Source organism: Neomonachus schauinslandi, chromosome 10 (genome assembly GCF_002201575.2).
Source record: "Neomonachus schauinslandi chromosome 10, ASM220157v2, whole genome shotgun sequence".
Taxonomy (NCBI): Eukaryota; Metazoa; Chordata; class Mammalia; order Carnivora; family Phocidae; genus Neomonachus; species Neomonachus schauinslandi.
In genome coordinates, this window is record NC_058412.1 from 126432853 (window position 1) to 126548955 (window position 116103).

At 49.6% G+C, this 116103-nt stretch overlaps 1 protein-coding gene across 1 annotated transcript; it reads right to left on the reverse strand.

Annotated features, from left to right (window-relative positions):
• Nucleotides 1-17402: 17402 nt before the first annotated feature.
• KCNB1 (potassium voltage-gated channel subfamily B member 1) lies at nt 17403-108131 on the reverse strand. The gene is made up of 2 exons (XM_021685924.2): nt 107565-108131; nt 17403-20043 (listed from the first exon to the last, which is right to left on the reverse strand). The coding sequence occupies exons 1-2, from the start codon at nt 108129-108131 to the stop codon at nt 18034-18036; spliced, it is 2577 nt and encodes an 858-aa protein (XP_021541599.1). The 3' UTR covers nt 17403-18033.
• Nucleotides 108132-116103: the final 7972 nt, after the last annotated feature.

The following is a 116103-nucleotide window of genomic DNA, read 5'->3' on the forward strand; positions in this document are numbered from 1 at the left end:
ACAATGGACTGGGGCATCCTGGAGGTGTGCCGTGCAGTGGCCCTGTGCATATTTATAAGTAAATGTTATAAAAACATGTCTGTGAAAATGTCTATATGTGCATGAGTCTGGACGTTTGGATATAAGTAATATGTAAATGTGTGTATATGGATATATCTTTATCTAAAATGCTAATATCTTGTTTATCATGGATTTTTTTTAAGATTTTATTTATTTATTTGAGACAGAGAGAATGAGAGAGACAGAGAGCACATGAGAGGGGGGAGGGTCAGAGGGAGAAGCAGGCTCCCCGCCGAGCAGGGAGCCCGATGCGGGACTCGATCCAGGGACTCCAGGATCATGACCTGAGCCGAAGGCAGTCGCTCAACCAACTGAGCCACCCAGGCGCCCTCATGGATTTTTGTTTTAATATTGATTTTTAAAAGTATGATTTATCTTAATTGAGAGGGAGACAAATCATAAGAGACGCTGAACTCTAGGAAACAAACAGGAGGTGGGTGGGGGGGAAGAGATAATTGGGTGATGGGCATTGAGGAGGGCATTGAGGGGTGCCCGGGTGGCTCAGTTGGTTAAGGGTCTGCCTTCAGCTCAGGTCATGATATCAGGGTCCTGGGATCGAGCCCCACATTGGTTCCCTGCTCAGCGGGGAGTCTGCTTCTCGCTCTGCCTCTGCTCCTTCCCCTGCTCATTCTCTTTCTCTCTCAAATAAATAAATAAAATCTTAAAAAAAAAAAAAGGAGGGCACTTGATGTAATGAGCACTGGGTGTTATATGCAACTGATGAATCACTAAAGTCTACCTCTGAAACTAATAACAAATATGATTTATCTTGATTACTGAGTGTTTTGTTGCCTTCCCCCCTCCCATTTTATGCCACAGTGAGTGCCTCACTCTCCTCATTCCTGGTCCTGGCCTTTCTCTGCTCCAGGGATGGAAAATGAATGTGCAGGAGGCCTGGCTGAGGCAAGGGAAGCCTTTCCTTCCAGTTTCTTCTAGCGTCTGTGCTCATCAGTACATAACCAGAATCCAAACCCAGTTCAAGCACCTCTTGTTCCTTGGAGATAAGATCTGCTGAGTGCTGACTGCTTGCGAGGGACTTGCATACATTACTGTTTTATCCTTACAACCATCCTCTGGTGGAGATATTTGTTCATTTGATGGAATGTATCTTTATTTAGGGCCTACTATGCGCCAGGAGTACCATCTGGCATTCTTGCTGGTCTAGCGTCTATTCCTTGTCTTTCTGGTAATGGCATCCCCAGTTTTCCTTCAGGGTACCTGGCCTGTCCCCCTCACGGTCCGGGTGGTTCAACCTGGGCTTTCTGTACCTTTCTCACTAGCTCAGGGGTGGACATGTGACTCGGGTGGCCCAATCAGCATAGTCCATCCCTCTGACTATAGAGATTGATTATGGGATGTGCACATGACCCACATTGTTCAAGAGTGAATTCTGGCTCTTTTGCTGCCTTTTTGGGATAAAAGAGCTCTCTTTTCACCAAAATGTTTAGCTGTAAGAAAGATATGACCCTGGAGCTCCTGGTGAGGATCCACTACATGGAGAGAGAGAAAAAACTGAGTCCTTATGACATTTTTAGAGCCCCTAGATCCAGCCATACATGAAGCCATTATCCTAAGACTTTCTAGTTCTAAGAGTTTACTTTTTAAAAATTTTTAATTAAGCCAGTTTGAGAAGGCATCTGAAATCCTGTGCTTCGCATCTTTATATATTTTCTCCTTTAATTCAGAGATGAACCCTGAAGAAAAGGGGCTATGATTATAAAGAAACAGCCTCAGGGAGATAAGTTGCTTGTCCAGGGTCACACAGCAGTTCGGTAGGTGGAGCTTGGGCTTGAACCCAGGTCTTTCTGACTCCTGAGTCTTTCTTCCATTCCACACTGTCTGAGCTCTGGACAAGAGGGTCTGTGGGAGTAATAGACAAAAGGCCTGAGTCCCAAATTAGCTACCGTTTTGCTCTGTGACTTTGATCAAGTCATTTCTCCAATATGAGCCTGTCTCCCCATCTGTAAAATGGGGAAAATAGTAGTGTCCATCCCATTAGGTTGTCGTGAGGGTTAAATGTGATAACCAGTGTGAGTAAAGTGTTTAGAAAAGGGCTGGGCACGAAGCAGTGAACATGAGCTATTATTACTCTGGCTCGTTTTTTGAGGGAAGGAAGTGGGTCTGGGGGCTCCACCCCTTGCCCGCAGCCAACACGTGCCCTGCCTCCCGGCTGGTCACACACTCCTAGCAGCCCCAGGTGGTGTCTTCACCCATCTCCTGCCAGATGCGCAGACCTGGCTCACTTAGCCAGGAAGTAGGCACTTAAGGAGCCACTTCCCCAGTTTCTCTTTTAATTTTCGTTACATAAATTTCACATTTCCTGGAATAGAGATCTTGAACGGCTCGACTCATTTGGAAATCGAGTCTGCAAAGGACCTCATTTATATTAATGGGACCTCAAGTCTAGCTTGCAGGGAGGCTGAGACAAGGATAGATGGTAGGGACTCCCAGGCTGAGCAGCTCCAGGCTGAACCCAGATGCTGCCTTGGATAAGCAGATGCCTATAGATTTAGGCTGGGACCACTCTTATTATGTGGGAGGCTCCTGGATGCACGGACTGTGTTGCTGCCTGGCTTAACTACCCCCCAGTGGCTGCCCACTGCTCAAAGTAACCATGCTTGACAAGGTGCTGTGTAATGGGTGACCTCTTCCACCTCCTTCCTACCTCTCCCTCTTCTCGTATATCCCTCTCCAGCCAAACGTCCTGAGAGTATTCCTGCTTCAGGGCCTTTGCACTATCTGTGCTCTCTGCCTAAAACGCTGTTTTCCCAGCTCTTGTGTGGTTGGCTCTTTCCTGTCAATCAGATCTTGTCTTAAAATCACCACCTCTGGGAGGCCTTCCCTGACTGCCCATCCCTCTGGAGTAACTGTCTATGCCTTGGTGCCAGGTGAGACCCAGGCTCCCCAGACCCAAGAGGGGCTGAGCTGACCTTCTCTCCTGCTTAGCATGTCCTTGGAAATTAGGTTGGTTTAAGAAAATAAAGCAATGTGATATTTCAACGAGAAACTATTAGGAGTAGCTGTCTCTGGAAAGGGAAACTGGGTGGTGACCAGATGGGGTGAGAGAGAGATTTTCCTTGGATATCCTTTCATACCTTTCCAATTGACACCATGTGAGATTATTACCTAGTAAATAAGTAATCATTAAACAAACAAAAAGAAGGGCATGTATTATTTTCACATCTCTCTGTGGATTAAGCTTTATATAGTATATTCATTTTCTTTATTCACCTCAACAACCTGGGGAGTGGTTATTGCACCCCTGCTTGACACTTCAGAAAACCAAGCCCTCGAGGGGGGCAGGGCCTTGCCTGGGGTCACGTGGTGAATTAGGGCCAGAACTGAGACCCCAGCCCAGGCTTCCTGACCTTTGGCTCGAGCAGTCTCTGCCCCACCAGGGGTCTCTTCCTTCCCCAGTGGAAGCCACGTTGAGGTGTGGATTGGGGGGTGTCAATACTATAGAGTGGTTATACATCGATGCCTGTCATGGGATCTGGGTTCAAATCCAGGGTCTGCCACTTGCCTGTTGTGCGACCTTGGGTAAATCCATTAAACCTCTGGGGCCTCCGTTCTGCAGTGGCCAGCCTGCAAGATGGCCTCCAGTGATTCTCATGTCCTCGTATTCACTCCTTCGGGTCATCCCCTTGCATAGTGAATAGGGCTGACCTGTGTGGCCTAGAGGATATTGCAAAAGTGCAGTGTGCGTGACTTCCAAGTCTGGATAATAAAAACACATTGTGATGGTGGAGTATTATTCAGCCTTAAAAAGGAAGGGAATTCTGACATAGGCGAAAACATGGATGAACCTTGGGGACATGATGGTGAGTGAAATAAGTCAGCCACACAAAAAACCCAAATGCTGTATGATTCTACTTATGGGAGGTACCTAGAGGAGTCAAACTCATAGAGACAGAAAGTACAATGGTGGTTGTCAGGGGCTGGAGGAGGGAGAGTGGGGAGTTATTATCTAATGGGTTTAGCGTTTTAGTTTTGCAAGATGAAAAAGTTCCAGGGATGGATGGTGGTGATGGTTGCACAACAGTGTGAGTATAATTAATGCCACTGAACTGTGCACTTAAAAATGGCCCCTTGATTTCAGGGGCATGAGTTCGAGCCCCATGTTGGGTGTAGAGATCAATTAAAAATAAAATCTTTAAAAAAAATGGCTAGGGATGGTAAAATTCATGTGATGTGTATTTTGCCACAATAAAACAATGGGGGGGGGCACATTGTAGTTCTGTTTTTCTGTTGGATTGTTCACTCTGGGGAAGCCCTCAGTGGTATGTGAGGACATTCAAGGAACCCTATGGACAAATTCAGGTGGTGGAGAACTGAGGCTTCCTGCCAACAGCTATGCATCAACCTGCCGACTTATGTGAGGGCGCCATCTTGGAAGTCAGCCCTCGGCCCGGTCACGCCTTCAGATGAAGGTCGTCCGGCCGACATCTTCAGTGCAACCTCATCAGAGAGTCCATTCCAGAGCCATGCAGCTAAGCCACTCCCAAATTCCTGAGCCACAGAAACTGTGTGAGATAATAAATATTTATTGTTGTTTTGAGACACTAAGCATTGGGATAATTTGTTACTTAGCAATAGATAACTGACATATTTCCTCATCTGTAAAATAAAGATGATGATCATTTCACGGGGTTGTTGGTGATGATAATTTTATGATGATACCCATGATGATAATGTCATAGGTTGTATTTCATAGGGTTGTTGTTGAGAATTAATTAGCAAATCACATAAAGGGCTTGGAACAGGGCCTGCCATGCAGTAAATGCTCGGTAAATGTTAACTAGCATGATTTCATGTTCTCTGTGATTTCTGGCATTGGTAGGAGCTCAGCTAGACAACAGATCTCCATTAAGCAATGGATGTAGGCTGCAGGTTGCAATGGCAGTAAAAATTACAGTGACAGTGAGGGCTACCATTATTGAGTGCTCACTGTATGCCAAGCTTTGGGCTAAGCAATTTACGTCTTTTCCTCCAGGCCCTCCAGCAGCCCCTTGAAGTGGAGGCTATTATTTTCCTGTCTTACAGACTAGAAAACCAAGGTCCAGAGAGGGAAAAGGACTGGCCCTAGGTCACACAGCAAAGCAGTGCTGTAGCCAGAATTTGAACTCAGGTGCTTCAGACCCCAAGTGTTCTCTTCGGCACCACTAGACTGAGCTGCAGCTTGACGAACCCCCTCAAAGCCCATCTTTCCCCTCCAGCCAGTTCCTGCTTATTAACACAGGGGGGAAATTGCCAACACATCTGACAAGTGGGTCCTTTGTTCCTGTATCTCCCTTCTGCAAGTGTCAGACTCCCTTCCGCTCGGGAGACCAGAGAGTAGGTTCCCTTAGAAATTTTGCTTTTTCTGATTGCAGTGTCCTCTCCCAAACTTATTCCCAGATCCAGGATTGGGAGTAAGAACACACACATCCAGGAAAAGCACAGAATGACCTGCCCAGCCTTCATCCCCTGTAGTGTCTCCTCTCGGGCAGTTTATTTAGCCCTGAACCTTTGCAGCCTGGCACCCTCAGACACGCCTCCAGCTGGCTCCTCACAAAAGCTCTCCTAATATTTGCTTTGGGGACATGTGGCCATCAGGAGGGACATGTCCCCAGACGGGCAATGAGCTCAGGACACGGGCATCGCCACACCTGCTCCTCTCCCCGAGGAGGGGGGAAACAGTTGGGCAACTCCTGACAACACAGCCTTTTTGGAGCCTGTGTGTGTACTTGTGTGTGGGCAGGAGGGCAGATGGGGCCTGGAGGGAGGGACAAGGATGTTTGCACTTGCAGTGTGGCCGTGGCTGTGATGGGCCTGCTTTCTCCCATGTCCTTGCTTCTCGGCTATTTCTGAATTGCAGGAAGAAGTACATTTTGCATCATGACCTGTAACACACACAATTGAAATGGAAATTGCATGAATCTGTACTCACATTATGAGCAATGCATTCTATTCCATTCTATTCTTTTTTTTTTTAATTTTTTTTTTTTTTAGATTTTTTTTATTTGAGAGAGACAGAGATAGTGAGATAGAGAGCACAAGTGGGGAGGAGAGGGAGAAGCAGGCTCCCCACAGAGCAGGGAGCCTGATGCGGGACTCGATCCCAGGACCCTGGGATCATGACCTGAGCCGAAGGCAGACGCTTAACCGACTGAGCCACCCAGGCGCCCTCTATTCTATTCTATTCTATATTTCTATTCCAGCCAAATTGTTCTTTCATTTAAAAAGTACTAGTCATGACCCGTGAAATAAATTGAGAAGTTCCGTAATGCAGGTTTGTAATCTGGGTCTGTAAACTTGCATGAGACAGAACTCCCTCTCTTTATTTTCACTGACCTCCAGCTGACCTGTAACACTTTCTTCAGTTGTGCACACAGGCAACAAATCATTGTAGTATTCGCAGTACTTGTCATGAATACTAGTCATAGATTATTTTGTATTCTATTATAGTTGTTGCAGATACCTTAAAACAGCATTTAATGCTCTTCCGTCCCTCAACGTTTTGGTCATTACTAGACCCACTGTGAGCTCTTATTGTTTGTTAATAAAGAAGCACATGTATTCCATCACATAGTTAAAATATTTTGATAATTGCATTTCAATAGAATAGGTTTCTTTTGTAAACCTATGTATCTTATTTCATGCACTTAAAATTATTTTTCAGAGAAGGTGTCCATGGGGTGCATCGACTGCCTGGGGGCCCAGGGCACACCAATTTTAAGAACTCCTGCACAAGTGGGTCCCAGCTCACAGTTTATGAAATGCTGTAAACTTCAGGGGAGCAGTGCCCTAGGGTCTCTAACCCGTGTGTGCCCCATGATCCAGCACTGAAACCACACCAGTGGTCAACGTTTGTTTACCACTTACCTGTGCCCGCCTCTATACAAGGTGCTTTATATGGATCATTTGGTTTAATCTTTATGCCAGCCTTGTGAATTGGGTGCTATTTTTTGCCCCATCTCTCTCTCTCTTTACCCAATTTCATTTTTCTTCTTCGCACCAGTGTGTCAGACGTTTTAATCTGTTAATTGGCAGCCTTCCTCTGGAGGACGTGTTACTCTTTTCACATTTCTTGTAATACAGGTCAACTGGCAACAAATTCCTTCAATTTTTGTCTGAGGAAGTCATTATTTCTCTGGCACTTTTGTGTGGTAATTTTGCAGGGTATAGAATTCTAGGTTGGTGGGGTTTTTTCTGCCCCCCTCAATACTTGCAATCTTTCATTCCACTCTCTTCCTGCTTGCATGGTTTCTGAGAAGTCAGATGTAATTCTTATCTTTGGTCCTTTATAGGTGAGGTGTTTTTTCCTCTGGATTCTTTCAGGATTTTTTTCTTATCTTTGATTTTTCTCTAGTTTGAAAATGTCATGCCTGGTGGAGTTATTTTGGGGAAATTTATGTTTCTTGGTGCTTCTTGGATCTGTGATTTGGTCTGACATTATGTTTTGGAAATTCTCAGTCATTATCATTTCAAATATTTCTTCTGTTCCTTTCTTTCTTCTCTTTCCAGTAGTCCCCTTATGCAGATGTCACACCTTTTATAGTTGTCCCACAGTCCTTGGATCTTCTGTTTCTTTCAGTCTTTGTTCTCTTTGCTTTTAAGTTTTTGAATTTATGCTCTCCTGGAAGGAGGAATTTATGATCTATTGGAGGGAGGTAAACAATAAAATATAGTGTGTCAGAGATGGTGTGATGGAGAACAATAAGTGGGAGGGGACAGATTGTGAGAGGTATGTGTGTGTGGGCAGGGGAAGTTGCCATTATAACCAGGATTATCAGATAAAGGGGATGCTGAGAAGATGACACCTGAAGGTGGTGAGGGAATGAGCCATGTGGCTAGCCTGGAAAAGATGTTCCAGGCATAGGGGACAGCCAGTGCAAAGGCCCTGGGGTGGAAGTGTGCTTGGTGTATTGGGAAATAGAATGGTGGCCAGCTTGTCTGAAGGGGAGTGAGGGAAGGGGAGAGTAATAAGACAGGAGATCCAAGAAGATTGAGGGGTCAGGGAAGGGGGCTGGAAAGGGGCAGAATCATCAGGTGAGTCCACTTTGGGCATGTTTGAGGAACAGCGAGGAGGCCAGCGACATGGAGCCAAACACCCTCAGGGGAGAGCGGGTCGGGCGGGGGGTGGGGTGGGGTAGGGTGGGGAGTGAAATCAAAGAGACAGGTGGGGCCAGGGGGTGTATGGCCTTGCAGACAGCACCAAGGACTTTGGATTTTATTCAAAATGTGCTGAGAAGCCTCTGGAACGTTTTGACAGCGAAGTGACATGATCAGACTGACAGTTTGACCGGATCCCTCCGGCCACTGCGCTGAGACGAGCTTGAACGCGATCAAGGGTGGAAGCGGGGAGCGTGGTCTGGAGGCCGGTGCAATCATGAGGCGGTAACAACGACGCCGTGGCCCCGAGCTGCGGAGGCTCAGGGGCGAGCAGCACAGACTCCCGATCTATTTTGGAGGCAGAGCCACAGGCACCGCTGACAGGCCATTCATTTCAGCACTGTTTGTTATCACAAAAGTTTGGAAGCAACCTTAATGCTCAGCTGTAGGAGACTAGCAATTACTGTATACAATAGAACAGAACACAGGCTCCCGAGAGAACGAGAAAGCTCTTCATGCATTAATACAGAAATACAGAATGATTTTCAAGATCGATGAAATGACAAAAGCAATCTGCAGAGCCGTGTTTACGGTATGTTACTATTTGTATGGGTAAAATTAAAAAAAAAAAAAAACAAAGCAAAACAGACAGACACACACATGGTCCTTGGATATTCTGTTCCGGGTTTTTTTGGTTTTTGTTTTAGTCTTTATTCCCTTTGCTTTCCAGGTTTTGAATTTATGTTCTCTTGGAGGCAGGAATTTACGTTCTATTGAAGGGAGGTCAACAATAAACAAAATACATAAATAAAATAGAGTGTGTCAGAGGTGGTGGTGGTATGGAGAACAATAAAGCAGAGAAGGGGGACGGATCTCCAGAGTTGTGTGTGCGACTCTCATAGGCACCGTGAGACATTTTGATGAGAGAGAGGTAGTGAGGCCAAGAATGCCCAGGTACAGCTGACATGACAGCCAAATAACCAGAATTTGGGCGTTGGTCTGTGAACACAGCACGGGGGGGGCGTTACCACTGCTTGCATATCGGGGTGACAAGCCCATTACATTTTCAGACCCTCTCTCTTTCAGGTGGAGAAAAAGCTAGTGCTGCCCCTCCAGGTCCCCGATTCAGCCTCTCCCGCAGATCTTCACATCCCCATCTCCCTTGTGCCCTCCAGAAAATAATACAAACTCCACCAAGCTCGTTTTCTCCATACCTTTTTATTGAACTGTGCATACTTCATTAAAGGACCATTTGCTTAGAAATTCTTGAACGTTTGGACATATTTTACAAGACAGGACAGCAGCTGGAGGTCACAATTTCATCTCATCACATGCATAAAAAGACAGGTATTTTGTCGTTTGGTTTTTGTGTGTATGTGGTGTGTGTGTGTTTGTGTGTGTGCACGTGCATACACACACAAAATGCTCATTTTCACTTTTACAAGAAGGACTAGAGACATCAACTGACCAGAGATGAACAGGACCCACAAATGCGACCCCGAGAAAAGAGTGGCTAAGGACATTGGTCATTTATGGCTAATGTGATTGGCTTGGCCCCCAACATGGGTGGGGTGATCAGAATGGCTTTGCTGGCAGAAAAGCCTCAGCCTCACACCATGGTTCCTGGGAGAGACAGAGGGTCTTAGAGCTAATGGAATTGGGGCAACATGCTACCTTGGGGGACACTGGGGCTCAGAAAAAAGGAAGACCATTGGCTCTCAAAGTTGGAGGGAAGGTTGGCCCTCTTTTCCAGCTGGACTCCCATGGCTCAGGGAACGCAATCCAGTTTCCAGATGTCAGCTCCCAAATTCCTGCCCCCAGCAAATCCCTTCTCTGTGAGCTAAACTAGAACATGAGGCTGAAAATGCAGAATAGGAGAGTAGGAAGGAGCCTGGGGCTCCCTGTGGGGCCCCTGGAAGTGTTGCTCTGAGAAGACTGAGGCCCTTAGGGCAGACAATTGTCAAATTTGGACATCATCTTGGCCCCCAGCTGAGTCAAAGCCCAAATGGCATTGGTGGGGCTTACAGGCTTTAATGGGAGGGGTCCCCCATTTCTCCTTCCTTCCCAGTTAGCAATACCTCAAGCCAGGCAAGAACTGATGAACTCCTGTATTCACTCACTCACAAGTCAATCATTTACACATTCACTCACTCAAAAGAACACAGGTTGGGTGCCCAATATGTGCCATGGGCATACACTGGGGGATAACCCCAAGTTCCTGGCACATAAAATGATGTTGCCAGCCCTTGGCCTTGGACTGAAGCCTGGATAGGTCTGGAGAGCAAACAGCGCAGCTGCCCCCAGCCCAGCAGCTGCTGATCTTCCTCTTTCCCACCCATTAGGCACATGGAGCTTCAATGTCAAGCCTATCTAAGGGAGAGCCCAAAACCCTAGTGAAGACCAGGGGGCCACAAGCCAAAGCCATGGAGAAGCCTGAATCTCTTGGGCATCTTCTCCTGCGCTTCCCTCCTTGTTTTCCAAACCTGGATTAGCTCAGGGAGGCAAGAAGTGTGGGATGATCCATGCAGGACCCTTGAGAGCATCTCAATGAGACAGAACTGGGAGTTTCCTTCATTTTCCAGAATATGTCATGCCATGGTAGCCACTAACTTGAGATATTTCTGCAGGACAGAGCCTCAAAGGGGGGATCTTGGGAACTGGATTTTTGTTTCACTGTGTTTTTGGGGAAAGTAGCTGCTCAGTCTATATATGCAATCCTATCGTTCTGCCTCACTTCATAATAAAACCATCTACAACTGCCTGGACTTGGGGTCGCCCTGAGGATGAAGCCCCACCTCCTCCAAACCCACTATACACAATTAGGGGGAGGGGGATTTTAAATCCTCTTGTGTCAAATGCTCTCCTTGGAGGATGCAGTATCCAGACCCACTCGGGAAGGGGCTACGGATGTGGGAGACTGGGCAGCCGAAGCCTTGTTTGGCTGCAAAATTGGATTCCAGCTGCCTCTCTCTTTTGGTCCTTCTGGACTTACTTCATTGGGTGCGGCTTTTCCAATGTCTTGAATGGGATTTTTCTGTTTTATTTGCCAGAAGGAAAAAAAAAAGCCCTTTTGGAATGGTGCCATTTGCTATTGCCTGGGCAGTTCGATGGCTGGCTAGTGGATAAAAGAAAATTGCATCTCTTGTACAGAAAGCCTCAGGCCTAGGAGGGCACAGGGTCTGGGCAGAAGAACTGAAGCACCATGAGATGACCAGCCAGAGTTGGGACTGTTCCTTGGCTGGTCTGGGGAGGGTAGCATAAGCCTCATCCCACCCACTGTGGTGCCTGTCAGGGCACTGGGGATGGGTTAGATGAGAGATTGGCAGGGTCATTAAAATTGCCCAAGATAGGAAGCAGAGGGGAAGCAGGGTATCCTGCTGCCACTTCCCTCCCTGGCACCCCCGCGGAAAACTCCGAATCCTAGAATTTGAGTTCCTGCTCACTGTCCTCCCTGCTTTTGCCCCAATGCCTTGAGCCTGCGCCCAGATGTCCAAACCACATACACACCTCCCTGGGGGAGGGGGGGGATTTCCCTGGTTGTTCAGTCCAGTGGCCATGCAGTGTGAGGGTCCCTCTGCAACATCCATTTTGTGCATCATCTAGCTTCTTTTTAAGCAGCTCATTCCCCAACCAGGTACCGAATTCCATGGTGAGGCAGCCCCGCCCATGAGAATCACTTCTTTAATTTGAGCTGAAATTGACCACTTTGTTTCTCTCAGGCAAGAGAGGCTTTCGGAGACTCACTTGCAGCCATCCTGCAGGCATGTGGTTTCTTCTTCAGGAGAACGGCCCCTTTCCCCATCCTGGCCAGCCTTCCCTTTCCCCATCCTGGCCAGCCTTTAGAAGATCTTTTCAGGATCTTTGCAGAGAGGAATGGAGAGTTAGAACTGGAGGGGAAAAAAAGATGAGGGACCGCTGGATTCACCAGAGCCCCTTCCGAATCCATTTCTTTAAGTTGGCATTTGGGGATGTTCAGGAGAAATTCCAGGTTAAGACAAAAGCAGGGGCAGTGGATAGAAAACCAAACTTCCCAGTCTCTCTCTAGATGAAACCAGCCACAGGATAGAGTTATTTGCTTGTCTGGGCATCAAACCTGGCAAACTACTGGGAGACAATTTTGTTTTGTTCTTGTGCAAAGTTTTTTAAAAATCTCGTCTGTTTTATTTGGCTCTTGTTCAAACCAGATTACCAGGAATTTTGGGGGTGGGAAAACTGATGAGGGGCATAGTCCAGAATAATACATTCGTCCTTGGATTGGTTTCCTCTTGGGGTTTATCGAAGGGATGGTTCACTGCCATGGGGGTCCGGATTCAGCTCAAAACTCTGATCTGGGCAGAGGCCAGAGTCCTGAAGCTGGTAGTGAGGCAGGTGGGGTATGAACACCTAGAAATGAATGCCAATCTGAGATCATCTGGCCTTTCTTCATCTTCCTGCATGAGTTGAAGAGTGGAGAATCACTTTCTGCTGAAGATCCTGCTTCATGAGATGTCCTCTGCCCACCTGAGGCTGAAAGCTGCCTGGTGGAATTAAGCAGGACAGTCCAGAAATTCCCCAGGGCCTGGATAGGTGGTAGCTGGATGAACATTGCCCTCGCCACAAGTCTTCTGGTGCTATGGAGCCAGGCAGCTGGGAAGGGAGGGGGAGATGCAATGGCACATTCTAGGGGACACATCTTCTCAGGGTTTGGCTGCAAGCTTGTCTACTGTGGTTTTTTTTTGTGTGTGTGTGAGGATGCTGCAAGTGGATTAAAATGAGGAACAGGTAAGAAGTTGATGAGATCCGAGGCCCAGCATGTTCTCTGAGGTTCGCAAGAACCTGAAAATGCTCTGGCCTTCGGATCCAATTGATGTTACAGGGGAGTGGGTCGCTGGACATGGCAACAGGCCAGCCAAGAGGGTGCTTGGGTGCATTCTGGACCTCAACAGGAGGTTTGCTTGCGTGAGATTTGCCCTCCCAAGATCTCCGGGGATGAGAAAATTCAGTCTCTTCAAAATGCCAGTGGGGTGGGGGAGGAGGAGCTGAACCAGCCCACATGCCATTCTGATTCTGAGGGCCAGCCGTAGCCCTGCTTCTCCTGGTCTCACTCCTGCCCCCGTGCCCTGGAATCTTAAGAACAATAAATAGGAGAAACACACAGAACGAGGAAAGTAACAGTGTCCACAGACTCTAGGTCAAGTGTCAGGAAATGCCTGTATGAGGAAGTCAGAGCCCGAAGTCTTTCCCCACCCCCCCCGAAAGTCAGGTCCAAAAGGAAGAAAGAGAACCCGATGGGCAATGGGAGGAAATGAAAAAGACCAGAAAATATCAGCTATGATAATGACCAACCATAAAACTCCTAAGATGTTATTCTATATTACAAAAGAAGCAATGAGACTGAATGGCCCTATTACAAATTTGCTAACCACACACATACACCTATATCCTTTTTATCTGAACAGAAAAATAGACTACTCTGAGATATGTGGGTATCCTACGATGTAGCCCTGCATCGGATACTTCTAGAGCCAGAAATGTGGCAACAGAAAATGCAGAGGTAATTTTTATTTTGGGGGGCATAGCCAGGCTGGTTTGGGTCCCCCTGGCTGAGTGAAAGCATTTGCATGCTGTCATATAAGCGGTGAGAAACCGGAAGCCGGGGAAACTTGGGCTCAGGGCTGGAGGTTCTCCCCTGTCCCTCTGGGGGGCCACAGAGCTGACCCCTTCTTTCCTCCTGCCACTGGAAAAGGATCTCCCAAAGACTCCCTCTCCCAAAGGATCATGCCCTAGAGTCGTATCACTTCAATCTCATTGGATTCAAAAACCTAACTGGAGGCTGAAGCCTGGGGTCATGTTACTTGGGGCTAGTTGGCAGAGAAATAAGGAAAGGGAGGTGAGACAGAGAGAGAGAGAGAGAGAGAGAGAGACCTGGTTCTAGTGAACCCTTGTCCATGGTGAAGTTTCAATTTCCCCTTGTCCGTGGACTAGACACTCCAGCCGTGAGCAAGACAGAAATGTACAATAGTTACAAACATCAATACATCACAGTTTTAAAGAAGAGAATTCTGTTGTTGTTGTTGTTTTTCTCCTCAGAAGAGTGGGTCTTATTAGGAGAAAGGGCAGGGGTGAAGCTACAGTCACCAAGACGTGGTAGAGGAGAGCTGGTAATCAGTTTGGCAAAGTCTGTTTTCACCAGCACTACTCGGGGGCAAGCCGGGTGAGTTGAAAGGAAAGGCCTCCTCAGAATTTTGCTGTTCCCCAGTCTTCGTCCTTCTCGATCCCCAGTGCTTTTAGAGAAAGGGACTTCATGGAGACAAATGTTCTGTCTTCTTTTTTTCTTTCCCCATTGAGTGTGCTTAAGATAAAATTCCTAAAGAAGGCACTGAGAAATCTACTGCACCGAAGTCCTGTTGTTTTTCTTTACCCAAAGATTAAAAAAAAAAAAAAAAGTGAAAAAGCCGACTCCTCCAGAGCTCGCCCACCTCTCTCCACAGGTCGCAGACTACCCCGATCACACGGGGACCTGGTCCCTAGCCCTTACTGATAATGGTGGAAGTTGGAAGCCAAGGTCCTCTGGGTTCTTGACGAGTTTCACCAAATTCACCAAAGGGACCAGGCATTCACCCGCTCCAGCCCCTAGTTTGGTTTCTTTGGGTTGACTTGTTTTTGTTTTTTTTTTCCCATTTTCATTGGTTCAGGAATGGGTGGGACATGGATCACCGAGTTAAAGTGGTATTTGCCTCCAAACCATGCTTTCCTGTCCTCTATGAGGATCTGTCAAGGTCAGCTTCTCAGTGGAGACTCTTAGGTAGATTTCCCAGTGCATATACACAGGTATAGTAGGAGTATACACATATTAAACATCGGGGAATGTTCATTTTTGGCAGGTGGGGCCTGGGAAAACTTACAATACTCTATTTTGAGTTGGGCACAGGATAAAAGCTATATTCCCACAATACATACACAAGTAAAAGAAAAAAAAACAAAACAAAATGCAATACTTTCTAAGCATAGTATATGCTGAGTTTCAATTATTCTGTTTCTATAAGAACTCTATAGGACTCTGGCTAGTAAGCCTGAAAAGGTAGGTTCTTAATGATACTTCTGAATTCGTCCTTCAAAAGTGACTCAATAAAATGCTACTTTAAGGTCAGACAAACTACATGGGGAAGGGAGGGCCAGGTCCTGTGGGACCACACAAGGCAGAAAGGGCCTTTGGTTACAAGGAGAGTTGCACCAATTGGTTATTAGTTTAAAAGAAAGAAAGAAGTCATATCCAATCTGTACACTTCTCATCTGCTTCAACCAACAAATGAAATGCCTTGATTTGAAGAAGGGGTGGTAAGTTCCTTCTCGCTATATATGGCTATATTTAAATATGTTCACTTTCCTGATATGTAAAATAGACTCTATTATTATTATTAATTTTTACAGATAGCATCAGCTCTAAAAATATCTGAATCGGAAATCACAACTATTTACTTTTATCAAAAAGCATTTGTTTTCCCTGAATTTTCACGTTTGTGCTGACGGCCGACGGAAATGGTGATAAAAACAAGGAAGAGACACGTGAGCTGACATGGCCCAGGGACGACTGTCCGGCGGCTGCTCCTCAGGAGGCCCCCAGCCCGCACTGTGTGCCCCGAAAAGGGCTCAGGGCTGCTGCTGCCTCCTCTCTCTGGCGTGCCACCAGCACAGGACGACCTCACACTTTCCCGGACCCTTTGCCGTTGCTGCCAGGGTGCTCTGAAGATACCTCGGAGCGTCAGGATACTTCGGCATTGTTTTGTTGGGTAACATGGCAAAGAACAGGACTGCACCTTCTTGGAGGGATCCACAGTCCTCGGAGACGCTGAGAAGCAGTATGAACCAGGTATGGGTTCAGCAGAGAACAGGTGTTTGTAAGGGCGGTGGAATGACTCTGTGTCATCATACCTGTGACAGGTGGTTCAACCCCATGCCACTGTTCGGAGGGCAGGCGGAACGACTCCATGATATTTGTGAACTGACGCATGGATTCGTGCCATTATACTAACAGGCAGACCAGTAACACCTTGTATGAAGGACAGGCGAACCACGCCATGTTGGTTCCATCAGGAAGACGGATGCCTGTCACTGGATTGTGGATTGGCAGACCTACACTGCTGGATGTGGGGCATCATCCATCAGTGTCGTATTAAGAGAATGACATCGGTCCATTGTACTAAAGACAGGCAGATCAACGACATGTCATCTTTACTGACAGATGGGCCAACAGCATGGCATCATGCTAACCAGTGGCTCAACCCAATGTTTCTGAACCGAGGAACGGCCAACAACTCCATCCTGTTGGACCCAACTCATGCAGGCCAACGCCAGGTCGTCAAACTAGAACAGGAAGACCGACACCAAGAAATACACCAGAACCGTTCACAATGCACACAAATACTTATTGCTTTTGTCTGTACTGCCTGCATTGATGGTTGCAGGAAGGAGAGCTGAGTTTTGGTACAGACAGTGACACTGAAGACACACCAACAGCTGGTTGACAAGAAAGAGAACAGAGTAAACACCCAATGCCCACCGTCTACTGTATTCTTCCGAGATGTGCATGCTTCCGGTACACGTGACTCTGTGAGAGGCCCCGCTCAAGGGCTCAAGTACCCTTCCTTGCAAGGGACCTAATGGGAAGCGTCAGAGGGGCAGGGAAGGAGCCCACAGACAGCAATACCAGCACAATATCCCCCACCGTGGCCGGACACAGGCACGGACCAACAACCCAACTATAGTCCCGAAAAGTGGCCCACGGGAAATAGTGCTTGTTTTAAAGTGCAAGATGTTGACACTGTCCCTGGTAGAACCTATTTTTGAAAAACATAAAGTGCTTTTTATTTTAACTTTTTTTTTAAAACTTGAATACCACAGGAAACAAAAAAGAATTTCTATTATAGTAGATGCTTTCCCTGCTGCAGCAGGAAGTATTCGAAAGTCTGAATCGGGCATTTCAATTGGGGATTTCTTTTTTCCTTTCATTTTTGCAGGTAAAAAAAAAAAAAATCAGATTTTATTCTGTTCTTCAGTAACATACAGTCTCTTTGAATAAGCTATTTCTTTTGCATATTTGACACTTGCATATCTTTTGAGTCTACACTAGTGATGTACAGAAAGTGTTTTCCTTCTAACAACCCTAAAGCAACGCTCACAGTTCATACTGTTGGCTGAGTGCCTGCCGTCTGAACCCTTCCCAGATTGCCAGGGGGCAATTAGAATCAAGTACAAGTGGTGCAACTCACCCTGATGATATCTCAAAATAAAATCTCAGGTACTATGGAACACTGAAGTCAATGAAGACATTTGAGTAAGGGTTTTGCGCTGGGATCGCGGCTGATGGCGCGGAAATTTCCCCATGACACGAGTATCCTCTGTAGCTTTCTAACAGTGGGATCCATCCAGGAGGTGATGGACAGGAGTTCCTAGAGGTGGCCAGGTAACACCCAAAACCAAATTGGTCAACCCAGCCACTTGTTCCGGCATCCTTCTCCAGCTGAAGCCTGGAGGGATCAAGATGCTGCCCCCCCCCACCACTGAGGCTGTGATGGAGAGCCGTGACAGACGAGTGGGGAGGAGGTGGCCTTGGTTAGGTCCAGCATGTGGTAGTGGTGGCTGTGAGTTCTGCCCATGTCATCTCCCAAAGAGGGCAGTGGACTTGGTACAAGGAGACGCCACATCCTGTGGCTTGGCCGACTTCATTCGGTCATACCCATCATGGCTCTCAAGGCCCTAGGGAGCCTCCCCTGGAGTTTCGCTTCTGTCTGGGGGCTTTGCAGAGCCTTTCTGAGTTCGTGCGGAAAAGCTCTGCGGCAGGGAAGCTGAACGGCACACCTCTCAGGTCTTGCCACAAGTCTCTGTTGCAGGTGGGGTAGCTCAGATGCTCTGATCCCGTGTGCTTCCATGGGCTCCTCCTCCCGGCAACACGCGGACATCGGGGGAGATGTGGTTCTCGAGTTTGCACTTTTCCTGGCCACTGGGGCCTTTTCCAGTCAATGCTTCTGTTGAGTAAATACAGTTCTGCCTTAAGAACTTAGGGGAGGTGGGTAAGGGGGAGCTTTCAAAGTGGTTCTTCTCTGATCTTGTCCCAACGCTGAACTTGGGACTGGTGCTCACGTGGACGCTCTTGGGAGGGCTGGAATCTACACTGTAGAGCACCTGCCCCTCATCATCTGTGTCCGCATCAATGTACTGGTGGACACCTGCTTCGAAGTTGAATGCTATTGCTGTGTGTTTCTCAGGTGATCGGGGGGGCGTCCTAGCACTTGCTGTGGTGTAGATGGAGGACTCTGGACTCAGTACAGGCCTGTCCAAGAGAGTGGCACACTCCAGTCCAGCGACAGCAGCTGCAGCGCCCCCCCGGTTCCTAAGAGGGTCATGGTACAACCCCAGAACGGGGACTAGTGGACTGGGATCCCCCTCCATGAAGTTGACTTTAAGTGCTCGGAGCTTCAGGGGGTTGTTTGTCTTCAGAGAACTCTTGGGGCTCTCAATGAAGAAGGTAGAGCGATGGCTAGCATCAGGGGTGGGGTTGGCCTCCACAAATCTACCACCACTGGCACCCAGAGCTCCCCGCCAGCCCATCTCTGGGGCCATGCTGCCCCCAGTCTTGCTGGGAAGTGATGCCAAAGGGCTGTGGGAGAATCTGGTGGCTTCAGGGAAGTCTGTGGCACAGCTAATGAAGCTATCAATGCTTGACATGCTTCGCATGTCAATGACCCCTTCTGTACGCGTGGGCAGAGGGGCTACAGGGCTGGGGATACTCTCCATTTCAAGTTCTTCCTTTGGTTTGCTCTGTGTTGTTGACTCCTTGGTATTGAGGATGGGTTGAGATTGGGTCTTGGCCATCTTATTGTACATGTCTTCCAACTGCTGGACGTTCAGGTGCTGAGGACTAGAAGATGATCTGGCCTTCTCAGGGGATCCCTGCTCCTTGGTTTCAAAGGACTTACTTGAGCTAGTTTCAGACAGTGTCCTCTTTGTCCATTTCCATTTGTTGGGAGACAAGTGATTATCTTGCACTTTGTCCTTCTTACCCATATTGTCTCCATTTTTCTCAACCACGATGTCCATCATCTCGATGCTCCGGGCAAAAGCATCTTTCATGTTCATGGATACAATGCTGCCATTCCTCTTGGCTCTCTCCAGAGCCTCTCTCCGCTTGATTGCTTTCTCCTGCCTCTTCTGCTCCTTGTAGAACTCAGAGAAGTTATTGACAATGATGGGGATGGGAAGGGCAATCACCAGGACCCCTGCAATGCAGCAGAGCCCCCCAACAATCTTCCCCAGGAGAGTCTTGGGGTAGATGTCTCCATACCCAACGGTCGTCATGGTGATGGTGGCCCACCAGAAAGAGGCTGGGATGCTTTTGAACTTGGTGTCATCCTCATCCTTCTCAGCAAAGAAGACAAGGCTGGAGAAGATCATGATGCCCATGGCAAGGAAGAGGATGAGCAAGCCCAGCTCATTGTAGCTCCTCCGCAGGGTGAAGCCCAAGGACTGGAGGCCAGTGGAGTGGCGTGCAAGCTTAAGGATGCGGAGGATACGCATGATGCGGAAGATCTGGACCACACGACGGACGTTCTGGAATTGCAGCACACTCTTGTTGGATTCAGTGAGGAAGATGGTGACATAGTATGGCAAGATGGCCAACAAGTCAATGGCATTGAGCGGGCCCTTGAAGAACTTCCACTTCTTGGGTGAGGAGAGGAACCGCAGCAGGTACTCCATGGTGAACCATGCAATGCACACGGCCTCCACATGGGCCAGCTGGGGGTTGTCTGTGGTCTGGCCGAACTCGTCAAGGCTCTGCAGCTCGGGCAGCGTGTTGAGTGACAGGGCAATGGTGGAGAGGACGATGAACATGATGGAAATTATGGCAAGGATCTGCAAGGAGAAGAGAGTGGGATTTAGTTACCAACCACCAACAGGATGATCATTCTAACACCGTGCGTCCGCAGAATGCTCCTCAACATTCAAGAGCATTTTCACATCTCAACAGCCACTCAATGCCTGGATGTTTGAGCTTAAAAAATCATTTATTTGAATCCATTTATTGTACAGATGTACAAACCAAAGCCCAGAGACTGCAATGATTTAAAGCTAATTATTCCAGCCTCAGGGTGGCGGGGCGGCAATTTAGAGCTTGGGCTCTGGTGTCAGGCTGTTTTGGGTTCGAATCCCAGCTCTGCTGCTTCCTTACCTTGAGCCAGTTGTTTACTCTAAGCCTCATTTTCCTCTTCTGCAAAATGTGATGGTAAATAAATGTCTACCTCAGAGAGCTGCTGCAAGGGGTAAATGCATTAACACGTGCAAGGCATTTAGGAGAGCTTCCAGCTGTGCACACAGAGGGTCTGGTGAACGCTAGCTGTCCTCACAGGGGAAGTCTCTCAGCCCACACCACCCCGTCGGCCTAGCCCGCCCAGCCTCCGAGTGGGCCAGCTGGTCTTTGCTTCCTGCCCCGTCCCGGAACGGCCTGCTATATCCCGTCGGCCAGTGCCCTTGCTGCCCGGGTGAGTTTGAGAGGCTTCCGTTTTCTGTAATGGATCCCCACTCACCACACAGGGTTGTCAAGCCTACATTTTTACTCTGACCCCTCTCTTTGGGCCTTTCCTGCCACAGGTTCCCAAATGTCACACTTCTCTGGCCACACGTTTCCAACGAATCCTGTGTCTTTTAAACAAAAGCTTTTGAATTTTAATTCTTGGTGTGTACTCATTGAAAAAGTAAAATTCTGTAATCGCTTTATAAAAAGAAATATCCAATACATACAAAAGTAGATCAAATTTATGTATATTTACAAACCATAATCAAGCGAACACCTGTGAACCCACAACCCAGGTGAAGAAACAGTATGTGATAGTAATGCTGATATTTCCTGTGTGTCCTTCTCCACCCCGGGGGTAACCACAATTTCTTCTCATCCCTTTTCTTTTCTGGAGAGTTTTTAATACTGAGATATATGTCCCTAACAAATTGCTATTTTGTCTCGCTCAGGACTGACATCCTATTGTACGTGTTCTTTTGCTGCTTGTACTACTCTTCCCTCAGTAGTAAAACAACAACACACTGCTCACTTTCTCCATTTTAGCCTTGTCCTAAGAAACGACATTTGCAAAGACGCTGGTTTTGTGTGCTAGGGAAAGATGTGTTAAATCTTCATTAAAATAAATACGTGCTTATTCTGGCGGCATACTTTGGGAACTCCTGCACCGAGTTAGGAGTGTGGGCTCTAGAGGCAGAATCCAGCTCTGCCATTTACTGGCTGGATGGCCTTGGCATTGAAACTTCCCTTGCCTCAGTTTCCTTACTTGCGAAATGGGGATATTCCGGTCATTCATAACTGGGGATGATTTTGAACCCCCAGGGGTCAAAATTTGACAAATGCCACAGAAATTTTTGGTTGTCACGACTTGGGGGGAGGGATGCTCCTGGCACCCAGTGGGTGGAGGCCAGGGATGCTGTTGAATCCTACTGTGCACAGGACAGGCCTGTGATGAAGAATGATCTGTCTCAAAATGTCTATAGTACCAAGGTTGAGAAACCCTGAGGTATACCAGGAGTTAGCCCCTCATAAATCATAGCGTGGGGGACGAGGAGATTATGCAGGTAGGGTTACCAGCACAGGGCTAGACACAAGGTGGGTCTGATTTTCTGGGGCAGGCAGCCAGGGCCTTGGGCAGAGCCCTGCAGGTTGCTCCTCTAGGTAGGCACTGATCCCTGGCTAGGAGGAAGCCTGCAGGAGAAGGAGCAGATTCCTGGGGAGCCTGTTCCTTTAAGAGCTGGGAGGTCCCATTTCCCCCAGAGCCTGGCACGGGAAGCCTGCTCCAGTTTCTAACCCCTAGACAACTCCAGGGAAGGCCCACACAATTGATGTTCTGCTGACAGAGTCATGAATTATGCACCCTGCATATTATGTACGTATTATGTACAGTCCTTAGGGTTTGTTATTCTAAGGTAGGCACCACCTTTGTACCTGAGAATGAGAATGTGCCCTGCCCTCCCCACCTCCCAGCCCCAGTATGCCTAGAAAAGAAGAAAAGGGGGCAGAGTCCTCCCTGGCTCCTGAGGGAGGGCAGTCTGCTGCTCAGCATTGTCTTGGGAGGGTCAGAGCACCTCAGGCCTCCTTCCGTGCACGCAGGCACCCCTCTGCACTCCGTCCTGGCCCTGCCCACAAGATTGTTTTCTTTCCTAGACCCGCTGAAGCCTTTAGAGTCAGGGCCATTCTTCCTGGCTGGGGAACTTCCAAGTGGGAGTTAAACCCCCTGTGCTTCAGTTTCCTTATCTTTAAGATTTGGGGTGGGGCGGGTGGAGGTGTCCAATGCAAGGCTGCAATGAGAGTTCAATGAATTCATAAGGCCCTCAGATCAGCTTTTATTGCTGTTATTACTCTGCAGCCTTATACTTATTTATGAGCTGTTTGGGATCTGGGTTGGAGTCCTGACACTATTATCCCCGGCTGTGTGGCTTTGGACAAATCATTTCCCCTCTCATTTCCCCTTTCTCCATTTTTTATCTCTAGAATGGAGATGGAAGTAATTGAGCACTTGCCACATAACAGCTACTTAATATATGTTACGTTATTAAATTATGATCCAGGTAATTTATCATCATGCCCACTCCCAGCCCCTGGACTGGTTGCTGAGGTCTATGGGCCCCAGTGCCTGCTAAGGCAGCAGATATCCCACAAACAGCCTGAAACCCAAACGAACAGTTTTGACCTGGTCTCTGGGATGGACCCCAGGGGTGGACCAGCCAGCACCTGGAGTCCTCCCAGAACCTTGTTCAAACCCCTGTCTGGGCCTGTGCATTTCCAGCTTTGCTTTCCTGGGACCTGAGCCCAATCAGGTTTGGGCAGGACTCCAGGAACCCGGGGAGCAAAGGCAAAAGCCAGGACAAGGGACTAGGAGGCAGTCTTCAAATTCCCTCCCTGTAGGGAGATTCTGGATCCTGGAACCCACCTGTCTGCACCAAATGGGGGCAGAAGCTTTGGTCCTCTGGGTGAAGAGAGCAGCAGGTGGGAGTCCCCAGGGTGGGATCCAGGGGTGCTGGAGCCAGGCCCTCCTCCTAACTGTCGGCTCTGGTGGTTGATCACGGGGATGCCCACCTTTGGCTCCAGCAGCTATAAATACAAACTGTTTATCATTTCCTCCACACACTCCCCTGCTCTTCCAGGAATGTGAACGAGGCACAGAATATCTGTGCATAAAAGGGCACAGGCAGAGAAGGGAAGGGTCTCATTCATGGGTACATAGCCCATTGGGGTCATACCCGTATAGGGACGCCAGAAGCTCTAGCAAGCTGAGAGATGTTCAGGGCTTGGAAACTGCCCTTTTTTTTTTTTTTTTAAACAAGTCATAAATCATTTTAAAAATTTATTTTATTTATTTATTTTTTAAAAAGATTTTTTATTTATTTATTTGACAGAGAGAGAGAGAGACAGCTAGAGAGGGAACACAAGCAGGGGGAGTGGGAGAGGGAGAAGCAGGCTTCCCGCTGAGCAGGGAGCCCGACGTGGGGCTCGATCCCAGGACCCCGGAATCATGACCTGAGCCGAAGGCAGATGCTTAACGACTGAGCCACCCAGGCGCCCAATCATTTTTTAAATTTAAAGTTTAATTCCAGTAGAGTTAACCTACAGTATTATATTAGTTTCAGTGTACAGTATAGTAATTCAACAATTCTTTTTTTTTTTTAAAGATTTTTTTTTATTTATTCATTTGAGACAGAATGAGATAGAGAGAGAGCATGAGACGGGGGAGGGTCAGAGGGAGAAGCAGACTCCCTGCCAAGCAGGGAGCCCGATGCGGGACTCGATCCCGGGACTCCAGGATCATGACCTGAGCCGAAGGCAGTCGCTTAACCAACTGAGCCACCCAGGCGCCCCAGTAATTCAACAATTCTTTACATTACTCGGGGCTTGTTGTGATAAGTGTACTTTTATTTGGAAATTGCTCTTCATGCACAAGCATGTTCATAGCAGCTTTATCCACAAATAAAAAAGTGGAATCAACCCAAATGCCCATCAGCTGATGACCAGATAAATGGGTATATCCACAGAATGGAATATTACTTATCCATAAAAAGGGGTGGAGGACAGACACACGCTACAACGTGGATGAACCTTGAAAACATGATGCGAAGTGAAAGAAGCCAGACACAAAAGGCCACATACTGTAGGATTCCATTTACATAAAGTGTCCAGATAAGGCAAACCTTTAGAGATCAAAAGCAGATTAGTGGCTGCCAGGGTGGGAATATGGATTAACAGTTGTTAATGGCTATGAGGGATCTCTTTGGGGTGATAAAAGTGTTCTAAAACTGATTTAGGGTGATGGTGGCATAACCTGGCAAATTTACTAAAAACTCAGTGAGCTGCGCACCAGAAATGGGTGAATTAGATGGTAATAAGCCTTAATACAGTAATAAAATTTTTGCTTTCCATAAAGAGTATCCCATTGCTTTTAATCCTCACAACCGTACTGAAAGGTCATAGGAGAGAAGCAAAAATCCAAGCAAGCCACAGATAGCCCTTCTGTGAACCCTGCAATAGTTCCAGAAGCTCTCGGATAAAGGTCTAATTCTTTGCATTTTGTTGGCATGTTTTTATTTTATTTTATTTTTTTAAAGATTTTATTTATTTGAGAGAGAGAAACACAGTGAGAGAGGGAATACAAGCAGGGGGAGTGGGAGAGGGAGAAGCAGGCCTCCTGCGGAGCAGGGAGCCCAATGCGGGGCTCGATCCCAGGACCCTGGGATCATGACCTGAGCCGAAGGCAGACGCTTAACGACTGAGCCACCCAGGCGCCCCTTGGCACATTTTCTTACCAAACGCTGTGCTAGTTGCTGGGGATATGCAGCCTGGATAAGAAAGACCATTTCTGTGGCTGCAAGGAACTGGGAGACAGACGTGGACAAAATAACACAGAAACCCATAAAAGAGCAAGATGATGCCAGAGAGTGCTAAGTGCTACATGTTACTGAGAAAAACAAACCAGGGGGATCGGTAGGGTAGCAAGGGGTGAGGGGTGTCCACATGAGGTTGGGTAGTCAGGGCAGACCTATTTCAGGAGATGCTCTGGTTGTTGGGACTTGAGGATGAGGAGTATGTTGTTCAAAGATCTGAGCATTCCAGGCAGAAGGCATAGCATGTGCAAAGGCCCTGAGGTGGGAATGAGTCTGGCTTAATCAAGCAACAGAAAGCAGCTCAGTGTAAGTGGGCCTGAGTATAGGGATAATTGGAGGGGATGAGGTTGGAGCGGCAGGAAGAACTCATCAAGAATGATAGAGAGATTTGGATTTTTATATTAAGACTACCTTTCTTCTCTCTCTCAAGACTATTTCCTGAATTTCCCACTGCATATTCCATACTGAATCCTCGTAAAAACACTTATAGTTCCCAAGCCGCACTGCCATGGTTGCTCACACCCCAAGATCCTCACCATGCTGTTCCCTCTGCCTTCAGCACCCTTCCTCCTCCACTTCTCTTGGCTGATTCCTATCAGCTCCCAACTCAGGGGCCATTGCTCCAGTGAGCCTGCTCTGACCCCCAGCTCTGGGTCAGGTGTGTCCATCCTCTGGATTCCCACAGCCCCTAAGCTTCTCCCATGACAGCACTGATCTCGCTGAGCTGGAATTTTCTCCTCTGTATCCTGCAAAGGAATGTCAGCTCATGAGGACCCAGGCTGAGTCTGTCTTGGACTGCTGTGTCCGTAGGTCCTGAAACAGTGCCTGGCACAGAGTAGGTGCTCCCTAAACGGATGATAAATGAATGAACAAGCAAATGAATGGAAGGGAGGCTCAGAGAATGAAGTGAGTTATCCAGGTCCACACAACTTGGAAGAGGTAGATCTGGGACTTGATCTCGGGTCTGTGGGTGTCCAGAAGACATGTTCAAGGACGTAAGAGGAGGCAGCTTCCGGACCCGGCAACCCTCTTGCTCCATTTATGGTCCTTCCGCTTCCCTGGCTTTAAAGGGAGATTATAGCTGGAGAGTTTTAATTAGAAGGGTCACTGGCGTAGATCCGATTAAGGGGATTGGGAGCAGGCTGATGGTCTGCACCCCTCTCCCCACTGGAGGTGGGGGGCCACCAGTGGGGAATTGGTGAGAAATTGGAGTCAGGAACCTGCAGGTGGCGCTCCTGGGCACAAAGGGACAGGAATCCAGGGATAAATGTGCTTGGACAACAAAGGATGAAGGCAGAGGCCTTGGGGTGAGCCAGCAACAGTGGCCTTCACCAACAGAGGGCAACCGAGTCACAAAGGTGGAAAGGAGGTGCCGGGGCATTGCTGGGGGTATCCTAGGCATTATAAATCAGAAGACTTTAGGCTGAGAAATTTATTTTTACTTAATTGGCCCAAGTTTCAAAGTTGGAAGATTTCACATAAAAATCCAGATTTTCACATTCCCTTGGAAAATCAGATGATGTCTACACTCAACCTGCATTCCCGAGAGCAACCATTGCCTGGAGCTAAGGAGCAGCTGCCCCTTTAGACAGGTCCCTTCGCTCCTTCTGTTATCTGTCAGGTCGCTGTAGGCGTTGGGTTTGCAATGCGGGACCCACTGACGTAATACTGAAGACTGTAACCGCTTACTGACTTGCTACTGTATATGAAGAACTTTCCAGATGAGATCTGCATCTAATTGCACAAGCCAGAAACCTACGGGTCATCCTTGTCCCCATATCCAACCCATCACCAAGTCTTGCCAATTCTGGCTCACAAACATCTTTTGGTCTTTTCCATTCCTTCTCTACCTGCAAGCTACCACCCTTGCCCCAAGCCACCATAACCTCCCACTGGGCCACCACAAACAGGCTTTCCAGCTTCCCTTACAATGAGATGAGGCCATGTGGGCCATGTGACTAGGTCTGGCCAATGAAATGTGAGCAGAAATGATGCTTGCCCGTTGTTTCCTTTTTCTTGCTGGCTGGTAGGCAGATGTGATGGGCAGAGCTGCTTGGATCTGAGACGAAAGTTAATCGCAGCCCTAGCCTGGCCCTTTAGTGAAAAAGTTTGCCAACTCCTGGTCTACCTTATAACATCTGTCTTATTTAAGCCACTGGATTTGGAGTCTTGTTGTTACAATCACTTAGTCTATACTCTCCTGAACTCTCCAGCACCATCCTGTACCAGGCTCCCCTTTGCTCTTTCACTTCAGGTGAATTAGTCTTCCTTTGGTCCCTCACAGTTCTCATGATCCTTCTTGCCACAGGGCCTTTGCCCATGCTGTTCTTGCTGCCTGGAATGCTTTTTCCTTCACTCTGCCTGGTCAGTTTCTCCTCATCCTTCTTAGCTCAGCTGAGGCATCACCTCCTCAGGGAAGCCATCCCTGACCCTGATTTGATCAGGTCAAATCCATAATTGCAGGCTTTCAGAATGCATGTCTTTCTCTTCAGAATGCTAAGTCGCAATTTTACAATAATGTCCACCTCTGTAGAATGTAATCAACTTGAGGACAGAGGTTTGTGTCTAATTTTCTCAATCTTGAGTCCTCAGAGCATACAGTAGGTGCTCAACACGTATTTATGGAATGAAGAATCTCATTTCATCCTGAAAACCACCTGCAGGTTGTGTTGTATCCCTGGCCCTCATTTTATAATTGGGGAAACTGAGGCTTAGAAAGACAATAACCAAAGTGACAACAAGGGAAGTGGCCAAGGCATGGGTTTGATCCATGTTTACTAGGCACTGAAGCCCTTCTCTGTTTTAACACCTGAGCACCTTTTTTTATCCCAGAATCCTGGGGTCTGAATTATGTTGTTTTTTAAAAATTTTTATTTATTTATTTGACAGAGAGAGAGACAGCAAGAGAGGGAAGACAAGCAGGGGGAGTGGGAGAGGGAAAAGCAGGCTCCCTGCTGAGCAGGGAGCCCAGTGGGGGCTTGATCCCAGGACTCTGGGATCATGACCTGAGTCGGAGGCAGATACTTAATGGCTAAGCCACCCAGGTGCCCCAAATTTTGGATTTTTGAGGGGTGAAACAGAAAGGAACACATTAGATAATTGAATTATGGTTTTTAACATATGTCCTCACTTGAACCATCTCCCCCAGGTGACCTGACTCTTCCCTACACGATCTGGGCTGGGCATCCTTCTCCTAACAGGTGAATTAAGTTCCCATGAGCCTTGTCAAAGCAGGGATTCTGGGAGCTGGTGAGATTACAACCTCCTGCCCATCTGAGGACAATGCTTCTGGTGGTGGGGGTGGTGGGGGTGGTGGGGGTGGTGGGGGTGGTGGGGGTGGTGGGGGTGGTGGTAATGGAGACTTGACTCTGGTCCCTGCAGAGGGAGAAGGGGATAGTGAGAAACTTGATTGGAGCAGGGTTCTTCCTGCCTGAGTGATCGTCAATTCCCTACATTTGCTGAGGGCGTGCGGAGCTGAGGAAGGGACTGTTGGTCTCAACAGTGATGAATGGTGTCGGTCCATCCCTGCTGCAGGGAGCAGTGGATTGAATAAAAAACAAGGAGCACAGGAAATGTTAGGTAAGGACAGTGTCCACGGGTTCTGCTGAGCCACAAAACTGTCCCCTTGCCCCTGAATCTGCAGGGATGGGGAGTGTGGAGGGTAGTCTTTGAGAGCCTGGCCAGGGCAGCTGGGGGTGCTAAAGGAAGCTAAATATGTTGGTCTGGATGTTGGGATTGGACACCACCCTGGCTAACATCAGAATGATGGCTCTGTGATTCTCGGTAACAGCCAGATTTGCTGGTTAATGTCCAAGATACATTTAGAAGGAGACATTTGGGGGGCTTAACAACAGATCTTTTTCATAGAGCATTTTAGTCTCACTAGAGATTCACGTTGAGGTGAATGCATGGGTAGTCAGGAGACCTACTTTCCAATTCTGGCTGGGCATCTTTAGGCCAGTGTCTTCACATCTCTGGTCTTTCTCATGGAACGGCCACTGAGAATCTGCTGGGTCTCCAGCGTAGTTCCTTTCCAAGCCGTGACTCAGGGAACCGGTGGCTCTATCGTCTCAATATGTGACTTCCATTCTTGCCAAGGCAGGGGCAGGAATAGCGTGGAGAAGTCACGCTTGCCTGTGCCCAGAAGTGATATGCGTCATTGCTTCCCCTGACAGCGAGGTCTGAGATCTACAGCCTGCCTCCCCATGGGGATGCAGTTAGTGCTCTGAAACCTGTAAAATGCTCACGAAGCCTAAGGAGATGGTCTCCAACGCAGGTGTGTGCACCATATGATGTACTGGGGGAGGAGCAGAAAGAAGTGACTGGCATTTGATGGGTAAGTCCTAGAGACCTGCCATCCAACACTGTGCCCAGAGCCCCAATACCATATAGTACACTAAAAGTGTGAAGAGGGTAGGGGGCACCTAGGTGGCTCAGTCAGTTAAGCATCTGCCTTCAGCTCAAGTCATGATCTCAGGGTCCTGGGATCGAGCCCCGCATAGGGCTCCCTGCTCGGCGGGGAGCCTGCTTCTCCCTCTCCCTGCTGCTCATGCTCTCTCTCCCGCGTGCTCTCGCTCTCACTCTCTCAAATAAATAAATAAAATCTTTTTTAAAAATGTGAAGAAGGTAGATATGTTAAGTAGTCTCACCATAACAAAAATAAAAATAACTGTGATCGATGTAATAAAACATAATAGCACTGGGGGCAGATTTTTAAAAAGAGAAATTACCGGCATTTCTACTTTTAAATGAAAAGAAAAGAAGCAATCCCGTTTTACCGACGTTGAGCCCATGAATCAATACTGGCGTCCTGCTTGCTGGATATGTCAGACAGCCATGGGGGAAACAGAAGTGCCCTGAAGGAGGAGGGGGCGCCTCAACTCAGTGGGTTGGCAAAGAAACCCTCACATCTTTGACCGCAGCCCTGCAGTGTATGTATGCCTGGTGTGGAAGAGATTTCTAGCACTCACTCCTCTCTGGTTCTCGTCTTCTTCCTGGGCACACTGGAGGCCTCTATTTCCTCTGTGCAGAACTGTGTGACTCGCTGTGCACCGGGATGATGCAGATGGCTTCTGGGCTGAGGGTGAGTGGGTGTGAGCTCCCTCTCCTCAGCAACAATGGAGGTCTCGTGTTGAGAGGACAGTGGATCCTGAGTCACCATGACTTGGAAGAGGGCCGTGCTGCACTCTTACTGGGTCCTTAGGGGGAATCACACAGGTGAGAAACAAAACTTTGACGTGTAAAGTCACGAGATTGTGGTTTCCTCACTACTCCTCACTACTGTTTACTCATCTCTGTAATCTAGTGTATCCTGACTAATTCATCTAGTTGAGTTGGAGTGTAGATTCTATTCTCTGGTTTTAAGCAAACTAGTCCTCGCAGACAAAGACAAATGGTTTACAAAGATCCTCGTAAAGAAACAACAGCTTGGAGGTAGCTTTAGTAATGTCAGCCCAGGTAAGCATCAAGATAACAGCTAAACGGATACTTCCGGTGTGAGCCTATCAGTGGTGACGACGCGAGGTTAAAAGCAACGATGAGCTCATCAGATCTGATAAAAAGTTAACTAAAAGGGTCAAAGTCATCAGGAAGACTCTGTAATATGAATTTTCATCCTGTCTTTTACAGTGAACCCTGTCTTCATTCATCATCAAACACAGGAAGAAGCATGACAAATGAATAGAAAAATGAATTAATAAACTAGGTCCAGTGGAAGAGAGGCACTAGAATGTATTGGTTAGGAACCTAGGCCTGCATTTTATTATTTTTTTAAAAGATTTTATTTATTTATTTGTCAGAGACAGAGACAGCGAGAGAGGAAACAGAAGCAGGGGGAGTGGAAGAGGGAGAAGTAGGCTTCCTGCTGAGCAGGGAGCCCGATGCGGGGCTTGATCCCAGGACCCTGGGATCATGACCTGAGCCGAAGGCAGATGCTTAACGACTGAGCCACCCAGGTGCCCCAATTATTTTATTATTTTTAAAAATATTTTATTTATTATGGTGCCTGGGTGGCTCAGTTGGTTAAGCATCTGCCTTTGGCTCAGGTCATGATCTCAGGGTCCTGGGATCGAGCCCCACATTAGGGCAGGTGGCGGGGGGGAGAGAATGATTTCAGGACTCTGAGATCATGACCTGAGCCGAAATCAAGAGTTGGATGCTTAACCGACTGAGCCACCCAGGCGCCCCATAGACCTGCAACAGCTTCCTGATTTTCCAGCTGTGAGCCCTTGGAAAAGTTACTTAACCTCTCTGAGCCTCAATTTCTTCACCTGTGCAATGGGGATCACCACAGTTCCTACTTCATTAAGGATTCCATGCGATCATGCATGTGGTGCCCAGCATACAGTCGGGGCCCAGGGAATGTTTGCTGCTCATTTGTTTTCAACTGGAAGGAAGATGTGAGCATCATATAAGACCATTCTAATGTGGGGTCTGTTATCATGAGCTATTATTACTATTCATTGGCGGGGGACTGAAGAAAAGAGCAGAGTCAGTGAGACCTGGGTTCAAATCCTGCCCCTGGACAATCAATGTTCCCTGTGTGCCCCTTAGCACAGCTGTGTAAGTTCACACAAGGAACTTTGCTTCTCTGAACCTCAGTTTCTTCATCTGTAAAAAGGGAATAATAATACCTACATGGTCAGGTTTTTATAAGGATTAACCTCATTCATTCGTCCATCTGTCCATCTGTCCATCCATCCATCCATCCATCCATCCATCCATCCATCCACGTGTTCAATGATGCACCAGGCGCCATCTTAGACTCGGGGTACAGCAGTGAACTAACCAGGCAGAAATCCCAGTTTGTGTGGAGCTGACCATCTTGTAGAGGGAAGGGGTACGCAGTGAACAATAACAGGGCAATAGGATAATTTTGGGTGATGGTAATTGCTTCGAAAAAATTAAGTCGGTTGTAGGAAAGGGGAATGACTAGGAGATGTGTTCACCTGTGGTGGTCAGGCAGGGCCTCTCGGTGGAGGTGACCTTTGAGCTGAGACCTGAATAATAAGGAGGAGCTGGCCCTGTGGCCATCAGTGGGAAAAGCATTCCAGGCAGAGGGAACAGCAAGAGCAAAGGACCTGAGGTGGGAACATGTGGGGCCAGCATGGTTGAAGCAGGGCAACTGAAGGGAAGAGTAAGAGGGAATGAAGCGGGAGAGGGAACGGGGCAGAAGTTCAAGGCTCTTCAAGCCACACATGCGAAGTGCAGAACACGCTACGGTTCTTATGAATATTTTAGCAGCAGTCTTCCTCTGATTCCCTTCTTCATGCCCCGCTAAGGGCCTGCTTTGGAAAATGAGGGCGATCATTCTTGTGTCTCAGAAGAGTCCCTCGGATAGTCAGCCAGAATCCCCCAACCCACTGGTTTCCTCTCAGTGATTTTCCAACCCCATAAGCCACGCTGCTTCTCAGCAGCAAATTCCCACTTGCCCCAGCTGTCCTGGGAGTCAAGCCCAGACTCTCCTCCCACGGTCCCTGTGCCTGCTACAATGTCCTGAATGGAGTCCCCCGTATTACCATCTATGACAAGTGTCATTAGACACTTTTTCTTCAACACCTTTCTTGTCTGGGCCCTCAGGAGCCTCTCGTCTTCCTGTTATAAAAAGGGAGTCAGCAGAGCCCTCAGCACCTCTCACTGGCTGTTCCTCGGGCCTGGAGAATCCTTTTCCCACTCCCTCTTGCACACACAGTGGGCTTTCTCACTTCTCTCAGGACTTGGCAGAAATGGCACCTTAGAGAAGCCTTTTCAACTTCTCCCAGATGGAAGCACATGCCCTTCTCTAAGGGGAACTAGGTCTTGTACTCCCCTTCTTGAAGCCCTCCAGTGGCTTCCTATGGCACTCAAAACAAGGTCCAAACTCTTACAGGGCTTACAAGGCCTTGCCTGATCTGGTCCCCATGTTGGCCTCTTAGATCTCCTCTCCTCTGCTCTTTCCCACTCTCTTCCAGCCACACTGGCCATCTATATGCTCCTCAACATGCCAAGAGCATTCCTGCCTCAGGACATTTGCACTTGCTGTTTTCTCTACCTGTGATGCTCTCCCTCCAAATTTCTCTGTGACTGGCTTTTTCATACCCCTCATATTCCCTCCTTAAAGGGGCTGTCCCTGACAACCTGATTCAAATAAATACCTCCTGGGGTGCCTGGTTGGCTCAGTTGGTGGAGCATTTGACTCTTGATCTTGGGGTTATAAGTTCAAGCCCCATGTTGGGTGTAGAGATTACTTAAAAATAAGTAAATCTTATGAAAACCCCACAAAACTCCTCCCCAGTTACTCATTCTTCCCCCACTGTTTTACCTCCTTGGTGACTTGCCACAGTCTGCAGTCATCTTGTTTATTTATTTATTCACTCATTCATTTTCTGCTTCCCCACCTACCCAGATCAGCACTGTGAGGGCAGGGACTGTGTCTGTCTTGCAAAGCTGAGCCCCATTCCCCAGCACAGAGTTTGGTATGGTGTTGGCACTCCACAAATTCTGGTACATTAAATGAAAAGTGAATGGGTAGATCGTTGGATGATTTGCTGGTTGGTTGGATGGATGGGTTGAGAAGCCATGGACCCAATTGGACCACCCAAAATACAATGCTCATTGAGTCCTCGCCCTGTGTCGGGCACTACGGGGAAATACAAGCTTGAATTAGCAGCTGAACATCTATTAACGATGACATAATAATAACAGCCAAAATGTATTGATTACTTAAGGCCAGGCATTGTGTCAACTGCTCTGCCTGCCTAGTCTCATTTACTCCTTATATCAACCTGAAGAGGTAGATGCTCTCAAATCCTGGTTTACAGTCGGGAAAACCAAGGCTCACAAAAGTAAGGCTTCATGGAGGAGGAGTCATTTGGGCTGGGCCTTGAAGGATGGACTCCTGCAGGAGGAGGTGTTCAGGCAGAGGTAAGCACAGGTACAAGGGCTTGAAGTGGGGAATGACAGCCAGCCCCATGTGGCTGGGGCAGGTGGGCACAGATAGGTTTAGTAGTGTGGACATGACTCATACTGGCCAATCAAGTTTCATCTTGGGCTTCTTTTTTTCTGGAATTATTGGGGAAGAAGTGTTCTTTTTCATCAGGGGGCTCTGAGTTATTATGATGTCAACCTGGAGAGGTCAGAGAGTCATCTTTGGACCTTTGGGAAGAATCTTCCAAAGAATATAGCCATTGTTGAGGGAGTCTATGCTAAGAGACATAGGCAGGTTGCTGATGACACTCGTTAAGCACCTGGATACAGCCATTCCCGAAGCCAGTATCCCTGGACTTTCCATTAACGTGAACTGACCAATACCCTTTTTTAATTAGGCCAATTTGGGTTGGGTTCCTGCCCCTTGCAAATAAAAAATGACCTGGCCAACAAAATTCTCACCTTCATTTAGCAGGTGAGATAACAGATTCATAGAGGTAAAGTGACTTGCCCAGGATCACACAGCCAGGAAGCAGCTGAATCACACTGAGATATCACATAGAAGGTACCTGGCATCTAACAGGTCCTCAACAAATACTGTTTTTTTCCCCCTCCACTGACCAAGAAATGGTGGAGCAAAGGACTAAAAGAGATATACCACGTGGAACCCCCCGAGCTCTAAGCTGCTGGGCAGATTCTGGATTCCTTTTGGTATCTTCTAAACTGCACTGGGGTCTGGCAGAAGCAGGACCCAAGGCTCAGTAGTTGGCAAGTAAAGTGAACCAGCTGTCAGGATGTCTTCATTTGAACAAAACTCCTGAGGTTCCCGTTCCCCCCAAAAAATGCCCTCTGAGGGTCCTGGCTATCACCCAGTGTTTCCAGGGAAGGACCCGAAGTCTTAGCACTTACTTATTGATTTAAAATACAGGTGACCTTCCTTCCTTTTATTTCTTAATTGACCTAGCACTTCTTGGCGATTTACGCTTAGTAGGCGCTTGCACAGCTAAGAGATTTGGTACTGCCAAAGATTCTGTGGTCATTTGAACTTTTCAAAGCTCCTTCACACTGGAGCTGAACGGAGAGTAAGGGGTTAGCCTGCCAACTCTGATGTTGGACTTGCAATTGGGTTGCAATTCTGGCTCTTGCCAGCTTGGTGACCTCTGGTACATTTCATAACTTCCCTGAGCCTTGGTTTCCCCTTGTGGAAGATAGGGCAGATTTAGAAGAAGAAACAAGACAAACCAGGTAGATGCTCTTAGTACAGACGTTGGAACCTCTTTAGCTTTGGGGCCATGCAAAGGAGTTCTACGTAGAGGCTGGGCCCTGGCATGGGTCATTAAGTCAGTTCTCTGAGCCTCAGTTTTCTCATTTGTAAAATGGGCGCAGCAATGAAAATCATGGGTGGAAAATGCATACCACCCTCAGTGCCAGTGAAGGGCGAGTGGCCCAACAAGTGTAAATTGAGGCTGCTCTGCTAGCTGGAGAGCTCCAGCTACCTGTGGGCAGGTCGCTTTGGCCCACGCACTGAATTATTTGCCAACATTTATTTCCTCTACGAATCCAGATTTCCAGCTTCTCAAAAAAAAAAGAAAGAAAGAAAAAAGAAAAGAAAAGAAAAAATCTGAGGTTCTGGCTACTCTGGACATGTCCTCCTCTGTGGCAACCGGGCTGGATCTGAGTGCCACTAGTCCAGGCCTGTGTTTTTAAAATCTTCCACACGGCCCGCATGAGTTGTTTATGAGGCCTGCTTGGCCTCCGCCGGGATCTTGGTTTGCGAGCCGAGGAATAAATCATTGCAAGTGTGGCCGGTGATGAGGGTAAGGCTTCAGCACGGTCAGGGAAGCAGTCATGACTTCCTCAGAATACTGGGCCTGCAGCTGGGTCCACGGAGTGCTCTGACTCAGGGAGGTGTGGATGGGATCCCTGTCCGCTCTAGCCCCTCACCCATCGGTCCTGTGGCCTGATTGTCCTGGTCTGCAGGGAAGCCGCACTGTTGCTTCCTTCGAGTCCCTGGCTGCATTTTCTCCCCTGTCCCCCCTGCTTCCAGACTTCTTGAAGCTCCTTCGCATTCTCCACCACCTGCTCTCCCAATAAAACAAAATGATCGGAGAACAAACAGTAGGGTGCCTCAGGAGGGCCTCTCTGAGGAGGTGACATTCGTGTGGGGATCTGAAGGATGCACAGGAGCCAGGCATGGCAAGATCTGAGGACAGGGTGTTCCAGGAAGAGGTAGCAGCAAGTGCAAAGGCCCTGAGGCAGAGAAGAGATTGACATATAAGAAAAAGAGAAACGAGAACAGTGTACTAGAGCTTGGGAGGAAGGCAATGGGTGTCAGAGATGAGATCGAGGAAAGAAGTAAGGAAGGACTTAAAGACCCGATGAGACACTTTTATTCTGAGAACGACGGGAACCACAGAGGGCTTCTTAGCAGGCCAGTGACATGGCCTAATATGGGTTTAAAGAGCTTCTAGCTGTGTTTGGTAACAGCCTGTAGCTGGATTGGAATAGATGCAGGAATCTAAGTGAGGAGGACAGGCAGGTGTCCAGGTGAGGGTTGGTGGCTGCTGAGAATAGAGAAGACAGATTCGAGGTATATTTTGGAGGTGAAATAACCAATTTGCTGATGGCTCGAATGTGTGAGGTGAGGTAAAGAAAAGTCAAGGAAGAGTCGCAGGTGTTGTCCTGAGCAATCAGGAGGATGATAGTGGCATTTCCTCAGATAAGAGGATAGGGTGGAGCATCCTGGAGAGGCCGGAGGAGCACCTGGGGTCAGATCATGACAGGTTGTGAACGCAGGCTGAGGGATCTAGATAAGACCCTGTAGGTAATGGGGAGCTACGGAAGGCTTTTGAAAAATAGCAGACCATTCATTCAGTCATTTAACAAACATTTATGGAGATAGGTGGTCCACGTTCTGCTCTCTTCCAGACTGCAACACTCCCGCAACCAGCACAAGCCACCTTCCTGGAACCTGGGTGTGGATCAAGGGATCTCACCTGCTGATCTCTGGGTTCCTTTCCCCTCCTCTTCCATCCCCTGACTAAGGAGCTGAAGTGCATTTTAAAGATCTTTAATTACTGACTGCCTGTCTCCCATCTAAAAGCTCCACCAAAGTAGGGGCTGTCTTCATTACTTCTGTATCCCCAGTGCTCGACCTGTGCCCGGCACAAAGTTGGTGCTTGATTAACTATTTACTGAGGAACTGAATTAAGAAGAAAAAGCCCCAGTCCGCCATCTTTAAGGATCAACTGAGATACTATGAAGTGCCAGGCTCAGGGCCTGGTATACAGTAGGCATTCAATAAATGGTAATGAAAATGCGCAGAAAATACAGTCACACTGTCTGCAGTCCTGGCCCAGTTTCTGGTGGGTCTGGATGTTTCTCCAGGCCAGGAGGGGCCTGAGGGGTGGGAGGGAGAGGAGACCTGTGACCCGTACTCCTGGGCCCCTGTCTTGGGCCCGGACAGGATAGGCGTGGTATCTGTACTAATCCGGCTAAGCAGCCGGATGTGTAAAGATGTGTAATCCAAGGCCTCAGCATCCTGTCCTGCCGGCTTTAGCCTGACCTTGGCTGGGGATGACCCAAGTCAAGGTGGATACCCCGGCCTCCCAAGGCTCTCCAGAGTTGAGACCCTTTACACAGCCAGGGACAGAGACCAAAGGGAGCCCTTCTTGGGGGGCAGAAGGTGGCAGGCTCATCCAGGCCTCCCCCACCTTCCATCCCTGCCAATCCGGGAAGCTGTATCTCTGCGACCCTCTCCTATTCCTGCATCTCTGTTCTACAGTCCTCCCTGTTGGCGGAAATGCTGTACAAAGACACTGCTTCATGGAAGAAAAGAGGAATCCATTCATTCATTCAGCAAACATTTATGGAGGCCAAACCATGTGCCAGGCCCTGTTCTAGATTCTCAGGACACAGCAGTGACCGAAGTGGAGCTCGTCTTCAGGAAACCGACATCTGGGTGTGTTGGGGGGGGAGCAGATATTAAAGGAGGAAACATGAATTAGCAAGGTCACTTTAGGCACTACAAAGACAGGCTACTGTGATAGAGAGTGACTGGGTGTAGGAGGGCGTCATTAGCTATGGTGGTCAGGGAGGGCTTCTTTGAGGAGGTGACATCTGAGCTGAGACCTGAAGGAGAAGGATCCAGCTGTATGAAGATCCAGGAGAGGAACACCCAGGCAGAGGGAAGAGATTTTAATCCTCATAAATCCTATAATTTGGCACTATTACAATACTCCATTTATTGAGCACTTACTATGTGCCAGGCTCTGTTCTCAGAACACGCAACGCATTGTTTGACATTAAAAAAAATGCATGATTGTCACCCGATTTTACAGCCGAGGAAACTGACCCACAGGGAAGTTAAGTGCTTTGTCCATGGCCTCACAGATAGCAAGTAGCAGAGCTGGGATTTGAACCCAGCTCTGCTCCATCCTCCAGCTTATACAGGTTATTCCCTATCCTCAGAGCACAGGGGGGAGAAAACCTAATTATTGAGCACCTACCAAGCACCAGGCTGTTTGACTTCTATCACCTTTACCTGCCCCTACCTCTGAAGGCCACCCACTGGTCCCCTGCCACGTACATCTCCTTCCTCTCTGTCACCACCCAGTCTACCTCCGGCTCCCAGAGTGGCCACGTGACCCACGCTGATCCCACCCACGTGGTCCAACCCTCCTAGCCATGGTGATTGGCTGAGGGATGGGCATGTGACCACGACGGGCCAATGAGAGCGAATCCTGGGACTCTGGACGACCGGCTAGGGAGGCGCAGTTCTTTCTTTGAGGGGTACTGTCTGGCTTGGAGATTGGAAGCCCAGAAAACCAGAGAGCTTGCCTGAGAGTGAAGCTCGCCCAAGGGCAGGCAGAGACAAAAGATGGGGAGAGACTGAGCTGCAATGACAAGTCCTGACGATATGGCCCGAGGGCTTGGGTATCTGGGGCCAGAAACCAGAGCTGGACTTCTGGACTGTCCAGTTGCTTGAGCCAATCAGCTCTTTCTCTTTTCTAGCTGAAGCCAATTTGAATTGGATTTCTGTCGCTTGCAACTGAAATTAGAACATTTTCCCCCTCCTGGAATGTCCTCCCTTGTCTTCTCCCATGTCACCAGTAGTAGTAGTCTTCCTGCCACCAGGAAATAACCAGCACCGCTGTCACCAAAGCACTTCCATTAACGTCACACTCTCCACCCGCAAACCTCTCCCCAGCAGGAGCAAGAAAACTGAAGTTTGCAAAGAAGATGGACTCTGCCTCCAGGCGTAGGCAAAGCTGCTCGGGCTTTCCTTCATTCACTCCCTCACCCGCTCTTTCATTTATCACAGAAACGTCACTGATGGCCTTCCGCCGGGAGATGGGCTCACGGACCCGGTTCCTGCCCTCATTGAGCTGCCAGGCAGGTGGGCTCTAGGACATTCCAAGGAGCCTCCCTCCCAGGCCCCACAGGAAGCCTTGCCAGGATCATTCTCTCCTCCTTGGGGTTCTGAGGCTACGATGGAGGAGCCCAGTTTGTGGGCAGAAAGGAAGGACTGCTGTGATTTTTTACCTCTCACCTGAGCTACTGTGGGCAATGGCTAGCCTCTGAATCTTCCTTGCAGACATGTGTGGGGTTGGGTAGGGATTCTCTACCGACTTCACTTCTCTGTCTCTGCACAGTGCCTCGCATGGGGCTGGGCACACAGTAGGCACTCGGTAAATGCTTATTCATGGACTGTTTCTCAGGGGCAGAACCAGGCCTCCTTCCTTCCATCCATCCACGCATCCCTCCACCTGCCCATCCTTTCTTCCGCTTTCCCGCTCTCCTCTCCCTCCCTTCGTTCTGACCTCCTTCTACTATTTCTCCATCTTTGCTTCATCCACCTTCCATCTACTTAGCCAGCATCCAACACCCTGTAGTCTTCTACCATCCATTCACCCTTTTCCCTCTCCCTTCCTTTCCTATGTTTGTCTTTTAAGTAATCCATTACTTGAATCAATTCTTTATTCATCTCTCAAGCGCGTCAGGCCCTGCATCAGCTGCCCCAGGTAAAGTGACCATCCCTCGATCCCTTCCTCAGAGAGAGGATACTTGAACCAGACCATCCCTAAAGTCTGTCTCCTGAGCTCTGTGAGGGGCCCCAGCTCTCATCCTGGCACACGAAGCTCTTCAGCCATTTTTTTTTTTTTTTTAATCCTCTTGCCTGTGTTTGGAATCTTCCCTAGAGTTCCAGCCTGAAGACCAGGCAGAGGCTATAAACACAACCGCTTTCTTTGGCTGTTCTGAGAGCCGTTCTTAACCCCTGCCTTTGGAGAACACAGCCCCGGGCAGGGCCAAATTGCTGCACGACTCTGCATACAAACAGTACGGGACTGCTTAAGCGCCCATTGTGTACTGGCATCAAGGAGAGTGTACTGAAGAAGACAACCTTCGAAATTTCTGAGCCTAAGGGCCCCTTCCTGGCTCAACCTTTCCCTTTTCTTTCACCCCCTCTAGGGTTGGAGGCTCAGAGAGGGGGTGACTGAGCAGGCAGGTCTGTGGCAGAACCAGGACTGGAGTAGGGGGCTCCTGACTGTCCCTCACCTGACTGCCTCCCAGCCCCTGCCCATTCTCCTTGGGCACTGAGGGATGATTCCAGCCTCCAGGTTTTTGTTCCCGCTTTGCTTCTTCCCAGGCTCCTTTCCTAGAACAACATTTTTCTAGCTCGCAATTTGCGAGGAGCTTGTGAGACTGAATAAACAAACAAAAACCCTGATTCTCTCAGCCTCTTTCTGAGGCACTCTGAATTCCTACAGGACTTCTCTTCTATGACAACCCAGCCCCAATCCCATGCTTCCTTTTAAAAAACCTTCCTTCCGGTTTCCTGAGTGGTGCTCTTCCCTCTCGCCCTGGCAGGGCCCCGGGGGTTGAACACGCAGCCATCCAGAGGGGGCCGGGCAGGAAGTACAAACAGCGAAGTCGGCTGGATGTCAAATACCAGGAGGGGGTGAGGGGTGCTCGGGCCACCCCTCACCAGCTCCGGGAGGGGACGGAGATGGCACCAAGGTGGCCTGATTTTCCAACTTCTCAAGAGAAACAAAAAAAGCCGAGTTTTTCCTCATGAAATCTTCCAATTTGTTAATGCTGGCAGCTAATTGAAATACGTAAATGCAGTTCTGTTCAAACAGTACACATTAACTGGCTAAATCTGCTCCTTTCCCCTTGACAAGTCATCTGTGAGCTGCTTCCTCCTCCCCCCAAATTGCCACCAGAGCCACTGCTCCAAGAAGAGCTCATCGCTTGGAATACAAACGACCACCACAGTCGCAGCTACCACAAATTGGATATCCAAACACTTCAATCACCCCCATGAGATACTGTTCCTGTCTTCTTACAAATGAAGAAAACAAGAGGCTCAGAGGGGTTAAGGAACTTGCCCAAGGTCACACAGCTAAGTGATGACTTGGATTTGAGCCCCAGTCCCGTGTGACTCCAAGACGGTGACCCAGCCCAGGGGTGGTGGCACTGCCCCCCCCCCCCCCCCCCCGGGAGGTATTTTGGAAACATGAGGGTGGGCAGGCATTTCTGGCTGTCACAGTGAGGGGATGGGGGTGCTGCTTGTCAGTGGGTGGGAGCCAGGGATGGGAGACGCCCGTGGTGCCCAAACAGCCCTGCGTCATGAGGTCTCGTCCCCATCCTCTCCCCATGCCAACAGTGCCCCCAGCTTTCTCTCTTCCCTGACCATGGCTGCCATTATTGAGTGCCCGCTGTATGCCAGTAGCCCAATGAAGTAGGTATTATTAGTATCCCAGCTTAAAAGACAGAAAAACTGCCGTTTGGAGGTGGGGTGACTGGACAGAGGTTCCATGGAGCGGCAGCAGGGCCTAGAGGAAGATGAAGAAATTGAAGGGAGTTGCCAAGACTCAGTAATCAAGGTGAGTCACCTTCCCATGCACTATTTTAGAAAATCGAACCTGATGCAAAAAAGTTCATGATGAACAAAATATCTAAATCTTGCATAAAGGCAGGCTCTGCCATGTTGAGCTATCCTGGAGTCTGAGAGAAAAGCACAAATCAGTCAAGCTGACCCTGGGTTTCTGTGCCCAAAGTGAGTGCCTCGCCCTAGTCCAGATTTGCCAGTCAGTCTGAGCCACAGAGGCAGGGTGTGAACCCAAGGCCAAGGCCATAGGTACTAATGGTACCCCAGGGGGCCTCTCTGTCACCAGCCTCAGTAAGACTGGGAGTGGGGCAGCCAGTCTTCCACCCTCAACTAGCCAGGCCTTGATTGCAACTGGTTAAATTATAGGCCCCTGAAAGCCATGATTTGTAAAGCAGAAGACAGACAGGCCTTTAATTAGAGCCAGGCGGGTGGGTGGCTGGTTAATACTAAGTTCCGTAATAAGTGCTGTATTTTTGAATTTGTTGGCTTGATCACACACATTCTGGAGGCCTCTCTGGAAACCTGTTCATAGAAAATAGGGTAAACAGCTATTTCCACCCTGAGAGACGAAAAATGACTGTGCGGCGGGGTGACTGTCGTGAGGGTGGGCGCTGGGGGCAGCAGCTCGCAGGGGACAAACCCCAGCCCTGGGGTGACCTGCCTTGCCTCGGGGCCTTGGACAGGCCCTCTTGGAGCTTCTGCAGCCTCAGGAGGGGAAGACCATCCTTCAGGTGGGAAGAGGATTAGAAATAACGCCCAGTAGGGGCCCATGGCTCCGGGGCTTGGCCCCAAGGATAATCACTTAGGAGGAATACTCGCCATTTACTCTTGAAAATCCCTTTCCGTTGTGAGGACCCCAAACCTGGAAGTTCAAAAGGCCAGAAGTAATGAGCTTTATTTCAGATGTGGCCTCCTGAGGCAGGATGTGACTGATGTGGGGGGCAGTTGGGGAAAGGGGAAAGAGTACATGAAGAATTTCTCTCTTCCTTCTCAAATGAGACAAACCCAATTCTAGCTGAAAGTCTGGCATGTAGAAAAGCTCATGATGGTTCCAGTTCTAAGAAACAGTCGGCAGGGGTTCCGGACCCTGCGAGCTCCCTATTTCTGGCTAGAAGCACAGGTGGGAGCTGGAGAATGTGCACAGAGTTAGTCTGGCAGGGCCGAGAATTCTAGTGGATCCAGCGAGGGGCTGCGGACTTCCCTGGGAGGAGTAGCAAGGCTGGTGCGGACTGGTCAGGAGATCATGCGTGCTGGTTTTGCCTCCTTCACTTCCAAGGGTAATTACCAAGGATGTGCACAAATTGGATAAAAAGACAAGCCACTGGCAGTGTGCAAAAACTCGAATGCAGTGTAAATAAACAAACCATTAGGTTGAGAAAGGACAGAACCACAGATAACAAACAGGGCCCTCTCCTCAGAGACTGGCTGTTAGCAGGAGCTTGCATCCAGCTATTCGCAAGGATGTCCCAAGGATGGGAGAGGCCGCCTCGGGCACTGAGTGGGTGGAGGCCGGCCCTCCAGGTCCCAAGACACAGCAACGCTGCTTATAATTTCCTGAACCTAGACTCTGACTCCATTTTACATATAAACACTCCAACTATCTTCTGCCAAGGTTTTCATACACGCTGAATTTTCCAGAAATGCAACCAGTGGATAAAGCAGGGGAAGGACTGTACTGTCTTCGTTCAGAACTTCACCAAGAATTAGTCACCACACCAGAAAAATCACGTGGGGGATGGCAAGGCCAGTTGTGGTGTTTGGGCTGCCAACACCCCTGTGGCTCTCTATTTTTGTCATGGTCACACTCACAGGGCTTCTATGTACAGCGAAGGCGCCTGACACTTCCGTGGTGTTTTCTGGTATCTTTGTCATGATCAGGCATTTGTATATTGAAATGCATACTGGTTTAATATAAATTACTTCCCTCATAATTCTCCTTTCTATTAAAGGCAATGTGCCCCCTGGAGAAAGTTCCGGTTGTCATCCTGGGCGTGGAGTAGGGTGGGGGTGGGTGATGGTTGCTGGCATCTAGTGGGTAGAGGTCGGGGAGGCTGCTGAGCATCCTACAAAGCACAGGACAGCCCCACAGCAAAGAATTTTCCTGACCCAAACATCAACAGTACTGAGGTTGAGATGTCCTGCCTTAAAATCAAGTTCTTCTTCTGGGCGTTCCATAGGATCACTGGAAGGTTCCATAGGATCACTGTCTTTCCACTTGGTGCTTAATTGTCAGCCTTTTCTTTTTCTTTCTTTTTTTTAAGATTTTATTTATTTATTTGACAGAGAGAGAGACAGCGAGAGCAGGAACACAAGCAGGGGGAGTGGGAGAGGGAGAAGCAGGCTTCCCGCTGAGCAGGGAGCCCAATGCGGGGCTCGATCCCAGAACCCTGGGATCATGACCTGAGCCGAAGGCAGATGCTTAATGACTGAGCCACCCAGGCGCTCCAATTGTCAGCCTTTTCTAGTGTTGTCTGGAACTGTTCTCCACTGTTCTGTCACCATGCTTGCTCCCCACTAGGCCTGGGCTCCCTGCGAGCCCCCAGTTGGCCAGCTCACACTTTGACTTCTCTGGTTCAAACCTCAGAGCACCCTGGACATGGGTGCCTGGCTGGTAAGACCCCCCTAAACACGGGCAGACAGAAACACACAGAGTGTCACCAGCCTGACCAAAGTCACACAGAGAAGGAAGTGCTGGGGCTGGGATTTGAACTCAGGCACCCTAACCACCAGCCCATTCTCTGTTCTGAGAAGTGACCTCCTTTGGGGTTCAGGTTTTCTATGACCTCTCTGCTTACCACTTTCCATGCCTTTCTGGTTAGAAATGAGCCCTCAAGTTACAGTGGAAACAGAAAGAGAAGCTGTCTTTGAATCCTCTCCCTCGGTGATGGGCTGAGGCTCTGAGCTAGATCTTGGAAGGACTTCCTAATGCTGGCAGGTTACCTACGGTGGGATGGGGGAGTGGGATAGGGGCGTGAGATGGACGGTGGGGCCCAAGGTGGCAGCACAACATGGGGGCTGAGAAAACAGGCTCTGGGTCCAAACTGGGGTCTAGTTTCTGGCCTCCACCCCAGACCTTGGGCAAATTCCTTCACCTTCCCGAATCTCGGTCTCTCCATCTGGGACATGGGGCGATGATACTTCCTCAGTCATTCAGTTGTGAGGATTTGATGAGAATATTCATGTGGAAGGCTGGCTCAGGGCTTGTTCAATGATGGGAGCTAGGTGGCCATTAGCTCCAGGGTCTGTGGAGGCAGGGGGAGAATTCTAGAAGGCGATAGTGTGTCCTCGTCTCCAGAGGGTAGAGGAAGGAAAAGGAGAACAATTGCTTTGTTTTCTCCTTTAAGAATTCTCTCCAACACACCACTCTGCCCACTTTCATGCCACAGTTACCACTCCAGACCCTTAACCAGTATCCCCTGGGGCACTGAGTGCTTAACCAAGAGGAGAGTCCAGAAGCTTGGCTCAGCCCTTCTCCGGCTTGGGCATGTTTCCCATTTTACGTCCATTCGGTCACCATATACTGAATACTTTCCATGTGCCAGGCACTGTGCTAGGCTCTGGGGGCAGAGCATGGAATGAGGCAGGAAGTCATTGTCCTAAGGAAGAGGAAGATCGAACACACACACACACACACACAGCAGAGAGGGAGTTAATGGGTGATGGGGAAAAAGTGTCTGTGGGAGGGAGGCAGCTGGTCGAGAAAGGGCCCCCTGAGGGGTCCTGCTAAGCTGTGGTCTGAGGATGAGCATAGCAAGATGGAGGAACAGCAAGTGCAAAGGCCCTGACCCAGGAACAAGGTGTGTTTGAGGGCCAGAAAGAAGGCCAGTGTGGAAGAAACAAGGGAAAGAGGACTCAGAGATGATGAGAGAGAGGCAGGCAGGAGCCAGATAATGCAGGGCTTTGGAGGCCAGAGTGGGGAACTTCCAATTTATTCTAAGAACCCAGAGAAAGAGGAGGCTCTGGGCCCTGAGTGGAAGAGCTGCCTTATCTCTTGGGAGCACCAGGGCTCCTGGGGAAACCTGTCACCCCCCGCCCTGGAAATCTGGCTGGTTTGTGTGTAGTCTGCCCCAGGGTACGACCCCTCACTGCACATACTGGCCTCATTCCTGCCTCCCCACCTTTGTTCTGGCAGGTGCCCCTGCCTGGAATGCCCTTTCCTTCCCCCTCACTGGTGCAATTCCTCAGCGCAGCCTTCCTGAGGAGGCCCTCCCTGACAGCTGTAGTCCATAGGGACCTCTTCTTCCCCTGACCACCCCTCTGACATTGAAATCCCTTGGAGGATTTTGCTAGCAATGTAGATTCCTGGTCCTCCCCTGGGAGACTGATTCAGGAGGTTGTGCTGGGTCCCAGGAATCTGCATTTTAAACAGACTCTTCAGCGTGATCCCATTACGAGGCCTCGGAGAGACCCAGCTGCTGGCATTTTCCCAGAGCCACCTCAGGCAGCAGGGTGGGAAGTGTGTGTATGGAGTTAGTGGAACCCAAAGACTGTGGGTTCAGATCTCAGCTCTGCCTCTTACCCAGCTGGGTGACCTTGGACCAATGCCATCAGCTCTTGGAGCCTCAGTGTCCTCATCTGTAAAATGGGGATAGTCATATCTAACTTGAAGTGCTGTGAAGGAGATGACAAATAAGATGCCTCTCACCCAGGGGGTGGCCCACTGGCTTAATGAGCACAGTGTGGTCCCCACTCCGCAGCTGCTTCCCAAGGACCTGAATAAGAGCTACCACACGCTGAGGCTTGTTGTGTTCCCAGCAACGTTCTCTAGCCCAGGGGTCAGCGCGCTCTTCCCGTAAAGGGCCAGACGATGACTATTTCAGACTGTGGGCCATGTGTCTGTCACAACCACGTGCACCAGAGCACAGAGCAGAGACAAACAGGAGCAAACTCGGCTGTGTTCTGGGAAACCTTTACGGACACTGAAATTGTAATTTCATGTCATTTTCGCTTGTTATGAAGCGGTATTCTTTTTTTTTTTTTTTTAAAGATTTTATTTATTTATTTTGACAGAGAGAGACACAGCGAGAGAGGGAACACAAGCAGGGGGAGTGGGAGAGCGAGAAGCAGGCTTCCCGCAGAGCAGGGAGCCCGATGCGGGGCTCGATCCCAGGACCCCGGGATCATGACCTGAGCTGAAGGCAGAGGCTTAACGACTGAGCCACCCAGGCGCCCCGAAGCGGTATTCTTCTTTAGATAGTTTTCAGTGCCTTGGGAATGTAAAAGCCGTTTTTCACTTGCAGGCCAGACACACACAGGCCGTGAGCTAGATGTGGCCTGTGAGACCTGGTTTGCTGAGCCCTGCTCTAGACGCTTTGCAGGTATTCACTCCTGGGACCCTCATGAGACAACCTTCGTTTCGGATGGGGGAACAGAGGCTCAGAAAGACTGAGATCTGTGTGCGGGGTCCCCTGGGTCTGTGTTGCGAGAGACGGCCGGAAGGTCTGAAGTCGGGCAGGGCTGGATGCAGAGCCCATGATGTTCTCCACTGTGTTCCCCTGCCTTGCTGAGGTCACACGAGCCTCAGATGCAGACACCCCATTTCAAGAACTAGTGATCTCTCCTTATTGAGAATGAACTTTGATATCATTTCAGCCGCTGCTATTTGAGTGTCTATCACAATAGCCAAATCTGTATCCTCCGTGATTCTGAGAATGCCTGGGGGGCATTCTAAGTGGGGTGGCCAATAACGGCCTTTCTGAGAGGAGACATTTGAGCTGAGACCTGACTGTGAGAAGGAGCTGATTATGAGAAGAGCCTGAGGCAGAGAGCCCCAGGCAGAGACCAGTAAGTGCAAAGGCCCTGGGGTGGGAGGACCCCCTCCCCCAGGGCTACCATAGGTTCCAATGCACATCCCACCAATAGGCTGTGTTATGATCATCCATGAGGTTCTTACTCCTGTGGAAGGTGGCTTGATTTCTCTGAGCCGTAGTGTTCTCATCTAAGAAATGGGATAAACAGTACTCTCTTCATAGGACTTTTGTGAGGACTGATTGAGTTAATGCATATAAAGTTCTTAGGATGGTGTCTGGTGCATAATGGGTGCTCAATAAACAGTGGATCCCTTCCCTGTCTTCTCTGAAAAGAGATGGAGTCCTAACAGCATGCTTCCCAAGGTCAGAGAGAAGCCTCACTGGTGACTTAATGTAGAATAACAGCTTTCTCAGATGGAAATTATCTCTCATACCACTTTTATCGCTTTTTCTACTCCATCCATCCATCCACCCATCCATCCATCCATCCATCCAGGAAGCATTTATGGAGAGCCTGTGCCGGATTCTGGAGATGCAGAGACTAAACTCAATCTATGCCCTTGAGGAGCCCAAAGGCCCTTAGGCAGGGTAAGTACCTAAGTTGCCTTACAGAACATGACAGAAAGTGCAGAGTTTGAACCCCACTCTGCCACTTCTCTCAAATGGCTTCGAGATAGTGATTTCATCTCCCTCAACCTTAACTCTTATCAGTAAAACAGAGGTGATAATCTCTACCTCCAAAGATTAGGTGAGGTCAGCAAGTTAAATTACTTTTTACAGGGTGCCTGGGTGGCTCAGTTGGTTAAGCGACTGCCTTCGGCTCAGGTCATGATCCTGGAGTCCCGGGATCGAGTCCCGCATCGGGCTCCCTGCTCGGCAGGGAGCCTGCTTCTCCCTCTGACCCTCCCCCCTCTCATGTGCTTTCTCTCTCTCTCATTCTCTCTGTCTCAAATAAATAAATAAAATCTTTAAAAAAAATTACTTTTTACAGAGCTTGGCACATAGTGGGCATTCAAAATATGGTTCCCATTATTCTATTGGAAACCAGGGAAGGTTTTTTTTTTTTTTTTTTAAGATTTTTATTTATGTATTTGACAGAGAGAGAGAGAGACAGCGAGAGAGGGAACACGAACAGGGGGAGTGGGAGAGGGAGAAGCAGGCTTCCCGCAGAGCAGGGAGCCCGATGTGGGGCTCGATCCCAGGAACCTGGGACCATGACCTGAGCCGAAGGCAGAAGCTTAACGACTGAGCCACCAAGGCGCCCCCAGGGAAGGTTTCTTGGAGGCTTCTAGGCATAAAAGGATGGAAAGAATTTGGATACTTGAGAGTGACAGAGGGGAATCCCAGGCAGAGGGCACAGCAAAAGAGCAAACGTAAAGAGGCAGAGAAATTCAGGGTTCATAGAGGGGCCAGTGGAAGAAGAATGTTCTGGTTTCCCTCCTTCAGTGTCCTTGGGGGCAGCAGGGTCCCCAGAACTGAGAAGGACAAGGCCTGAGGTAGGATAGGCTCTGAGGGGTGAGGACCTGTAGTCTAGGTGACCCAGATAGCCACGGCAGACAAAACTGGGTCATGGGAATTCATCTCTGCCACAAGGCAGGCTCCCCTCCACCCACCGTCTGGGTTGGTGGGGCCTGGCTGGGTGGGAAGAGATTTGTTTGGACACTTGGATGTCCCATGGGCTTGTCAAACTTAACAAGGTCAAGTGGAAGGGCACCCGGCTGGCACAGTGGGAGAAGTATGTGACTCTTGATCTCAGGGTCATGAGTTCGAGCCCCACGTTGGGTGTGGAGCCTACTTAGAAAAAACAAAACAGAACCAGAAAACAAGGTCAAGTGGAGTTCTTGATCTCCTACCACCCGCTCCTTACTGGGTTTTTCCTGTTTGGGCAAATGGCAGCTCCCTCCTCCCAGATCCTCAGTCCACAAACCCGAGTGCCCTCCCCGACTGCTCCCTGTCCATCAGCAAGTCCTGTGGGCTCCACCTTCAAAACCGATCTGGAGTCTGATCACTTCTCCTCACCTCACCACCACCAGCTCCAGGCCACAGACATACCCCGAAAGGACTGTTGCGCTGGCCTCCTCACTGGTGTCCCTGCACCCTCCCCTACCATCTGTTCTCAGAATGATCTTTGTAAAATGTACATCGATCCCGTCACCATCCTGCTCAAAGCTCCTGATGGCATCCCACTGCACCTGGAATAAAAGTCCAGGGGCCTCACCATGACCTCAAGGCCCTACCTGAGCTGGGCCTGACCACCTCTCCCACCTCATCTTGACCCCATCACTCACACTGTTTCAGCCACACTGGCCCACTTGTGCTCCTCTGACACCCCAAACTCGCTCCAGCCTCAGGCCCTTTGCACTTGCAGTCCTCATTGGCTGGACTGCTCCTCCCCTGGATCTCTGCAGGGCTCATTCCTTCTCATCCTTCACATATCAGCTTGGATGTCACCTCCACAGAGAGGCCTTCCTGACCACCTTGGTGAAGTAGCCCCCTCACATGCTATCCCAAGACCGTCTTTCCCAGCTTTCAAAGCACTTAGTCATTTCCTTCTTGACTTGTTAATTGTCTTGTACACTAGAATGTAGTTTCCATGACGGGGCAGGGACTGTGTCTCTCTTGATCCCCTATGTATCCCCAGCTCTCTGGTATAGAGTAGGTGCCCAATAAATGTCTGTTGGATGAATGAATACATAAGACCTTCCCCGGTGGGGAAGTTGAGGAGACTTCTCAGAATGAGAATCATAGATTCATGGGAACATTTGTGAGACATCGGAGTGGTGAGCCTCCTAGTCACAGCCAGCATGCCCATTGTACAGATGTGGAATCTGAAGCCCAGTGAGGGGAGAGGACTAGCCCCCAGGCACACAGCCCTGTTGGTGACAGAACACACCAGGCCTCCTGCCTCTCAGCTCTCAGCTAAGGGCTTGGTCTCGGTCATGGCCTCGTAGAATCCTCTGGATAGTCCCTGCCGTCTGCGGACCCTGCACCAGCTGCCCCATCTTCCCCTGCCCCATATAGGGAACTCTTCCAGACTTGTTGGCTTCTGGAAGGCCCAGCAGGAAGCCGAAAAACCACAGCCTTTTTCCCTCTGGGGTTTCCCTCAGTAACTGTAGAGGCAAGATCACTGGGCGAGGGGTCTGTGCTACCTCTGGGGTTCAGCCAAGGGTGGCCCAGCCCCAGAGGCATCTCCCCACCAGCCTCTGTCCTGAGTCCTGCTTCCAGGAGGGCGGGTGGTCCTCAGGCCAGGTCAGGCCAAGGTTCGCAGCTCAGCGTGGTGGAGTGGCCTTGGGACAGCCTCTTCTTTCTCTGAGCCTCAGTCTCCCCACGTATAAAAGGGACAAAACCACCAACAGTGCAGTGAAATAAACAGAAAATCTTTCCTTGCTTCTGCAAGAAAATATCAGCAACCACAGTTTGAGCACCTACTGTATGAACATCTCTACATACTTTAATTGCAGCTTTCAAGTCTTCCAGAAGAGGAGCCAGGTTAAGAGAGACGTTCACAAAAGAACCCAGAGAGCACCCCTCCCTGACATAAACACTCCGTGCAACGTAGATCCTTACTATGATAACGCACTTGGGTATTTTTTGTTCTTGTTTTTTCAATGGTGGTTGTGACTCACTAAATTGCTTTTTTGACCCTTGGTTTGAAAAGCACTGTGTTAACCCACTTAAACCTCACAAAACCCTATTAGAGAAGGACTATTAATACCCCCATTTTCTGGATTAGGAAAGGGCTTCAGAGAGTGGCAGCTGGCCCGAGTAAGTGACAGGTCTTATTTGTAAGCCAGACCCCAAACCAGGGATAGGGCCCTGCAAACCTTCCTGCCAACCTGGGCAACTTCCCTTCCTAGGCCCCAGCCAACTCCTCTCTTGGTTTCTGTAAGCAAGATGTCAGGTTAGTAGAACAGATCCCAGGGATGAATTAAAATAATGAGCGGTGCCAGAGGAAGGGTGCCAGGGCCAGTGAGAGGGGGGAGAGGTGGGGAGGGAGGGGGAGAAGGAGAGAGAGAAGAGAAAAAGAAGGGAGGGGGAGAGAGAGAAAGAAGGAGAGGGGGAGGGAAAAAGGGAGGAAGAAGGGGAGGGAGAGAGAGTCTATCTGACCTGAGAAAGGCAATGATATTTTGATTGGCTCAGTTCCCACCCGGGCCTCCTCTAACCCCGCCTGCCAGAGAATCCCAAGTGTCTTTCTGCAGATCTGATCCTGTCACTCCTCTGCTTTAGAGCTCTCTATGGCTCCCCAGTGCCTTCAGGATAAATCCAGACTCCTGACTGTGGCTCTCCAGCCCTGCAGAATCTGGCTCCTCTCTTCTCCCCCACCTTCCTGGCCCCCCAACCTGTGTTCTGTCTCCCTCTCTCGAACTAGGCTGTTCCAAGGGGCTATGCATGGGCCATGCTCTCTCCCTATCCCTCTTGCCCACGATAACTCCAGCTCCTTCTTCAAGGTCTCTTTAAAAATTACTTGGGGGCACAGGGCTGAACTGAACCCAGCTGGCAACACCCCCTTCCCGAGCTAACAGGTGGGAGGGGGAGACTGACAACCCTCAGTGAATAAAAGGACAGAGGATTTTTTTTTTTTTTAAGATTTTATTTTTTTATGGGCACCTGGGTGGCTCAGTCGGTTAAGTGTCCACCTTTGGCTCAGATCATGATCCCAGGGTCCTGGGATCGAGTCCTGCATTGGGCTCTAAACAGTAAGGACATGGGTGGGGTGGGTAGGTGCTCGAGGGCTAAGACGGGAAGGTAACTTCATATTCAGTGGCCTGAGAAGGTGATCTTTGAGCTGAGACTGACAGGGGCTTGACCACCAAAAGATGGAGCAAAGAGCGTTCTAGGGTGGCTAGAGCAGTGGGATATGCTCAGCTCCATTCCAGCCCCCCATAAGTTCTCATCCTTCCTAAAGTGTGCGTGGCCCAGGCCAGCGTGGGCAGTGGGTTGGACCAGAGCCAAGTCTACTAAGGCTTCCTCTGTGCTGCCACAGAGGCTGTGGCTCTTTCCTTTCTGTGGGTGACCTTGGGGAAAGGTCTAAGGGGCCCCCAGTCTCTCCAGTAACCAGAGGTCAGGAGAGGGCCATGCCTATCTCCTGGAACGTGATGTCTTTTCCGTTGTCATAGATGTGGCTGCATTTACTGACTACCCCCTCACCATGGCCCACTAGTGTGCCCCCCGCCCCATGGCCTCTTTAACTTCATCTCCTAGGGAGATGCTACTCCCTCATCTCGTGCTACTCATCCCCTCACATGCTCCACTCCAGCCACAATGGCTTTCCTGCTGTTCGCCTACTGTATTGAGCTCATTTCTGCCCCAGGGCCTTTGCACGGCAGTCCCCTCTGCCTGGGATGTTCTTCCCCCATTTTGTGATGCTATCCTTAATCAAACCTCAGCTTCCTGGAAGGGATTGGGAGTGTGGAAAAGAGGGGCCATTCCTCTCAGACCTCACAATCCCTAAGGGTCTTAAACAAGAGTTTTCATGATATGGACATAAGGTTGCTCACTGCACCACCGTTTACTAGATTAGAAAGTTTGGAAACAACCTCAGTGTCCACCAACAGGGGGAACAGTTAAATCAACAGTGGGCCATCCACACAAAGACATATGAAGCAGCTGTGAAAGAGAACAAGGTGGCTCAATATGCAAAAATAGGGCATAATTCCCGAGATATGTGGTTAGCAAACAAAGCAAGATGAGAACATTATGTATAGCCAGCTCCCTTTTCAATAAAACAAGGAAAAAAGACTATACACATAGAGGGATTTGGATTTGCTTATATATGGATAAATTATTTCTGGAAGGGGTCAGAAGAAATCGGGAACAGTGGCTGCCTCTGGATGGGAGGACTGGGAACAGGGGCAGGAGAAGGACTTTTCACTGTGTGCTCTTTTGAACTCTGTGCCTTTTATACTCGGAAAATATATCACCTATTCAAAAAACTGACATCCCAATATTTTTAGGATTTTGACCTTATCTCTAAATGGGTTACCCAAACAAACAGGGACACGGTGACGGGGATGAAGTTCATCAAACCACACCACCCTGGCATCCTCCTACTGGCTCGCTTTGAGAGAACACCATGAATCTCAAATATAAATATATGTATAAGGGGCACCCGGATGGCTCAGTCGGTGAAGCATCTGCGTTCGGCTCAGGTCATGATCCCGGAATCTCGGAATCAAGCCCCATGTCAGGCTCCCTGCTCGGCGGGGAGTCTACTTCTCCCTCTTCCTCTGCCCCTCCCCCCGCTCCTTCTCTCTGTCTCTTGCTCACTCTCTCTTTCTCAAATAAATAAATAAAATCTTAAATATATATAGATAGATAGATAGATAAATAATACAAATCCCGTGGTAATCTTGTGCGCCTCACACTTATATTCCATTGTAATGGTGGGTCAAAAGCATGAATTTGTTCAATTTAATATTTTAAGTGTACCATAATTTTAGGGATGTCTTCTTTTTTGGTTTTGTTTGTTTGTTTTTAAGATTTTATTGATTTATTTGACAGATATAGAGAGAGCACAAGTAGGCAGAGAGGCAGGCAGAGGGAGAGAGAGAAGCAGGCTCTCCACCGAGCAGGGAGCCCGATGTGGGGCTCGATCCCAGGACCCTGGGATCATGACCTGAGCCGAAGGCAGACGCTTAATGACTGAGCCACCCAGGCACCCCAAGAGGGAGAAAGTCTTAAGCTGACTCCACACTGAGCAGGGAGCCCGACGTGGGGCTCGATCCCAGGACCCTGAGATCACGACCTGAGCTGAAGGCAGACGCTTAACCGACTGAGCCACCCAGGTGCCCCTGGTTTTGTTTGTTTTTAAACAAATTAATATTCCAGGAGCCTCAAAAAATAGCAGCGTCCCAGGCTTCTCTTAGCCTGAGGGGATCCTGTCCCAGTTCTCTTCAGGGAGAGAGCAGAGAGCCTCAGAGGAGAGGAAGAGCAAATCCACAGTTCCACATTTAGCTGCTCCTAGGGGACCGTGATGACTTCACCAGGGTGCAGAGGCAGGGCCAGGCCTGCCACTGGGAATGTGGGTCCTGCTGAATGTGGGCAAAGGGAATTCCCAGCTTCTAAGGCTGATCTTGCTACAGGCTGGGGGGACTGCGTGTTGGTTTTTTAGCTGCCTCTTCTGGAAACAGCCCCTCACAGTATGGAGCCAGAAGCTCTACCAGTTCTGTCCAAATCCGAGTCCCAGACTTTTGAGCCACTACATCAAAGTGAGAGATGCTGATTAGCCGTGGCCGTGGCCTGACCTGAACCAAGGTCAAAGTTTCCCAGTGGAAATGATCAAATGGCCCTACTAATCATGTAGAAGACCTTGACCCGATATGAACGTCACCCTCTGCTGCCTTCAAAGCTCATGTCCAACCTTCATCTCACTTGATTCTCACTACTATTCTAGGAGGCTACAGGGTTGGCTTCATATTTCCCATTTTCCAGACAGGAAAGCTGAGATCCACAGTGGGAAAGGGACTTGGCTAAGGTCACATGGCGGGGGAATGTCACACACGGTAGGGTTTTCCAGTCCAGGGCTCTCTCGGAGACACTACCTGGAGGAAACCAGGGCAGGCCTCACTTGGGGTCTTGGTCCCAGGGCACCGAGAGGCCCCTTCTTGCCAGGTGGGCAGAGACCAGATGTCTAGCCAGCTGTCCTGCTTAGCCTGGTGACAGGGGAAGCATGAGAGCCACCAGCAACAGGGAATCACAGAGTATCTCTAGGCTTGGCGAGACCCGTCAGATCTGCCTCCAAGCATTATCTGACACATACATGCCCACCTCTCCGCTCAGATAGCCTGCGGGCCAGGCCGCCACCCTTTCGTTCCGGAGGAACACAATCACCTCCGCACAATAAAACACACTCCACTTTCCACATTCCTCCAGAGGGGTCTTCTAGAACCCAAGCCACATCATTTAACTCTTTTTTGTTCAAAACACCCCCATGTTTCCCAGTGTACTCAGAACCAAAGCCGTAGCCCTAACAATGGCCATGAGGCCGTGTATGGCCTGGCCCCTCACCTCTTTGGCCTACCTCTCTCCACTCCTCCTTTGCCTCACTCCGTTCCAGCCACACTGGCCTTCTTGCTGCTCTTGAAACATACTAGGCGCTCTCCTGCCTCAGGTCCTTTGCACTTGCTATTCTCCTATGCCTCTCTCTTTTCTTCACCTTTCAGGTCTCTGCTCAAGTGTCACATTCCCAAAACAGCTTTCCTTGACCCCTCTATTTCAAATGGCACCTGCCCCGATTAATACCTATACCCCTACTTCTAACATATTACGTCTTTGGGTAGATATTATATATTTAATCTTATCTTATTGTTTATTGTTCTTCCCTCACTTCTAGAACGCAAGCTTCATGAACTGTGGGGTCTTGATCCTTTTCTCGACAGTTATATCCTCAGTGCCTAGCAAGGGGCTGGTGTACAGTAGATACTAAATAAAGATTTGTTGGAAGAACAAACGTGTGGATTCCAGGTCTCCAGATGAACTCCACAGGGCTCTGACTGGGGCAACAGGTTCTGAAATGCCTAATGGATCTTTCTCTCCAAGAAATGCAAACCCAGCTCCCCACTGGGGTCGGGTGGTTTACCTGCTGGCCACATGTCCGAATCCGTGCAGCAGTTCCGGTCACTGTGTTTTTGTGACCGGAGGCAAAACACACTCTGCTTCCTCAAGACAGTCCAACAAACACAATGAGAACTTTCTGGAGCTCAAGGTAAAATTTGTAGAGCGAAATCCATCTCCAAATGCGTGGTTTGTAAGGAAGCAAAGGGGAACTAGGGATTATGTCTTTGTAAATAGCAGATGAAATCTTATGTAAAGTTGGCTTCCCTTGGGGTGGCTCCCATTTCCAAAAAACTCATTATTATGCAGAAAATAATCATTCATGATGGTAGTTACCATTAACTGAGCAGCTATTATGGGACGAGGCACTGTGGACTGCATTAGGTACATTGTCTACTCAAACCTCAAGACATCCTTGAATTCGATCCCTGCCGGCAAGAAAAGGAAACCAAGGCTCAGGGAAGTGAAATGCCTTGCCTGATGTCCCACAGCCACTAAAAGGAGAAGTCGGCACTCAAACCCTGGTCTTCTCTCCCCAAATCCAAGACAAGATCCTCAAAGGACCCTGGTGCAGGCAATCCGCTGCTAAGACAGCCCATGCAGATAAGCACAGGCCTGCTGACCAGGGCCTGAAAAAATAAGAACTCTAGGTCATCCAAACAGCAAAGCCAGCCAGTCCTGCAGCACTCTGAATTCGGGCTGGGGTTACGACTCACTGTTGGTGTGTTCCTGGAAGATATCCAGACTGCTCTGGCCATTTTCTCCTACAAGCTTTGGTGAAAGGCAAGGGAAATTGTGTTTGGAAAGCCTTCTCTGGATTCCATTAAAGCAGGGGCTTAGGGGCCTACAGCAACCACCTGTGCACTGTCCCAACCCCCGTGTGGGTCTTCCCTGTTCTGAGAAGACACTGTGACCCAAGGCTGGGCAAGAAATCCTGGATTTCCAAGTACATGGCCCCTTGGGGATGGGGAGCATGGACACTGGCCTGGGGGCATAGAACCGGCAGGGTAGGGTCTTGCTTCAGGCTTGGCCTGTGAGGCAAGATAAAATTTGGCCCAAACCAACTTTGGTCAATATGAAATGACCAATATGAAATGAAATGGTAAGGAATGTCTTGTTCTGGGATGGGCCCTTATGGTTTAATAGTCCTGGGCAGCATTTTCCTCCAAAACCTCTCGACCTACTGATAAGACTTTTCCAGCCACGTGGGTCTTAAAACACATTGCTCACCACTCCTCCATCAAGAGGCAAGCTTTATGCCCCTTCCTCTTGAATTTGGGCTCTGTAATTGCTTGTTCAGTAGACTATGGCAGAAACAACGTGGTGCCAGTTTCAGGGCCCAAACTTTGAGAATCTGGCATCTCTTACTTCCTATATCTTGGGATGACCACGCTTGGAACCCAGTCGCCATGCTGTGAGGAAGCTCAAGCTACCCCACGGAGAGGAACAGACCACCAGGAACGACACTATGTCATGCAGGCAAGCCCCAGTTGAGCCACCCCAGCGGACATCCTGTGTGGAGCAGAAATGAACTACCCCCTCCCTCCGCCTTGCACGTGCTGCGTAAATAAAATGATTTTGTTTCAAGCCATTACATTTTGGAGGTGGCTTATTACACAGTAATAGGTAACTAGATCACCTTCCCAAACTGGAAGGAATTCCTGGGTCTTACAGGAACCCCAAATCCAGATGTAGGATTTTAATAACAGAGGGGCCTGTCATTTGAAGAAAGGCTAATAAATCAGGCTGCAAAACTTCATCTGCTGACCGCCTGCCCCCCCCCCACCCAATCTCTCCCCAATCTCATAACCGGAATAGTTAAGAATAGTCTTGGGCTCTTCCCTATTTGAGATAGAATCCTCCATCAACCAAACACACCTCTAGATCCTCTGTGATCAGGAGTAAAGGGGACAAAGGTGGAGACTAGATGATTTCCCTTAATTCAGGATTTTAGATATTTTTCGTGGAATTATCTGGTAGCTATCATCCTATTTGGAATATCCAAGGAAACAAGGCCACTGTATAGGAAAGCACCAGAAACCTTTCCTTCTGCTCTTTTAATGATTGTGTGGGGCTGCCATGGAGATGAAACTGGGAAGAGGTGGAGGAAGGCAGCCTATAAAATCTCTGTGAATGCCTCTTTTTCTAGGGCTTGGCCTGGCTCCATGGAAGTGGGTTTGTCATGTGATTCAAAAAGTCTCTAAAACTCTGTCTGCCAAACTGTCCCTTTCTCTGATTTTCAGTTAGCTAGAACTCCCAAGAGGCCCATGACAACAGGACAATGCCCAAGAAACACAAATAGAGGGATCTGAGCGACTGACAGTCATTGCCCTCTCCCTAACTGACAGTGCCCCGAAAGCCTTCATCAACATTATCTTGGAGAATTCTTTCAGGAACCTAGTGAAGGTGACTGAATGCAAACCGTGGTCTGTCTGGACAATACTACTCCGCAATAAGAAGCAGTAAACTACGATACACTCTACAGCACGGCCGAACCTGCAGAACATGATGCTGAGTGAAAGAAGCCGGACACAAAGGGCCACATACCGTAGGACCCCATTTCTATGAGAAGTCCAGAAGAGGCAAATCCACAGAGACAGAACATAGATTGGAGGTGCTGGGGAGCGGGAATGGGGAGTGAATGGATATAGGCATAAGGTTTCTTTTGGAGATGTTCTGAAATTGGATTATAGTGATGGCTGCACGACTCTGTAAATTTACTAAAAAATATTGAATTACACGCTTAAAATGAATGGATTTTATGGTATAAAAATTATTCCCCAATAAAGCTGTTTTATTTATTTTTTTAAAGATTTAATTTATTTATTTGACAGAGAGAGACACAGCGAGAGAGAGCACAAGCAGGGGGAGTGGGAGAGGGAGAAGCAGGCTCCCGCTGAGCAGGGAGCCCGATGCGGGGCTCGATCCCAGGACCCTGGGATCATGACCTGAGCCGAAGGCAGACGCTTAACGACTGAGCCACCCAGGCGCCCCATTGAAGTCTGCATGTCTTCTGAGCAAGAGACACGGAGAGCTTTGTTCTGGATGATCTTCTCAAGACTGTCGTAGAGCAAACAGCCTTAGAAGAGAACAACTGTATCTCCCTTTGCAGCAGAGGGCAGAGTTGTTTCCTAACCAGTGTAATAAAGAATGTCTCTCTCCAGGGCAAAGGCTGGGCAGGTTTGCCAGGAGCCCCTTTATAAGACTGGGGGTTTCCTAAGCTTGAGGATCCCTAGTTGTGGCAAATCCAGGTGGTGCAGCATCTATATGAGCTGTTTTGTAGTGTCCCCATGGAACTTAGGGGCAGAGAGAACCCATGTGAACATGAACTCATGCCACCTGCTATGCTGTGAGTAATAAAGCCCTTTGTCTCTGACCCAAGAGTCTCGTGTTTTCTGCCAGCTCCCATGAAACAGGCAGGCTCACCCATTAGCTTGTAAGCAAAATAAAATCTCAGACCCTCTGCATTTCTTGACAGTGGGCACTCACATCACCCCCATTTTACAGATGAGGACTTTGAGTCCCAGGGAACAGAATGTTCTTGTTCAAGGTCACATGGCTAGCAAGTGACAGAGCTGGGATCGAAACCCAGACAGATTGGGAAAGGCAGGAGACCCGAGGAGGGGGATTGGTGAAGGCATCAGCTGAGAGTGATGAGAGCGGAAAGCTCCAAAGATACACAGAAGGTCGTACCTCTCAGCCTCCCAACCCCACACACCCCCAGATGCTGCCTGTCCCCACATCCGGCTGCTGGGGCTGAGCAGCCAATTTGGGACGGCCGTGATATATTTAACGGTGAGTCACGCTCTCCCCCAGCAATCAGAGTGGCAGGCTTGGAGGATGCAGGGAGCATCTCTGGGAATCCATGCCCGAGGGTCGCCATGGCAACCCCACCCGACTCGCTTGCCGGCAGCTGGGATGCCAGCGCCTGAATCGAGGCAGAAAATAGTCTCATGGCCAAGTGTGGCCAAGGACAGTGGCAGGCCTGCCACACGCCATCACCAGCGGGTTCACTGGGGGTTGCTGCGGGGGTCGTGAGGACTTGGTGATAAGGAAGTCTCGTGGGCATGTTGGTGAGCTCAGAGTCCGCCCATGGAGGCCTGATATCCCTGGCTTGCTGGGATGAGGGTACTTGACTTGAGGGTTATTTTGGTGAGTGCCAGCTTTTCTTGCCTTGGTTCCTCTTGGTTTGTCTGTCTCTCTCATACATACCCACTTTCACAAAGACCCCTCTCCATCTGAGGCTTCTAACCAAGCACCATTACAACAGCTGAAGACTGAAGGCAGCTTGGGATGTTAACTACAGATCTATCTTCCAGGATAATTCTGAAGACTTCAGAACATGACCAATCAGCCACTCCCACACCCCCACAGCAAATATGAATATGCCAGTGAAAGCAGTTTGTAATTCATTCATTCATTCATTCACTCACTCACTCATTCGTTCATCAATTTGTCCTCTCAGTTGTTCATTCTGAATTAAATTCAGGGTCCTCTGGGCCCTATGGAAGAGCTGAACTTGGTTATCTCTTTAGCCTCATCTCCTTCCACTCTCCCCTCTCTTACTCCACTCTAGCTCACTAGCCTTCTGCTGTACCTTGAACATATCAGGCACTTCCTGCCCCAGGGCTTTTGCACTTGTTCTATCTGCCGGGACAATTCTGCCCCCAGGTAGCCACAGCCTGACTGCCTCACTCCCTTTAGGTCTCTACACACGTCTCAGAGAGTTATCATCAAGACCAGCCTAGGAGAAAGCACCTAATCCAGCCCCAGGGATATGGCCAAATATATACACCTATATATACACAGATCGTGACTTAGTTTCTTCCGTTGGTAACAAGGAGAGGGAAATTGAAAACTAGGGACTTATAAATTGAATATGGCCCACAGATATGTTTTGTTTTGTCTAAATAGTGTTTTTGAAAAAACTGAATTAGTTGCTAACATTTATAAAATTTGGGAGATTGCACTTTAAAATGCCACTTTTCCACTTCTCTTGAAAAACTGGAAGATCAAGCTCCACATTCGTGCCTATGTTAACAGCAACCGGGTGGGGCTGAGTAGTGGTCACCTGTTTCGACCAGGCCTGAGCGTTCCGGCCTTTCACAGGCCCTATGTGGCCCTCTGCATTCATTTATGTGGCCACATACAGCCTCCAGGAGTCTGTGCTTATAATCCGGGCCTCGAATCTGAGGTCTTTCAGGTCTTTGGTTTGGGATGGAAGGAGTAGAGCGTAGCGACAGGTTTGCTTCAATCAGAACTGAGTTTCTGGACTCATCCAGGCATTCTAGGTGAAGGCACTGGAGAAACAAGAGCCCAGAGGTGTGAAAATGTTGGCGAGGTGAAGGACTGCCAGTATGTAGTCTGGCGTGGGAAGAAGCCAGCAAAGTCCTTTGGGACCAGAACCTGAAGGGCCCTTAATATCTTGATAAATCACTTCAACTTCTGAGGGTAACGGGGAGCCACAGAAGATTTTGGAGCAAGGGAAGAGACACAATCACAGTTAGCAGTGAGGTGGGGATGGGGGAGTGAGAATCACCCTTGATATCAAGTCTGGCTCAAGGTTCTCTCAGGACCTAACCCCAGGGTGGAGTGCGTAAGGGGTGAGAGCGCTGCTGTCTCCCACCAGCACCCTCGGCTCCCAGCTCCCTCCTGCCTGTCTTATAATAACAGTGTTTTCAATACGGACGTTCTGGGTCCCCTGTGGCGGATCTCTCAGTCATCCTTCCAGAGAGAAAACAAAAAGCACTGTTTTTCCACGTCTATTTTAGGCTGCTGCCTACATCTTTGTTCTTCGTGAGGAACACACACTCCTGGGGGGCCCCTTTCTCAGCTGTGGCCCGGCAGCCAGGTCTGGACCACCAGGCTGGGTTCTGTTATAGGAAAGGACCAGCAGATGTGATGGAATCATGCCAATGAGGCCGGTTGCTACACGGGGATGATTGTGTCATTGAGGCCGGGAGACGTGGAGGTGAGGGGGAAGGTAGCTCATTCCCGTCCACGTGCTCATCCTGGACAGATTATCTTTGACTATTCTGAGCATCTAGGGAGAGCCCACCCTCATTGTCCCCCAAAGATGCTGCCTGGAGTTTGGAAATCTACATTGTAATGGTACGTTCATGCCCATGTTACTGAGCGGAGAAGCAGAGCCTCGACCGTACCTGGATGGATCAGGCTGACTCATTTTACCGAGGGTAAACTGAGGCCTGAAAAAGCAGCATGGTTTGCTTAAGACTCTAGAGCCATTGGCCACAAGCTGCGACTGAAAAGACCAGAAGGTAAAATCTCGCAGGGCATGTACTTTGTCTGCCTTGGTCACACCTCCATGCCCGTCACATAACATAATGTTTGGCAAATAGTAGGCCCTCGATACATAACATGTTGGATGAATAAACAACATCTCTGCAGCTCTTTTCAGCTTTTACAAATAATCCTCACACACATTCCCTGATTTTGACTGTCATGATTATCTTTCAAGCCAGGAATGGCATTTGTCCTCATTTTGTAGGTGAGGTTCAGAGAGGTTTAGTTGCCTACCTGAGATCACACAGCCTGGAAGTGGCAAGGGTGGGATCTGCATCCACAACATCTTACTGTGGGCTGGGCATCACTTAGAATCTTCAGGTAGAGGAAGAGACCTTGGAAACCGCAGCTAGGTGGTAAAAGCCTGAGCCCCAAGGACAGCTCTGGCCTGAATTCTACTATACAATCTCGGGGGGGGGGGGGGGGGAAGACTAAGAGAGCAGTTTCTCAAAATGTTAAACAGAGTTGCCCTCTGACCCAGCAATTCCACTCCTGGGCATGTACCCAAGATAGCCACACAAAATCGTATGTCCACAGAAAAACTTGTAAATGACTGTTCCTAAGAGCATTATTCATTATCGCTGAAAAGTGGGGCAATCCAAATGTCCATCCAGGGATGAAGAATAGATGAATTGTGGTCGTCCATATTATGGAATAGGATCCTGCCATGAAAAGGGATAAAGCACTGACACACACTACAACATGGAGGAACCTCGATAACACGATGCTGAGGCAAAGCAGCCAGACACAAAAGGCCACACAATGCGTGATTCCATTGATATGAAATGTCCAGAAAAAGCCAATCTATAGAGACAGAAAGTAAATCAGTGGTTGCCAGGGGCTGAGGCAAAGTGGGAATGGGGAATGACAGCTAATGGGTACGGGGTTTCTTTTTGGGGTGATAAAAATCCTCTAAAATTAGATTGTGGTGATGGCTGGGCAACCCTGTGACTCCATTAAAAACTATTGAATTATACATTTTAAACAGGGAAATTTTATGCCATGTGAATTATATCCCAACCAAACCAGTTTTTAAAGAGACCAAGAGATGCATTTCCATGACAACGGAGTTTTAGAAGGGGGAACACACAAATGAGCAAATGTCCCCAGCATGGGCAGTCCCGTGCGGTCGTCCTGCATTTCTCGGGAAGGATTCCAACACCAAGCCCCAAGGATTCACCTGAGTGCTTGCTCCTAGAGGAATGAGAATCTGCAGGGCACCTCTTCCAGGCAACCCTCCCAGATATTCCAACGAGGGACGAGAAAAGGAACCCAGCATGATGACTGGGCATTACTCCATGTCTGGGTGCTCTGTTTGTGATATTTCATGGAAGCCATGCAACAGCCTTGCTGTGTGCAAGGGACATCATCACCCCCATTAACCAGGCAAAGAAACGGAGGCTCAGAAAGAGGAAGTGACTTGCCCAAGGTCCCCCTTGCTGTGACCTTCACTGTCCTGGTGGAGGCTTCAGCCAGGGCATCCCTATCTGCTGCTGATAGAGTGATTCTCCACATTTCATCAGATTTCATTTGAACAAAGCCAAACGTCTTTCTTAGGGACCCACCTGCCAGGGATTCTAGGCTAGACTGGGGCTGTTTTTCTGGACTCCATCCTGCTAATGCCTGGTGTATTGCTATGCACCATGGACTCTGTAACCACTTCTCAAATAACCCTGATGTTGGGGTTCAAGGAAGACAAGGTTTCGGCCTTGTGAAGCATTTGCATAATGTAATTTCACAGACTTTCTCTCCTCGGCACTAAATGAAATGAAAGGCTCTCCCTTCTTCTGAAGCTTTAGGTTCAGCCCTGGAGTTTATCGGTGGGAAAGAATTTCCCACCAACGTGCACAGGCAGACCTGCAAAGACACACCCTTTTGTGTCTCCATCTGTCTGTCCATCTGTCCATCCGTCCATCCATCCATCCATCCTCTCCCCATTTATTTCATAACCTCATTAATGCAACAACTATTTATTGAAGGCCTACTATGTGCCAGGCACTGGGTTAGTAGCTGGGTACAGTGGAAGAACAGGTAAAACAAACTCCTTGTCCTCATGGAGCTCACAGTCTAGTAGAGGAAGACAAGCCTTAGGAGACACATAAAATGTTGACATATACTGGGATGAATGTCACCAAAGAAAAGTTCAGAATAATAAGGGGGACCTAATTTCTTTTGAGGAACAGGCGAGGACTCTATGAGGAAGTTGATAATGTGGGATAAGTATGACTTATGATGTATCAGTGAGGGATGCTCTTGGTTTAAGAAGTAGAAAATGCTTACTAAAAGAGGTTCAAACAAGCAGGGGATTTATTATCCCACATAACAAAAGGTCCTGAAATAGGGTTACCCCATCATCAAGTAGCTCAACAATACCATCAAGGGTCCAAGTTCTCTACCATCTTCTCTACCATCCTCAGAGAATTGGTTCCATTCCTAGGCTGGCTCACCTCATGGACTCAAGGTGGCTGCCATTGCTCTAGCCATCACATGAAGACATGACCACACCCAAGAGCAGGAAAAAAAAATCCTCTCATTCTATCATTTCCTGAGATAGAGGAAAACTTTCCCAGAAACTTCCTGGCAGACTTGGTGGGTAGTATCAGATATCCATGCATAAGCCATCACTGATAAAAGGGATGGGGCCACCATGATTGTCTCAAACAAGCATTCTTACCCAGGGGTGATTTTTCCCTCCAGGGGACACCAGGGAACATTTTTAGTTGTAATAATTGTGAATCGTGTGTGTACGTGTGTGTGTGTGCATGGGGTGGGGATGGTGCTATTGGCATCTACTAGATAGAGGCCATGGATGCTGCTAAATATCTTACAATGCACAAGACAGCTCCCACAACACAGAATGACCCAGACATTAACAGTGCCAAGGTTGAGAAACCCTGCCTTAGACCAATCAGAATCAAATCCTGAGTCATGGGGGCACCAGGTGGAAACTGGTGCAGGAATTGGTTGGGAAAGGCTTCCTTAGAGGGTATAATAGCTCAGCTGAGTCTAGAAAGATGGATATTGGCTAAAGCAATCCAGGGAATGAGTCAAGCCTACCATCTGGCCATGTGGATGAGCAGAAATGCAGACGACCTCCTCCACCTTGCCTGCCTCTTCCAGTGGGATGTAAGCCCACATGGCAGGGACCTCGCCTGTCCCTCCCACTTCTTTATCCCCATCCCAGTTCAGTATCTGCCACAGTAGTTGTTCAACACTCTGATGTTAAAGAATAAGTGAATGGGATGGAGGACACTCACTCTTGACAGTGAAACCCCAACTCGGGAAATTCCCAGGTATCACACAGGTGGACACATTTAGGAATAAGCATGGGGGGTGGGCAGTCAGTCAGCACCAGCAAGACTCCATCATTATACAGGTGGGGAGACCAAGGCACAGAGAAGGGGAGATCATAGTCCAAGGTCACTCAGCAAGTTGGGGGCAGATGCAGGCCAGAATCCCTGTGCTCCTTTCCTAAACCTGGATCAACACCAACTGGTAGATCTGGGAATGATCATTTGGAGACACATGATTTGGCTGATCAGTTATAGTTGCTAAATTTGAGTCTATTTTGGGTCCCACCTCCTTACAAAGCTGTCTTTCTGGATTGCCTTCCCTCATGACCCCAAAAGGATGCTGAGTGGGCCGCCATTTTGTCAGTGACATGCCCTGCTCAGATTGCAAAATGGCAGCCAAAAGGGCCGCCCATGAACATGTTTTATTTGGCCCACTCAGTTCTTAAAAAAAAATGTATTATTTGCCTTCTTTGCCAACAATAAAAATAATTGGGACAATGTGCTTATTATCCAAATTTCCCAAGTCTCTTAGGTAATCAGAAGGCTTGGTGACACTGTACCCATTTTTCTGCATGGCAGCCATTCACCGGAGCTGGCTGGCGACTGTCCCTTCGGTAGGGATACCAGTGCTCCATTCCACCCCAGGGCCCTCACGTACAGGCCTGCCTAGCCCCAAAGGCATTCTGAGACTGCAACCCAGCCCCAGTCGATGGGGCATGAGGTGAGTGGGCAGGGCCACGCAGGGACCCCAGGCAGGGCACCCTCCCCGTCTCTCAGAAGGAAGCCCTTGGTGGCCATGGCAACACATTGCCATTTGTAAACAGATCTTCCACCTCAAATGCAGAGATGACAAGTACATCTCCTTTCTCAGCTCAGGCAACATCAGCTCCCGGCACCCCCAAAACCTAAGGCAAGAAGGGGGAGGAGTGTGATCTGCCTTCTCCAATCTGGCCCCCAAAGGCAGATGCCCCAAACACCCCCATGTGTTCAACCAAACCAGAGATGGGGCGTTGGGGGTGGGGGGTTGGTTTAGATCCCATCTTATGTAAAAAGACCAGAAAATGTTTGATTAGAGACAGAGGAAGGCGTGGGTGTCTGAGCGGGGCTCTGATTCTGGGCAAATGTACACATTCCCCAGCGCCCGCCCTCCCCTTCACTTCCTCTGGGCAAAAGCAGACAATCCCTGCAGCTTACGCAGCCAGCTTCCCCTCAGCCATGACCCAGCCCTTTGTCGGAGTCCCCAGCACATCCGCGTGTTTCTAGGCTGCTTACACAATCCGGAGGAAATAAAGCAATGAAATGAGAATCAGCCAGAAATAAGGAAATGCCCCACGCAATATTTCCCTTTGAAACTGAGAGGCTAAAACCCAGAACAGAGCAGAAATTGGAAGCCTCATTGAGAAAAGACGCACAGAGAGGAGTGCCAATTAGCACCCAGGTCCCCTTCTGGGAGTGTCAACCATAAATATTAATGGCCATAATCATCTGGTGTTAGTCATAATGCCTTGTAAATTAAGGTCGCTTTACTGGGGGTAAATAGCTGCATTAACGGCAGCAAAAGGTAACAGTGCCCATCATTTTTCATTACAGGCCTGATGGCTTTGATATGTGATACAGTCCCTTGCCTTCCTCCTCTGCCTTCTTCCTCCCTCCCTGCCTCTCCCCGTCAGGCACAGGAGACACTGAGCCTAGAACTCACAGATACCCGGGGTCCCCTCCCCAGTGTTTTCATATCTTTTATAATTAGAAGCGGGGGGAATGAACTTTTATTTTATTTATTTTTTTAAAGATTTTATTTATTTATTTGACAGAGAGAGAGATAGCGAGAGCAGGAACACAAGCAGGGGGAGTGGGAGAGGGAGAAGCAGGCCTCCTGCCGAGCAGGGAGCCCGATGTGGGGCTCGATCCCAGGACCCTGGGATCATGACCTGAGCCGAAGGCAGATGCTTAACGACTGAGCCACCCAGGGGCCCGGGAATGAACTTTTAGACTGCAGAAAATGTTTTAATAGGTAGTATGATTATATTTGTCTTTATGCCAATGCAGCTATAAAATATAAGCTTAAATATTTTTTATGGAGAAAAACAAAAGTGCCCCAGGGCCCAGGAAACTCATCCCATCGTCCTGCTTTCTGCTGCCCCCTCCTCTCCCGTGCCTCCATCCCTTCTCTCTTTCTCTACCTCCTCCCCTTCCGCCCCTAACCGTGGCATCTTAAGCAATCAGCCCTGCTTTATGGAGTCTCAGTTTCATCCTGCTCAAAAAAGGCAAACAATAATAATTAATAATAGTGACATTTAAGTGAAATAACATCAGTGGAAGCTTTTGACACAAAGTGGTAAACAGGGGTGTTACTTCCCTTCCTTTCCAGGAGTTTCTGGCCTCCTGGGAGTCAGAAGCATGATTTATTTGAAAATCTCAGGGGAGACAGAGTAACACGACCTCCTCAGCTCCCCCTGCCAAATGCACCATCCGGGCCGCCCCCCCTCCCTACTTGCTGGGCTTTCCCATTCCTCTAAAGGATAAACGCTTTTCTTGACCTGAGAAAACTCACGAGGCACTTGACGAGGCTAGCTAGATCAAATAATGTCCCTAAATTCCACAAGAAAGGATCCATTACGGCTGGCTCCGGCCAGGGAGGGGGGCTGCCCAGCTTCTGTCAGCCAGGACTGGATACATTGTTGGCAGAACCCTGTACAAAATGAAAATGCGGGGCCCCGTGTTCAGCAATTATCTAGTTTCAAGACAGTGACAGCAGAGTATTAAACAAAGCGTGGGGCCCTTCTGAGCAGGGAGCCCAGTGCTACTGCAGGAGTCCGACGTCCTTGGCCAAGGCTGACAGTGGGTGTGGTAGTTGGGGGGGGGGGGAACTGCCCTGATGCGCGACCCTCTGGTCTACCGCAGTCCCTGGCATGTAGCAGGTGCCCATCAGGCCCACCCACTCATGGTTCGCTCGCTCATTGCTCTAGTGTCTGGTCTGCAATGTCAGAGGACCCCTGGCCCTCCCAGTGGACATCTGGGCCAGGCTGGCCACCCGGTGGGTGGGCTGGCTCCCTCCCCAGGGGCTGTGCCCTGGACCCTTTCCCTCTTCCCTCCTCCAACTTCCCGCGGACACAGTGACCCCTGCCTCCAAGTTATGCTGACCATCAGCTCCCCCACCCCTGCCAACTGCAAACATCACAGGCCAAAAGTAAAAATAAAACGGAATCATAACAGTCAAAATAATAAAATCCCCAAATTTCTCAAGTACCTGCTAGGTGCTGGTCTAAGCACTTGATATATCCTGGCTTATTTTAATGCTCACGCCAACCTTCTGAGGTGGGTCCCATGATTATCTCCTCGGGCAGAGGAGGAGACTGAAGCACAGAGAGGTAAAGTCACTTGCTTAAGGCCACACAGCCAGGAAGTGGCAGAAGAGGCAGAGTGGGGCTTCAGTGAAGGCTGATGTTGGACCAGAGCAGGGAAGGGAAAGGTGGGTCCTATTGCCTCTTCCCAGCCTCTAGGCAGGAGGCCCACAGACCCCTAGGATGTCTTCTCCTGGGAATGGAGTAGAGAGCGTGGGTGACAGAATAGAAGAGTATGGCCCCGGTAGAGTGCTGGGCTGAGTCCTGAGGCTTGTGTTAGAACCTGAGTTCTGCCACTATTCGACCTGGAAGGTCACGTACCCTGATCTGTGCCTCCTCCAACTTTGCTGACTTCACCTCCTACACCCTCCCTTCACTCACTCCAGGCCAGCACACTGGACTCCCTAGTGTTCCTAGAATCCACCAAAGGCATTCCCACCTCAGGGCCTTTGCACTTGCTGCTTCTATTTCCAGAGCACCCTCATGTAGCTATTTACATGGCTACTTATTTTTCTGGTTTAAATTCAAGGACCACAAAGCATGTGTGTGTTGAGGGAGCATGATGTGTCTTCCCTGTAACAGGCCTTCCCTGACTGCCTCACCTGGTAAGATCTGGAAAGTGCTTCGAACCGCGCCCGACCCTCAGTAAACACCGCAAAAGTGACCAGCACTCTTACTACCATCTAAACTGGCAGCCCCTCCACGTGTCACTCGGATCCCCTTCCCTTTGTTTTTCTTCACTGCACTCACCCCTTCCTGGAATTAACTTGCATGTTTGTCTACTTGGTGCTGCCCGTCTCTCCCACTAGAGGGTGAGCTCCATTGGGCTGGCCCTTTGTCTCAGTCACTTTGGACCCCAGAGTTAGCACAGGGCTCAGCTGGTGTGCAGGGGGCCCGGAGATCACCTCTCTGAGCCTTGCTTTCCTCACCTGGACAAAGGAGGTACGGCAGCCCCCGCAAAAGCTGGGGAGCAGAAGGAAGGAGGGGAGACCCTCCCAGAGTTCTGTGATGCTGGTGAGGGAACCGCAGTGATGTCACAGTTCCTAGAGCTGAGCCCTGAAACGCGGGCCACAGCTGCCGGTCAGTGGCCCAGACCTGCCCAGGGTGTCAGGCTTGGCGCCCACTAGGGCTCTTCCCACCCAGCTGGCCACCAGCCAACTGAGTCAGCATGGAGGGCTGGCCTGGCCTGACCTAGGAGGCTGCCCAGCCCTGGACAACAGCCTGAGGGTCACCCAGAGGGTAGCTGACCCCTGTATGGAGCCCTCACCTCACAGCACGTCATTGGATTCACAGGGAAATGCAAATCCAAAGCACCAGGAACTTCACACCCAGTAGGATGGCTAGCGTAAAAAACCAGACAACAGCAAGTGTTGGCCAGGATGCAGAACTCCAAGATGGTGCAGCCACTTTGGAAGAGTCTGTCAGTCCCTCAAAAGGTCAGACACAGAGTTACCATATGACCCAGCAATTCCACTCCTAGGTTGATACCCAAGAGAAATAAAAGCCTATGTCTACACGAAAACTGGATACAAGTATTCACGGCAACATTATAATAACCCAAAGTGGAAACAACCCAAATATCCATCAAGTGATGAAGGAGAATCAAGAAGTGTGCTATCCCGGGTGCCTGGGTGGCTCAGTCGGTTAAGGGACTGCCTTTGGCTCAGGTCATGATCCTGGAGTCCCGGGATCGAGTCCCATGTCCGGCTCCTTGCTCAGCGGGAAGCCTGCCTCTTCCTCTGACCTTCCCCCCTTCTCATGCTCTCTCTCTCTCTCTCAAATAAATAAATAAATAAATAAATAAAATCTTAAAAAAAAAAAAAGAAGTGTGCTATCCCTACAGTGGAATATTATTCAGCCATAAAAAAGAAGCAAAGTACTGCTACATGATGAACCCTGAAAACGTTATGCTAAGTGGAAGAAGCCAGATGCAAAAGGCTGCATATTATATGATTCATTTGTATGAAATGTCCAGAAGAGGTAAGTCCAAGAGACAGAAAAAATGTTAGTGGTTGCCTAGAACAGGGATATCTGCTGGTGGGGAAATGTGGAGTGATTACTAATGGAGATGGGGTTCCTTTTTGCGGGTGATAAAAATGTTCCAAATTGATTATGGTGATGGCTACACACTCTGTATGTACTAAAAAGCATGGAATTGTACACTTTATTTTATTTTTTTTTTTAAGATTTTATTTATTTGACAGAGAGAGACACAGTGAGAGAGGAAACACAAGCATGGGGAGTGGGAGAGGGAGAAGCAGGCTTCCCGCGGAGCAGGGAGCCCGACGTGGGGCTCGATCCCAGGACCCTGGGATCATGACTTGAGCCGAAGGCAGACGCTTAACGACTGAGCCACCCAGATGCCCCTATTTTATTTTTTAAAAAGATTTTATTTATTCATTTGAGACACAGAGATACAGAGAGAGAGAGAGAAAGATAGAGAGTAGGAGCAGTGGGGAGAGGCAGAGGGAGAGGGAGAAGCAGACTTCCCGCTGAGCAGAGAGCCCGATGCGGGGCTCGATCCCAGGACCCTGGGATCATGACCCGAGCCGAAGGCAGACGCTCAACGACTGAGCCACCCAGGCGCCCGAACTGTACATTTTAAATGGGTGATTATACATCCCCCCCGTAATATCTCAACAAAGCTGTTGTATGTATAGGTAGAGAGAATACGTTTGTAAAGTGTCTTTTATGAGCCAAGTGAGCCAAACAAAAAAAAAGTCTCTACCTTGTCAGGAAGTTAACAAGGAGGAGACAAGAGAACATATAAAAGTGTAATTTGACTCATGATGATAAGAAAAATAAAGCAGGAAGGGAATAGTGTAGTGGATGGGGATGGAGCTGCTTTAGATGGCAGAGGAGAGGTACTATGGCCCAGGAAGGCCACTCTGAGGAGGTGACACTTGAACAGAGATCTGAATAAAGAGATAGAGGGAGCCACAGATGCTTAGTGGAATAGCACCAGGAGAAGCAGCAAGTGCAAAGGCCCTGAGGTAAGAGCAATAGGCCAGTGGGGCTGGAGCATAAGGAGCCAGAGGGAGGGTGGTAAGAGATGAGGTCAGGGAATTGGCAGGGGCTGGATCATGGAAGGCCTGGTAGGCTGTGGTAGGAACTGTTACTCTATTCTGAGCGAGGTGGGAGCCACCGGAGGGTTTTAAGCAGAAGAGGGACATGTTCTCGCTACAGTCTTCACGGGATCCCTCTGGCTGCAAATGGAGAATGGACTTCAGGGAGAACGTGGGCAGGATGGAAGATGGGAGACCAGGAAGGAGGATACCACAACAGACCAGGTGAGAGATGATGGGGCCTCGGCCCAGGGGGTGGAAGTGGAGATGGAGGTGTGGAGAAGTGTTCAGCAGACAATCCCATCTGCGGTCTCGCCCCATCCACCCCACAGCCCTGACATTTGCAGGGATACTGATTGCCATGTAACACAAACTAGCTGTCAGCTGGGAGCAGGCCTTCCTCAAACAGTCTGAACAACTCACATTCTCCAAGGTCAATCCTGCATCCACCTGCCCAGAACTCTGAAAAATCCCATAGCCTTGTAGACTCCGGATCCTTGCTGCTTCGATCCCCTGAGTCCAAGTGTCCTGACCCCATCTGGGCCCTGGTTCAGCCCCCGCTATCAGTTTCCATGAGAAACCCCACCCCACCCAACTTGTCATCATTCTGGCAGACTTAACGACTCAGTTTCTACATCTAGAAGATGGGGATAATAATAGTAGTTGCTTCCAATGACTGTTGCCAGGGTTAAATGAATTAATGTATGTAAAAGCACTTAGAACAGCGCCTGGCGCTCCATACGCATTACCTGTTACTATTATTGTGTGGCTGTATTCTAGTCAGTGGTGAGGGGTATTTGGTGGGTCCCTGGGGAGGGGTGTCATGTTGGAAAGGACACCCACCCAGAGCTAACTCTCTTCCCTCACCCTACTCCCACCAACAAATTCCCCTCGTTGTCTCCTGTAGCACAATCCCACCCCCTTTCTGGGAAGCCCAGGGCCCAGCCCTCTACCCCCTACAGGGGCTCACGCATTTCAAGAGGTCTTGAGAAGCCATCTCCCCAACTGCACTGGGCTCCTGGGAGGAATTCTCCTGCCAGCCGCTAAAAGAATATATTATCTGTATCTTGTTCAAGGAGGTGGAAGCACAGAAAGAGGGAGAAATACGCCCAAAGTCACAAAACTTAGCTGCGACAGAGCTGGGAATGTAATCTACATCTGATGCGAAGTGATTAAAGATGGAAAGCTGGTTTTATTACGTGCTTATTACTACGTGCCAGGCATTTTGTATGCATTGCCTTTTTAAAAATTGTATTTTTAACCCCAACTGGTGTTTTGAAAAGGTAATACATGCATACAGTTTGAAAATCAGAAAGGTACAAAGGGATATACAGTTACAAGGGGGATCATTCTTCTGTCCCCATCCGTTGTCATTCAGCTTCCCTCCCCCTCCCTCAGGTGATTACCATTCCCACTTTCTGATGGCTTCTCCCAGTGATGGACTGTGAGTGGCAGTCCCTGCTTGCCTACCCAATATCCATTCCCCACCTAGGAGAACCCTAATTTTATTCAGGTGCCAATGTGTCCAGATAAAAATACTCATGTTCCTAGACTCCCTTGCAACTAGGAGCAGCCACGGGACCCAGTTCTGTACAGTAAAATGTAGGTGGAAGTCCCTAAGCAAGGCATCCTTTTCCACGCCCTCCCACCCCCACAAGACAAGGCAACTGGAAGAGAAGATTTTTGTCTTTTTATTTTCCTTTTGCCCTTCCTTTTTCCTCCTGCCTGGAATGTGGACTTGATGCCTGGAGACAGAGCAGCCATCTTGAGAGCAGGAGGATCAAAGCCACATGCTCAGAATGGGGGAGTGGGAAGGAGGTGGATGCCCGAGTCCTTGAGCAGCTGTGCCAGCACCGGTCCTCCCAGCTCTGGACTTGTGTTTGTTCAGGCCATCACTTGTTGACTTTTCTGTCCCTTGCAGCTACATGCCTTCCTAAGTGATGTGCTGTGCATACAGAAGCATTTATATTTATCTGTATTCTTTCTTCCCCACAATCATGGTAGCATACACTATGCCCACCCTTCGGGATCTTACTTCTTCACTTAATGATGTATGTTGGAGGTTGTTACAAATCAGTACACACAGAGCTGCCCAAGCTTTTGAATTCATGTGTCAAAACTTTGTACACATGCCCCAGAGAGCCTTCAACCAGTCCCCTCTTGGGCTACATTTGGATTGTTCTCAAATTTGCAAAGATTATCCAACCTATTTCATTCCCCACATGTGAGGATATATCTAAGGGAGTAGAACTGCTGAATGACAGAGGTTTGACCGACTTGCTTTCTACCAGCAATGTGCTAGTCTACCTAACACACTGTCTCTAATCCCTTCAACAACAAAATATGATAATGCTCAGGGAATTGTACGTGGCCTTCCCAAGGGCATTGAGGGTAATGGTCAAACTGGGATTCAAACCAGGGTCTGTCTGATATCGAAGCTGCGCTTAGAAATACTTCTATGACATTGCTTTCTATGTAGGGTGGATTCCAGGGCCTCTCAGCAAAGGGGGAAGAGTGAATATGACCGGGTACTGGTCTGTGCCTGAGAGGGGCCTTTAGAGTGGAGCTGTGGAGAAACCCACGTGTGTCCAAGGCTGGCTTCCAGCTCACATCTGCCACTGCCTTGCTGTGTGAGCAAGTCCTGCCTGCTTGCTGGGCTTCAGTTTCCCCATCTGTAAAATGGACGGCTTGGAGCTGTTGATCTCTAGGACCCTTTAGCGCTCAGCTCCTGGAAAATTGCCATGTCTGAGGGTCTCCTGGGAGCTGCTTTTCAGCCCCTAAAATGGAAACAGTCTTCTGAGCCATTTTTCCTCCATTCCTGACCAATCAGAGGTCAACCACATCCAGGGGGTTCTATTTCTATCTGTGGACTATGGTCACAATCCCTGGGGGAGGCCACACTGAGGGAACAGCCCGGTTGCCCTGCTTTCTCTGTGGATCACATCTTCCTCCAGCTCTCTGACACCCAGATTCTCAGGGCAATGATCCCAATTATGGTTTCATATATTGAGAGCTTACATTGGTCAGGCCCTTGACAAAGTGCTTTACAAATACAATATAGACAAATCTGGAAGAGAGGAACTATTCTTATCCCCAATATACAGAGAAGGCAAGAGAGGTTAAACAATTTGGCTAAGCTCACTCAGGCACTAAGTGGCAGGCCAGGGACTGGACCCTGGAAAGTCTGGTGCCCTTCACACAGGATTTCTCTACCACGGCACTGTAGACATTTGGGGCTGGATCATTCTTCGTTGTGGGGGGTTGTCTTGTGCACCGTAGGATGTTTAGCAACGTTCCTGCCGTCCACCCACTAGATGCCAGTAATACCCATTCCCCTGATGTGACAACCAAAAATGTCCCAGACATTGCCAAGTCTCCCAAATTGCCCTTGGCTGAGAACGGCTGCCTAACCACAGCTCTGGAGGAATGGATTCTGGGTGCATCTGGGGACTGCTAGCCTCCTGAGCCCAGCTTTGGCTCCTGGGAGGCACTGCCAAAGGCTGAGAGAACTTTGCAGGGGGAACCATGCCTGTCACGTGATGGAAGTGTCACCGGGCAGCCTTCTCTGAGGTGAATGATGAGCAAACTCAGCGAGGGGCACTGGTGGGCAGCAGAGAAAAGGTGCAGGTCGTAGGGTGGGTTTGGAGGTCAGCTGTGTGCCCTGGACAAGTGTCTTACCCTCTCTGAGATGCAGTCTTCTCAGCCAAAATCAGAGATAACTGCTTGCAGAATGGAGGCGTGAGGGGCGCCTGGGTGGCTCAGTCGGTTAAGCGGCTGCCTTCGGCTCAGGTCATGATCCCAGGGTCCTGGGATCGAGCCCAGCGTCGGGCTCCCTGCTCGGCGGGGAGTCTGCTTCTCCCTCTCCCTCTGCCTGCCTCTCTGCCTACTTGTTCTCTCTCTCTGTGTGTCAAATAAATAAATAAATTAATTAGTTAATTAATTAAAAAGAATGGAGGCCTGAAGCTGAAGGAAAGTGTCATCATCACGGGTGAGGAAAAATGAAAACCAGAAACTGCTTCAAAGCAGGGTCTAGTTAAATAAATTATGGCACAGCCACAGCATGGAAGATTATGTCGCTATTGAAACAGATGAGCTTGATGTGTTTTTGCTGATGTGGAAAGATCTCTAAGATTTATTAACTTATTTATAGTTACAAAGCAAGGTGCAGAGCAGTAATATGACATAATCCCACTGGTATTAGAAACGAAAATTGAACTTTCAACATACCCTTATCGAAAGCCTACTACTTGCCAGACACTGTTCTAAGCAGTGGGAGCACAGCATGGACAAAACAGACTCAAATCCCTATTTCCGGGGACCTGGTGGAATGTGCATACGAACATACAAACACGTGAAGACTTTATAAGGCTGCACAAGCAAGGCTCCGCGTTTGAACCTGGAGAGGTGGGGGCGAGAGTTCTAGCTTTCCATGGCAGACCCTTCGGTAGTGTTTAATTAAATCAGTCTTCACTATCTGGATGCATCCCTTTCAATTCTCAGTTTTTTAAAGACTGAACCAAAAAATTCGAGGGAAGGCCAAGTGCGGTGCCTGGTCCATTGTAAATGGTTGCTGTTAGTATGATCACATATTCAGGAACTGTTTCCTGAGCACCTACTATGTGCAGGTACTGTGCTGGGTGCTGAGGACACAGCGGTAAAGCAAGAAAGATAAGAAACCGCCCTCGGAGAGCGGACACCCTCGTTGGCGGGGGTGAGGTGGGGGGGTAAGACAGCTGTTAGAGAAGTAACTACAAGCGCATTACTGTTACAATGGAGGGGACTCTGGAGGCATCCGAACCTATCAGAGGGGTGGCCTACAGATCTGGGGAGCTGGAGCCTGGGCTCTCGCCCTCTCTCACTGACGTGACTTCTACCCTGGACTATTCACAGAGCGTGGCCCCTGCGGGGTTCTGGAGCTAATAAGAACAGCTAAAACTGATTGAGACCTTACAACCAACCAGGCGCTCTGTAGGGACTTTACATGTGTTAGCTTATTTAATCCTTATGACAACCCTATGAAGTAAATACTACTTTTGTCCCCATTCTACAGAGAAGAACTCGAAGGCACAGAAGGGATGAGTAACTTGCTCAGGGTCACACAGCTAGTAAGTGGCAGACCAGAACTGAGATCCAGGTAGTCTGTTTCAGACCCCACACTGTAACTACTTCCTTTCATGACTTTCTTCTCCTTTTCCTCCTCTTCCCTGCTCATCAGGAGCAGTCCTCGGCCCCCACACCTTCCCCCAGACATGAGGGATGGCCTTCTGCTCCCACCTCCAGTAGAACATGCAAGGACTTGAGAACAACCCTCTGCACCCACACCTGTCCTTGGGGCTCGCGAGGCATCTCAGCTATGCCCTCAGAGCCTGGGGGGAAGAGGGACAAGGATGGGCAGGAACCACCAGGAGCATACCGGCCCCTCTGCCCTCCTGTCCTTTAGGGTTAAGGACCTCAGTTGACTCTTACAGCCAAGGATCCAGACTGAATATAATCCCAGCCCCTGAATGAGCCCTGACCTGTGTCTTTATTCTGACTGAACCCTGACTCTGGTCACAGATTCCCTCATGACCCTGGTCACAACAGAGCCCTGACTTTGGTCACAGTCTGAGCTCTGGACCAGATCACAGACCTGATCCTAGGCTGAGCCATGATCCAGGTCACACACTAAATACTGACCCTTCTCATTGGTTGAGCCCTGATCCTGGTCACACACTGAGTTTTACTTTGATCTCAGATACACAGCCATCTCCAAATGCTAATGTCCACTGTCCAGGGGTCTGGAGAACTCCCAGAATGCCCTCTTTCCTCCAGAGCTTGGACCAGTCATCCCTTCCATCTGTACAAGGAATGTCAGGCCTGCTGTCTCCAAGGGCCAATCTGGGGGATGCAGGGAGCCCTAAGAAAGACAAGGACACGAATTTAGGCAGAGCTAAATTCTTGGGAGGTCCCTTCCTGTCCAGAGGCTCTCAAACACCTCCTATTTCTCCCTGCCCATCTTCTTCTCCCATGTTCATGCAAATATTTATCCCAAAATAAAATTCATCAGCAGAGTTCTGTCTTTAAGGAAGGGAGGTCAGACAGCAGCCTGCCCAGCAGCTGGGCAGAATTCTGTCACCAGGAGGAAGTGCCCCCAGCAGGGAAGGACTGTGCCTTCTCCCTCCCAGCAAAGCATTACTCACTCTGCCCTGGCTCAGCTTCATTCTGAGAGGCTGTGGAGTTCCTGACGCTGGAGCCATGCTGACCCAGGGAGCCTGTCCTCCCAGTGTGGCTGTCTGCCCCCGATCCTGGGAATCAGTCCCGATGTCTAAACAACAAGAGTGTCAAGATTTGTAATGGGCCTCCCCGCCCCAAGGTGCTTCCAAGGTTGGCAGGGTTTGACACATCAGGAGAATGTCCTTGTGGCCTCCTCGAGGAATGAAATTGCCTCCTTAAGACCCCGGGGGTGGGGGAGGGTTCCCTGAAAATGGGGCTGGGGAATGGGGTGAGAAACACACATTCATCATGCCTTCCTTACTCATAGAATGCAAACATTTGAAATCGAGGACACTGAGCAGATGCTAAGTTTTCTGGCTAGTTCCCCTCCCATCTCTGGAAAAGACTTTAGTTCCTCTGGTTTGAGAGTGGAGGGTTGGGGAGCCATAGAGGGAAGGAGAGAAGCATGGGGGTGTCCTAGATGTGCATCATCCAAACCCTACCACTACCTACAGCCCATGAATTGCATCCTCCTTGGACAGTCAGGAGTCAAATACCCAGTGAGCCAGTCAGGGGGACAAAGAGGTGGAAAAACAGCTGGTCAGCCTGTCAGCCATCTTGTCAGTCGGCTACAGAGAGAGGCGATGGGCAGTCAGTCATCCACTTGATCAGACACATGGTCAGTCAGACAGACGAGGAGATGGGCAGACTTCCTGTCATCATCCTTAGATACAACAGACCCCTAGCAGACAGACAGTCAGACAATCAGGCTTTCAGTCATCCTGTCAGTCAGACATGGAGACAGCTAGCAGGCAGTCAGTCAGACCAGGACGTGGAGAAACAGACTGAGTCATTCATCTAAGTACAGACAGACTGTCAGCCAGTCGGACAGACAGAGACAGGCAGATCATCTGTCAGTCATTCAGTCACTGGGTCTGACACCCAAGCAGACAGACAGATGGTCAATCAGACATTCAGAAAGGCATTTGAACAAGGAAATGGACAGAGAGGCAATTTGTTGTGCATCTCATTAGTTAGATACAACAGCCAGTCAGACAGACAGACAGACGGTCCGTCAGGCACCCACGTGGTCAGAGCACCGGCGACGCAGGCAGACGGGGCGCTAGTCAGTTTTGCATCCATTCGGTCAGACGTGAAGACAGACAGACGAACAGCCAATCACCCATTCAGTCAGATGCATGGCAGTCAGCCAGACACCTATGTGGACAGAAAGACACAGCCAGACAGCCGTTCGTCCAGTCAACCAAACACCCAGGCAGGACAGACAGATGGTGATCTAGACATGTGATCAGTGTGTTAGTCGGACAGATCATCAGGCAGGCAGGCAGCTGCCTAGCCAGTCATCTGGACACTCTGTCAGTCAGTGGTGTGGGGACAAATCCGTCAGGCAGACCCACCCTGCCCCCCAGCCAGTAACCCAGCCGGTCATTACAGTGACATCCAGGCTGAGCAGAGCGGTCACTGGACCCCGTGAGGGATGCTGCGAAACAGGACAGGTGGTCCTGAGCTCCCCAGTAACTGGAGTCAGAACATGCCTCTCAAGACCCTGACACAGCCCTGTAGGCAGTCAGGGAAAGCTTCCTAGAAGAGGAGGGAAGAGGACCAGGCTCAGCGGCCAAGAACAAAGCATTCTGGGTGGGCTAGCTGCCCATCCCCCAGGCGGGACTTGAGGCAGTTTTCCCGTTTGTGTCCTCCTTTCCTTAACCCAAGTGTTCTTTGAGCTATGGAGATGGGGTCCACACACATTCCCCCACCTCTTCATCCGCACTACGCTGTGCCCCTCCCCGGAGCCACCCCTTCGCCCTCTGAAGCACACTGAACACACTGCCCCAGAGGCTTACTGTTTTTCTAGGCCGCAGGGCTAGAGAAGGGGCGGCAGTATGCATGTCGGTGTCTGCTGGGGGGCATGTGTGGAGTCACTGGTCGGGCCCCCTCCTTTCTCCTTGTTCCGCCAAGTTCTCCCTTCCTCCCTCCTCCCCTGGAGCTGGGGGTTGGGAGGCCCTCCCAGGCCACTTCCCATTTTGGGAATTGGGCTGAGAACTATGCAAGGAGACTGAAATAATTCCTTTTTCGAGCCTGGCTGGGGCCCTAGCAGCCCAAACACTGGCACAAAACCAATGCGGGCGGGGGGGGGGGGGGCCACGGGGGGGGGGGGGGGGGGGGGGGCGGGGGGGGGGCTGCGAGGCCGGGGGGAGGGGGGGGGGTATGTGGGGGGATGGGGAGCAGGAGACAGAGCAGAAAAGGAGTCACACAGTCCCCATTGGCAAAGACAATTTGAAAAACAGACCATTTCTAGCAGCCAAGACGGGATCTCTGGTATCTTCTGAGAATATGCCACCCTCCTAGGGGCAGACGGGGCATCTGCAAGATGGGGCCAACCCACTGACCCTCTTTCTCAAGTAAGAGATGGTTGCGGGGAAGCACTTAGCACACAGCAGATGCACACTAAACGCAAGTGGCCCCGGCAGAATTCCAACACAGCTAGCTTCACACCCCTGCAGCACTGTCTCCTAGCCTGTAACCCGAGCCATCTCCACCCGCTTGGTCTCCACGTCTCCTGTCTAAAACGGAAGCAATGCCAGAAGCCTCTCCAAGGTGGCTACGGGATTAAATGACATGAAGGTGTAGAAAATCTAGCACATGATAGGTGTGCAAGGTATTTTAGTCTTTCCTCCTTCCTTTCCCTTCTCAAAGTGGTATTATTATTTCAGTGGGGATTTACAGCAACTTGGCCAAAGGCAGACCTCAGTCTACATTTTCTGGGTGACACCCATGTGGAGCCAGCCTCTTCTGAGCCTCAGTTTCCCCCTTGCGTTAAATGACAGTGAAGGACAAGAAGAGACGTCCCTGAGAGCTCTTTCATCACTGTCATCACCAGACACGTCACGTCTGGTAAGCTTAATTTCCAGCATGCATTTTCCCCTCCCAGGGTCTCCCGGGTCGGCTGGGGATCCAGCTGGTCTTGAGGAAGCCAACTCCCCTCTGCCAGGGATAAGCCCATCAGCGCATTCCCTTCCAGAATAAGCCAATCAGGGCATTGCATCCCCAGGATATGCACATTGAGCCCTCCAGCCATAGCGATCGGTCCGAGTGGAGCATGCGACTTAAACTCGTCCAATCGGATTGGCTTCTGAGACTTCACAGGAATGCTGGGAGTTCTCTTTTCTTCTGGATGACACGGTGTGCAAATGTGATTCCTGGACGTGCCTTTGGGGCTCCCAGGAAGGCAACCGGCCCAAGAACAAAACGGACAGAGAAGGGCATAGCAGAGTGGATCGTAGACATTGGGAAGACATCCTGACCCCCTCCGCCACCTGGATCAAACCTCACTGGGCCTTTTCAGTTACTCCATCCAATAAATGCCTTTTATTGTCTATGTCGGTTTGATTGGACTTACTGTTTCTTGCACCCAAAGTCACCCCTGCAGACATATTTCCTTTATCAAAGTGGTTTGTTTTGTTGTTGTTGTTGTTTTTGTTTTTTGTTTTTATTTTGGCCAATTTTAACCTTCATCACTGCCTTTCTAAATAGATGTCCATTGTTCTCCCCATCTGAGAGATGAGGAAGCTAAGGCTCAGAGAAGTGAAGTGACTTGCCCCAAATATGAACCTGGAAATGTCTTATGCTCCTTTCATGACCTCCCATTTCTCATCCAACCCTGAGCAAGTGAGAGGGAGAAAGACAGTAACAACCACCACCAAACTCCAATAATGATTGTTCCAAGGAAGACAAATCTCCGAATGTCAAGCCTGGAAGATGCTTAGGGATCACCCAGTTGAACTGTCCTCAACCCTCCCATTTCAGAGATGGGGAGACTGAGGGAGGCAGACTGAGAGCCAGGGCCTGCGAGGGCAGAGGGGTCATCTGCTGCTTCAGGCCTGTCTGGTGGCTTCCTTCTGGTAAAAATTCCTCACAGGTTTTTGGGAAATCGTGCCTCCACTCTGGAGCCACCTGGCTTACGGGAGGCTGACCCACCAGGCCTGGCCAATCAGAACTGTGCATTCCCCTGGCAATGACGATTGGCTCAGTTTGGGCACTGACTCAATTAAGCCAATCAGAGTGAGTGCTGGGGGTGGGACCACAGGCAAAGAGATGCTCCCAGTCCTAACCAAACTCGGTTTTCAGCACAGAGAACAGGCCCCAGGTTCAGAGCCTGTGGCAGGCTGCAACAGCCACTTACAGTTTAATGATCTAGTTCATTTTCATGTTATTCATTTTTAAACTTGTCTTCCATTTAGGTTGACCAACTCAACCTGGTTTGCTAGGACCATCCTGATTTTAAAACGGAAAAGTTCCATGCCCAGGGAACAGCCTCAGTCCCAGGCAAATGGGGATAGGGACAGTTGGTCCCTACTTCACTTTATGGGTATCAGATACTAGCTTTCCATTAATGGCAGGTTCCTTTTATAATAAACTTATGTAAATTAAAAAATTGAGCCAGTTAAGGGAAAAATACTAACAAAATCGTGTACCTTTAGTGAAAAGGAAATGGCAGAAAATCATGAAAGCTGCCTGTGAGTGTGAGTCCTCGTTGGGAGATACACAATGCCTGCAAAGTTGGAAACCCATGCTCAATCCCTGGGTTACTGGCCTATTGGCTGTTTAATCCGGATAACTCGCTCACCCTCTCTGAGCCTTCAGGTCCTCTTTAGAAGCAGGAATGGTGTGGGCAGGCAGGCTCTGTTAACTTGCTTAGCATGTGGGCTCCTCCCTGAGCAAAACCTGCCGCCAAGAGCAGCTCACAAATCCTTGGGGAGGCCCGTCATCTCCCTACTGTGCTTGGCTGATGGGGCCATATCTGCAAATTAGCCACCATTCAGCCGAGACGCCCTTTAGAGATGCTAATTGCCCGGGGCCCAGGAGTCCCCACTCCTTCCTGGCACAGGCGGCTGGCTGTCAATCCCCTGCCATTATTGTCTGCTAACAGTGCTTGATTTGTCGACACAGACCAGGGTGCGGGCTTGCCATTCGCATCCAGCTACAGCACAGCGCACAGAGCGTGGCTACCGATGTGTGTGCGTGAAGCACACACGTGCCAGCAAGCATCTATTCCTGTGGACAGATCTGTGGACACACGTGCACCCTCACGCGTGCCTGCCTAGCCCCCCCCAGTGTGGAAGTGAATCAGTGTCTCTGTGTGCTCTGGGAGCCACTCATAAGCCTGCACAGAAAGAGCTCCAGACAGGTAGACGCAGGACCACGCACATGTGTGTGCAGACAGGCACGCTACAGGGGGTTGCTGCCAGGATTAAATGACAGACGCCTGGTGGTGCCGAGAACAGTGCCTGGCATGTGGTTAGTTAGCACTCCATAAATGAAATCTCTTACTGATCATTTTTTCCCTGATACTCTCTTTGTTGAGGTATGATTTACACACAATAAAATACACAAGTTTTCTGCATTCAGTGCAATGCCTTTTGATAAATGGATATACCCCAATTAAAGTATAGAGCATTTCCACCACCCAGAAAGCTCCCTCAGGCCCCCTTCCGGTCAATATCCCCAAAGGCAGCCACGGTTCTGATTTCTTGCACCATAGTTTAGTTTTGCCTACTCTTGGAGCCCACATAAATGGAATCGTACTGTATGTTCTTCTTGATGATAACTGTTCTGTCGGCTCAGGTGTGGGCCAACAAGCACGCACAGACACGTACACCCGCACGTGTATGCATGGGAGCTCACGGATGCACCCATGCACACACGCAGTATGTCAAAGCTGTAAATCTCTTGGCCTCAGTTGGCAGCTCAGCTTGGCCTCGCTAGGTCCAAGTGGCTAAGGGAGGTGAAGGAGCTCCGGGCACTGGGTCCAGATCCTGGGGAGGCTCCTTCAGCATCTCCATCAGCTCCTTCTTGCTGGATGACCTCAGGCAAGTACTTAAAAATCTCAGTTTTCTCCTTCGTAAAATGAGATGATTGACACGCACCTCGTAATAACTCCCCTGGATTGACTGCTTACTATGTGCCAGGCAGTGTTTTAAGGACTGTACCAGTCCTAACCCAAGTCCATCCTTCCAGCAACCTGAGAATCTAGATACAATTATGACCTCTCTCTTATCAGACAGCAGCTTGTCTGAGGTCACACAGAGGAGGAAATGGCAGAGTTAGATTTGAACCTGGTCTGGCTCCAGAGCCTCCGCTCACCACCATTACAGTACCGCTCCTCATGGAGAGACTGTAAGGGCATTGTCTTTGTCCATATACCTGCCACAGGGTAGGTGCTTAATAAATGTTTGATGTGGTTACTACCAAGAACATTTGCATCCCCCATCTCAGTAATGCCTCAGAACAACCCCATTTTGCAGATGAGAAAACAGAGGCTCAAAAAAGTCTGTTGCAAAAATCCCAGTTCTTCTAACTCTGAATCCCACATTCTTTCTATTCTCCCCACTTGGGATGTTCTATCCCATGAGGGAGGGACTTTGCCTGTTTTGCTTATTGCTATTTTCCCAGCACCGAGAAGAGTGCCTGGCATCTACTCAGTACTCCATAAATGTTCTTCCGATGAATGGGTACAGCAGGGAGCCCAATGCCCTCCGTTACAGTGTGAGGACCCCAGACCTGGAGACGGGTGTCACTTGTCCAAGGTCACACCGTGCCTTAGCACCACTGACTCTATCATATTCTCCCTGCCTGGCTCACCCTCTCTACTTCCTGACTTGAGCAGCCCAAAAGATTTGGGAGCCCCTGAGGCACTCTCAAAGGCCACGTTAATGGGGAGCTGGTTGGGAGCCTCTCCCAACTTCATTACACTGGCCAAGGTCAGCACGGAAGGCTGCCAGGCTAAACCTCAGAAAATGCCAGCCAAAGGGATACAAAGCCCCGGCTTCCCAGAGCTTCTACACTGGAGAAGGGGAGCATTCCTGGCAGAGGGGGTGGGGAGGGAGGGCCAGGCCAGCCTGTAAAAGCCCTCTGCAAGGGGCGCCTGGGTGGCTCAGTCGTTAAGTGTCTGCCTTCGGCTCAGGTCATGATCCCAGGGTCCTGGGATCGAGCCCCACGTCGGGCTCCCTGCTCCGCGGGAAGCCTGCTTCTCTCTCTCCCACTCCCCCTGCTTGTGTTCCCTCTCTCACTGTGTCTCTCTCTGTCAAATAAATAAATAAAATCTTTAAAAAAAAAAAAAAAAAAAAAGCCCTCTGCAAACAAATGCTTGGTCTGCAGCCCACTCTGACCATCATCCCCACCAAGTCAGCAGAAGAAGCAAAACTCTTGAGCCCAGCAGGATGCTGTGGTGTGGCCTAGGGCTATGCCTGTGGGTACCGTGGTCCATGAGAGCCCATGCTGAAGATGCAGGGGAGATGGGGAAAAGGTGGGACTGCTGGGGAGGGGACAGGCTGACCTAGACGGAGGGTCACTCTCAGTTGTCAATCTCTAGCATTTGTCTGTGGATAGACGTTTTAAACACGCGGATCGCTTCCTCTCAGGGCTTAGGTGGGTGTCTCCTGAAGCAGAGTCTGAGGGGAGGATTGTTAGGTAGAGGTGCTTCAGCGGAGTGCCTTGAGGAGACAGCAAGAGTGAGGGAAGGGGGCCTGGCAGGGCAGGAGCTGTGCTGGACGGTGGTCTCAGCAGGCAGCTAGCCTCAGCCTGATCCCACGGGGAGCTCAGGAGTGTGAATGGCACCCGGAGTTGGTCTGGCCTTCGAGTAAGAAGGCCAAGCTTCTGCCCCCCTGACTCGGTGAGTCGTGGGCTACAGGCTGTGTGCAGGGAGGGGGAAGGTTGTAGTTTGCAATCCCCCAGGCAGTCAGGGGGGCTGTGGGGTATGCTAGCCAGAAAAGGGGATGTGGGTAAGGCCCCTTTATTGCATGAACTCATCAGGACCTACACCTCCCCCACGTGCCAGCAAGTGGGGGCAACCCCACTTGGCCCACTGAGGGCCAACCCTCAGAAGAAAGAAGAAAAGGCACAGAGGGGAGACTGTTTCCACCGCCCTCCAGGGCAGGCCACTGCATCCAGTGTTTGAAAAACAAAAAAATCAGCCCACCCCACCCCCCAAAAATGGCACTTCGCACATCAGGGCTGACAGGGCCTTCTCTCACGTCTGCAGGACGCTGGGGTCTGCGAGGCGCCGTAGGTAGCGCAGGGGAACAGCAGTCTCTGGGTCCTCCGAGCGGATATGCCCACTGGCCTGACCCAGGACAAGACGGGCCGGCTCCAGCAGCAGACAGCGCAGATGAAGTTACAAGGTGAAGAAAGACAAAGCAGCCTGGCTGGGCCTCAGGGGAGGCCCCGGGACAGGCCCTGGGAGGGTGGTGGTGAGATCTGACCCTGTGGGGAGGTGATATGGCGGAGTAGGAGCAGGGGGCGGAGGGTCCTTGGGAAGGTGAGGGCCTGGCCCCCACCCCCACAGCAAAAGGCACCAGACCCTTCGGTCCTGAGCAGGGCCCCTCCTCACCTTCACCTCTGCCAAACTAAACCCTCCTCCTCTGGGCATAGCACTCTATAGCGAGCAAAACACCTGTTATGAGCTCAGCATGTTGAGGTGGGCAAGCCAAGGGCTCCATTCTACACATGGGGAAACTGAGGCTTGGAGAGGTCCACAGTGACTCCTTCATTAAGCATCTACTGTGTACCAGGCACGAAGTCAGGTGCTCGTAGTACACAGACCAGAACCCCTGCTCCCGTGGAGCATATACTCAAGTGGGCCAGGAGTGCGGAAAGCAAGAAGGTAACAATTACTACGGAGAGACAATAATAATAAAAGCAGGCAAGGGAGAAAGATGGCCACTGGTGGAAGTTGCCATGTAAAAATGGACAGTGAGAAACAGGAGAACACCAGCTTTGGAGTTTGGCAGGTTCGGCGTTCGAATCCCAGCCCTGGCTGAGTCTTAGGCACATGACTTGGCCTCCCTGAGCCTGTTCCTCACCTGCAAAAAGGAGGCCGCTGTGCAGAGGCTGAGGCTCGTATGGGTGCATCTCTGGCTAAGGGGCTTGGACCCTAAGGCACAGGCAAGATGCTTTTAAAGTGTGCTTTGAGGGCTGCCTGCATCAGCATCGACTGAGATCCTTGTTAGAATGTAGATCCTGAGCTGCCACGAGAGACCTTGATTCTGTGGTCTGGGGGACAGACCTGGGAATCTGAATTCTGCTAGGGCTTGGGAACCCCCAACCAAAGGCTTGGATGTGGGGTTAGCCTGTGGCTGCCTCCCTGGTGAAAACTCACAGGTGCCCAAAGGGGAAATGCCCTTAAGGATCACAGGGCTCAGCAGTGTGCTCCCATTATGCAGATGAGGAACCTGAAGACCAGAGAAGCTGAATGACTTGCTCAAGGCCACACAGCTGATGAGCAGCAGAGCTGGGTCTGGGATGGTTGACAGATGGATGGAGAGAGGTAGCAGCCGGTTCAGGTAACAAGGAGTGGGTGCCAGATAGCGGGGGTGGCATCAGGAGGAGAGCCAAATTTTGTCCCAAGAATCTAATCCTTCTGGACTGGGAGAAGGACACGTGCTTCCTTCCCATTCGAGAGTGTTAAATGACCCTCCCTGGACTCCTGCTCAGTTCATTCCTTGCAGAAACAGGATCCTACTCTCTGGCACACCCTGACCAACCCAGGGCACCCCAGTCTCCCAGGGAGCCCCTTCCTGCAGCCCAGTGGACCCCGGGCACACCAGTGTGGGACACACACCACCAGTACTAGACACATTGAAATCCGGATTTCTCAACCTCCCTGCACAGTAGAATCACCTTGGGAGCTTTGAAAAGTACCAGTCCCTGGGAGCCACGCCTCGAGATTCTGATTTAATTGGTCTGGGGGTGACCTGGCATTGGGGCTTCCAAAGATCCTCAGATGATTCCCACGTATAGCTGTACAGGGATAAGACGTCAAATCACATTGATTCAGCGTGACGAGTGCCTTTCCAGTTCTCCTTCCGACCTTCGGACTCCCTAAAGGGGAAAGTGTAGTTCGAAGCTAACAGGATTTTAAGGCTTCTCTAACACGTGTACATCTTCCCTTTTGACCCAAAGACAGCAGGTGTCAGGCTCCAGCATCTGGCTAGAATTTCGCAACACGATTTATGGTGAATGGTACCGTTTGTTCAGAATATCCAATTTCCAACTTAAAACAACTTATTTTATTTAAATCAGTGAATTAATTTAAAGAAGAATATTAAGCAAATCCTATTTTAGGTATTTCTCCTGGACCCAGTGGTGGTCTATCACCCAAGCAGGTCCCCTCACTTACGTTCTCCTCTGGCTACAGGAATCATTTCTGAAATGAGCACATCGCTAAAGTGTGTCCAGTCAGAGCCAATTCTGGAGCTTTTGCTGGAACAGCCAGGAAAAAGATCTCTCTTTCTGCTGGCCTTGGTGCTCATAGGATGGACTTTGGAGAAGATGTCAGTTCAGAGAAGGGAGTGACCTTCCAAGGCCTCGAGCACTAGCGGTACAACTGAGATCCGAACCATGTTCACTTGCCCCCAAATGTAGTACAGCTTCCAAATAAACCCCATTTCTGGCAAATTCACCAGGATCCCTCAGAACTTCCGTTTCCTGGGTTTAGAGTCTCTATATGCAGCATGTGCTTAAGGAAAATTCAATAGCACCCTTTAGAACCTAAGTAGGTACCTTTTAAAAGCTCTTAAAAGACACTGTAATGATCATTTAACACATTTGGAGCACCAGAGAAGATCTGGCTATTTGTGAAGATATTTGGTGCCCTTGTTCCTTTCAGTTTGGGACAATAAGAAACTTCTGGTTGGAGTCTCAGCTAGACATTTCAGACTATCTCACCCACTCCCCACTGAAAGGAGTGTGATGTCTGCTTTCTGCCTACTGTGATAACCTCTGAATTCACCCATCTATCCATCCATCCATCCATTCACCTGCCCCCCCACCCACATATCCAACACAATTTTACAGAATGCTTACAAGGAGGGAAGCACAATGCCAGGAGCAGGAGAGACAGACGAACACAGCAGACAAATCCTGCCATCAGAGAGCTCACAGTCCACTCCGAGTGGGGGAGGGCAGGTAGAAATCAGATAACTGCTTACATGGATGTGAAATTACAATGGGAACAGGGGACATCCAAGAGAGTCTGCACATAGAACTCTGAAAACCATAACTGGGGGTTTGACCTATTCAGAAATCAGAGAAGTCTTCCTGGAGATTCCGGAGCTTCAGGATGAGCAGGCAATAAGTGGGTGAAGAAGAGAGGAAAAGCATTCTAGGCAGAGGGAGAAGCATGTGCAAAGGCCCTGAGGCAGGAAGGAATTTAGTAAGTATGCAATCAGTATGGCTGCGCACAGGAAGCTAGGAGATGAAGTCAGAGAGGTAGAGGGTCTTGCCCGCATGGAGCCTTTCAGGCCCCTGGGAGGACATGTGCCTCCTCTCCTCACCCCATTCTCCAGCAAATCAAATGGAAAACTCCCACCTTTCCCCTCCTCTCTCCTTTACATCATAAAGATGGGAAAAAAACAAAACACTGCCCTTATGATTTCTGGAACTTGAGGAATACAACAAAGCATCCACACAACAAGGAGAGTTTGGGTTACTTAGGCGAAAAGGGAGAAGAGCAAAAAGAAAGACAAGAAGCCTGGGAGTTAAACGAGGAAGTGAGGGAAGGAGGGGGTGTGCACTGGTGCAGGGACTGGGCTCAAACCTGCCTGCCGCCTTTTAGCTGCCTCCTTGCATGTGTCACTCAACCTCCCGGGCTCAGTTTCCTCATCTGTAAAATGGGAATAATAACAGTACCTTCCTCAGAGGGTGCAGTGAGGGCTGAATGAGTTAATAATGTCTGTCTGTAAAGAGTGATGTATGAGTGGTATATGGGTGTTACATGGGTGTTGTCAGAGAGAGAGAGAGACTGGGTTGCACCTCTAAACTCCTCTGAGTCCCCAGGGAGGCCCTGCTCTCAGCCTGGACAGCTGGAGGGTGGGAAGTAACTGAAGGGACCAAGAACCCATGGTGATGGGCTATATAGGACAGGCTTTGGAAGGCAGCTAAGAAATCTCCTTGGGAGACAAACTCCTCCCTTGAGTGAGAACATCTCACATCTGGGAGGAGGGCCAGGTTCTACAGTTTTCTGAGTAAAAAGGAATGGGCCCTGGCCACCTCCCTCATAAGAAACCTCCAGTTCTGATTATCCCCCAGTGTTGAATTCTGGAATCCAAAAGCACTGACAAAAGCAAGGGGGTCTAATGACAAATTCTTTTTTTTTTTTTTAAGATTTTATTTATTTATTTGACAGAGAGGGACACAGCGAGAGAGGGAACACAAGCAAGGGGAGTGGGAGAGGGAGAAGGAGGCTTCCTGCTGAGCAGGGAGCCCGATGTGGGGCTCGGTCCCAGGACCCTGGGACCATGACCTGAGCCAAAGGCAGACACCTAACGACTGAGCCACCCAGGCACCCCTCTAACGACAAATTCTTAGAAGAAATGCCAGGGCCCATCATGAGGGAAATGACATCAAGTTTGGGAAGTCAAGAGAAAGATGCTTACATAGAGTCATCGAAGATGAGTTAAGGAGGCCAAGGGGGCCAGGGTGGGGGGTGCAAGATTGTTCTAGTTAGCACAGCATGTGCAAAGATCCTGAGGTAAGACCCTGAATGGAGCCTGGGGATCTGAGAAAGGAGATAGGGAGTCATATGATGTGTGTAATATGAAGGTGGGTAGTAGTTCTTATAGGCCTTTAGTGACCAGATAAGGGATTTGGAAATTATCCTAAGAGCAATAAGAAGTTATGGAGGAGTTAATGCCCCTCCCTACTGCCACTGTCCCTCACCCCCATCCAAAAACTCTGTATAGATAAAGTGGATAAGACCGGAGGCAGGCTCTGAGTGAAATGATATGAGGCCCAAAAAACTCTCTAAGACCATACCTGAAGGGGCAAATTCATTCGTTTATTCATTCACTCAATAAATTTTATTTCATAACTACTATTCTAGGCACAGATTTTTTTTTAAGATTTTATTTATTTATTTGACAGAGAGAGAGAGAGCACAAGCACGGGGAGCGACAGGCAGAGGGAGAGGGAGAAGCAGGCTCCCTGCAGAGCAGGGAGCCCCATGTGGACTCGAACCCAGGACCCCAGGATCATGACTGAACCGGAGGCAGCCGCTTAACCGACTGAGCCACCCAGGCGCCCTAGGCTCAGATTTAACCACTGAGAAAACGAGCAAAACCTGACCAAGTCCCTCTCTGATGGAGCTTATGGTGTGGTGAGATGAACCAGATAAATATATAATATACCAGGTGGTGAAAAGGGCTATGAACAAAATAAGGAAGGTAAAGGAATGGAGTGTGAAGGTGGGGGAGGGGGAGCGTGAAGGTGGGGGGAGGGGAGCTATAGTCATTTCCTCGGGGATGAGACCTAGCGGCTGGTCTCTGCCAGCCACCTTAGCACTGAGTGCCCACCACGTGCACACGCACATGGTAAGTAGAGCTGAAAGGTGATCTTGCAGAGCCCCCGCCTCCCACCATCGATGAAGCTGCCCCCCGCCAGCTGATGCTAACAGTGCATTCGTGGTGCCCGGAGTGACCAGCACACTATTCCGCTTCCCCACACTACTCCGCTGCCAGCCACACATCTCCCGGGGCTGGGAAGCCACAAGCCCTTGGCATCTTTTTGGACCCTGGCCTGACCCCGTCTGCCTTTCTTTGGAGCACAAGGAGGTGAGATCTGGGGCAGGGCTGCTTCCTGGGGCCTGCTCCAGGTCAACCAGCAAGAAAAGGTAAATTAAATGGGGTTGACAACAGGTCAAGGGTCCTTGGCAGGGGAGTCATTGTTCAGCTGCCTTCCTGAGGATGTCACTCCTGAGAGCACCTCCTGAGTGGATGGGCGTCAGAAACAGTAAGAGAAAGAGGCATAAATAACAGAATCCCACTGGCTAAATGGAGGTTTGGGGACCTTCTGTGGTTTGCCTTTCTTCAGGAACTGCTGCCAGGGGGTAGACGATGAAGCATTAATGACACACATAAGGGATGAGACCCAAAAAATAAGGAGTCAGGGACAAGAGTTCCGACACCGAACACCAAGGTTCTGAATGTGCCCGCCAGAATTCCAGTCATGAACACCACTGAAGTGTCCTGACCTTGACCCTCAAAACTCAGACTCTGAACATGACTTCCAGCCTGGAACATCAGCGTTCCGACCTTGCCCGCTAGAGTTTTGATCATGAGTAGCAGTACTCTAGCCCTGTACTCCTTGGGTCCAGTTACAGATCTGAGGATTCTGACAATGGATGGCAGCCTTCTAACCTTGAACTCCAGAACTGTGACCCTGAATGCCAGTGTCCCAACAACGAACATCACTGCTGTGATCTTGAGCAGCATAATTCCAACCTTGAACCAACCTCAGAATTCCCATCCTGGGCCCCCAATCTCTGCCAAAAATTCCTGAACCCTCATGCTTCCCAGCCTGAATTTATAGAGCTGATACTACTTTGCGAGGATCTAAAGTTTAATTCTACACAACAGACTCTGGCATAGGCCCACAGCCCCTAGAAATAAGCCAGATGCTCCGATGGGGAGGAGAGGAAGATGAAAATAAAAATAACACCAGCTTATATTTTTTGTGTATCAGACACTTCGCTGAGCACTTTACATGCTTCTTCTCATCCAGTCCTCTGGACAACCCTTGGGAACTTGCTATTCCCATTTTACCGATGAGAAACCTGAGACTCAGAACCAGTCCAGTTTGCTGACTCAAGATGCACTGCTTTTTACAGCGTTACAGCAGCTTTTTCTTCCTGCTCTAGTTGGAGGTTGGGTAGGGGGACGTTGGTTCCTGTTAACTAATTAGTTAAGGATTTCCCTGACTTGTGTTGGCACCCGCTGGGGGTGCCTTGGGTTTTGAAGCCAAGTCCCAGCTGGGGAGGACAGTCATTCATTCAACAAACACCTGCCACCCTGTCTTGTGCTTGCTGTCAGAGTGGTGAGAAGGGAGGGGAGGACCAGCTGCTTCTGTCACCCAAGCCCTACCCTCATCTCCCTCTCCTAGATGGGAGAGCCTCACAGACCAGAAATGACCCTTCTTCCCATTTCTAGCCATCAGAAGGCTCTGTGCCTCAAGAGTCAAAAAGTGGAGCCCTGAGGGCTGAAAGTGGTCCACATGACTGTTCTGTTTGGCCCACTCAAATGTGTTCAATTTTTTAAAAAATTATTTGCCAATATTAATAACTTGGGATATCTCACATGAAAAAATTAAAATCTCTGGGGGCACCTGGGGGGCTCAGGCAGTTCACAGTCTGACTCTTGATCTCGGCTCAGGTCACGATCTCAGGGTCCTGAGATTGAACCGTGCGTCAGGCTCCGTGGTCAGCGGGGAGTCTGCTTCTCTCCCTCTCTCTCTCCCTCGGCCCTTCCCCTCACTTGCACATGTGCGCACCCTCTCAAATAAATAAATAATTCTTCTTCTTCTTCAAAAAAAAATCTCTGGCTGGGCCCAGAACCCAGCCTAGAGCTGAATAGCAGCTGCATCTTTTGATGGACGTGTGTGCTCCAGTCCCCACCGCTCCCTGCTGCCTCCTTGACACCAAGGCTGAGTGTTCATGGTCTTGCTCATTGACGTATCCCAATTCTTCCAGCCAACGGCTTTGCTTGTTAACACCACCTCCCTGGCCCCTGTGGCCATCTGAGTTCAAGGTCCCCGAAGAAACCCTTTTTCCTTGAGAGATTCTCTGGGACTGAGGGACCTTCTACTCCTCACTCCCAGGACTTCTGAGTCTTCCTTCCTAGTAGGCAGGGCTGGCTTCGTGGGGGTGCAGCCTACATGGTCCCACAGCGTCCTGTGATTCGAAGGACCCCAAGCTTGGTTGCCGGCTCTACTTTCATGGTCTTGAAATTCTTATGAATTTTTGAACGAGGGGAACTGCATTTTTGTTTGGCACTACATCCCGTCAAAGTCTATAGCCAGCCCCGCCATGGCATCGCTCAGTAATTAGGGGCATTAAGCACGCACACACCCACCAACGGATCTCTCCAGTCTGTCTGGAAAATGACCTCTTTAGATTGGTCTCTTCTCCCAGTCTTGAGGCCAGCAAGGGTCTGAAATGTTTAGGTAGGGGTGGGGGGCTTGGGGGCAGCAACCTGGAAGGACAGGGAGCGGGACTAGGGGACTTGCCTTGGGTCGCATTTGCATAGCGCTTTATGTAAGAGAAAGCTGCCTACCTTCCAGCCTCTCCTTGGCACAGTCATTGTATGAAGAATTCGAGCAGGCAAGATGTCGTAGTTGGAGGCCAGATCATGGCAAGGTTTGGGGTAGACTATCTTTCCTTTCTCCCTCTTGAGAAAAGGAGGGGAAAAGGAAAACCAACAACTCGAACAAAGCACTTGCACTTGGCCGGGCAACATGCTGGCCACTCCGGCGCACCAGTCTTTCCTGCTTGCCAGAGCTACCACACCCATTTTTCAGCCGGGGAAGCTGAGGCCAGAGAGCTGAAGGGTCTGTCTGCCCAGGTTCTCATAGCTCATATATGTGGCTGTGTTGGGATTATTAACCCAAGTCTCCAGAGTTCCAAACCAGAGTTCTTTCCACTTATCCTACCAGCCGTGACATAGGAGACAAGCGAAAGCTTTGGTAAGAGGAGGGGAAGGGCGCCTGCCCCAGGTGGGCCTAACCTCAAAATAAACCAGAGAGACATTCCATCACGGAAAGAGTGTAAATGCTGCCACATCCAAATTGGTCATTCAAGGTCAGGGAGGGCCTTTCTGAACAGGTGACATATGAGCCAAGATCTGAAGGATGAGAAGAGGCAGCTGGCTTTGCAAGATCTGAAGCCAGAGGCCCAGAGAGGTTAAGTAATCTGCTCAAGGTCACACAGCTAGCTTGTGCCTTCATTCCCTCCCTCTGGCCCTCCAACAAACCCTTCTAACGAAGCCCCTCCTCTGCATCCGGCCCTGGAGCGACGTTAGGATATAACTACTTCCGGAAATGCTATTGTAGCTCAGAGCAGCCTTGAAGAATAGGTAAATAAATGAACATGGCAGGCGTTCCAATAGAACTTCATGAACGAATCGAGCAGCCCACCCACCCTGCCTTAGATCACAGAAACAAAGAAGATACAGTCCTAGACTTTGAGAACTTCCTGCTTTACTTGGGGAGATAAAACAAGTTCAGCAGAATATAGAATCCAATAGGGAGCATGTTAAAGGGCACAAGAGAGAAAGACAGAATTCATGGAAGAAAGGTCATTTCTGCAATTTGGGAAGGAGAGAAGTCAAGTTCAGGTTCTCAGAAAGGGCCACCTGGACCGAGAGGACCTCTCTGACCACACCCTGTTGTTTTCTACCAAAACATCTTGCTTCTCTCCTTCACAGCATACAGATTACACTGTGTGATTATTGCCATTTACATTTTTATTTGGTTAATGCCCATCTCCCTCCAGGAGCCTAGAAGCTCCATGATGGCTGTGGATTATTTTTATAGCTTACATTTATTCCCCCCCGCTCTTGGTAGCAGCACCTCAGTCTCTCCCTGGGGTGCCACCTGTTTTACTTCCATCTCTTGGGCTCTTCCCAGCTCTAGTCACTAAGATGTGATCCAGACCGGTTGAAGTGATTGGCTTAGGGATGGGCCAATGAAAATTAGTCCCAGGGTTTTGCTGGCTCTATTTGAAAAGAAACTTGCTTTCCCCACAGGATAGAAGCCTGGAGTTGCTGGAGATTATCTTTCCAGCCATGTTGGTAGAGCCTGCTGAAAGGCCAGAACTTAGAGATATTAGACACCAAGTACTGATGACATATCAGTCCCTGGATCCAGCCCTGCCTGAAGCCATCCCTAACCCAGGACTTTTCAGTTACATTTTCTGCTTCGGTCTGTTTGAGCTGTATATTTGTTACCTGCAACCAAAAGAATCCTAACTAATAGATACACAAGTGCTTCTCAAGCACCCAGCACAGTGCATAGAATACAGTAATAAGCAATGGATATTTGTCGCACAAACAACAGGTGGCATTGAAGCAGGAGCTCAAAACATGCACATACACCCACATGAAGTTATAAGATCCAGAGGAGCACAGAATGGAAGCCAACTTTGAAACCAAAAGGATTGTCCCAGGAAGAGGAGAGGATGATGAATGAAATTGTGGTCACTATTTCAAGGAATAATAAATGATGTGTAAACATATCCATGGCATAGGAGATAAAGGAAAATCGATCCCTTCAAAGAGAGTGGGGATTCCAGGCACGATGAACAAATGGAAGGCAGGTTCAATATCATCATCTTAGCTCTACCTTCATTTTGCTTCCCACACACCCCTGGCAGGGCAATTGTGGGCTGCCTCATTGGCACACTTGGGTCCACAGGGACTCTAAGAGGCAGAGCTGACCAAGGTCAAGGGCCTCAAAGATCACACAGGCCTTGAAAGACTCAAGGATGGGCCCTGGGCAGCAATTAGTGAAATATGATGGTCTATTTTTAGAAGCCGTTTGATTCCAGGTCCATTACCTGGTGGATGTGAGTGATGGTGTGGAATTGTCGAATGTAACATTATTCTCTCAGACAGCATCCACTTGGCAGGCCACATTGGGCAATTATGGTGGAGACCGGTCTTGCTGCAGAGCAAAAATGGAACAGTCAGGGCATGAGGAAAACACCTCAAGTGTCTAATTTCATTGTGTCTCCTTGTTGTGAATGGAAGGCCAGAGGTCACTTCTTCCTGGCCCAGGAAGTGTGGGCATAGGAGTGGGCAGGTAGAGACAAGGATGGTGGGAGAAAATGGGAGGGGATACACCTGGGAGACCCTTGCTTTGTAGGGGAGATCACTCCGATCAATCAACACACAATCACGCAAGTTTGCTCACTCATTCACTCAATAAATGTTTACTAACACTTAAGCAAAAATAATAACAATAGTTAACTTGTCCTGAACACTCGCTGAGTGCCCAGGGACTGCTCTGAGTGCCTCGTATAGAACCGTCACCCTAGCTGTTGTGAGACTCCCCAAATTATGGATCAGGAAGTCAAAGCCCAGAGAAGTTAAGTCATCCCATCAAGGACACACAGCTTGAATCATCCCTGAGCTGGGATCTGAATCCAGGCAGTCAGGTTGCAAAGCCTGCTTTTTAAAGCATCCTTGTCTCTCTGTGGGCCAGGCCTGGCATCCACAGAACATCCCATAAGCTACTCTTCACAGTGTTTTGTGTGAGGAAGGTATGAACATCAGGCTTTTGGAGCACAGAGGAGGGAGCAGTCAGGGCTGCCTGAAGAGGATGTGGGTGGTGAAGGGAGGAAAGAGAGACTGCAGGCAGACAAGAGGAAGAAGGAGGTGCAAGGCAGAACAATCAGTCTGGGCAAAGGTGTAGAGCAGGACTAGGGAAGGATGGTGTAGTCCGGGAATGCCAGAGGTGGGTGTGGAATGAGTAGAGGGGTCAGGGAGAAGGTATGGAAGGAAGTGAAGGTGGAGAGGTTGGCTGGAGCCTTGAAGGTCAACTAAGGAGTTTGGACTTTATCCTGGGAGCAGTGAGAACCTTAGAAGGGTTTCTGGAAGGGGATGATGTGAGCAGATTATACTTGAGAAAGATGGCTCTGGTTCTCTGCAGAGGAAGGCTCGATGCAGGGAGGCCTGTGTGGAGGCTCAGTAGAAAGGCCACGGTCCAACAGCGACAGACAAGTTCAGCCCTCTGATCTTATCTCCCCAGCTCCCCTGCTGGCTCACTCTGCTCCGGCCACACTGGTCACCTGGCTGTTCCTTGACTGACCCAGACATGCTCCTGCCCCAGGGCCTTAGCACACACTGTCTTCTCCATCAGGGAGGATTCTGAGCAGGGGAGTGAGCAGATCTGACTCATAAAAGTCCCTCTGGTTGCGTGTGGGGGACAGACTGTGGGGGTAGTGTGAAGATGGAAGCACAGACAGGAAGAGGCTCCTGCAGTGGTTCAGATGGGAGAGGATGGGGGCCTGAGTCAGGGATGCAGCAGTGGGGCGGTGAGAAGTGGCCACATTCCAGACAGGTGTCACCCATGCTTGTGTTTCACTGTCTTTCACTTGCATTCCACAAAACTTTCATGAGTGGAAGAGGAATGGTGGAGCCATGCTGGGTGTTTCAGGGACTGTCCCTTATCTCTGTCAACAATTACCCAGACAGCACCTCCCTATGTCCCCAGCACTGTGCACAGAGCTCTATGCCTGTTAGGACCTCTGACCCTCCCTACCCCAGGGCTCTCCCCAAGAGTCAAAGTCATCCAGAGCAGCAAATGGTGCTGGAAAACTGGGTGCCCACATGCGAAATGATAAAGTTGGTCCCTTACCTCACACCACACACAAAAATTAGCACAAAATGTTTCAAAGACCTTAATGTAAGACCTAAAAGTATAAAACTCTTAGAAGAAAAGATAGGAGGAGAGCTTCATGACATTGGATTAGGCAATGACTTCTTGAATACGACACCAAAACACAGGCAATCAAAGAAAAAAAGAGACAAATAGGTCTTCATCAAAATTTAAAACTTAGGTGCATCAAAGACACAATCACCCAAGTGATAAGGCAACCTACAGAATGGGGAAAAATATGTGCAGATCATAGATCTGATAAGGGGTTAATATCCAGAATATATAAAGAACTCTACAACTCAACAACAAAAAGACAAACAACTTGATTAGAAAACAGGGAAATTACTTGAATAGACATTTCTCTAACGAATATGTACAAATGGCCAGCAAGCACATGAAAAGATGCTCGACATCACTTGTCATTAGTGAAATGCAAATCAAGACCACAATGAGACACCACGTCACACCCAGAAGAATGGCTATTATCCAAAGAACAGAAAATACCAAGTGTTGATGAGGATGTGGAGAAATTGGAACTTTGTGCCCTGTTGGTGGGAATGCAAAATGGTGCAGCTGCTGGGGAAAATAGTATGGCAGTTCCTCAGAAAAGCAAAAAAAGAATTACCATGTGATCCAGCAATTCCACTACTGGATATATACCCAAAAGAATGCAAAGAAGGTCTGGAGGAGATATCTGTACACCCAGGTTCATAGCAACGCTATTCACAGCGGTCAAAATATGGAAGCAAGCCAAACATCCATGGATGGATGAATGGCTCAACAGAGTATGGTAAACACGTACAACGGAGTATTATTCAGCCTTAAAAAGGAAGGAAATCCTGCCATAGGCTATTACATGGATGAACCTTGAGGACATTACGCTAAGTGAAATAAACCAGTCACAAAAAGACAAATACTATATGATTCCATTTATATGAGGCACCTAGAGCAGTCAAATTCTTAGAGACAGAAAGCGGAATCGTGGTTGCCAGGGGCTGAGGGGTGAGGAAAGGAATGCTATTGCTTAACAGATACAGAGTTTCAGTTTTGCAAGATGAACAATTTCTGGAGACCAGTTGCACAACAATGTGCATATGCTTAACATTCAATGATATACTTAAAAACAGTTAAGATGGTGAATTTTATGTTTTATGTATTTTGCCAGAAATAAAACAAGAACTCATCTGGGGGTTGTGTTCCAATTGTGGGGCTCAGGCATAAGTGTTTTTCAAAGCTCAAGGGATGTGAAGGTGCAGCCAGAGTTGAATAGCACTGCTCTGTGAAGTATGCCCTATTTATCATGTCTACTTCCCAGTCTTACAGAGGTGAGGTGCCCCATGTGCTTGCACCGCCAGGAAGTGATGGAGGTGGGATTTGAACCCAGGCCCTTAGGAATATGTCTTGTGTGGTGACATTACGTCTTATTTGTTATTTATGTCACCGGAGAAACATTTTAAGGAGAACTGTGCACTAGACATTAACGTGTGAATTTTGGCTGGTCATGCTCACCTTTACCAGAGGCACCGAAACCAAGAATCTCTCTCTCCCTCGGGGAGGAGGTTGGGCCTTATCTATTAAACTACCTATTAAAATAATGCCTAATGCTAATCCTGTGTCTCTAGTAGTCCCATCCAGTAGCCTTTGAGGGCAGGGTCCTGATGGATCAGGTGCCAGGAACACTCCCAAGTCAGGTGGAAGACGCCGAACCCATCTCTCCCCTCAAAGCATGTTCCCCAGGGTGAGAAGGGCAAGGTGGGGATGGCTCCTGGAGCTTTCTTCTCACTTCCTGAAGGCTCTTCACACAGCCCAGAGGCCAGACCATGGGCTCAAAGTCAGGGAGCCCTTCCATTCCCTGTGTGACTGTGGGCCAGCCACTTCACCTCTCTGGGCCTCCGTTTCCATGGCTACGAGTAGAGATAATTGTCCCTCCCTCACAGGGTGGCCTGGGCATCAGATCCGTAAAGGTCCTTGCGTCTGCACCACTCCATAAGCACTGGATGGTAGCTACTGTCACTGTCAGTTCTTATTTTATCCAGGAGACAGAGGTGAGGCTGACTGAGCCCACCAGCCCTGGATTCTCTTCTTTTAGGAGGATCTCTGGTATGGGTTTTGTTGTAAGATGCTTTTTTAGCCCACAAGACAATCAGGACACTGAAGACGTGACATTTCCCACAGATCTGTGGTTCCTTCCACCAGAACCAGACCCCAAGACAAGGATCCAAGTACAAGTAGCTTATGTGGGAAGTCATCCCAGAAAACACTGGTAGGGGAGAGGGGCCGTGAGATAGGGAAGGGAAAGAAGCCAAACAGCGTTTATAATCAAGCAAGGAAATACTGTGGGCACCAGGAACTCTGGGGCACCTCTGAGTTACCCCCCCCAATCCAGGGGTGAGGGAGCCGGGGTGTTTATACAGCTTCCCCCATCAGTCAGCAGTGGAGGGCTGCTCTGGGTGGGGCATTAGGTCCCTGTCGTTCCTGGACTCACTGGCCAGAGGAAGCCTCTAAGGCAAAGGACTGCAAGTGTTGGGCAGCTGGGAGTTGGGCTGGTGGCACAGAAATGGTAAGAGCTAAAAGGATCTGGGTGGGACATGGCCTCTCCTCTCTTGGGGCTGAGTCCCCGTTCTGCCCCAACTGCCCCTGCGATGGTGAGTGAGTTATATAACCTCACCTTACAATGAGCATGTCTCATTTTAGAAGACGATGACTTTTTTTTGAAAAGGAGCTTATTTATCTGGCAGGATCATCAGGAGGATTAAATGAGATAATGACGATTAAAAACAAAACCAAAAACAAAACCCCTAAAAGTTACTGAAGGCTTTCTATGTGCCAGACCCTTTGCATACATTAACTCATTTAATTTGGTAGCAATTCCATGAGACAGGCTTTGTTACTGCCCTCAATTGATGCATGAAGGAACCGGGGCACGGAGAGGTACAGCAGTCTATCCCAAATCACATGGTTAGTGAGTAAAGGAACCGGACTTTGAACTTGGGCCATCCAGCTCTAAAATCAGGGCTCCCATCCATGCTACTATCAAGTCTAGGACGTACACAAAGTGCTGGGTATGGAGTTGGTGTTTACTGCTAGCTTGTTCTCTTTCAGTTAATGAAGCTTTGGCCAAACTGCTCATTTGGCCAACACTTTTCCTCCCTAAGCATTTTCACATTTTCACATTTTGTAGTCTTTCAAAACCCCCGAGAGACCAGCTGCCAAGGTATGATCCTGGTCAAGCATCCTAATGGAATGGAAAGATCTTTGAGCCTCGATGAGGGTACCAATGAGGTCAGAAAGGCCTGGAAATGGTCCCTGACCTGTACCGACTTGCAGTGTGACCCAGGCAAGTTGCTGGAGCATCCTCTGTGTTTCCTTATATCTAATGGGGATCCTGGATTTCTGATGCCTGGCTTCAGCACCTTACATCCACCATCATACTTAATCCCTTGGGCAGCCGTGTGAGGTGGGGGGTGGGGCGTGGGGGTGTTTATTTTCATCCTCATCTACAGATTCGGAAATGGAAGCTAGGGGAGGTGAAGCGATTTGCCCAAAGTACAGAGCTAGGAAATGGCAGGGCTGGGATTCCAACCCAGGACGGTGTGACCCCACAGCCAGGATTCCAGATCTCTGCAATATTGTCTCCAAGGAATAAACACAAACATCTAGGATGACCGACCTGGGGCTGGCAAGAGCCTCGGCCACAGATGACTCATAGCGCTGAAAAGGCCCCATAGATTCCAAATTGGTTTCCCTCATTTTTTCGGTTCTCCCCCCCACACACACACCCCGCCCTCATTTTTTCTTGATGACAATACACGAATCCCCCTGGCTCAGGTTAAGGAAGCAGAAGGATCATCACATTAGAGGCATGAAATCCCAAAGGGGCGGGCAGTGATCGGGCAATCCACAACACTGGGACAGGAGATGTTGCCATCCAGGGGTGTAGCTAGCAGAGAGGAATCCCCTGATAATGCTAATAATCGCTGTTGTCATTTATCAAATGCTGACCATGTGCCAGGCACTTTATGCAGATTATCTCCTTGTGGCCCTCTCAGGTGGGCTCCATTTTAATTCCCATTTTCTAGATGAGGACACTAAGACTCAGAGAAGGGAAGGAACTCCCCCAAGGTCATATTCCTGGTAAGCCATGGACCTGAGAACTGAACCACATCTTCTAGACCCTGGAGATGATTCTTTTTTTTTTTAAGATTTTATTTTTTAAGTAATCTCGATACCCAACATGGGGCTTGAACTCACAACCCCGAGATCAAGAGTCGCACACTCTACCGACTGAGCCAGGCAGGCTCCCTACCCCCACCCAGAGATGATTCTTAATCAAATCTGTGGTGGGCAAAATACTGACCACTATCTTTAAATAAAGACCACTCCCACTTTTGAATATAATAATATGTAATTATTATGATTATTCACATTTATAAAGTACTTTCCATTTGCAAATTATATTCACATCTGAAATCTCACTGAGTCATCAAAACCGCCCCAAAAGGTGGGCATTGCTTTAACTGCCATTTGGCCAATGAGCTCACTAAAGTGCAGACAGCTTGAATGATCTGCCCAAGATTCCAGGATTAAGAAACACAGGCTGGGAACCAGACCAGCCTGGGTTCAGGCCCTAGCTCTGCCATTTTCATTCCTGCCACAAATATTTATTGAGCATTTAATTGTGGGACTTCCAGCAAGTGGTTTCACCTCTCAGAGCCTCAATTTTCTCTTCGTGAAAGAGTCTTAATACCACTCATCGAAGCCATTCCTTCCTGCATCTGAAAATGCTGGACACTTGCCTTCCCCGGCTTCCCTGCTGTGAGAGCATGAGCATGTGACCTGATTCTGGCCAATGGGATTTGAAAAGAAGTCTGAGGGGACTCCTGGGAAAGGTTTGCCTCTCAGGGAAAAAGGTGGCACACGGGATGAAATGTCCCTCTTCACTGGTTGGACCTCACGGGTCTACATTAGCCGTCTTGTGACATGAGGCTGAATCAAGCCTGAGGGCCAAGCCACCTGCAGGAGCTGGAGGAGGAGAAAGATGGAATGATTCTAGAATCCTGATGGTATCATGGAGCCATTAGCCCAAAACCAGCTACCTTGGAATTTTCTGTTACGTGAGATGATGCATCTTCCTCCTTGTAGAGGCCACTTTTAGTTTTCTATTCTGTTACTTGCAGTCCAAATTGGCTGATTACCTGATAGGATTGTTGAAGGGATTTCAATGAGATAGGGGATATAAAGTACCGCTAACTAGCGCCTGGCACAATCAACAGTAGCCAATCAGACTGAGATACATGCCCTGAGACTATTCCAGGGAAGGCAGACCCTCCTGGCCTGGCGAATTATTTCCCTCTCTCTCCTGCTAAGAAAACCTGGAGATTTTTCCAAGAAAGCAGAAACCCAGTGGTGGCCCAGGACCACAATCCTGCTGCTTGGACGGGGCTGACCCCAGCTTCCAAGCAAGAATCATCACACTGCCTTTTGCCTAATGGATTTTGATTTTCACTCCCCTGACGGTGAAGGCTAGAGCCTGTACTTTGGTTTGTCTCCGTGTTGCCAGAACATCCCATCAATTATTAACAGCGTCAGCTCGGTCTCCCAGTACTGCTATCAGAAGGAAAGAGTGTCGCAACTCAGCCCACCCAGTCATAGAGAAAGGACTCTGCTCCTATTTATAGCAACGAGCCCCACCTACTCCCATGTGCTAGGCACCGCGCTAAATCTTCACAAACATGATTTCATGATGACCCTGCAAGAAGGGCCTTGCATCTCCATCTTATAGGTGGAAGGCGAAGGCTTGCAGAGGTGAAGAACCCGCCTGAGGCCAGAAACTGGGGAGGTGGTGGGTCTGGGCCTGGGACCCTGGTCTGTCCTTGCTCTAAACATAGGAGATATGCTTGTTCCTGCATCTCACGACCACGGAGAAATGATCCTCCCTTTGACCATCTCATTCTGTGGCCTCTGAGAAATTTCCATAGGCTTTGCTGCTCTGATAAGCAAGGCATCCAACCTGGGGGATGGATGGGGTGGGGTAGGCAAAGTACACGTGACTGAAGGAGGCCAGGAAGCTGGGCTGCAGGCAGGCAATGAGGAACAAGAGACAGAGCCCCAAAACCCGAGACACACTGACTGACTGCTTGATTCATTCATTCAGTCCACATGTAGTTATTTGGAGCTCCTCTGGGCCAGCCACCTTGACAGGTGCTGGGAACAGAGCTGTGATTGTAACTCATGGAGCTCGTACTCTGGAGGGTGAGAAAGAAAAGGAAGCAAATAAAATTTCAGGTGGTGCTCAAAGCCTAGGCAGGAAAGACATTGAGTGTGGTTGCAGAGAGTAAGGGGAAGGAGAACGTTTTAGACAGGGGTCGGGAAGGTCTCTCGGAGGGGTTATTTGAGCAGGGACTTGCTCAAATGAGGAATGAGGAGAAGCAGCTGGAATGGGACACGGGGGGGGGGGGGCAAAGCATTCCAGGTGGCAGGAATAGCAAGTGTAAAAGTCCTGGGGCAGGCTTTAGCCTGCCCTGGGTAGGGAACAGCAAGGAAGCCAGTGGACTGGAGCCCAGTGAACCAGAGGAGAGTTGAATAGATGAACTCAGAGAGAGGACATGGGGACCGATTCGGTAGGGTCTGTCTGATATGCCATGGTGGAAGGTTTGGATTTTATTCTGAGTGTGGTGGGAAACCTCTGGAGGGTTTTAAGCAGATGAATAATGTGATCCAGTCTCTAATTTGAAAAGCTCCCTCTGGCTGCTGTGTGGGCAATGGATTTGCAGGGGGCAAAAGTGGAAGCAGGGAGACTGGGGAGAAGTCTGTGGCACTTAATCACTATGGAAAGAACAACATCTTCAAAATCACACTTGGGTTTGAATTTCTGGCTACTCTTGTTTGCCTGCTGTGTGACCTTAGGCAAGTTACTCAACCACTCCGAACCTCCCTATTTGTGAAAGGCGGGATAATAACAGAGAGCTGGTATGAGGACCAGTTGTGTTGTTACATTTCATACACAGTGAATGTTTGATCAATGGTCAGGATTTCTATACTGAGGGACCAACGATCATGCTTGCCTGTGAGCCTCCCCATTTCAGCTCTGGCTGCAGAATGTCCTAGACCGTCCATTTGCCAGGAATGTGAACTGACAGCCTGAGCCTGGGATCACGGAGAGGTCATGAAGCTTGTCCCTGTGAGCGGATTAACCCGAGGGCAAGATGAGGCTGTTTATTCCCAAACAGCGCCTTTTGCAAGCCAGAGCTCCCTCCACTGTCTTGCTGCCAGACGCCAACCCAAACACAGCCCTTTGCCGGCTTCTTCCCTAGGAGGGTGACTCGACCCTCCTTGGCCCCTCATTCTCATGTCTTAGGGACAGGACAGGGACAGGGAAGAGTCATATTTGGGCCTAACCAGGGTGTGTGTAGGAGGAACCCGTGTCAGGCCTGGAAATAGCAAAATAAGTCTGCTGATCCTAAGCCGGTTAAGGGTGAGTGACTGTCTTAAGAAGGAAGGTTTCTGGACACGAAACCTAGGGCAGGATTATGGTCAGAGGCAGCCCACAGAAGAGAAAACCAGGCCTAGAAATCTCTGCATGCTCTTTGGGGTTGCCAGGGAAGAGAGAAAACGTTCAGGCCTCCCTCCACCTTCCTCCCAGCCACCCCCTCCTGCATCTACTCTCAGAGGCCTCTCCCCAAGCCACCAGATCTGGGGAAAGGACCCCACAGTGTCCCCTTCAGACCCAGCCTTGCAGGTGGACCTTCAGTGAAGGGCCAACTAAGCCAGGGGGATCCCACAAGGAAAGGCCAGGCGGGACACAAGGCAGCCTGAGCACATACATGATGCTTCCTCCTGCCTTTTTCCTTTTGCCGCAAACACATTTACCTACCTGCCCCCCCCTCCTGGCCCCACTCTTTGAGAGTGTTCTGCATGTCTTTCCCAGCGTGGTAGTCCTGGATTTCGACATCAACACTTCTTATTTCTGGCTCCCCCTGGGCCTCACACAACCTCTTCTAGAGCGCTGAACACACTGTGTTGTCATTTACTCCCGACACCCAGCACGTTGGCCACCTGAAGACAGGCCCCATCTCTCCAAGGCATTCCTGGAACCCAGCCCAACACAAAGAAGCAGCTCATCAGCACTGACCCCCTTCCCTGGCCTGGCCCCCCACCCCAAGTCTGTCTCAGGCCAGCATACCCTCTGCCTTTACCCAGCAGCACACTGGTCCACTTGGTGTGATCTAAGCCTTTTCGCCTCCTTCTGCTTCATTTTTCACATTGCCTCATTTTTCTCTATTTCAAAATTCACATCCTCTTCCGACAGCCAAAGCATCTTTACAAGCTGCACCAAATCATTCTTGGAATAAACTCACCAAATAAATAAAGAACAAACCAGGGGTGACCCCTTGCCCACAAGCATCCACAGGCAGCTGCGTGCATCATGCATGCACACACCTACCCCTCAGAGTCCCTGTGCCTCATTTTTCTTACTTATGTTAAAACTGCCTGATAGTATCTCAATGTCCTCCAAGCACATCTGTAAGCTGCTTTCATTCCTTCCTTGGGGTAAAGTGGGGTTATAAATACAGGGATAAGTATTAGAATCGCAGGTGACCCCCCCTTCCGCCTGGGTCTAGGACTCCACGAGGGAGCATTATGTATATAGAACAAACTCAACTCCATCCCAGCAAGGCTTTATCGTCCCTCTGTGCCTTCTTATTTACAGTGTCCACCCTCTTGCTGTGGGAGTTTACATCTCCGCAAATCCTCTTCTCCAACAGAGTCGAGGTATAAAGTATTGAATGATCAAGGGATGAGGTAACCAATGCAAACAGTAACAGTCAAAAGGTGTTGGTGCTCACCTCTGAGGTCTGGGCCACAGCCCCTCCCCCTTCCTGGTCTTCTTTGGGAAAGAAGCCGGAGACTCCCCCAGCGGTGGTCCTCCAGCCGGGGACCCAGGCAGAGCCCCCAGTGCAATTGCCCGCAGATCCCAGACTCACCTTGGCAGCCACAGAAGAATTGGGCTTCTCCAGGAGGTCCCAGAGCTTTTTCCTCTTCTCTGCGCAGCACGTGTTATCGAACTCCTCCCCCTCTCGCTCCCGCAGGGTCTCGGCCTCCCGCTTGAGCTCCTCGTTCATCTGCTCCTTCTTCTGGTGGTAACGGGCTTGGCAGCAGGACTCCAGGTAGATTTCGTCGATGCCCCAGTAGTCAAGCTCTTGGCTGAAGCTCAGCGCGCACATCTCCTCCATCATGTGCAGCCGCCCAGTGCGGTAGAAGTTGAGGATGGAGGTGAAGGCGCCTGGATGGCGGTCGAAGAAGTACTCGTTGTCGTCGAGGCTGTAGTCGTCACACACCTCGAGCAGCGAGTCGTGCGTGTTGCAGTCGCGTAGCTTGCCCAGCCGCGTGCGGGGCAGGCGGTCCAGGGTGCGCCAGAGCACCTCGTGTGCCAGACCCCCGACGTTGAGGCGGACGCGCCTCGAGCACGCCTTGCTACGTACGATCTCCATGGGCTCGGGCGGCAGCGAGCTGGTGGAGCGGGAGCCATGCTTCGTCATGCCCGCCGGCATCGCTGGTCCGGCCGCCCCCGCCCCCCCTGCCCCCCCAGGCCGCTGTCACTGGACGGCAAGGCCGGCCGCTGCGGGGGAGGGGGGCAGGGAGCGCTGTGGGCTGCTGGGGGTGCAGGGGACCGCGCGGGCGCGCGTCACGGCCGGCTTCTCACCTCCATCCCGACCGCTGAAAGGCAGGAAGCGGACGCGGGTCAGCAAACAGGGAGCTGGGAGCGGCCCCTCCCACCTCCCCACCCGGGCCCCAACCGGCCTTGACCTTCCTGGTGCTTAAGCGGCTCAGGACTGGGGGGCGGGGGGCCGGGGGCGGGGGTGGCTGAACGGCTTGGCGCTGTCCCTCCCGCCAGTGCTGAAGTCCGCCCCATCCCATGGGTGGAGGGAGGAGCGACTCTTCGGGGCGGGAAGAGGGCCCCCAAGAGGCGCTTCGGGGATCCGGGAGGCCCCACCCCGGGTTTCTGCCGCCCAGGCCAGACCCAGCCGCCCGGGGCGCTGTCCTCCCCTTCGAGTGCTGAAACTCGCTTCTTTCTGGGTCTCCCCGTCGAGTCCCGAACCACCCCACAATGGGCAAAAGGGGCGCTGCATGAAAAACTTTTTTTTTTTTTCAGATTTCTCATCTTTTCCTTCCCCCTGCTCCGAAATAATTAGAATTTGAGCTCTAGGAGGGGGCAGTGGGTTGGCTTTTTCTAAACCTTAAAAGACTCGGGGAGAATTCTGGGGGGATTTCAGCTGCCCCCCCCGTCGGAGGTCATAACTGACGGGGTGGTCAAAGACAGCCTCGCTGTTCCGGAGCGACCCCTCTCCCTAAAGCACGGGAGCATCTCTTGAGGTCACTCCGGTAACTAAGTGAGCCCTGAAAGACGCAAAGCCAAGATCTGTGCGGAGTCCTACCCCTCCCCCTGTGCCCCCTACCCCACCGCAGGAGGGGCGCGCAGAGTCCTGCGGATCCACCTGCTCCATCCTTCCTTCTCTCCTTCCCCGCCCCCTTCCCCCCCCCTCCCCCGACCTCGCTCCTCTCCTGCGATGGCTTTTTATAACTCCGGGTTCTGCGCCTTTCCCGGGGCTTGGAAGGGAAGGGGTGGGGAAGGTGGGAGGCGGGGAAAGGAGCTGAATTTTCTGGCCTTTTCAAAACGTGCCCTCCTCCCGCCGCGCGCTGGTGATTTCGGGGGCTGCCCTGAGCCCCCCAGCATGTGATCCTGACGCCCTCTCCCCTCGCGCCTCCCCAGGCCCCAACCCTTGCCCGAAGAACCCCCCCATAACATCCCCCCGGCCTGAAGCCGCGGAGCCCGGGTAGACCAACAGGCCGAACCGCGGCAGGCGAGCCCCCTTCCTCTGTCCCCCTGTGTCCCCGCCGCTGGCCGCGCTCCTCAACACTCACCCCCAGGGCGGCCGCTTCCCGGGGCCAGGGAACGCGCATCGCCCCGGCCGCCCGGGCGCCCCCGCCCGCGGGCAGCGGCGAACCCGGGGCCGGGCCGGGCCCGGCCTACGCCGGCCGGGCAGGCGACGCGCTAGGCTGCAGGCGCCGCGGAGCCGGGGCTCCCTCTCCGCGGCTGGGGGCGCGGGCGAGCGCTGGGGGCGCGGGTGGCAGGTCCGCGATCGGGCGGCGCCTCCTGCTCCACCTCCTCCCGCTCCGGCTCCGGCTCCGGCGGCGGCGGCGGCGGTGGCGGCCGCTGCTGCTGCTGCTTGAGCGAGATCAACAAGTCGGGGCTGAGCTTAGGCTCTGCGCTGGCTGCGATTCTGTCCCGCACTTCGGAGCGCCCGGAGTCGGGCACCGAGGCGGGACGGCGCCACCTGCGGGTCGGAAGCGTGAGCGCCGCTTAACTCCTGCCTGCCCGGCCCAGCCTCCAGGTGAGGCTGGGGGCGGGCTAGGGCTTTGCGCGAAGATGCACCTGGCGGCCCGGCCCTTCCCACCTGGGCTCCCTTTCCTGGCTGCCTCGCAATCCTTCCTTCTTTTGTCAGGTGAAGAACGTGGGGGTGAGCGCCTACTCTGTGTGAGGCACTAGGAGAAGCGGCTGAGAAACAGCTGTGAATCAAACGCAAACGTTCGGCCCTTGGAGAGGGGGCTGGAGACAGACAAAAAACAAAGTAAAAAAAATATGTCAGACGGTGATAAGCGCTGGGGGGGGGGGGGAGAGGAAAGAGGGGGGGGGGGGGAGGGGGGGGGGGGGGGGGCAGATTGCAATTTTAAATAGCCCTTGCTTTCATGGGCTTTCACGCTAGATTCTAAAACCTAATTCTAGGATGGAATTCTGGATTCTAGTGGAGGAAGGTAGACAATGAAATAGATCAACAGATAAATATGCAATGTGGCAGCTGGTGGCAACAGCAAAGATGAAAAATAAAGTAGGGTGAGGGCAAGAGAGAGTGAGGGGTCAGCTGGTTTATAGAGCCTGGCGATTCATTATTCATTCATTCATGTTACCTTGGGCAGCTGGTTATTGAGAGCTTACTGGGTGCCTGGCCCTGTGCCAGGCTGGGCAAAGGAACCATCCTTCCCTGGAGCTCCTGTCCAGTGGAGGAGACAGAATCCATCAAATAATCTCCAGAAATGAATATAGAACCAAAGGAATTACCTGAAGAAGTGAGCAAGGCTTACCTAAGGATGCCATAGTTAGACCTCATGTTTACTCATTTATTCTTCCAAATACATATTTACTGCATGACAAATAAATAGGAGGAGAGATACACAGTAAGCCCCCTGCTTTGGAAGAGAAAGCTGGGACTAAGCCACAGGGCCCCTTCCCCTCTCTGGCCCTTTTCTTCATTTATAAAATGAAGAGATTCATTTCCATAGTGTTGCACATATTATATATACAGTATAATATATAATATTATATATACTATATAGTATAATATATAGTATAATATAATATAATGAATAGTATAACATTATATATATATATATATATGGTTTTTTTTTTAAGATTTTATTTATTTATTTGAGAGAGAGAGAATGAGAGAGCGAGAACACATGAGAGGGGATAGGGTCAGAGGACAAAGCAGACTCCCTGCCGAGCAGGGAGCCCGATGCGGGACTCGATCCAGGGACTCCAGGATCATGACCTGAGCCGAAGGCAGTCGCTTAACCAACTGAGCCACCCAGGCGCCCTATATATTTATATGTTTAAAGTAGGCTCCACAGCCAGCATGGAGCCCAACACATGGCTTGAACTCATGACCCTGAGATCAAGACCTGAGATAAAATCAAGAGTTGGACCCTTAACAGACTGAGCCACCCAGGTGCCCCAATATCACTATATTTTTAAAATCTGTTTACTTTCATCACCTCCATCATCATGGTCCTTGTCCAAGATGTCATCCTCTTGTGGGTAGAAGCCAGGGATTCTGCTAAACATCCTCCAGTGCACAGGATGGGCACTCACGATAAATAATTCTCCAGGTCTGAATGTCAATAGTGCCAAGGTTGAAAAACCCTAGATTAATTTAATAGAAGGCAAAGGTATTTGCTGGTCTGGAAATGCTATTCTCTCAACCACTAATTGGTGAGCACCTACTTTATGCCAACACTACTCTAGACACTGGAGATACAGTGAGAAGAAGAAAACAAGCAAGCCCTATACTCTTGGACTTATATTCTGGTGAGGAATACAGTTAATAAACAAGTTAAATAAATAAATCAGATCACTTAGATTGTGATAAATGCCATGAAGAAAAGTAAACAAGAGGAAGTGGTAAAGCATGTCTGAGAGGCACCAGCAACTTTAGATAGGGGTGTCAGGCAGGAAGTCTTCCAGGAGGAGATGATATATCTAAGCTCAGAACCTGAGGGCAGGGAGAAGACAACCATGTGAAATTCTGAGGAAGGGGTTACAGGCAGGGGAGCCAATAAAAGCAAAGGCCGTAAGGTGGAAATGACCTTGGGAAGGAAGGTTTAGAGAGGTAGACGGGACTAGGCCATACAGAGCCTTGTTGGAATTTTATTCTCAAGGTTAAGGAATGAGTTTGAGTTTTTTCTGATCCTGATGGGAAGCCATGATAGCATTTAAGCAGAGAAGTCCCATGTGCTGATATATTTTTAGAAGTGATTCTTCCAGCTGCTGTGTGCATTATGAAGTATTAGGGGACAAAGATGGCAGCAGGAAGACCCCTCATGAGGCATCTGCAATTGTCCGGGCCAGTGGTGAGGGGCTGGGACTGGAATGATGGTAGTGAAGATGGTTGGGCAATTTCACAGCCACAAGGCTCCGGAAGGAGATTGATTCTTCCCCAAGCCCAAGGCTAGTGCTAGATACCCCATGTCATTCAGATTCTTCCCTCTGGGTGGCCCAAGTCCTGCAAAGTTTGGTTCCAGATTTAGATAAAGAACATCTAGATACACCTGGATCTTGGAAGTGCAGACAGTGGGAATAGCTCTGTCTCTGTTTCCCCAGGTTCTGCGCAGCACACAGTTCAGAATTTTTCCTTTCTGAATGAAAAGACTGTAACTATTTGAAAACATCTGACCTTCATTTCCTAGAATTTTCTGCCATCATAAGAGGAGAGACTGCCTAGAAATAAAGCCAATTCAGGGGAAAGTAGAGCCCAGAGGTTGAGATACTGAGTCCTGACAATGTCGTTAGAGTTTCTGGATCCAGTCATGCCTGAAGGCATTGCCCCTGGATTTTCCAGCTCTGTGAGCTAGTAAATACTCCCTTTTTACCTAAACCAGACTGAGTTGTGATATTTTCCTTTATGTCCCAAAGAGTCCAACTGATAACAATTCTTTCTCCACAAACCAAAAGTTTCCCATCTCCTTATAATGTACTTATAAGAAACAGGGGGAAAGAAAATGAACTTACAGGAAACAGGGCAAAAAGAATAATAAAATTCAGAATGTTTTACAGAAAAGGGACCCCCCCCCCACCCCGGAAAGAGTTCAAGTATAACCATGTCATTTTGCAGATGGGAAAAATTAAAAGCTCATCAAGGGGAACAGCATCCTAAAGGTCAACCAGAGAGTAGGCAGCTGAGTGCCCGCACCAGGTCACAAACTATATCTGCTCAGGCCCTCTCGGCAGACTTCCTGCTGAGAGGTGTTGAGATTTTTACCTGAGGCTGAGTGATATCAAGTCAGCCCAATTCACCCCTGTAGATACAAATGAATCCCTTGTAAACTGTAGTAGCAAGAGATGTATCCACTCAAAGTCAGTTTTTTTTTCCTTCTTAAACCCCATAATATGGGGCACCTGGGTGGCTCAGTCATTAAGTGTCTCAGGTCATGATCCCAGAGTCCTGGGATCGAGCCCCTCATCAGGCTCCCTGCTCAGCCGGAAACCTGCTTCTCCTTCTCCCACTCCCCCTGCTTGTGTTCCCTCTCTTGCTATGTCTCTCTCTGTCAAATAAATAAAAAATTTTTAAAAAACCCATAATAACAGCCATCACTCTCTATAATCCCACTGAGTGGCCTCAGGTTTCTTGGCACTTCTGGGCACTGAATAAGATTAATGAGTCCCCTCCCCCCTATCCCCCACAGACCCCTGGGAAGGAATAATTGCTTTATGAGGGTAGTTATGGGGGCACCCAAAAGCTCAAGGGGAAATCATTGACATCTCCGAGTGGATGTCACTCAGGACAACTGCTCTTTGCTGTGGCCTTGCCCAAAGTTCCAGCAGCCCCGGGGGATTTTCCATCAGCTTGGACTCCAGTCTTCTTGCCTGTTTTCTTTCGTCACACCCAATAATAATAATCATAATCATGAGTAAAATGGGGCTAATGATAGAATCTACCCCCCAGAGTTGCAGGAGAGACTAACAAGATAATGCATACGAAGTGCTTAGCACCCATGCCTAACTCTAGTAAGTACACGTTAATATAACAGCATCAGCAACAACCATAATAGTAGCAGCTAACATTGAGCAGTTACTATATACCAGGCACTGTACTAAATGCTTTGCATGTATCTGACCTCATTTAAGATTCTTTCTGGCTCTCTCACCCTTGGGCTGAATATTCTAATATAAAGACCTATTAGCTGTTGGATGATCCTTGAGTGACCAGATGTCTGATTCTAGTGTCCATCCCATTCTATGCTAGCCTGATTGATTTTATCAAGCCCTGGGTTTCCTGGCCCAGGTTCCTGGTAAAGGGTGAGCCTTGTTTTCTTACCAACCCAAATATTTACCCATTCTTCTTCCATCTTTTGCCCACCACCTACCCATCAACACAGCCATCTATTCAACCATCCATATACTATCCAACCATATAGCCACCAAGTTATCCAACTGTACACCCAACCAGTCATCTGTCCACTTATCTATCAATCCATGTACTCACACATCTTCCTTTCCATTCAGTCACATATTCTATCCACCACCCATCTTTCCACGCATTCATACACCCACCAACCATTTATCCACCCATCTACCTATTTATTTACCCATTCACTTACCCACTCACCCGTATACCCAATTACTTACCCACCTACTCACTCAACCACTTATCCATCCACCTATCCATGCATCTACTTACCTACTCATTCATCCCCCACACGGTCATCCAGCTCAAATATTCATGCATCTGTCCACCACTTACCTACCCCCTCATCTGTCCATCCATCCATCCATCCTCCATCCACCCACCCACCCACTCACTTGGCCATCCCCACTCATCTACTACCTACCATTTTATAGTGTTTATTACATGTGACGCTCTGTGGTAAGCCCCGGCTCCCTCCCTGGGAGGAAATATGGGTGCCCCCAGAAGGTCCCACAGAAGGAGATAGGTAAACGGGCACATAGTCCCTCAAACCCCTTTGTAGCCTGGACTTTGCCAAAGTCATTGACTCCCAGGGTCTGCGGCCAAAAAATGATGAAATACAGGGCATGGATGGATTGAGGCATGGGCTTCCAGCAAAGCAATTAAAGGTAAAGTAATATCTCTTCCCTGCAGATGGCCTGGGAACTCCTAGATGTGATGGAAAAGGAGCAAGTCAGCAAAAGGAGGAAATCAAAGCTACAGAGATCAAGAGCAAATGAACTGATTCTTGTAAGATAACATTTCATTGACATCCAGATCCCCTACCCTTTGGGAACTGATATCTTTTCTACCTTCTCTCCACTGCCCTTGTCCACCTCTTCCCAGTCTCATCTGCCTCCTCTCTGATCTTCATCCCCTAGTTTTATCCTTCCTCTAACCCAACCTCCCCACAGCTACCAGGGTAGGCCTTTAAAAAGCAGAAGTCTGGCCATGTCACTCTCCTGCTGATAAACCTTCATAACTCCTCACCATCCAGGATAAAAGACAAACTCTCCCAAGATGAGGAAAAGACCACTTGTTCACTTAGTGCGTATTTCCTGAGCACCTACTATGTATCGAGCTTATGTTGCATGCTGGGAATGCAGGAATGGTGAAGTTAACCTGCCCTCCAGTAGCTCACATTTAAATGGGAGGCATAAACAGAGACATTTAAAAATAATCTAATATTGATAATTGCCGAGCAGGAAATAAGTATGAACGTCAGAACAATGGGAAGGAGGGAGCGGTGATGCTGCAGGTGAATGGTAAATCAGAGTAATCAGCAAGCCATAAAAGAGCAGGGGGAAGGGCATTCCAAGCTAAAGGTAGAAGGGAGAGCAGGTTCAAAGGCCCTGGGGCAGGAGGGTTGAAGGAGATGGAAGATGGTGGATGTGGCCAGAGCAGAGTGAATGAGGAGGGCAAGAGTGGTCCAAGAAGGAGTAGGAGAGAAAAACAGAGAAGGAGAAAAGTCATGTAGGTGAGGGCTGTGGGGAGATGTTTGGATTTTATGTCAAGAGCCTTGGAGAGTCTTAAGCAGGGAGTAGCTGATTTGATTTTTACCTTCAGAATATAAAAGACTGTTTTAAAGATTTCTGAGATCTTGGTTTCTGCAGTGGCCTCAGAGTCTCCAAACTGAGGACAATACCTGACAAGACGCCTCCCTCAAGGGAGAGTGCTGGCCCCTCTGACACAGGGCGATCCTCGGTGGGTTTTGCAGCCCTTGCCCATCATCCCCCTCCACGGA

Coding starts and splice junctions, on each gene's coding strand:
- KCNB1 (XM_021685924.2), bottom strand. CDS start 108,131: ATGCCGGCGGGCATGACGAAGCATGGCTCCCGCTCCACCAGCTCGCTG. Junction 20,044..107,564: donor ATTCTTCTGTGGCTGCCAAG/GTGAGTCTGGGA, acceptor TTCTCCTTGCAG/ATCCTTGCCATAATTTCCAT.